The 140,538-nt window shown below is 53.8% G+C and overlaps 3 protein-coding genes across 5 annotated transcripts in view; 2 read left to right on the top strand and 1 right to left on the bottom strand.

Moving 5' to 3' along the window:
• GLTP (glycolipid transfer protein) overlaps positions 1-14,210 on the top strand; it is a 21,228-nt gene extending 7,018 nt beyond the window's left edge. The window contains exons 2-5 of the mRNA XM_025986633.2: positions 7,975-8,033; positions 9,026-9,159; positions 11,871-12,021; positions 13,755-14,210. Coding sequence (XP_025842418.1) covers positions 7,975-8,033; positions 9,026-9,159; positions 11,871-12,021; positions 13,755-13,937 — 527 coding nt within the window. The 3' untranslated portion in view covers positions 13,938-14,210. The remainder of the gene's footprint in view (positions 1-7,974; positions 8,034-9,025; positions 9,160-11,870; positions 12,022-13,754) is intronic.
• A 10,822-nt stretch (positions 14,211-25,032) lies between these two features.
• On the top strand, positions 25,033-61,579 carry TRPV4 (transient receptor potential cation channel subfamily V member 4). Of its 3 annotated transcripts, XM_072723046.1 has the most exons (17): positions 25,033-25,122; positions 40,187-40,603; positions 42,244-42,297; positions 42,761-42,933; positions 47,187-47,339; positions 48,117-48,257; positions 49,019-49,317; positions 50,675-50,854; positions 52,115-52,273; positions 52,504-52,596; positions 53,062-53,135; positions 53,856-54,021; positions 54,280-54,346; positions 56,855-57,171; positions 58,749-58,876; positions 60,266-60,387; positions 60,846-61,579. In XM_072723046.1, the coding sequence occupies exons 2-17, from the start codon at positions 40,218-40,220 to the stop codon at positions 61,001-61,003; spliced, it is 2,670 nt and encodes an 889-aa protein (XP_072579147.1). In that variant the 5' UTR covers positions 25,033-25,122; positions 40,187-40,217; the 3' UTR covers positions 61,004-61,579. The 3 variants fall into 3 exon arrangements, with proteins under 3 accessions (XP_072579147.1, XP_072579148.1, XP_072579146.1); XM_072723047.1 differs by lacking the exon at positions 42,244-42,297; XM_072723045.1 differs by lacking the exons at positions 25,033-25,122; positions 42,244-42,297 and adding an exon at positions 32,416-32,636.
• A 10,437-nt stretch (positions 61,580-72,016) lies between these two features.
• Positions 72,017-127,560, bottom strand: FAM222A (family with sequence similarity 222 member A). Its single transcript, XM_025986624.2, has 3 exons — positions 127,427-127,560; positions 98,652-98,779; positions 72,017-74,600 (listed from the first exon to the last, which is right to left on the bottom strand). Exons 2-3 carry the CDS (start codon positions 98,731-98,733, stop codon positions 73,315-73,317), a joined length of 1,368 nt encoding a protein of 455 aa, XP_025842409.2. The 5' UTR covers positions 98,734-98,779; positions 127,427-127,560; the 3' UTR covers positions 72,017-73,314.
• Between the last annotated feature and the right edge of the window lie 12,978 nt (positions 127,561-140,538).

Below are 140,538 nucleotides of genomic sequence, written 5' to 3'. Positions count from 1 at the left end.
AGATATTGAGGTTCAGAGTGGTGAAGGGACCTGACCATGTGGCACAGCTAGAAAGTAGGTCCATAGGGCTTAGAAGTGGGCTGGCCCTGTGACAAGGAAGGGCAGTCTTTTTTTTTTTTTTTTTTTTTAATTTTTTTAATTTATGATAGTCACAGAGAGAGAGAGAGAGAGAGAGAGAGAGAGAGAGAGAGAGAGGGGCAGAGACACAGGCAGAGGGAGAAGCAGGCTCCATGCACCGGGAGCCCGATGTGGGATTCGATCCCGGGTCTCCAGGATCGCTCCCTGGGCCAAAGGCAGGCGCCAAACCGCTGCGCCACCCAGGGATCCCAAGGAAGGGCAGTCTTAAAAAAGAAACAGCCCTTTTTTCTGGCCCAGGCAGTGTGGGGGGGGGAGGGGAACACCAGGCCATCCCCATCTGGCCTGACAGTGCTTATTCCCCAGCCTTGGACTGGCAAGGTGAGGTGATGGTCTTAGGTTTCATTGTTTCCCTTTAAAAAAGGCCTGGGTGGGTGTTAACTCCTCTTGTTACCTTCTTTCGGTGTTACTTGTATCAAGAGCCTTTTTTCTTTTCTGCTTTTTTTTTTTTTTTTATTGTTAGAGTGTTAACTGTAGCTGAGCTTTTAAAGTCATTACAGCTGATCAGCCCTCTCCAGGGTCCTATAAAAGCCAGCCAGCACACACTTCCTTGTGCTCGGAAATGATTCATTTTCTGCCTTGCTCTTCTCCCCAGTTCCTTACTCCACTCCCTTCTGAGATCGCTTTTTTTTTTTTTTTTTTTTTTTTTTAGCTGCCTCGGAATACATTTGAATTTGTGATTTTATGACTGGAGGTTTCCTGCTAATTGTATCCATCCCCATTTCTGGATCCCCCTTTCTTCCCCTCCCTTCCTCTCTTTGTCCTTTGATTCCTCAGTCACTGGGATTGTTCTTTTCTGGATTTCCTTTGCCTGTTGAAAGAAATGAAAATGATGTTATAATAACAATAATAATAAACATAAAGAATACTTTCTTTCCTCTGGAGCACTGGCTACGTACCAGAGACCATGTGGAGCCCTTTATACAACCCGATGTAAGCCTCACAACAACCCGATGATGTGGGGTCCATTATCAGCCTCGCTTTACAAATGAGGAGACCACAACTCAGTGAAGTTAACTAACTTTTCCCAGGCCACAGAGCAAGTAAAGAAAAACCCATTCCCCAACCACATCCCCACTTTAAGGCCGGTTTTTGCCAAAGTGGACAACTGTGGGTAGAGAGTAGTTGGCATGTCATAGGAGTGACTTTTAAGCAACATTTGAGACTGTTTTGTAAACATTCTTTCTTCTTTAGCTAGGATTTTTTAAAATAGCTATTCACAGAATAACAATAATAAAATGCCTTATCTCAGTAAGTTTTCATTTTAGGAAGGTGGGTGTTTTCAGGGTTCATTTCTTCAAAATAGGCCTTGTTGCAAACCGAGCCGTCACATCCACACCCACACCCACTCACCCACCCACACACACACCACACCACCCCACATACTTGTGGATTAATAAATGATTCATCTCCATCGGCTGTAATTTGAGTGCCTCTCATTATGGTCCTTGTAACCCAGGACCTGTAAAGTTAACCTGCCCCTCATCTTTGACAATGAAACCTTATTATTCAGCTATTGAAAAACAAACTGAATTTGAAATAGAACCTTCCCAAACCAGGCTCTTAGCATTGACACAGGCATTCTGTTCTTCCTTTTTGGACTACTTATAGGTCGGGCTAGGTGTTTCCATCCTGAATCACACAGGCCGAAAGTGAAGGCGTGTGTCTGAGAAATGGACTGCTTCTTATTCCTGCAATGAAATGACAGGGGGTGGGTCAGGCAGGGTGGTTCCATCACCCTGTTGCCCAGGGTCGGGCAGGTGTTGCTGGGCAGCTTGCGCATAGCATGCTGTGGTCTTGCTCAGTGCACAGCGCTTGTTGCTTTCCAACCACCTTAAGGCCAGAGAAAGCAGAAATGAATCTGATTCTGAGTGGCATATGGTGACTGCTGGCTCGTGGGGATTTCTGCTCTCTGAGCAGTCACACTCATCTGAACTATGGTGAAGACCCAGGTAGGAGGTTATCCAGCCAGAATGGTCACAGAGTCACACACAAAATGCTTGCTTGGTACCTATATCCTCTTATTTTGCAGGTGATGCTGACACAGTTGGCTATTTATTTTCCAAGTGTCTATCAGAATGAAAGCACTGCAGGAGGAAGTGACCACCACCCATCAAGAAAAGTTCCTTTTAAACTGTGCAGAACCATATTTAGTCAAGGGTTAAGGAGGTCTGCGATGTTACTGGGTCACATCTTTACCACAATTCATATTGTTAGTGATGGCCCTGTTTAGAAAACTGTGCTTGGCTTGCTGTATGAAAGCAGGGATATCTGTGTTACATTTTGATGAGTTCCATACAAAATGGTTGAACTAGAAAAGGTCCGTGCATTCATAAAACCTTGGTAGATAAAAAATACTTCACTGATTTAATTTTGTTTTCTTTTTATTATTGAGATAAGGTATTGTTGTTCTGTGATTTGCCATTTTTCTATTGAGCTATTTTTTTTCTTATTGATTTGTTAGAGCTCTTTACATATTAGGGACAATAATCTTTAGTCCATGGTTTGTTTCACTGATCAGCACCCCAGCCATCAGTTTGTTGCTTGCCTGTGATTAGTGATGGGATCTATCCTTATGCTCCATACAAGAGGTCTCTGGATTTTGAAATCAGATTTGTGGTATTTTCCTTATGCTTTCTGGGTTGAGTAGCAGGCTTAGAAAAACCTTCCACACCAAATAGAAGGGGCCATTTGCCACATATTCCTGATAACCAAGGCTTATCTGTATTTAGAATCTGTGCCCATTAGAGTTGGTCCTATGAAGTGAGATGGTGGAGTTATATCTGATTTTTCTTTTTTTTTATTTTCTATTTTTTAAAAAGGTTTTATTTATTTATTCACAAGAGACACACAGAGAGAGGCAGAGACAAAGGCAGAGGGAGAAGCAGGCTCCCTATAGGGAGCCTGATGCAATCCCAGGACCAGGGGATCACGCCCTGAGCCAAAGGCAGACACTCAACCACTAAGCCACCTAGAAGTCCCTGTTTTTGTTTTTCAAAGACAACTTCCTTTCTCCCTGGAGGTAAGATGAGGAGCTAGGAAGGCATCCAAGCCCTCTCCCTCCCCTCTGGCAGAGGGCTTCTGGATGACATTTTAAAGAGCCTGTTTGCTAACAACAATAAAACACAACTTTGAGGTATCTGCAAAACTGGTAAAACAAGAAAGGTAATTTTGGGGCAGGGCTGCATACTATAGGAAAGGTAAGCTGGATGGTGTCACGCTCTATCCAGAGCAGGGACCAGCCTGAGTTTAAACTATCCGAAAAGCCACTGTGCGCTTGGTGATTAAAATCATCTTGTGGTTTTCCTGTCGGAATACTCTCCCTTTTGTTGAGTTCACATGGATGGAAACATTCCAGAAAGAAAGGTGATGGAGTAGTAGAACCAGCCTTGGTTCTGTAATTATGTCTGAGTGCCTGGCTCCCCCTGTGTGACCCTAGACAGGTTTTTTGGGCCTGGTGGCCTTGGAATGCACCACAGACAAACAAGCCCCAGAGCCTTGGCTGGGTCACGTTGAAGCAGATTTCAGTTCACCTGGGCCTGCAGCACCTCCTGTTCGCATGGCACCTGTGGGCTGCGGCCAGTGAGGGGCCTGAGCCCGGCATGGCTCCGTCCCTTGTCCAGAGTCATACCAGACTTAGATCTGAACCCAGAAGAGCAGACTCTAGAGTGCCACACCACTTCCTCCCTGATTCCAGGTGGCCTGCTTCAGGGTGCTCCTAACGTGACCTCAGCGAGCACGTTTACAGATCCACAGAGATGTTTTTCCTGCTGGAAGGCAGTTCTGGGGTCCGCGCCCCACCCTCCACCCTGCTGCGCCTCTCGGCTCCTGCTCTGCTCCCAGCTCCAGAAGTAGGCTTGAGGCCTGCATGCCTACTACCCCTGCTGGAGCAGAAGTCCCTGAGTGGTGGCTGCGACACACAATAACCGCTGCTGTCAGGCCCAGCTCCTGCTGACCATGGCGGCCTCGTGACCTGGATAGCGCACTGTCAGGAGAATGGGAAACAAAAAGCCTTTCTCCCTGCCACCAGGGCCAGGCTGCCCAGAACCGCACAAGAGCTGTTTTCAGAGCCAAGGAAGTCGGATAACATTTTTCTGCTGAAATGCATGTCGAATGACCCAAGTCACTGGGACAAGCCAGTAAACCACCCCTGCACGGTTGATGATGACCTCTTGTAAGCAAGCCCCAGGTTTCTGTCTCCTCCCTTGGAAGGTTTTCCCTGAAATCAGCCTGTAGCAATCATGGCAGTGTGCCAAGCGCTCACCTGGTGCATAGGACGCCTCTCCCCCTCACAGCGGCCCACCGGGGGAGGTCCTACTAAGTGTTCTCATTTCACAGACAGGGAAACAGGCCTGAGCCCCTTCCCATAGTCTCTGCCGTCTTGGTTGTGTGGGTGCTTAGAACCATATGTTGGGTCCATCGGCAGTACGAGAAAGTGGACAGAAAATGAGCCTGGCGGGATGTTTCCCACCTCTTTCGTGCCACAGATGCCACCCCGGTGCCTGATGGTGTCCAGCTCCTTGCCAGGCATTGGGGACACAGGGGAACCCAGGTGATCTGGTCTCTACCCTCTCAGAGCTCAAGTCCAAAGGGGGGTGGGAACAGATGGTACATAGGGACCTCAAGCACTGTCTACTATTACAGTGAAACGGACTTAGAAAAAAAGAAGGAAAAATATATGACTTTATGAGCAACAAACAAACAGCAAAAAATGCTGATTTTTCCCCCAGCATCTTCCATGACAATTTTCAAACATAAGGCAAAATTGAAAGAATTTTACAGTGAATATTTGTATACCCACCACCTGTATTCTGTAATATTTTACTGCACCTGTCTAGCCATCCCTCTGGCCATCTGTCCCTTCACCCTGTGTCTTTGGACAGTCTACATTTTTGGAAGGTGGGGACGTGAAGCCGTCAGCCAGAGCTGGGGAGCAGCCGTCCCTTTAGAAGGGCCGCACCAGTCCACATGCAGCACATCCATGGCACTTGCCTGGCCCCAGTGAGGGTCGGGATGAGCATGACCTCTCCGGGGGGTTGGTTTCTGCCGGATGAAGTCAGTGGTTCAGGCAAGCTTAAAGAGTGGGATGGAGGGCAGCCCCGGTGGCTCAGCAGTTTAGTGCCACCTTTGGCCCAGGGTGTGATCCTGGGATCGAGTCCCACATCAGGCTCTGCATGGAGCCTGCTTCTGTCTCTGTGTTTCTCATGAATACATAAATAAAATCTTAAAAAAAAAAAAAAAAAAGGTGGGGGAGCAGGATGGAGTAGTTATCCTCCTTATAAGCAGGTAGGTCTCTGAGGCCAGAGTGCTCAGGATTGTGTGGCCAGCCACCTGGATCCCCTGCCCACCACCTCGGCCTTGGAGCTGCACCAGCATGGCCCTATGGAGGGGGGTTTGCCCCCACAGGTGTGGGAGAGAAGCCCAGTGGCTGAGAGAAGGCTGGCCAGTCAGCCTGAGGATTCTGCCTGGAGCCTGCAGCAGGGCAAGTGAGGCACCAACCCTGGGCCTGCCAACGAGGGGCCTCAGCTCGGCAGAGCATAGAGGGGATGCAGGCACAGGCCCAATGGGTTCCCATTCAGCAGAGATTCTGCAGGGCTTGGCGGTTTATAAGCACAGCCGAGTGACATCTGGGTTTGCTGGACCATGGAGTTTGAGGTCACAAAAATGATCAAATTCCATTTACTGAGTGTTCATGCACTGGACACTCTGCTACATGCATCCAACATGTGGTTTTTTGTTTTTTATGATAGTCACACAGAGAGAGAGAGAGAGAGAGGCAGAGACACAGGCAGAGGGAGAAGCAGGCTCCATGCACTGGGAAACCGACGTGGGATTCTATCCCAGGTCTCCAGGATCGTGCCCTGGGCCAAAGGCAGGCGCTAAACCACTGCGCCACCCAGGGATCCCCAACACGTGGTTTTTAATTCCTGTAACAACCCTATGAATTAAGTACTATTACTGCCCCCTTTTGACATTGGAGGAAATTGAGGCACACAGACGAGGAGCCTTGCTCACCTAGGGCGTGGTTGGGGTAGGATTCGAATCCCACCTGGCTGGATGCCTACCCCATTTTTTTTCCATTGGGTTTTAGGGTATTTCATTTATAGCACCTTAAAGCTGTTTCCCCAATGCACCTCTTTTAACAGCTATGCTTAGACTGTTCCAGATGGCTGGCCAGGTGTGCCAGGTCACCTTGGGTGGAATTCAGCCTGTGGCTGTCCTTCCCCCACTCCTCTGGTCTTGTGCGGTCAAGGTGGCATGCACACCAAGGCCCCCGCTGGGCAAGGAGAGTCTGGCACTGGTGTCCCCTGCCCACCCCCGCACCCTGCACCCCGTGGGTCTGGAACCCTCTGGCCTGCTCAGGCATCTTTGTCCCCTGGGCTCTGTATCAGGCATAGTGGGTCTCTGGACACAGCATTGAGGACAGTGAGAATGTGTACGGGGGAGCTCGGCTGTCTTCAGGCCCTGAGGGTGAAGCCCATGTTGAGCCTGTTCATCTCTGGTCCCCGTGATGGTCTGGTAGGGGGGTCACAAAGGAGAGAAGGGGAGGGTGGCCGCAAGGCTGCTCACATTTCAGGTCTACCAATTTCTAGGTCTGCCTTCCGTCAACTCAGGTGTCATTGGCAACACCAAGAAAGGAGCCAGGAGCTTTTTCCCTAAAAAGTTCTTAACTAGTATGTTCTTAACTAGAACATACCGATTCCAGAGATAAAACGCGTCTGGGAAGTGGATTGTTTCAAGTCCTGCTCACAGCATGTCTGGTCCTGTTGCCCCACTGGCTAGGTGGCAAGGCGGAGGCCAGAGCTGAAAGGACACATCCCAGCCCACCCTGCCAGGGGTGGGGGCATCGAGCCCACATTCCTGTGCTCAGTGAGTGACTGGAATCCCACTGTTGGTGTGTTCTCCGGGGTTCTTTTTTTTTTTTTTTTTTTTTTTTATTTTTTTTTTATTTTTTTTTTTGTTCTCCGGGGTTCTAATGCAGGGTCTCAGAATGGTGGAGCCTCTGAGTCACCAGCTCATTTCCTTCTTAGGAGCTGGTGAATGAGAAGGTAATCAGTCGGACCCCTCTTCTGCCTCGTAAAATCCCTCAATCTGCCTGCTGGCCAGCTGGTCAGTTAGCACTGATCTGCCTTGTTGGCCAAGATGGGTTTATCAGAGCATTAGTTCTGCAAGGTGCTATACAGCTGTGCCGCTCAATATGGTAGCCACCGGCCACATGTGCTATTTACATCTCAATGGACAGAAGTCAAATAAAATTACACATCCAGTTCCTCAGTCACACCGCATTTCAAGTGCTCAGTAACCGCACGGGGTCCGTATTAGTGCAGATACAGAACATTTCCATCACCACACAAGATTCCAGATGGTGCTGTCGGAGGGAGACGGGGTGCTGTGGACAAAAGGGTTTGCCCCCTAGATAGTCCAGTTGCATTTTAGAGGCTCTGACAAGCCCTACAGCTGGAAACTTGGTCTCACTGGGAGCCCAGCACACCAAATCAACTTGCCCATGAGCCTTTTTAATACCTTTACACAGGGGCACCTGGGTGGCTCAGTGTTTGAGTGTCTGCCTTTGGCTCAGGTCACGATGCCAGGATCCTGGGATGGGAGTCCCACATCGGGCTGCCCACAGGGAGGCTGCTTCTCCCTCTGCCTATATGCCTCTCTCTGTGTCTCTCATAAATAAATAAGTAAAATAAGAAGAATACCTATAAACAGCTCTGCTTTTCCCTCCACATACCAAGTGACCTTGCTTCCTGTTCCCAAGCCTCTAGGGTCTGTGGAGTTCCTGAATCTCATCTTCACTGGGAATCTGAATCTCTCTTCTTGTTTTGCCCTCAGATTGCCTCGGGTCCCCAGTGTTTACTCCCATCAAGGCAGACATAAGCGGCAACATCACGGTATGTATCTTGGCCTGGCAGCCACAGCTGGGAGCCCGCGTGGAGAATCTAGACCCGTGCTGGGCACCAGGGCCCCACTCCCTGTCATGAGCTCCGCGGGTTGGGGAACAGGAAGGAGATGTGGAAAACGGGTGTGACCCCAGCTCATCCGGCTCAGGGCTCTTGGTCATCCTTTGCAGTCACACCCCCAGTCCCAGCCACCAGCCCGCAGCCTGGAGGACTGACTGGAGAAGGAACCCCCTGGTTCTTGTATGCACCCTGGATCAAATAAAAAATGAACTCCAAAGTCCACCGGTGCATCGGCTCAGCCCTATTCCCTACTATTCCTAGGAGTCCCCACTGCTACCTCCCAGCCACCGACTCTCTCCCTGTGAGGATCCACACACAGCCTGGCTCGCAGGCTCGGGTGCACCATGTCCCATCGCATCATCTCAGCAGCCCTTGAGGCTGGTCTGTCATTCTCCCCATTTTTACAAATGAGGAAGCTGAGGTTCACCTGAGGTCATACAGCAAGGAAGGGGCAGAGGTGGGATTCAGATCCAAACTGCCTGGCTCCAACTCAGGAGCCTCGTTCCTGGACACCCTTGAATCCCAAAGCGATTGTCCACTTCAGATACTGGGTGTCGGAGGAGCTAGCGGTAGTGGTTGGAGAACATGGAGTCTCCAGCCCGTCTGGGCTGTAACCCGCTGCCACCTGTACCAGCTATCACCTCCCCTCTCTGAGCCTCGATGTCCTCATCTGCAAACTGGGATTGTGACAGAGCAACATTGGCGTCGCTGTACGGATCAAATAAAGCAGCACCTGTAGCGCACTCTGCCCCTCTCAGCTCACGGGAGGTGCTCCGTAAATACCCCCAGCCAGTGACTGTTACGAGCCCTACTACTGGTCTCGGCGCTGGGGGCAAGGGAGGGCTGCTCCCCTACCGAGATGTGGGCTGCCCATCCGTGAGGACAGCTTTTCCACCGGGAAAACTACACGTGCTCTGTTTCAGAAAATCAAAGCTGTGTATGACACCAACCCGGCCAAGTTCCGGACCCTGCAGAACATCCTAGAGGTGGAGAAGGAAATGTACGGAGCAGAGTGGCCCAAAGTGGGAGCCACGCTGGCGCTGATGTGGCTGAAAAGGTGACAGGCTTGGGTGGCAGGGTGTGTGTGGCTGTGTGGCCCGAGGGCCCTGCTCAGCAGGAGAGGAATGTCCAGCCCTCCTATTGCCCTGCGAGGTCACCTCCTTTTCTTTCACATGGGCTCCCCTGTGTGATGCTAGTTAGTAGCTGAGGAAAAGTGCCCGAGGGGCCAAGGCCCACCTGATAGTGACACTCCCTGTTCCAGTCCCATCAAAGATGTAGCAAGTGAGTGCATACTCTGGGCATTGTGCTAAACATTTCGTATGCCTGATTGTATTTCATACACTGGGGGTAAGATGTGGTAATTATCCCCACCTCACAGAGGGAGGCCACTGGGAGCTCTGGAGGCCAAATCACATGTCCAGGTCACAAGGTCAGAGCTGGGATTCAGTGTCTAAGTACAGTTGTCTAGGTTGTGCACTGCACAAAGATGTCCTGCATGGTAGATTTGTTTCTTATGACAGTGCCTTGACAGAAATACAGTATCTTGAGGAAAAGGAACTCTATCTAATTTGCACAGATTTGTTCTATGGGCTGGGGGCAGGGTACCGTGATATGGGATTTAAACCCAGATGATCCTACCCCAGACTTGAGAATGCTCATAATCACTATATATATATATTGTCCTTCCAGCAAATACTTGAAGTCAGATACTGTTCCCACTTTACAGATAAGGCCACCAAGGCTGAGAGGCCAGGCACCTTGCTTGCTGCACTCACACTGCTCTCTGCCAGCTACAAATTCTCCTTTAGCTATGCAAATATCAGTGGCAGCCACAGTGCAGCCAGGGGTGTACTCTCTGCCCCACAGCTATTCCCAGTGTTGCCCTGTCTTGGGCCTGGAGTCAGGAGTCAGGAAGGGTCCTCCTCCCCTGTCTCTCCCCCCATCCCCTGGAGCCAGTCCCCTCTCCCCGCCACCTACCTTGGTGAAACGGAACAGGGAGTCCACTCCCTGGAGAGTGCAGCCGAGTGGGCCTCAGAGGGTAGGTGGGCTATAGGTAACACCCTTTCAACATGTTTTAGGAACTGCCCACACCAAGCTGCCCACTTTGGTCTGCCAACAAGAGACTCCCAGGCCTGGATGAGAACTGCCCTGGTCTGTCCATCAGCACACTCCATGTGTGGGAGGACACATGTGTAGGAGGAGCAAGGCAGATGATGATGTTCAGCTCAGTTAGGTTGTTCGTGTCCAGATCAGACAGGGACAAAGCCAGATGGCTGGGAGGGCAGGTGAAAGGAGATGCCAACAGGCTGAGCACGTAATAAGCGCCTGCTGTGTGCTGGGTGTGTGGGATGCCGCGCTGAATGAGGCAGGATCCCACTGCGAGTACCATAGCCTGGGTGGGACATCAGGCTGGTAGGTGGATCCTGACAGCAGGATAGCAGAGCCTAAAGCAGAGAGAAGTCAGGGAGGGCTTCCTGGAGGAAGGGTGCCAAGCAGAGTCTCTGTGACTGAGCAGGCAGGTCCCAAGAGGATGAGGCCTTTGAAAGGTGGGAGGGGCAGGAGAGGCCCAGTGTGTTGTTGCTCTGGGAGGGTCTGGTCCAGCAGGCTCTGGACATGAGGCAGGAGCAGGGAGGGACCAGGTGGGCTGGACGAGGGTGAGTCCTAGTGTGATCAGGGCTGCGGGGGAGCCACCTAGGGCCATGAGGCTGGTCAGCAACAGGGTCAGATGGTGCTGCATCCCAGCTGCTGGGTAGAGGGTTGGTCATTAGGGCCGGGTAGGAGGGAGGCAGAGGCTCAAGAGAGGTGGCCGACTGGGACAGGGCTGGGATTGTCCCCTGGGCTCAGTCCCACAGCCCAGGCTGATCCAGGCACAGAGGACTTCCCTGTACCTCACAGGTGATAAAGTTAGAAGACACTTTAGTCCACCAGTGCTCCTGCCCCTGAGAGCCCTCCAACCTGATCCCCACCTCCCTGTAGGGAAGGAGGAGGGGGTTCATCCAGGGACCCTGGGGGATTAGTGAGGGATGGCGAAGGAAGAGTCCAGCTCAGGGGTGAGACAGCTGGGTTCACATCCTGGCCTTTGCCCAAGGCTTTCAGGGGCACCTCAGTGTTCTCCTCTGTGAAATAGGTAGACGGTGGGGCTAAGGGAGCAGGAGATGAAATGTTGTGCATTAGAGGACTAGCACTTACCCATCTTTGATGTTGTCGCCATGCTGTGCCCCATGGCCTTCTCCTGGCTCTTAGAGCATCACCCTTCCCCTGAAGGAAGGGCTGGAATGGCCACGGGAGGGTGCAGACAGTGCCTTTGGGGAAGTGGTGGAGGTGGGGGGCCCCTGGCACAGGGTCAGGCTTGTCAGTGTGCCCAGTGTGTCCAGAGTCCGTGAGCCCTCTAAGGGCCAGTCCTCAAGCGCTGACGGCCGCCTGCTGCGGGCCAGCCCAGGGGAGGCCTGTGGACACAGAAGCAGGTAAGACAGCCCCAGACCTGGCCTTGTAGACCTTACAGCGCAGCAGGGACCGCAGTCAGCGGCCAGCAGTCAGCAGTGGCCTTGGGTAGACACGGCCCCACAGTGATGCCACGTTAAGCCGGGTGGTCACGCTACATGTGAGCTGGGTTAAGCACAACACTTGAGGAGTGACCACTGCCACGTGGCACACAGCAAGTGCTGGCATCCAGATGTGGCAGGGACTGCCACCTGTGGGGATGTGCTGGCTGGGCGTCGGGCAGGAACGCGCATGGTCTTGAAGAGCCATCTCTCTCCTGGGCTGCAGAGGCCTCCGCTTCATCCAGGTATTCCTCCAGAGCATCTGTGATGGGGAGCGGGATGAGAATCACCCCAACCTCATCCGCGTCAATGCCACCAAAGCCTACGAGATGGCCCTCAAGAAGTACCACGGCTGGATCGTGCAGAAGATCTTCCAGGTGAGCTAGCCCCACACCTGCCGCTCCTCAGCCATGGCCCGTCTGGGCTCCAGAAGGGCTCCCTGTCTATAGGGGAGGCTGGTGCACTGAGGAGCCCTATCACATGTGCCTGCCCAGTCCCATCTCTGGCCACAGGGGCTGTTACTGTAGATGCTCCATGGGTTTCTGCTGAGTGTCCCATGAGGCCTGACTAGGGGGCCGTGGGAGAAACCTGGCAGAGACTTGCTGGCAGGCAGGCCTGTTTGGCCCCTTTGAAATCTGTCCAGATCCTCACCCTTAGCAGGGAAGAGAAGAAAGGCTCCTGTACCCACTGGGGCATCTGCTGAAGAGACACTGGCCCACAGGGTCTTGGTGGCTTATGTTGGGATGACATTGGCCAGAGTTTCTGGAAATGGGCTGCAGCACCAGCCTGGTTGCCTGAGGGCCCCCAGGGTCGCCAGGCTGAGAGGCCCACTTCAGAGATCTCAAGAGGCCCTTGGGGGCCCTACACGCTGTTGCAGGCCACCCTGCCTCTCACACCCTGCCTCGTCTTGCCCAGCCTGTCCTGGCCACCCTCTCTCCTGCAGCCCATTCTCATTCCCCTGAGAACCAGAGTCTGACAGGCTGGTCTCTTTCCCACAAGGCACAGGCTGGCCCAGGAGTCAGTCTGGATATAGGCCTGAAAAGCTGGGACACCTCTGGGTGGTGTCACCTGGTGGTGCTGGGGGCAGGGCCCATCCTGGACAGCCTGTGAAGCCCTGTCCTCCTTGCAGTACGTTGCTCCCTTGCAAAGGCCTAGCAACCGGTGCCCGAATGATAGCGGTATCCTGTGCACCTGGCCCAGGGTGTGCTGCCCACAGGCGGTGTCCTTCACGAAGGCACCGTGAAGTGGGTACATCCTTAACCCCCTTTCTCAGATGAGGAATCTGGTGCTCAGAGAGGTTAACTGTCTGGCTCCAGGTCACACAGTAAGATGGGGTCTGAGGTTCTACCTCCCTGAGCCTTTGCGTCATCTTTCAAGTGGGTGTAAACTGAGCCCCACCTCCAAGGGTCGTGGTGAAGACTGAGCAGGTTACTGTGTATGGAGTGCTGGGCGCACGGTTTACACTCAGGAACTTGAAGCTGTGCTGTTCATAGTGATGATATTATTTATAACTCCCCCCACCCCACCCCCGCTCAAACTCAGCCTAGGCATCTCACCCAGCCGCACCGCTTCCTTTCTGGTTCTGCAATTTTGTGCATTTCTGGTTATCGGTACTTTTCAAGTGTGAGGGAAGCCCTAAAAGTTAGGGAAGTGTTGCCCCCTGAAGGACAAGAGAGGCCACGGTCCGTATTAGCGGTCGTCTCTCCCTGGTCCACCTTTTTCTCCAGAGCAGGGAACCCAGAGGCCAGAGGCCAGAGGCCCCTGGGTGCCGGACACCTGCCGGGTGCCTGGTGCCGCGTGGAGCCCTGTGTACCACCCCTTTGATCCTTTACAACCTGATTCAGCGGGTGCCATCACCATCCCGTTTTACAGATGAGGAAACTGAGGCTCAGAGAGGCTAAGTAACTTGCTCAAGGCTCCCAGCTAGTCGGCGGCCCAAGCTGGAAGTTGAAGCCAGGTCTGTGGGTCCCCAAAGCTGGTGTCCGTCCTGCCGGCCCTCACGGGGGTAGGAGGGCACACACATCTCCCTCTTCCTTTCCCTGCCGACCACGCCACGAGTAGCACGGGCCTGGGGGACGTCCCCTAACGCCTCCCCTGTCCCCGACTCAAGGCAGCGCTGTACGCGGCCCCCTACAAGTCCGACTTCCTGAAAGCGCTCTCCAAGGGGCAGAACGTGACGGAGGAGGAGTGCCTGGAGAAGGTCCGCCTCTTCCTGGTCAACTACACGGCCACCATTGACGTCATCTACGAGATGTACACGAAGATGAACGCCGAGCTCAACTACAAGGTGTAGGCGCGTCCCGGGGCCGCTGGTAGCACCAGGCGAACCCGAATCACTGTGAATCACACCGGCGGGCCTCCCCCCCCACCCCGCCCAGCCACCCAGAGGCCGGGCCGGGGCCCACTGGGGGGCTGGGGGGGCCGATCAACCCCGGTTTTTTAAAAAGTCATTTTGGGGGTTCATCCTAACGGAGCAATAAATAACAACCCTACTTCCGAATCCCCTTTGAATTTCACGACAGCACAGACTGACTATCCCTTCATTTCAGTGTGGTAAAAATCAATTAATGTTTCTAATCAAGTCCTAAGGGGTTTCTTTTTTTTTTTTTTTGGCTTTGCCCCCATGCAGAGCCTAACTTTGGGGGAGCTGTGTGTCATACACCTCACTTGAAAAAGAAACGTGTGTCCTTAGGATCCGGCTGAATGAGGTTTTGGGTATTTTAAGGACCATGAGGAGTTTGATTTGAAATTATACAGGGCCCCTGTGGTGGGCTCTTTTTTTTTTTTTTTTTTTTTTAAAGCAAACTGGTGTGTCTTCTCATGTGGTTTGCACGGCCCAACCTCACAACACTGTCATTACAGATTCTGTTCTTTCTTACTGTCTTTTGCCAGGCAGTGTTTTTATAGCTGAAACCAACCAGCAAGCCTTTGATGGCGAAGGGGGTGCGTGTGTGTGTATTTTAAAGTTATCAGGCACAAATAAGTGACCACAGATGACTATATTTGCATTCTTCTGCATAGTTATTTTCTTCAGGGACAGCTTTTCCAACCTAAGAAACTGCCTACCATGTGTATTCTCTCAATGGGGAGAGGGTGAACCCTCCATCTGCTGAGACCCAAGAAAATGCCTCACTGCCTTAACTGTCCTTCCTGGCGCTAAAAAAAGAGCTGTATTTTTTAAAGTGTTGGGGTAGATGAAGCAACCCCAGAAGAATTGATGTGTGTGTGTTGAAAACCCAATGAGGAACAATTGGTGATTTTTACGCAGAAACTAAATGATCCTTAATAAATAAATCTCTATTTTGGAATCACAGCAATGTGCTGTTTTGGTTCGTGATTCTTCTCCCCACCCCCTACCCCACTCCGGAACAGAGTTTATAACCGGGGACCAGCCAAGAACCTATATTCTGGCCTCCATGGTTTATAAAAATAGAAGTGGTTGCCACAGTGAGAAACTGGGGAAATTTCGCACATAAATCTTAATTTCTAGCTTCTTTCAAAAAGAAAGGGGGCGGGGATCCCTGGGTGGCGCAGCGGTTTGGCGCCTGCCTTTGGCCCAGGGCACGATCCTGGAGACCCGGGATCGAATCCCACGTCGGGCTCCTGGTGCATGGAGCCTGCTTCTCCCTCTGCCTGTGTCTCTGCCTCTCTCTCTCTCTCTCTCTGTGACTATCATAAATAAATAAAAATTTATTTTTTTATAAAAGGGACTGCATGGCAGGATCTGGGAAATAGCTGCCCCCTTGGCTGGATGGGACAGGTGGACAAATGTATTCTCCACTTTACCTCGGTCCCCAGCAATCCCCATGGCCTCCCTAACCTGCGGTTATTTGCGCCTTCTGATAGGCTGATGCTTTTTCTGATACTAGCATTACACGGAGAATCTTGATTTTGCTTCATTCCTGGTCCTACCAAGTTGATAGTCACCTAGTGGGCGAGATGGGCCAGCACGTCATCAGTGATGATATAGAGTAGCCAGTGTCCCAGTGTCCAGAGAGTGCATGGGGTCACCGATGAGGGGCCACATCCTGGGATGCATCTGGGGGAGTCACAGCTGGCACTGAGCCTCCACGGAAGGGGTGGGGTGGGGAAGAGCCTGGCAGAGACAAGGGGCAGGGCATGCTCCAAGGTATAGGCAAAGACCTGGTGGCTCGACACAGCAGGTTGTGTGTGTGTACATGTGCGCATGCACACACTTGAGTGTACACACTAGGAAGGGATTTGAATATGACCTGGAAAATGATGGACCACCTTCAGGGGTCTCCTGCTCAATGTAGTCAGGTAGCCAGTTTAGAAGGCTGCCTTGGGCATGGCCAAGGGACGGACACCTGTCTCTGATTTCATTATATTTTATTATTATTTTATTAATGTTATATTCATTATATTATACCAACATTGCTGGTATAGGAATGCTACTGACCCTTCTAAGCAATAACTGCTTTTTAGGCTTGTTTCACTATGGGTTTCCTAGAAACACAAAATTCTGCCAACATATAAAAAGAAATCTCCACCTTCCTTTTAAAAACAGCCTTTCTTGGGGTCCCTGGCTGGCTCCACCAGTAGAGCAGGCAACTCTTGATTTTGGGGTTGTGAGTTTGAGCCCCATGTTGGGGGTAGAGATTACTGAAAGAGCCAGTCTTCAGGTCTCTAACATAGCCCAGTGGGACTGGGAAGGCAATGTCCTTGTGGAAGGCTGGTAAATCCCAGGCTAGTCTCCTTCACTCCTGGTACCTGATGGGCCCCTAGGAACACTTTGGGTGCCCAGAGATAAAACCAGCAGTGCACCTGTGTCCTCTCATTTCATTTCTGTGCCCCAGGGCAGGGAGGAAGGAACACACATTGGGCACCGGGTATGTACCTGGCCCTGTACAAGTGCTTTACAGATACCATCTCACAACCACCTGAGTTGGAGGCATTAGGAGCCCCATTTGTCAGATGAGGAAACAGAACCCCTAACAACAGGGCAAGAGGACTTAGCCAGAGTGACCTGGCCAGGACTGAGGGAGCCACCAGGGTTCCACATCTGACTCCATATCCCCCCTTGGCCATGGCCACTTCCCTGCCAGCTGACAGAGTGAGCCCGCCTTCCAGCACATCTCCCTGCCAGGACATTCCCACTGTGGGGAGCCGCTCATCTGACCCAGACTAACCTGATAGTGCACAAAAACCCAAGTGAGCCCAGAAGTTTGACAAAGCTTGGCCCCTTTATCCACCTATTGGGTTCATTCCATTAAACTTCACTGAAGGATAGCTCACGTCCATAACAAAATATTTCAAACCCATCATAATGCATCTCTCTTATAGACAAGGAACAGAAACTCCTTTCTCCCTTAAAGAGCCTCAGTTTCCTTTTCTGTACTACAGGGGTCTTGCTAATAATACCCAACCTCACGGGTTGTGAGGTTTAAATTAAATGCTGCCGTTTGGGGACGCCTGGATGGTTCAGTGGTGGCGCGTCTGCCTTCGGCTCAGGTCGCGATCCCGGGATCGTGGAACCGAGACCCCCATCAGGCTCCCCGCAGGGAGCCTGCTTCTCCCTGTGCCTGTGTCTCTAACTCTGTGTGTGTCTCGTGGATAAAGTCTTTAAAAAAAAAAAAAGTATAGAAGCATAGAAAGCTGTCTTAGCCAAATGTTACCTTAAACTGCGAGGCTATATTTACGCAGCGGGCACGTCTAGCGACGCGAGCACTGGGGTCCCGGCTCTGCTGTCGCTGCGCCGCGCGGGACAGACCAGACCTCTCAGCCTCAGTCTCCGGAGCCTTACGGGGATGTGCGGCAGTTCCCAGGAGAGCGGCTGGCCCGGCGCTGGGCGGCGTGACCGTCCGGGGTGGGCTCGATTAGCATCTACGGAGCGTTACGGGAGGGGAGAGCGAGGTTCCCTTCCTTGGGTTCGCGGGGCTCCTGCAGGAGCATCCCCCACCCCCCACCCCCCACCCCCGGCCCGGGGGACACCGCCCCGCGCCTGCGCGCTGACCTCCCGCGGCTCCCTCGGGCCCCGGCAGGTGGCGCTGCGGACCCTGCGCGGCCGCGGTCCCCGGGGAGCCCCCTGCCTGTGCTGGGGTGGCTTCCAGGCCAAGGGACCAGCCCATATGAGCGCTGTGGGGGTTCTGACTTCAGGTCAGCCCGTGTCAAAGGTCTATCCTGCTGCTTCTGCTACCACTACCGCGGGCGCGGCCACCATCTCCACCACCATCACCACCCCCACCCCACAAATTTGGGGTTCAAGTCCAGGTTCTGTAACTTTGTAGCTGTGTGATCCGGGGGAGTCCACTCAGCGCTCTCAGCCTCAGTTTCTGCATCTGTAAAAGGGACCCCTCTACCGGGCGGGAGAGCATAACATCATGTGTGTGAAGTGCCCGGCAGGTAGAAGATGCTCCGTAAATGGACTTCACCAAGTGTTTTTACTTACTGTGATGCTACAGCATCACAGCATCTGAACACAATAGCATTATGAATTACAAACCGGGGGCCCCTGGTGCAGTTAAACCACAGCGTGTTCGCTTGCTCCTTGTTCTTAAAGACACAGCAGGGCCCGGGTGGACACATGAACGGGAAAACCCTGGAAAACACCATGCAGTCTGGCTGCTTTTCTCACTCTGCCCTGATGTGCTGTGGGACTTTGAGCAAGTTCCTTCTCCCCTCTGGGCTTCAGTTTGCTCACCTACAAAATCAGGAGATTAGAGAGTTCAAAGCTACCCCCGTTCCCCCCCCCCCCACCGTGGGTCTACAGCACAGACACCTCATGTCACTGTAAGGAGCCCCTGGTTTGTGTTCATAACTCCAGTGAAATCAGCACCACATCCTCAAATGGAGACATCAGTCCTTCCTTGTGACATCTGGGAAGGGCGGAATCGGGGGGAGGGGGTGACACGTGCAAAGCACCTAGCACAGAGCCTGGCACTTAGAAGCTGCTTGATAAAGGACAGCTATGATGATGATGAACCCTGAGACATCCCTTGATCCAGCCCAGAGAGGACTGTCTGGAAGGCAAGTCATTCAACTGCTGTTTGCTGGGCACCTGCTATGCACAAGGCCCTGAGCTAGCCTCAGGAAGTCCTGAAGGGACAAGACAGATAAGACCCCACCCTCTAAGGGGCTCATAGACCACTGAAGGAGATGTAGAAGGGGGAGGACAGGGGAGGCTCTCTGAGGAGTAACATTTGAGCTGAGATCTGAAGGGGGAAAAAGAACAGGCCATGAAAAGAGGCTGGCTACAGTTTGTGCAAAGGCCCTGAGGCAGGAGAGAAAGCAGCGTGTTCTAAGGACAGAGTGAGGCCAAAGTGGCTGGAGCCTGGGGATTAAGGTGAGAGGACAGCGAGATAGAACCAATGTGACTTTGGTTTTTGTTCTAAGAGCAAGGGAAGTCATAAACCCCTGTGAGAAGATGGTGACAAAGCCAATTCAGTTTACAGAGCTCTTTGCTAGGATCTTCACGGGTCTCCTCCTGGACTCAGGAAAGAGGCTATCTCCCTGCCCCCGCCCCATGCCTCTTCCTGGCTGGGAGCATGGAGCCCTCATCACATGTAGGTGTGAGCGAGGTAGGGTCCCAGGCCTCCAGGAAAACCCAGGCCTCTCTCCAGAAGGTGGGAGTTCACTGTGCCCATTTCACCCATCAGTCCAGGGGCCTCCATGCACCCCCAGCAGCCTACCCAGGGACCGAAGTGGGGAAGCCCTGAATCACTTGGAGCCCGCAGGCACCAAGGCCTCGATGCCCACCTCCCTCACGGTGCCAGCTTCAGATGAAGGCTACCTTTGAAATGCCAGTGGGCAGCTGTGGCCCAACCACACCCACAGGAGGGCAGCTGTGTCCATGGCAACGGTCATTGGGAAGGGAAGGGCTTCCTCCCCACCTGCTCTCAGGTTTCTGCCCCAGGGAGACTTCCAGAACGGCCTCATTGAAGATGTGTGGCAGGACAGGGCCTCCTGTCTCTGGACCAGCCATAAGCAGGACAAACCAGCTGCGTCCTCTTCAGCCTCTTGTATCCGGTCTCCGTGGTTTCTTGGTAAATGTGGGGGGCTGTGATTTCATGGGGGGGCCTACTGTCTACTGGGGCAGGCTCCCAGAGAAGACGATCAGACACAACGCCCTCTGGGCTGTGTGACCTCTGGCAGGTTCCTTCACCTCTCTGGGCGCACTCCCTGTCCTGTGGCTGGGAGGAATCTGGTTCCTGGCCCACAGAGAGGCCTGCGCAAGTGCATACATGCTGCCCTGGCCCTTCCTCAGCGACTTTCCCCGGTTGTTTCTTCTGCATTTTCTTCTTCTTGAGCCCATCCGTGCCACACACTCTCAGGGAAAGAGCAAAAAGGTGCCAGAACTTGTCGCCTCCAAAGCCCCACACTCCCCAGTCTCATCCAAGTGGGGGTGAGCAGACTTCCCCTGTCAGGGGCGAGGGGCCTGAGGCACACAGAGCCAGCTGACGCTCCAGGGGCCAGGGGCTGGGTGGTCATTTGGGTTCAGACAGTGCCGGGCTTTGAATACAAAGCCTGACAGCATCACTGGCATGTACCTTGGGCAAGGGATTTTCACTGCTGGGAGCCTCAGTTTGTCCAACTGCAGAAGGGGCTGGAGAATACTCACCCCTCGAGGCTGTGGGGAGGAGGAGCTGAGAGCCTGGATCAGAGGAATCCGGCCGCACAGGGTGGTCTCGGCTGCATCTCTACTTGGAGAACCACGCCAGGCCCCCTGGGGACCCACCAGCCCTTGGCCTCAGCCCAGCTCTGGAGCTGGGAGGCCACCAACTGGGCTGAGGCATCTCCTGTGAAGGGAAAGAGGGAATTTGACGGGGCCGGAGCAGCATGGGCTATGCAGGGAGAGGAAAGAAGTCTCCGCCTGGGAGTGTCCGGGAGGGCTGTGCCAGCGATGCCGGCTCTCTCCCGGGCTCCATAGTTGTCATCTGTAAAATGGGAACAGCAGCGCCAACCTAACAAGATCGCTGATGGAATCACAAGCAGGAAGACGTTACAGTAAAGTGAGGGAGGACGTTGGGTGAATGTCAGAGCCCTTGGCAGGGGATGTTGAGTTGGTCGTGGTGGCGAAAGTGTGGGGACCACAGGGGACAGTTCCTGGGCAGCTCCATGTCCCTTCCCTGCCCGCCCTCCAGAGCACTTAGGGGGCTTAATCCTCCCAACCGTGCCAGGTAGGAGCGGTCACTGTCCCCATTTTGCAGAGGAAAAAGTGAGGCTCAGAGAAGCACAGCCATCTGCCTGAGGTCACACTGCTAAGACCCAGGGGAGAGCCACACCCAGATCCCCCCAGGGACCACGTTGTTTTTTTTTTTCTTTTTCAAAACAAATGTTTTGTAACAGGTTTATCCAGATAAATTTCACATACCGTGCAACTCATCTGTTTAAGATGTGCTGTGCAGTGGCTTTGACTTTATCCACAGCACAACTGTCACCTGGCAGCTTGTGGACATTGTCATCACCCCCCCAAAAAACCCCAGGTGCTTGAGAGAACACCCACCAAGCCTCGCCTCTCCCCGGCCCCTGGCAACCATTCATCTACTTTCTGCCTCTAGATTTGCCTCTCCCGGTCATCTCGTACAAATGCGATCCCAAACTGCGCGGCCTTTGAAGTCTCTCTGACTTTTTTCACTTAGCATCACCTTTTCCAGGCTCATCCATGGTGCAGCCAAGCGTCGATACTTTGCTCTTCCTATGGTTGGATAATATTCCATTGTATAGACATACCACATTTTGTTCATCCATTGGCCAACTGAGTTGTTTCTATTTTGGGCAATTACGAATGACGCTGCTATGAACAATCGTGTTCAAGTTGTTGGTGTGGCCGTATGTTTTCATTTCTCTTGGCTTTATTCTGAGGAGTGGAATTGCTGGCTTATATGGTAACTCTATATTTAACATTTTGAGGAACGGCCAGACTGTTTTCCAAGGCAGCTGCACCATTTCACACTCCCACCAGCGGTGTATGAGGGCTCCCGGTCCTGCACATCCTGCTGGCACTTACTAGTGTCTGTCTTTTTGAGACCGTGTTCCCACTGCCTGTGCTACACTGAGTATGGTCAGTCAGGCTGGGGGTCAAATGCTGGCCAGGGGATCTCAGGAGAATGGCCTTTCTGTGTCTTTTCCAGAAAATGATATAAGAATCCTTCCCGGGGTGCCTGGGTGACTCAGTGGTTGAACATCTGTCTTTGGCTCAGGTTGAGATCCTGGGGTCCTGAGATCGAGTTCCACATCGGGCTCCCCACAGGGAGCCTGCTTCTCCTCCTTCTGCCTATGTCTCTGTCTCTGTCTCTCATGAATAAATTTTTTTTAATCTAAAAAAAAAAAAAAGGACAACCTGGGTGGCTCAGCAGTTTAGCGCTGCCTTCAGTCCAGGGGCTGGTCCTGGAGACCTGGGATCGAGTCCCGCATCGGGCTCCCGGTGCATGGAGCCTGCTTCTCCCTCTGCCTGTGTCTCTGCCTCTCTCTCTCTCTCTCTCTCTCTCTCTGTGTGTGTGTGTCATGAATAAATAAATTAAAATCTTAAAAAAAAAAAAAGAATCCTTCCCTTCTAGGCTGTCAGGAGACAACGGGGTTGGCAACATTGTCAGAGCCATGCTAACTGTAGAGTGAAGTGCACACCTCTTGTTTTTGTAACTGGGTCCCTAGGGCTGAAGGCCTTGTTAAGTTCCTCAGGTGCTGACCCATCTGGCCTTTTGATCTCTTCCCAGTGCCTGGCACTGAGTCTGCATACAGTAAGTGCTTGCTCAGTGTGGACCCTCGGGGCAGCCCAGGACCTCCCTTCATGGTGGTGGCTGAGCCCTACCAGGGTGCTCTGGAACCCACGTAGCCTCTACTGGGTCCTGCCTGTGCTAAAGGCCTTGACATTATTTTCCTTCCTTAAGAGGAGATGTTCCTTCTGTCCGTTAAGAGTGTCCTGCCTTTCCAGAGGCCAAAGAGCTTCACCAATGACAAAAACGGTAAAATAATGGCGGTCACACCCTAGCAGTGGCCCTGGTTCACGTTCAGTAAATCCGCTTGAGCGCCTCATGTTCTCTTCCTACTCACCCCTTCCTTGCAAGGCAGAGACCCTTTATGGTCTCATTTGCTCCACCACCACCCGCAGCCGCCCACCTTGCGGCAAAATACACAAAACAAAATTCACCATCTGAAACCATTTTGAAGTGCATGGTCAGTGGCATTAAGTGCTGTTCACACTATTGTGCAGATATCACCACTGTCCACCCTCAAAACTCTTTTCAGCTTGCAAAACTGAAACTCTGTCCCCATGACACACTAACTCCACACCCCCACCCCTCCCTCCGGCTCAACCAGTACTTTCACTTTATTTATTTATTTTTAAGATTTTATTTATTTGAGAGAGAACAGAGAGAGAGAGGGAGAGAACATGAGCAGGGGTGAAGGGCAGAGGGAAAGGGACAAGCAGGCTCCCTCTGAGCAGGGAGCCTGATGCAGGGCTTGATAAGATCGTGAGATCAAGACCTAAGCTGAAGGCAGATGCTTAACCACTTAACTGACTGAGCCACCCAGGTGCCCCTCAACCAGTACTTTTATTTTTTTAAAGATTTTATTTATTTATTAATGAGAGAGAGAGAGGCAGAGACACAGGCAGAGGGAGAAGCAGGCTCCATGAAGGGAGCCCGACGTGGGACTCGATCCCGGGTCTCCAGGATCAGGCCCTGGGCTGAAGGCAGCCCGAAACCGCTGAGTCACCCGGGCTGCCCTCAACCAGTACTTTTAAAGTGCACCTATTGAGTGCCAGGAGCTGGTCCTGCCATTGTGAGCAAGACAGATGCAGTCCCTTGCCTCATGGAAACTGGTACAATTTTCCAGATGAGGACACAGGCACTGGGAGGGGAGGCTGGATCCCGTTGAATCAGCTGGCAGCCAAGATCCAGCCTGTGGGCCCAGGACCAGTCACTTCCCTGCATGCGGCCTCAGGTGCCCCATCTGTGAAGCACAGGTGGGTAGGGAACTGGGTCTTCCTGCCACCTCCGCCCCACCCCCCTGCCGACTCTCAGGGAAGAGCAGGTAGGAACCCTGGCCCCATCTCCTCTTCTCCATCTCCTCTGTCCCCTCCGCCAGCCTCCTAGTAGCCAGGGTCATCCTTCCTTTCACTGCAGAGGGGCCTCCCTGCAGGAACGGGCTCTAGATGCCTGCTGCTCGCCTGCTTCCCAGCCGGATCCAGCCCCAGCAGAGAGAGGCCTTCTCTTCGGGAAGGCAGGAGGGACCCTCCTCTGTTTACATTCCTCATCACAGCCAGATAGCTGCTTGTTTGCTCTAAGATCTTGGAAACCCAGAGGGAAAAGCTTCTCCTCCCCACCCCATTATGGAGGGGGCAGCTTTTGGAGAGGCCGCACTCCCTTCCAAGCCTCAGAGGCCCATCCGTAAAGTGGGCACAACAATCCCTGCCTCTCAAACTGGCTGGGAGGCAGGTTTAGTTGACGATTCTCTCCCACCATGCTCAGTGAGTTAATTATTAAGGTGTGTGTGTGTGTATATATATATATATATATATATATATATTTTTTTTTTTTTTTTTTTTTGGTAAATGTTTTACACTGGCAGTTTGAATGCATCATTTCTTTTTTCTTTTCTTTTTTTAAAAAACCTATTTTATTTATTTATTCATGAGACACACAGAGAAGAGGCAGAGACACAGGCAGAGGGAGAAGCAGGGGAGCCCGATGTGGGACTTGATCCCAGGACCCGGGGATCATGCACTGAGCTGAAGGCAGATGCTCAACCACTGAGCCCTGCAGGTGGCCCTGAACACATCACTTCAGTTCAGATTCTCTCTCTCTTTCCAGCAATTACAAAATTCCACTTTCTGGTTGCTGAACCAACACCTATTTCTATTTGAAGGCTGAGGGGGACGGCCCTACCCACTGTCTTTGGGGAGTCAGTTCAGTTTAATAAGAAAGAAGAGATACACAGACTCCCAGCATCTCCACCGGGCCTGTGGGGTGGGCACATAGCTACTCCCCCTCTACAGCGGGGACACTGAGGCTCAGAGGTGGAGAGACTGGCCGCTCGGGTGGTGATGAGTCACAAGGCCACAGCTTGGGCTCAGAGAGCCCCGCTCTGGAGCTCAGGCCCACTAGGCTTCCAACCAGTCCCAGCAGAGTGAGCTGCCCGTCCTGTGGAGGCATTCAAGTGGCTGGAGTAGAAGGTGAGACCGCACGTAGCCCCTTACCTTCACCATCCAATAGCCCTCACCCCCCACACACCTTGATCACCTACTGGGTGCCCGGCTGCGCATCCCGGAACGGCCCGCGGAATGAATGAGCCTGTGGCTGGGCAGCCCCGAGGTGGGAGGGATCCCAGGGCCCCAAGCAGAGCCCCGCGGGCAGCGCTCCCCCCCCCCCCCCCGCCCTGGGCCCCCGCGGCGGCGGCGATCGGCGGGGCGGGCAGCGGGGCGGCGCGCGGCGCTGGAACCTGAGCCGGGGGAGGAGAGCGGCGCGCGGGCGGGCGCCGGGAGGCCGGGCTGCAGGAAGCGCCGCGCGGTCCCGGAGGTGAGTGGGGCCTGGGCCCTCGGGGCGGGGATCCCGGGAGCGCCGGCCCAGCCGCGGCCCCCTCGCGCCCCTGGGCACGTCTCGGAGGCTCCGAGGCCCGGGCTGCGGGCGCGGGAGGGAGCGTGGGGTCCCTCCAGCTCCCGCCCCAGGCTGGGTGCCCCCCTGGGTGCCCCTCAGGGCCGTCACCTTCTCTCTGGGCTTCTGTTTTATCCCCTGAGAAATGGGTGCCGGCCTGGGCCTTGGGGCGCAGTCTGCAGAATGGGGAGGTCCCGGGTCCGGAGATCCAGGTCTAGGCACCAAAAGCTAGAAGGCTCTGTTGGGGGCACCCCCATTTTGGGGAACTGGGGGCTCAGAGGTTTCCCCACTACCCCCCCCCACCCCGCCCCCGCGCAAGCAGGAGGGAATGGGAAGTCTGGAACTTCCAAAGGCCACTTCTTAGTTAGCCTTAGTCAGGCCCAGAGATGGCTCTTCCTCCAAGAGGCAGGACAATCTTTAACCTCCAGCTCTGCCTCTAGATTCCCCCGGGAGGTCCGGGAGGACTGGGAGAGACCTCCCACACTCCCCACCTGCCTGGCGATACACCAGCCACAGCCATGCCCGGGGCATACCTACCACCCCACCTGGCCCAGCCCCAGCCGCAGCCTGTCCCTCCCTCTGACCTCCCCATTTTGCGGATGAGAAAGCTGAGGCTCAGATCAGGGATGTTACCTAGTGGAAGATAAGCCCAGGGCTGCCAGGCTCCAGAGTCCTCCCTGCCTGGTGCCCAGGGGGTGCCCTGGAAGTTACAGGGGACTGGCACACCTGTGGCTTCTCTGGCTCAGCTTCTCTACAGGGCCTCTGCTGGGGCTGGGGACATGCGATGTCGTGTGTGAGCTTTGTTCTGGGGACGCTGAGAACCACTGGAGGATTTAAGCTTTGCCGCTTTGTCTGTGGGGCAAGGAGGGGGTGACTCTGCGACCGCCAATGAGGAAGGTGAAGGGGTGATCTCTTTAGAGAGGTCAAGTAGAAGGGTCAGGCCCAGGCCATCTGTGGGGTTAGAAGTGGGGCTTCTGTGGCAGCCCTCGTCCTGTCCTGCCTGCCCCCCACTGCTGTGTGACCTTGGGTTAGTCCCTGGGCTGTCTGAAGGACAGCTCATCTGTAAAATGGGGGTGGCCTGAGGGTGACCCCAGGGCTATGGTGAGGACACACAGTCCATCTCAGTCGGTGTCATTGCAGTCATTGGTCATCGTCATCGTGCCTTTGCTGGTGGTTACAGCCCTGAGGTGAAAAAAAGGCAATTGGTCATGCCCTCATTTCTCTAGTTCATTCTGTTTGAGTAACCTCTCTCTTTCGTACCTTTGCTGGTAAATCGGAGGAGGGGGTCCCAAAAATGAATGGCAGGTGGTGCTCCTGGGACAATCAGGGTGAGATTTGTAAGATTAGGTGGAGTCACTTTGACATGGAGTGTTCCCAGGTGTAGGAAATGGGTGCCTGAGGGAAAGAGGGTGGGGGTGAGAGCTTCTGAGAAGGTGCCTGGGGCTCCCCGGAGAAATCCATAGCCTTACTGCTGGGAAGGGCACTCCTGCCACCTCACCTGGTGGGATCCGGGCCTCAGCCACCTCCTCCTGTGTCCAGCAAACCCTATTGAAAAGCTCCCCCACCCCATGCCAGCCTCGGACCCCAGCCAGGCTCTGGCCCGAGGGCTCTGCCCCCTGCAGCCACCTCCCCGACACTGGGATGGCCTTCTGTGTCAGCTGTGGCCTCCAGGCAGGCGGCACCCACGCCTGACCTGTGACCACCTGGCAAGGTGAGGCATGGTAGATGCTTGGCAGATTTACGCTGTGGGATGGGGGCCAGGAGAGCATGCTGTGAGGCGGGAGAGCCATCTGGAAAGGGATCAGGGAGGGCTTGATCAAGGTAGGGGGTTGATAACTCTGGGACACAGAGAGGGGTAGTGGAAGGGGAGGTGGGCGGGGGACAGGGTGATTGGGTGATGGGCACTGAGGGGGGCACTTGACGGGATGAGCACTGGGTGTTATACCGTATGTTGGCAAATCCAACACCAATAAAAAAATATACAAAAAAAATAAGGTAGGGGGCTGAGCCACACCTTGAGTAGTAAATGCAGACGTAGGGGAAAGGGCATTCAAGTAAAGGAAAGCGCACCAGCCAAGACCTGACTACTACCTGTTGCCAGGTGGGTAAAACGAGAGTTTGTAGAGCAAGGCATGGTTCCGTTTGTCTGGAATGTGTGACGTCAACAGGAAGGGCAAGCGATCCAGCAGGCAGGGGCTAGGTCAGCCCCAGAAGCCCTAAGGTCCAAGCTGGGAGGGACATGCCAGATGTGTGGTCTAGAAAGGTCCCTCTGGCTGCAGAGTGGGGGCCAGGCAGGGAGGCCGGTCCCCAGGCTGGGGAAGTCATCCAAGCAGGAGATGTGAGGCCCCCCCGGGATGGGGACTGGAGAGGGGTGGCAGGCAGGAGACGCAGGAGGGAGAGAGCTCCGTGAGAATTAGCCTCATCGTGCCTGGCGCGGGCAGGTGCTCTGTAAAGGTCTGCTGCCCAGGAGAGTGAGCACATCGTTTCGGGAGGCCCCAGCCCTTCGAGCTCCTTCACCTGTTCCTTGGTGGGAGGGGGAGTTTGCGTGAGGGGGCATCTCGACCCCTCACAGGCCCCCCGACCTGTTGTCTGCCTCAGTTTCCCCCATTTGACTCTGGGAAAGACATTCTAAGCCTCCCCAAATCACTGGGCTGCAGAGAGCAGCTCCATTTCTTTGTCACACACCAGATCCTGGGAGCCAAGATAACACTGCCTGCCAGTGGGCCCTCTGGAATGCTCCACATCTCACCCATCTGGGGAGGAATTCACCTGTTAAAGATTAATTCAGATCTCTCGAGATACGGCCTTGGGCCCCCACAGCTGCTGCTCTGAGCACTGGGTGCAAGGTTCTGCTTGGCTTTAGCCAAGCCTGGGCTGCATTAGTAGTCCTAATGATGCTAGTGAGCACTTATTAAACACTTACTGTGTGCCAGGCCCTGAGCCAAACACTCTTAATACATTTGGATACAAAACTATTATTGTACCCATTTCTGAGAGGAAGGAAATGAGGTCTGGGTAGTGAAGTTGCTTGCCCAGGGTCTTTTAGTTGGCAAGGGGCAGAACTGGGATCTGAACCCCGTTTGCCTGATTCCAAAATCCATGCCCTTCACTTCCAAGGTGGTCTGTCACCATTTGTCCTGACCTGAAGTCATGGGGAAGAGACTTCAGTGTAGAGAGAGCAAAACCCGGATTGCTCAGGCCGGCCCCGTCTTAAATCCTAGGTCTACTGCTTCCTCCCCAGGGAAGCTCAGGGCAAGTCACCTGGCCTCTCTGAGCCTCAGTTTCCTTTTCTGTCAAATGGAGCTGTCTGTTCCCACTTAGCCAGGACGGTGCAAGGCGCGGATGGGGCCCCGGAACACCGGCTTCTCCCCCATCCTGTTCCCCTGGCCTGTTCCAGGACGCGTTTTCCTCCAGCTCGTCCCTGTGGCGCCCCGAGAGCCCCTCTGTGCCAGGCAGGCGGGCGGAAGGGAGCAGGGGCAAAGCGGGGCAAAGCGAGACTTGCATTTGGCCAAAGGGTGATGCCTTTTCAGCCGCGAGATATTTACGGGCATTGACTGAGGGCCAGGAGCAGGCAACTTTTCATACCTTGCTGATCGTTTCATGTATCATTTCCAATATCTGTCACCTGATGCTCACCTCGATGATGTTACAGCCTTGCCCACGCTGGACGTGGGCAGAAGTAAGAGGGCCGAATCTCATTTTACGGCTGGGGAAACTGAGTCTCCAGGGGAGAAGCTCCTGGCAGAGCTGGACGTGGAAGCCGGATCTGAGTGACTCTGGTCGCCTTGGGTCCCTGAAGAGCCCCAAGAGAGGACTTGCCCCTCTGGGAGTCTCACCCCCCTTGGTCCACCTTCCACCTCTGCCGCTTGCTGCTGTGTGACCTCAGGGGTAGTGTAACCTCTCTCTTCCTGGGGCTGCCGCCTGGGATGTGCTGGAGGTCAGAGCTCTGGCAGGTGGAGGGTGACTTGGGTAATTCGGGCCACAATTCTTGCCCCAGCCTGGACTCCCCGTGCCTGGGTTTCCCTTGGGTTTCTTGCACTGGCACCTTAGCTGACTAGGAACGAGGAAGAGAGGCCAGCTCTCTACTTTCACCATGACTTTGACTTCCTTCCTGCCTCTGAGCCCCTTTCTGATCATTGACTTCCCCTCTCCATCCCAAGCCCTGGCCATAGCTGGCTGTGTGACCCAAGTAGGTCACCCCACCTCTCTGAGCATGTTTCTTCATTCCTCACCAGGGCTGTAGGAAGCCCTCCATAAATGCTCTTGGGTCCGCCCCAGATGAGGTCAGAGGATGGGAAAGGCCACAGAAGGAGGAGGACGTGAGGGGGGCAGACAGGCAAGCTATTGACCAAATGGGAATACTCTTATTTTTCTTGGGGTGGTGAGTAATGGCTGCCCGCCCTGCCTGCTGCCCGCCCTGACTCCCCCCTGTACAAAGGACTCCTCAGTCTTTTGGTGCCTGTTTTTCCCTGAGGGTGGAGTGGCCTGAGTCCACCCAGCTGACCGGGAGGCTGACCACCTTCTGGGACGGCTCCTCGTGTGTGTGTGTGTGTGTGTGTGTGTGTGTGTGTGGTGTGTAGGGGGGGATATTCCACCATGTGGCCAGCGTGGGGCCCACAGGCTCAGGGGAGACCCCAGTAGGAAGGGGCTAGCTGACCTCAGGCCGGGGACTCGTCAGCCCTTTCTGTCTCCCCTTGTAGAGTGAAGGGGCTCAGAAATACCCGCAGACAGAGGGTAGGAAGGAAGAAGGAAGGAAGGAAGGAAGGAAGGAAGGAACGAAGGAAGGAAGGAAGGAACGAAGGAAGGAAGGAACGAAGGAAGGAAGGAAAGGAGGGTGAGAGGGAGGGAGGGAGGGAGGGAGGGAAGAATGATGAACAGACAGATCAACAAGGCAGGGCTTCAGAAGAAAGCACCTACTCAAATTCAGACCAAGTGGGCTTGGGCAAGTGTCCTGGTCGCCTTGAGCCTCAATTTTCTCTTCTGCAAAATGGGTTTCCAATTGCTGTCACCTTCATGGGGGGATGTGGGTCTCACAGGTCAGAGAGCCCAGCACACAGTAGTTGCTCAATAAATCACCTGTTGAAGGTTGGGAGAGAGAAAGGAAGGTAGCTAGCTAGCTAGGTAGTTGGGCTGAGGCTCATTTGTGTCTGTGAGTTCATTCATTCATTCATTCATTCAGCAAGTAGATCTTGAGCAGCTTAAGTGCCAGGCCCAGGTCTTGGCCCTGGGGACTCAGTGGTGGCTGGAACAGAAGAGTTCCTATCATCCAGCACACGGTCCTTGGGACTGCACTTTATGAGACTCTGAGCCCCACAAGGACCAAGCAACCCAGCAGTGGGTGCTGTGCTTAGCTCTCTTTTAGAAAGGAGGAAACGGAGGGTCAGAGAGGCGACGTGATCTGTTGGGGGTCACAGCTCCTCGGCAGCAGAGCCAAGATTCAAACTCCCAAGTCTGTCTGTCGGCAGTGCCCTGGCTCCTCACCACCTCACCCCCTGCCTGATGAGCTCCAAGGGGTGTGGTGTTTAGAAGGGGGGCTCCAGAGAGAGGGCTTCTGAGACCCCCTAAAAGGATGAACTGACATGGATTTCAAAGCAGATGGTTGGAATCCTAGCCACAATCCCTTCTCGTTGAGTTGTGACCTCACCTGGGTCTCTCATCTCTGCCTCAGTTGGTGCCGGCATGACACGAGGACCACGATAATGCCCATCTCAGATGAGGGGCAAATGCAAAGGTACTCGGTGCGGAGCAGGTGTTGGGTGGATAGCCACCCACTTCTGTTCTCCTGGGACTTAGTTTACCCATTTGAGAATGGAGACAATGATATCTGACTTCTGGAATCATTACTTGGATTAGGACAGAGAGAAGGTGATGTGTGGAATGTTCCATTGTGGGCAGACCCTGCTAATGGTGGGATTTCAGGCACTAGCCTCGGCCATAATTTTAAGCACTTAGCCAGAGACACAGCCTGCTGTTGGCCCTAGGCTGGTAGAGAGGTGGACTGGGGCAGAGAGAGGATCTCAAAATGCTTTTGGTCCCTGATGGACCCATTCACTCCCATTCATTCCCTGGACATCTGCTCGCTCCTCTGGCTTGGTGACCTTGGGCCTGTTGCTGTGAGAATGCAGTGGAGGGATTCCCATATGGGTGGGTGGGGGTCCTGTCCCTTCTGGACTGAGAAATGGGACCTCTCAGCTTCCTGGGATGGCGAGAGAGGAACTTGTAGGGTGAGAAAACTTTTGGAAGGTGAGGTTTCGGAGCACGACCATGGGCCCTGGCCTTGGAGCCAGGAAATCTGGGTCCCAGCACCCAGTCCACTCTGCCCTCTCTGGGCCTCATCTATCCATCTATGTGCAGAGAGCATGTTAATAGTTCCCCAAAAGCAGCTGCCATTCGTTGAGCACTTACTATGCACCAAGAATGATCCTGAACTGTTGGTTATCTCATTCAGTTCTCTTACTAGCGCTTTGGGGCAGGAGCTGTCATTTTACCTTTTATTTTAAAGCTTGAATGTATGGTACAACAAATAACTCTAAATTCAAATATTCCCCCCATTTCATAGACAAAGAAACTGAGGCCCAGAGAGGAGAAGTGACTTGCTCGAGGCCACCCAGCCCGAGAGTGGCAGGTGGGGAACAGAACATTGGTCGAGCCATTCCTGAGGCTAGCAAATCCTCCCTGGGAGTCTCTGTGGCTTGAGTGCCCTCCAGGAGAGGGGCTGGGTCCTGAGGTTTCGAGGGTTCCCTTCTCCTGGGCCGGAGCATTGGGTGGAATGCTGCGGCTGTGCTCTGCTGGAAGGGGGTGAAGACAGGGAAGGAGGGGAGCCTCCTGGGACAGGGACACCACGTCCTCGTCCTCGGGTCTCTGCTCTGGGCCAGACCCCATGCTGGACCCTTTACACCTGTTTAATCCTCAGGACCTTCCTGTGTTGTGCCAAGAAAACTGAGGCTCAGGGCAGGGAAGCCCCTTGCCCAAGATCACCAAGCCAGGAAGGGGTATTGAGATGTAGCTCACATACCACATAACTCATCCTTTCAAAGTGTGCAATTCAAAGTGTTGTTGTTGTTGCTGTTGTTAGTGTATTCAGAGTTGTAGAGACATTCTCACTCCCTAGTTCCAAGGCATTTGCATCACCTCGAAAAGAAACCGTAGCCCATTGGCAGTCACCATCCCCATGCTCCCTCCCAGCCCCGGACAAGCACTAATCAGCTCCCTGTCTGTGCATTTGCCTATTCTGGACATCTCCTGTAATGGAATCCCACAGCGCGGGGCCTTTTGTGTTGCAAGGCACATGCTCTTAAAACCACTCAGCCACACTACCTCCCGATGGCTCCTCCCCAGGGCTCGAGACCCTTGGAGGTAAATGGCTGCCCGGGAAAGCCAAGGACCTGCAGAACGAGGGACTGCAGTGGCCACACCAGCCTTGCCCTCTGTGGGGCCTGGTGAGTCACCCCAGCCTTGCCCCGCCTGGGTGGTGTGAGCTTGAGAGGGGCGCTCTACTGGGTGGTGGGGGCACCCTGACAGGACACTGCGGCTCTGTCTGCCCCGGACAGGAGGCCACTGTGAAGCAAACAGGAAGAGGGCTGGGCTGAGACCTGCTAGGTAAATACAGGCTGGCTGGGGAAGGTGCCTGGCATGGCCTGATGCCCCCCGCTGCTGCTGCCCGCCCGGGGCCAGGGAGCCTTGAACAGCCTGGCAGGCAGCAGGCTTTGCCTGGCCAAGGTTCTGAGCTCCCAGCCCGCTGCTCCCAGCAGCGGCTGCTCCAGGGTGGCTGTGAGTCCCAGGCTCTGGGCCCAGCCACTCCGCCCTCCCAGACAGGCATACCTTCCTCAGCCCTCCATCTGTTTGCTCATCCTCCCTCTGATAATAATTAATAGTAATAATAAGAATACATGACATAGATGATGGATGCTAACAACAACCCATCTTTAGGGAGTGTGCATTCTCCCCCAGGTCCTGGGCTCAGTATTTTATACATTTATCTCATTTCAGCCCACAACAGTCCCCTGGGGTAGATGCTCTGACCATCACCATGTACAAGTAGGGAAACTGAGGCAAGGAAGCCCAGGTGACCTGCCCAGGGCCACACAGCTGGTGAACTGACCATCTGCCTCAGGGGCCTGTGGTTCCCACCAGCCACCCAGCGTCCCCTTCCTCCTCCCCCTGCTTCCACCCTTCCTTCCCTTCTGGAGTAACCTGTCCTTGGAAAGTGTCCACTGAAGGCATAGGTTCTGGGGCTCATGGGTGTGAATCGTGCCTCCCCCTCTCAGGAGCTGGGCAACTCTGTTGGAGTGACTGTACCTCTCTGAGCCTCAGTTTCCTTACTGGGAAGGCTTGAGGGCGGGTGTCGGACAGAGCTGGTGTTGTCTCTGCTGGACCTGTTTTCCTAACCCCTTTCCTGCCCACACCCCTCCTCCAAGGCTGACCTGGAATGACAGGTGCTCAGAGTCATGTTTATTCCAGGGGACCACAGGAAGTGGGGGGGCACAGAGGGAGGAGGAAGCATCCTGGGTCCCTGTGGGAGGCTCCCAGCACCCCCCCAGGTCTCCGTGGTCTCAACGAGAAGGGAATGTGGCTAGGGTTCCAACCATCCACCCACCTACGCATCCCCCCCTTCCCACTCACCCATCTCTTCTTCCTCTGCCTTCTTTATCCCAATCCCTCAGCCCACGTGGTCCCCCAGTGCCCCCCGCCCTTTCTGGTCTCTGCACTTTGGATCTTGCCGGCTCCAGTCCAGACCCCCTCCTCCTGCAGCCCACCCCCATCGGGATGCCCGCTGCCTCCCCACGCCTGCACCATTCGGCGACCTCAGAGGGCCCCTGCCTTACAGTTCAAGAAGGCAAATATTTCTGGATGCCCCATGCTGCCTCTGCAGGGTGCTGGGTGCTGGGGAGACAACAGACCTAAAGCAATCCCTCCCTCATGGAACTCCAGAGAAGAGAAGGTGAATAAAGGAGTAATAGAAGTCAACACCCAAGTTTGATCACGGAAAGTGCTATAAAGGGAGGCACATGTGGCTTGAAGGATGAGCAACAAGGGAGCTGGTTTAGACCAGAGGTCTAAAGGGAGGGGACCCAGCCAGGGGAAGAGGGGACAGCTTTGGCAAAGGTCTGGAGGGGGGAAAAAGCCATGTGCTTCCCCCCAGCCCCCAGACTCTTTTGTTAGCTCTCTATCTTTTATGTTTCCCTGCCCCCCCTGCAAACAGGTGGCACTCCCTAGATGCCCACTGGAGTGAATCGATCTCAGGAGGGAGGGAACTGGGAGGAAGTAGCTCCCTGGAATTCATCCCCCCCTGGGGTGGAGCAGCCCTGCACGCCCAAACTTGCCACCAGATTTAAGCAGCTTTCCTGGGTCATGGAATCAGGAGGCTGGGATTTGACAAATATGAGCCAGAGTTTCCATGAGATCAGGCAAAGCCACCGGTGATGGTGAGGATGGGCCCCTTCGTCCACCCTGTGCATGGGGAGGGGGCGGGTGGGAGGCCAGGAGACCTCCACCCCTGCTGGACCTAAGATTCTCTGAGAGAAGGTACCCGCCGCCTTCACTCAGGCATGTAGTTGGCTGTTTATTGAGGGCTTGCTCTGTGCCAGGTGCTTGACTCAACTTATATAATTCGCACAACGACCCAGTTAAGATCCCCCATGGACAGGTGAGGAAAGCAAGACCCAGAGAAGCTAAGTCTCTTGCTCAAGCCAAGGTCAGTGGGCCAAGCGCCTGGTTGGTCTGATCCAAATACACACTCTTTTCATCCCCCACTAGCTCCCTCTGGGGGAGAGACAGGCCTTGGCTCCCCAGACCGAGTCCCTGGGTCCCTCAGAGCAGAATGCATGGCTTTCAGCTGTATTCCTGGAAAGCCTGGAGCCTCTGTCGGGGCAGAGAGGAAGGCTTGGGGACCCTGTGTCTCCTCACCCTGCTCGGGATCTCTGCACCCCTTAACTCAAGTCACTCCTTAGCCTCTCTGGTCTATACAGCCCTGAACACCACTGGACATGACTCTGCTTCCTGCTTTGTCCAGCTGTTTACTCTGCTCCCTACCAGAAGGTCAGTCCAGGAGGGCAGGGATTTTTTTTTAATTTTTATTTATTTATGATAGTCACACACACAGAGAGAGAGAGGCAGAGACACAGGCAGAGAAAGAAGCAGACTCCATGCACCGGGAGCCCGACGTGGGATTCGATCCCGGGTCTCCAGGATCGCGCCCTGGGCCAAAGGCAGGCGCCAAACCGCTGCGCCACCCAGGGATCCCAAGGGCAGGGATTTTTTTGCAGGTTTGTTCACATCTATGTCCCCTGTACTTGGCACACTGGAGGTGCTCAGTAAACATTTGGTGAATAAATGAAAAGATGAGTGGTTTCTAATCCTGCTTCTTGGGCTTTGAGATTCAGATCCCCCTCCATTCATCCTGTCCAACCTCTCTCTGAGTGGACTACAATCTGGTTTATATTTATTTATTATTTTTTTAAAGATTTTATTTATTTTAATATTTTATTTATTTATTCATGAGACAGAGAGAGAGAGAGAGAGAGAGAGAGAGGGAGAGAGGCAGAGACACAGGCAGAAGGAGAAACAGGCTCCATGCAAGAAGCCCAATGTGGGACTTGATCCCAGGACTCCAGGATCACACCCTGGGCTGAAGGCAGGCGCCAACCCGCTGAGCCACCCGGGACCCCCTAAAGATTTTATTTTATTTTATTCCTGTGAGACACAGAGAGAGAGGCAGAGACACAGGCAGAGGGAGAAGCAGGCTCCCTGCAGGGACCCTGATGCAGGACTCAATCCCAGGACCCCGGGATCCCAACCTGAGCAGAAGGCAGACGCTCAACCACTGAGCCACCTAGGCATCCCTACCATCTGGTTTTTATATTCAAAAGATGTGCTCGGTGCTTAAAACAGCGTGTGAAATCCACAGCTTTACATGGATGCAGTGGTGACACACGGTATACCAGGCCTCCACGGCCTCGATTGGACCCCGGGTGCCCCCCTCCCCCGCTGGGTGCTGCCAGCTGTGAAGGCCTCCCCAGGAGGGGTGAGCCCCCAAGGGCTCATCCTGGGCACACGCATGCGTACACCAACTGGGGAAAGACCAGGAAGCAGACAGGACATTCACATGAGCTCTCAGCCTCTCTCCCTGCCGGCACCCCCGTCCCCAGCCTGGCGTGGGTCTGGAACGTGTAATAGCAGCCTACGGGGCAAATTAGAACAGGGAGTGAGCTCTTTCCCTGACCACAGAGAACAGGGTAGCATTTGGGGGAAGAATTGCCACAGAGCAGCAGCGCAGCCCGAGGTGAGTGTGTGTGTGTGTGTGTGTGTGCGCGCGCGCGCTTGCACGCTCGCGTGTATGTACACATGTGTGCATGTGCACGCATATGCTCCCTGGTGTGTACACATGCTTGAGGGCTGTGGAAGGAGCCCAGGCTTAGGATCCAGAGGACTTCTTTTATTTTTTTTTAAAGATTTTATTTATTTATTCATGAGAGATACAGACAGAGAGGCAGAGACACAGGCAGAAGGAGAAGCAGGCTCCCTGTGGGGAGCCTGATGTGGGACTCGATCCCAGGACCCCGGGAACATGCCCTGGGCCGAAGGCTGACACCCAACTGCTGAGCCACCCAGGTACCCCCAGAAGCCTTCTTTATGGCCGTTTGCTTTCTGGATGGCCCATGGGAGCCTCAGTTTCCTTAGCTGAAAATGGGAGCAGCTTTGTTGGCCAGGCCCTCGGGGGCCGGGGGTGCCAGGCTGCATGGGGAGCCCGTGCCTCGTCAAATGCTCACTTAGATGCCCAAGAGACCCGTGATCTGCCTTAGGTTGCAGTCGCCCTATGGGACAGATGCTGTCACAGCCCTCATTTTGCAGGTAGAGAAACTGAGGCTCAGAGAGATTAGCAATAACCCTTAGCTCCCAGCTGTTGCGCAGCTGGAACAAGATACCATAAGCCCTCGGGTAGATGCCCGGCAGCTAAGCCAGGCCCCACCAAGCGAGGAGCGAGAGTAACCCAAGGTTGGCCGCCAACTGCTCCTACTTAGATTCGGGCCTGGCTCAGTCCGCTCTGTGGCCGTGGGCAAGTCACTTCGCCTCTCTGAGCCTCAGCATCTTCATCTGTAGAACGGGAATGAGAGTCATACCTGCCTCCAGAGCAGGGTTTCTCGACCTCAGCGCTGTTGACATTTGGGCTGATCGCTCCTTGCGGTGGGGGCTCTTCTGTGCATTGTCATATTTATCATTTCATCATAATTAAATGCTAATAATGATCACATGTGTCTCACCTAAGGCTATGAGCAAGGAGGTGAGTGGCTGAGAGGAGGTTTGAACCTGGGGCTGGCTGACCTTAGACCCCTTGTCATGGAGCCCTCAGAAACCCTGGATGCCATCTGGGTGGGCATTCCTTAGGAGAGGGGGTGCAGGCATGGTGGGGGGTTGGAGCTCCCCAAAGCGGGGTGTCCATCTGGCTTTGCTCCAGTGAGGGAAGGGGTGTGGTAATCGGGAGTGTGTTGACAGCAGAGGCATGTGCTCCAATGCCTCCCCTCCCCTCCCCCCTAGATCCCCAATGAGGTGGACAGGGGCTGTGCCCTGGGAAGTGAATCTTCCCCCTCCATGCCCGCACCCAAGTGGATACCTGTCCTTGCCTCAACATGCTCCCCGTTCTTACGGAACAAAGCCATCTGACATCTCCCAAGATCTCTAGAAGGAGGTGTGGTCACCCCAGTCTTACAAGTAGAGAAACCAAGGCTCAGAGAGGAAGTGATTTGTCCAAGATCACATAGCTGCTGGTGTCCAGGGCCAAGACAGGAACCAAGTACATCTGATGTCAGAACCTGTGCTCCTAACCCTCCCTCCTTTGATTAGAATCACCAACAGTCCCCCAATTTATTCCCAGGGTTGGCACTGGAAATGCCTGACCTCATTTAATTCTTCCCGCAAAGCTTTGAAAACCTGTTGCCTTTACACACATTTTTAAAAAAAGATTTTATTTATTTATTCATGAGAGACACACAGAGAGAGAGGCAGAGACACAGGCAGAGGGAGAAGCAGGCTCCAAGCAGGGAGCCCAATGCAGGACTCGATCCCGGGTCTCCAGGATCATGCCCTGGGCTGAAGGCAGATGCTTAACTGCTGAGCCACTCAGGCATCCCGTTTACACCCATTTTATTTAAAGATTTTATTTATTCATTTCTAGAGAGACAGAGCGTGAGGGGAGGGGCAGAGGGGGAATGGGGAGGGAGAAGCAGACTCCGTGCTGAACACTGAGACCATGACCTGAGCCGAAACCAAGAGTCAGACGCTTAAGTGACTCAGCCACCCAGGTGCCCCTGCATCCATTTTATTTAATTTTTAAAATTTTATTTATTTATTCATGAGAGACACACAGAGAGAGGCAGAGACTCAGGCAGAGGGAGAAGCCGGCTCCCTGCGGGGAGCCTGATGTAGGACTTGATCCCAGGACCCTGGGATCACAACCTGAGCCAAAGGCAGAAGCTCAATGGCTGAGCCACCCAGGCATCCCTGCATCCATTTTAAAGAGGAGAAAACCGAGTCTCGGGGAGCTAAAGTGACCTCTCCCAAGGTCACACTGCATGTCAATAGCAACTGGGCCTAGAACCCAGAGCTGGATCACTCTCGAGTCTAGCCTGTCCCTCCCCACTGGTGCCCAGAGAAGGGGCCAGTCCCCAGCAGGAGAGCTGACCCTCTGTATCCCCTGTTGTACCCACCGAGAGAGGCCTCTGGTGGTACCCCCACCTCTCTGGCCCCAGCCTTCCCTCCTGGGAGTCACAAAACAAACAAGGCGGTAACCAGTGTTTATTTGCTCCTCTGCTAATGTGTTGGGCAGGGAGAGGAAGACCTAGAAAAGAGCTTTTCAGACATCTCCCTGTAGCCCGGGTGGGATGGCAAGAAAGTTCCAGGAAACTCGCCCACAGTGCACCGCAGAGGGCAGCGGCCTGCCAGCCAGCCAGCGGGCACCTGGCTCCTCCCCACCCTGGCTCCTGGCTAACATTGGGCCCGGAGCTGGGGAGACCTGGGTTCTAGTCCAGCTCTCCTCCCTACAAGCTGTGTGAGTGCCCCTCCTAAAGCTCCAGTCTTGCTGTCTGAGAAATGGGAGCAAATCACACTTTTGTCTGCGAGGCACCCTTCTAGGTATTGGGGGTGCAGGAGTGAATAAGCAGAGGTGTTCCCTGCCTCCTGGGACTCACGGCCCGGGGATGAACTAATCCCATAGAGAGATGGTCAGGGAGGGCTTCCCGGAGGAAGGGACAATTGAGCTGGGAACACAGAGGGGTAGGAGTTAGCAGACCAACAGGGGAGGTGAGGGACGAGCACTTGGCACTGGGGAGCCGAGGTTTATAGCAAGTCAGCTATAGTGTTGGGAACTCAGTTTCCTGCTCTGCAGAAGGGGAGTTAGAAGGATGGCACCAGGGAGGATGGAGGAACGCTGGCTCACACAATGGGATTTTTGTTTTTTCTGAGCACCTCCTGGGCCCAAAGCATACATTTTATGGTCATGTTTTAGTTGGTGCCTGGCACTGCGCTGGCCATGGGAATGCATGCTCTCTGCTTGGACGTGCCCATTTTACAGGTGAGAAAACCAAGGCCATGAAATATCAGCTTGCCCAACGCCACATGGTTGCTGAGTGTGGAGCCTGGATGGAGGCCCGCCCTGTGGGGTCTGAAGCTGGCTGGGGTGGGCAGGAGTAAGCCCCAGGCTCCAGGTTTGGGGTCCCAGGGTGACTCTGAGGCCCTTCCTCCTCCAGCTAATGCCCAGGGTGGTTGGACCGGAGGCACATTTGCGTTTCCAGGTCCCTAAAAGAGGCTCCTGTTGCAGCTTTTGCCCGGGGCCGGCAGCCAACCACATCTGGGAGTGGTCACCCCGCGCCCCTGTCATTACAACGGTGGCTTTGAAGCAGCTGGCAGCAGTGCTGTTTGCCCACGTGGGAGGGGGCTTCCTGGAGCCCCCACCTCTGGCTAGGCCCCGCCTGACTCCCCTCCTGTTCCTTTGCAGGCCGAGCAGTGCAGACGGGTCTCGGGTCGGCATGGCGGATCCCAGCGAAGGCCCCCACACCGGGCCCGGGGAGGTGGCTGAGACCCCCGGGGACGAGAGTGGCACCCCCGGCAGCGAGGCCTTCCCCCTCTCTTCGCTGGCCAACCTGTTTGAAGGGGAGGATGGCTCCCTCTCCCCCTCCCCAGCTGACACTGGTCGCCCCGCTGGCCCGGGTGACGGGAGACCAAACCTGCGCATGAAGTTCCAGGGTGCCTTCCGCAAGGGGGTGCCCAACCCCATTGACCTGCTGGAGTCCACCCTGTATGAGTCCTCCGTGGTGCCCGGACCCAAGAAGGCACCCATGGACTCGCTCTTCGACTATGGCACTTACCGTCACCACCCCAGTGACAACAAGCGGTGGAGGAAGAAGGTCATCGAGTGAGTATTGCTGGCCGCCTGGCCAATGGTCTCCTCTGTGTTGAATCCATCCATCCACCTGTCTGTCCATCCATCCATCCATTCGCCTACCTGTCCACCCACCTGTCCACTTTTCCGTATACTTGTCTGTTCACGCATCTGTCCATCCACTCACCATCCATCCATCCACCGTCTACCCATTCATTCATCCAGCTACCTGTCTTTCCACCTGCTTGTCCACTTGTCCAATCCTTCTGTCCATCATCCACCGTTCACCTATGTCTCTGCCCATTTGTCATCTCTCGCTCCAGCCATCCACCCATGAAAACCCCTAAGAACCCCTCTCAGGCCCCTGTGTGTACCTGGAGGACAGTCTTGAAGTCGGGAGATGACCCGTTGTTGCCTGGTCCTTGTCTGTCCCCCTTGCTGATCACAGACTCACGTACGCCCTTGGATGAAGCCCTTGCTTGGTCCAGAGCTGTCTCCTTTAGGCACTGAGTCACTGATTCACTCAGTGCATGTTCCTCAAGCACCTTCACTGGCACACTCATTTTGGAGGGTGAGCCAGGTAATAAGCAAGTAAATAGGCATGTGAACATACCATTTGCGCTGGGGGAGGTGCTGAGGTGGAGAGAGGAAGCTGATACAGGAAAGGTAGTCCAGGAGGGCTTCTCGGAGGAGGCAACATTTGAGCCCCACGCTAAGGGATGAGAAGGGGTAGCCAGACGGGGTGAGGAAGGTGTTCCTTTGGAGGGAAGTGCACACACCAGGGCTGCTGGCTGCCTCAGCCTCTGTTCGGGGGACAGCAAAGCGCCCCAGGGTCCCCATCCCTTCCAGGTCCTGCTGGAAGCTGGTGGGCTCTGTGTCTCCCTTTCCTCTCCCTCGGAACTCTTCCTTCAAGCCTTCACCACACCCCTACTCCGGACAGGGCTAATAGCTTTGCAGGGGCTGTGCAGGACTTGGTGGGGGCGGGTGGCCACTAAGTGGCTGAGGTCTTAGAGACCCTGAACACCACCTAATGAGCCACGTCCCCTGGCCTGCTTCCAGCTCTCTCTGCCCCTGCAGCCCCTCCTGGCCTCAGTCTCCCCTCCCGCCTGGCCGGCTGCTATCACCTGTCCCCCTGGCTCCTCTCCTTTCTCCTCGGCTCCCTCCCGTCTGTTTCTTTCTCTGTCCTACCCTCCATTCATCTAACGGGTTCTCCCTGTGTCCCACACACACCAGGCGCTGGGTACCTGGAGACCTAACAGAGACGATCCTTGCCCTTCCTGGGGCCCCCTGGGCTAGTGCCACTCCCAGCCCTTTGTCTCTTAAAATCTAGCACACAGTAGGTGCCTAAGTAGTGTTTGTTGAATGACCAAAGGAATATCCATTTTCTTCCTTCCTTTGTCTCTCTGCTTCCTCACTCCCAGTGCCTCGCCTCGTGGGTCCCGGGTCGTGTCCTTTCTCCACCCGCCTCTGCAGCTCAGCATTTCTCCCCCCATGCCCCACAGCTCTGGACACACAGTGTCACTGTCGGCTAACATGAGCTGTGTCCACTGTACAGGGGGGGGGCCTCGAACCTGGCACCCGTGTGCATGGTCTCATTTGTCTCAAATGTTTGTTGCATGAATAAATCAATGAGCGAATGGCCGAATAAATGAATCAATTGCTTTATCTTTTAGCCCGGCGTTCCCCCTTTATTTTCTCGCTGTCTGTATCTCTTTCCATCTGGCTTTGTAAGTACTCAGTAACAGAAATGGAAGAGTGGATGGATGGATGGATGGATGGATGGATGGATGGATGGACAGATGGATGAGTGGGTGGGTAGGTAGGTGGATGGGTGGGTGGCTGGATGGATGGACAAATGGATGGATGGTTGGTTGGAATGATGGGCCGGTAGGTGGGTGGATGGGCGGGTGGGTGGATGGGTGGATGGAGGGGTAGTTGGGTGGGGGGATGGATAGGTAGGCTGATATGTTTCTTTTTGTCTGTTTCTACCCAACACACAGTAGGTACTAGATAGGGTTTGTTGGGATAAAATATTCCTTTGTTTCTCCAGCTATCCATCCCCTCTCACCCTGGTCCCTCTCTAGGGCTCCAGCTCCCCCGCCCCCAACCGCAACCCCTGGGCCCCTCAGGGGGGAGGTAGGGTGGGAGGGGGTCGAGCCCTCCCATCACTCTGCCTTCTGCTACCTCCAGGAAGCAGCCACAGAGTCCCAAAGCTCCTGCTCCCCAGCCGCCCCCCATCCTTAAAGTCTTCAACCGGCCTATCCTCTTTGACATCGTGTCCCGGGGCTCTACCACCGACCTGGACGGGCTGCTGCCCTTCTTGCTGACCCACAAGAAGCGCCTGACTGACGAGGAGTTCCGGGGTGAGCCACTCAGGTGGGGCTAGTGGGTGGGCCAGCCAGGGGCTGAGGGAGGCCTGGTGTTGGGGGCCCCCTTCTCTCTCAGCATCCTGGGTCGGTGGGCTGCACCGGCCATGAAGAGCACTGCATAGGGAGTCTGATCCTGTGTGTCCATTGCCATATTACTTAAGCCCTCTAGGCTTTTGCTACCATCATTCATTCATTCATTATTTCAGCCTTTGTTTATGGAAAGATCAGTGTTGTAGGTAAGCAGAGTCCACTCACCTGGGTTCAAATGATGCCTCCATCACTTAAGGGATGTGTGGCCTCCGTGAGACCCAGTTTCCCCATCTGTCAACCAGGGAGTAATCATAGCATAGTCCTCGCAGAGCATTCCCACCCAGCTTTCAGGCTCCCCTCCCTCAGCCAGAGGCTCCCTCGTCAGCCTGCCCCACACTTCTCCAGCCCAGAGAGCTCACCCCTCAGCCTTATCTGGACTCCAAACCCAAAGTCCATCAGCTCCTCTGATGCCCCAGGCCTTCCCTGCAAATTGGCAAAGTTGGCCTGTGAGCCCCTTCACCTGAGTCAGTCACCTGTTAGGTGCCTGGTACCGGATGTAGGAGCCATCATTAACTGGCCAAATGCCCCCATGAATCAACATGGAATGCTAGGAACCGCAGCACCTGTTACAAAGGACAGCCTGTCTCGAGAAGGCCAGGGCAGTCTACTGCTCAGGCCTGATGACGTTCAGGGATGTCAAGGAGACATTTTTTTTTTTTTTTTTAAAGATTTTATCCATCTATTTGACAGAGAGAGCACATGCAGGGGGAGTGAAAAAGGGAGAAGCAGGCTCCTCACTGAGCAGGGAGCCCAATCTGGGGCTTGATGGATACGGGGCTTGATTCCAGGACCCGGGGAATCACAACCTGACCCTAAGGCAGATGCCCAGCTGGCTGAGCCACCCCAGTACCCCCAGAGCGGGGGCATTATTTGAGGCTTCAAGTACTTCAGCTAAATTAAGTGGCCAAGCAGGGTGACCCAGCCAGCTGTACATTTTTCACATATGCCTCTACCAAAAGATCCCAGTGGGGTCTTTGACACCAACGCGATACAGTGCAGTTTCATGACAGTCGGAGGGGAATTCCTGAATTATCAAAAATATTCCTTCCTGGTGCTCAGCCGGCCCATGTGGCTGTTTGCAGCAAGATCTCAGAGTTGGGACACCCTGGGGTTCCTCTCTGCCCTCAGAGGGTCTCATTGACTTCGTGAATCATCTCGGAGATAACACCCACATCCAAGCCCAGACCGAAGGGCGCCTCCTGACCCCCATGTGCAGGAGGCACAGGTGGAGAAGTTCGGGGGGGAGCAAATCGCCACGTCGTACAGCTCCCGGCTGGGGCTTCCAAGGCTCTGGCTTCTCCTGGGTCTGCAACTGAGTGGGGGCTTCTCACCGAGGCCAGGAACCCTGGGGCCAGTGTATCTGTGCATGAGCAGGGGTGGGGGCGTGCTCCCTGAAACTGGGGAGTAGTGAATGTTATTGGGGGATTAACCGGGAGGCCCATTACGCTGAGTAAGCTGTAGGGCTGCTCGCTTGCTCGGATCCTTTCTAAGGCCCTGCAACTAATTCTGAATTCATAATTGCGTGCTCGTTTTCATACACAGCACCCCCAAATTGTGTAAGTCTGAGGCCCTGAGAAACCTGGATCCGCCCCTGCGTGTTGTTCTAGCCAGAGGTTCAGGAGCTCGTCTGATTCTCAGGGGCATCTGTGACCACCACCCCTCAAAGTCTGACACCTTCCAATCTGACAGTAATTTAGGGCTTCCCCGCCCCCCGCCCCCAGGGCCCCCAAGCCCTAGCAGCTCCCGCGGGCAGAGCCACTTCGCCACCTGGTGGTCGAGTTCTGGAACTGCGTGTCCCTCCCAGGTCCTGGGAAGATGCAGCTCTTGCCAATTCATCCGGGACCAGGGCTGGCAGCTCCCCACCCTACGACAGCCTGTCTGGAGGTGTGGGAGCCCAAATCCAAGGTCTGGGTCCATGCCTTGCACAAACCACTTTGGGGTGTCTGTGGTTTGGAATTATCTGTGGTGACCAGCTCATCAGGTGCTGTGCCGGGCATGGGGCGAACAATGACGAATGAAGCAGACACAACCCTGTCCTCAAGTCGCTCACAGTTTCCTGGGTGAGATCAACATCTATCAAGCAATCACAGAAATAAAAACAGTTCTAAATTGTCACGTGTGCCGACAAGCCGCTGTGTTTGGAGGATTTGATCTACTCAGGAAAATCTGGGAGAGCTTCCTGGGGGAGGTGACACTTAAGCTGAATCTGAATGACTTGTGGTTAACCAGGTAAAACAAGAGAAAGGACCAGGGAAAGGATGAAGGGAGAGCATGTGCAAAGGCCCTGTGGCTTACTGTGATAGCATACACTGAGATGACCCTCCAGCTGCTATGTGGATTGAAGGAAAGCCAGAGAGGCTGGTGGAAACCAGGCAGGTGTCTTGGGCCAGGGTGGTGGCAGTGGAGACGGGGAGTGGTGGAGGGATTGAATAGGATGTGTGGAGGAGAAGAGAGGGAAAAGGCTGACACAAAGGTTTTTTGGCTGGAGGGGGACACCATCCTATGCAGGCTGGGAGTGGGTTTGGGGAGGGAGCATGGAGAGCTGCAAGCTGCCTGAATTAGGAAATGGACTGACACCTCCTCAAGGCTGGAGCTGAGTGTGAATGGGTCTGGAGAGGATCTCCAGGGCCCTTGGCCAGCTTTTAGGGCACCCCCACCCCGCACACATGCACATGAGGAACTGGAGTCCGCTCCCTGTGACTCTGGGCTGGGCACCAACGGATACGCCAGGAAGCAGCTGGGGACGAGGCTTGCCCGAGACGCCTCAGTCCTGGGGGGTGCTGGGACTGGAACCCAGGTCCCTGAGAGTCTCTCTTATTCTCCCCACTGACTCCTGGTACCTAGGGAGCAATTCCTAAAGCACCTCCCGTGGAATAATAACCACAATAGAATATTTACTGAAAACTGTTATCTGCCTGGTGTTGGGCTCATCAACAAACATCTACTAGCTCTTTGATTTCCTCTGTGGCCTCAATTTTGCTAGAAAGGAAACCAAGGCAGAGGAAGGGTCACACAGGAATCGGAAGTAAAGCTGGGATTCGAACCCCAAGGTGCCTGGCTCCAGAGCAGGTGTCTCAGTTCACACCTGTGTCTCCCATTCCCAATCCCATTCCTGCTTCCGCCTTTCCCGAGCCCCCAGCATGATTTTGCCCCGTGCCTGATTCACAGGGGTGTTCTCTTTTCATCATCTTGTTCTTTCTATTCTTTTTAAAGATGTATTTATTTATTTGAGAGAGACAGATAGGGCGAGGGGGAGGGGAAGGGGCAGAGGGAGAGAAAGAATCACAAGCAGACTCCCTGCTGAGTGCGAGCCCAATGTGAGGCTTGACCTCATGACCCTGAGATCATGACCTGAGCCAAAACCAAGAGTGGATGCTCAACCCTCAACTGACTGAGCCACCCAGGCAGCCCTCATTGACTAACTCTTTTAAGATGTGAACCAACTCATGTAACCATAAAAATTAACACAAGGGAAAGAACATTGCATGGGGACGTTGTCAGAAGGCAGCGTTAAGGACCTGCTTGTACCAGGTGGAGACTGGCTTCATGAGATTTGACAATGAGTTGAAAATGCTCATGCCAGGCCTTCAGTGTTATTATTGCTGCGTCTGGGACCCCAGAGCCCTCTCCTGCCCTTCCTAAGGTAATTTCATGTCCACTATGGCAGGCAGTCTGCACTTTGGGGACCACTGCACCCTGTCTGCTCCCCTCTAGGGGCACTGGTGTAAATACTTCATGGGAAGAGGAGCCTCTGTTCAAATAGATGGCAAATGGGGCCTGCTGTGTCTGACTTTTAAATAGATGGCTGAGCTTCACGGTCACCATTAGCATATTAAAAGCTCTCACAAGTGCTTAATAATAAATATGGTTGTCTTTGTTTAACCCAGGCTTCTTCACCATTTATTTGATTTTTAAAATTCCCTCCAAATTATGGTCTGGTAAATCCCAATCTCCATAGGCTGTGGCTTCCTACCTTTTGAAGAACTAACTGCCCCTCTGAGTTTCTTAGACCCCCTCAGCACGGTGAGCACAGGTAGGGAATGGGCTCAGAGGAGGGGAGACCGGGCCACGACTCTGCCCAGTGCCCTGTCCCCTGCCATCCAGTAGTCCCATACCACAGACTGAACGCCCCTCATCCTGTATGTTTGTCCTCCCAGAGCCATCCACAGGGAAGACCTGCCTGCCCAAGGCCCTGCTGAATCTGAGCAATGGCCGCAATGACACCATCCCTGTGCTCCTGGACATCGCCGAGCGGACGGGCAACATGCGGGAGTTCATCAACTCGCCCTTCCGGGACATCTACTACCGAGGTGGGGTCCCGTGCCGGGGCAGGGGTGATGCAGGGTGGTGGTAGGGTGCTGTCCTTGCTCATCTGACCCCCACGCCAGCCCAAGAGCTTCCATCTATGCCCCAGGTGCCAGCATTGCAGCCAGGAACCGAGCATTGAATGACTCCCCCTTCCGATCTTGCCATTCTGAGTTTCAGAAATCCAAGATTCTGAATCCAAGACTCTGAGCTGCAGTGAACCTAATGACCCATGGACTTGGCACTCTGGACCGGAGATGCCACGGTTCCGGACACACTAAGGCTCTATGATAATTGTATGGGCCAGCATCGCTAAGAGGCAAAAATGACAGTCACCAGTCCCAGCTCCCCGGGTCTAAATTTTGAAATTCCATGAATCAGACTTGACCTTTCCAATTCCTGGATAGGAAGCTTCAAAGTCTATGAATTTTATACTTGAGTCCAAAATTCTGTAAGATCACAATGCCTTTGTCTCCCCCTGGATTAAAGCCTCTCATGCGCCTGACAAGTTCTCACACTTGGGATCCTATGTGTGGGATCGGCTTTGAGTCTCAGTTATGCCCGCACCATGCAGTGCAGCACGGCAGGCCTTCGTGCAGCAGAGATCCCACATCCGGGCAGCGTCTGGGGGGTTCGTTTGCTGCCCTTGGGAGGAGCCGGCCAAGGCCTGGGCCTGCAGCCTCCACCTGACTTCCACACTATGCACCCTGCCCCCTGCCCTCAAGACGGGTCCAGTCTCTGTCCCCCGCCGGTGACAGTCCCTCACCACCCCCACACTCCAGGTCAGACCGCCCTGCACATCGCCATCGAGCGGCGCTGCAAACACTATGTGGAGCTCCTGGTGGCCCAAGGAGCTGATGTCCATGCCCAGGCCCGAGGGCGCTTCTTCCAGCCCAAGGATGAGGGAGGCTACTTCTACTTCGGTGAGGACGGGACAGTGGGGGTTGGGGGTACATGGTGGTGTCCACAGCCCTGGCCCCTCTCAGACACTAGAGCCCTGCTGGCCAAGGGCTCAGATGGGGTCCCATGTGCTGGCTGCGTGTCGGTGTCACTGAGGTCTTGCCTGTGAGGGGTAGAGCATGCTCTGGTCTCCTGGGGTCTCAGCTCCCCATCTGTACAGTGGGGATTATGAGAGCCCCTAGCTCTGTGATGGGTGTCCGCCCCGCACCCTGCACCCTGCACCTTGTCGTGCACACCCTTTAGTTCCACTGAAGCCGGGACTGGTGGTCAGATGGCAGGGCCCAAGCCTCATCGCCACCATGTCTCAGTTGAATTCACCCCACTTAAAGGCACACATTATTTGGGGCGCCTGGGTTGCTCAGTGTCTGCTTTCCACTCAGGGCGTGATCCTGGGGTCCTGGGATCAAGTCCCGCATCAGGTTCCCCGCAGGGAGCCTGCATCTCCCTCTGCCCGTGTCTCTGCCTCTCTCTGTGTGTCTCTCATGAATGGATGAATAGAATGTTAAAAAAAAAAAAAAAGGGGGCACACATTATTTGAAGTTAGGGGACAAAGTCCCTCAAAGAACCCCTCAGTGCCTCCGAATCGCAAGGGGACACCCCGTCTCCCGCACGTCACCCACAAAAACGCACAACCGGCTCCGCCTGACACGCAGACACCGACTGTCGCTGCTGTGCCCAGCGCCCCCGGCCCGGCCCCCTCCGCTGACCCCCCCCCGGCCTGCAGGCGAGCTGCCCCTGTCCCTGGCCGCCTGCACCAACCAGCCCCACATCGTCAACTACCTGACGGAGAACCCGCACAAGAAGGCGGACATGCGGCGGCAGGACTCCCGGGGCAACACGGTGCTGCACGCGCTGGTGGCCATCGCCGACAACACCCGCGAGAACACCAAGTTCGTCACCAAGATGTACGACCTGCTGCTGCTCAAGTGCGCCCGCCTCTTCCCCGACAGCAACCTGGAGGCCGTGCTCAACAGTGACGGGCTCTCGCCCCTCATGATGGCTGCCAAGACGGGCAAGATCGGGGTGAGCGCGGGCCGGCGGGTGCACACACACACACACACACACACACACCCCCAGGAGGGGCTGCTGTGGCCTGCAATCTTGCTAACATGCACACCCCCCTCCTATCATGCCAACCCCATTGTGCAGATGTCCTGGCTCCAGAACCTGCTGTGGCTCCCTATTGTCCAGCCAAACTCCTCAACTTCACCCAGAGCCTGTGTCCTCATCCCGTGCCACTGGATGCTCCCACCAGCCAGGACCAGCCACTGATAGAAATCTAAGTCCCAGGCCCCCAGCCCTGTAGAAGTCCCCTGTAATCCCCTGCCAGGGTCCTAGCTCAGCCCCTCACCTGCCGAGCAGCCCTGCACAGCTTCTTTCCCTCGCTGGCCTCATCCCGGAGAGGATTTCTCAGGCCGAGCGCTACTGACATTTGCTTCTGGGGTGTGCGGCCTGTCCAGCGCGGTGTAGGATGGTTAGCTGCGTCCCTGACCTCGAACCACCAGATAGCAGGGGTACTCCCCGCCACTGTGACAGCCCCCCCGAACTCTCCAGACATTGCCAGCTTGTCCCCTGGGCAGCACCGTTGCTCTGATTGAGAACCAAACCTGCAGGGCTCTGGAGTCAGGAGCACCTGAGCCAAAGCCCCACTCAGCTACTTCCCAGTGTGTGGCCACAGCCATCTCCCCTCTCCCCTCCGTGCCTCAGTGTCCTCTTCTGTAAAATGGAAATGAAAATAGCACCCAGGGGTATCATGTGCCATCTAGATAGGGTGATCCACTTAAAGCTCTTTAGTGAAGACCCTGGGATGGGTAGTAAGTGCTCAGTAAATGGCAGGGATTATTATTGTTCTATTAAAAACATAGCAAAAGCTACTAAAATTGCAATTTATTCGAGAGCCTTGAAGCAAAAGCCTGAATTTCAATTCTGATTTTGTCCTATTAGCCCGTGTGGCCTTGGGCAGTGGCCACCCCCTCTCCGTTCCTCAGTATCCCCTGCGTGTAAGTTAGTAAGATAGTAGCAGTAGCATCAGGAAGGACTGGATATAACAATTATTTCTAGATTTAACATGTTAATAAGATTGATTTGTTGTTGTTTTAATTATATAAAAAAAAATGTTCATCACAATTCCGGTTTTTAAGGCTGGGCTGGTTCAGTCTGGCTTCAGCTGACTGCTTGTGTGGCCTCAGGGAGCAAACACCCTGACGTGAGCACAGGGGTCTGGCATGACCGTAAACATTTCCTCCCCTCTACATCCTGCGGTCTGGGGAGGCACCATGTGATGGGCTGTGCAGGGCCGCCAAGGGTCCCTCTGATGTGAGGGGCTGAGCATCGGTGTCCCTCCCCGGGGCTCCCTGACCCTCTCTTTTCCCCCGTGCAGGTCTTTCAGCACATTATCCGCCGGGAGGTGACAGATGAGGATACAAGGCACCTGTCCCGCAAGTTTAAAGACTGGGCCTATGGGCCGGTGTATTCCTCGCTGTATGACCTCTCCTCCCTGGACACGTGTGGGGAAGAGGCCTCTGTGCTGGAGATCCTGGTGTACAACAGCAAGATCGAGGTGAGCACCAGGGCAGGGGACAGGGCCTAGGGACGGTGTGGGGTGGTGGCTGCTGAGAGGAGGCAAGGGGCCCTGGGGCCGGGAGGGGCTCTGTAACACATGCTGTGTGACTCAGGACAAGTGACCCAACCTTTCTGAGTCCCAGCTTCCTCTTTTGTAAAATGGGGACAAGAATACTTCACATTCCATAGGGTTGTTGGACGGACCAACTGAGTTCATTTGCGAACAGCCTGGCACAGAATAAACATTATATGTCAGCTATTATCATTAGTAGTCGTTAGATGAAGTTTTGAAAGCTCCTTTTTCCCACTTAACAGTATTTCTCGAACATTGTTCTGCACCATTAAATATTCCTCTGCAACATCATTGCTGCGAGTAAATGTACCACATTCTAATTAACCGTTCCTCTATTCTTGGTCATTTGGGTTTGTTTCTGCATTTAACTATCAGGAATAACACTGCACTAGCATCTCTGTGGCTGCATTGTTGCACAGATCCATGGTTATGAAGAAACTCAAGTCATTAACGGGACAGGATGCTGTGCAAAAGGGGCAGAAAACGCTGGGGACGGGGTGCAGGTCTCCTTCCCTCCCTGAGCCCGGACAGATGCCTTTCCTTGCTGGGGCTCACTTCCCTCATCTTTGAAATTAGTGACTGACTTGACTTAGGTTATGAGTGGTGGGTGGTTTAGCATCTCTGGTGCAAGCTTTGGTTGACTGGTAGTGTCTGCCCGGGGACCTGTATAGAGAACTCTTGGGCGGAGTTCTCTCAATTATTGATGCCCGCCCCCCTCCAAGAATTGGAGAATTATGGTGAGTCAAGTGTCTTATCATCCTGGGGCTGAATTTCCCAATCCTGCTTCTGACTCAGAACTTATGAGGTTGGAGCCCAGGGATTCACATATTTTGACAAGCTGCCTAGGTGATTTTGTCACCAGCAGTTGGGTACCTATGGTCTGCAGTTTGGAGTTTGGGGACCATGAGAATAGCTTCCCAGCTCTGGGTTCTCCAAGTCTAGAATAGGCTGGAAAGGTAAGTTGGGGCAGAATTGGGCAGAGCCTCAAATACCGAGCCCAGGAGTGTGGGCTTGATTCTGGATCCCCATCCAGTTCCCCGTGAATCCCTGAGTGTTGCTGAAGAGAGAGTTAGGAGGAGAAAGTGCTTTCAGGGCAGAGGGTGGGGGCAGGCACACTGGAGCCGGCCTGCCCGGATCCCACGGATCCCACGTGGACCCTGAGCATCCTCATCCCACCTCCCCCAGAACCGCCACGAGATGCTGGCTGTGGAGCCCATCAATGAACTGCTGCGGGACAAGTGGCGCAAGTTCGGCGCCGTGTCCTTCTACATCAATGTGGTCTCCTATCTGTGCGCCATGGTCATCTTTACCCTCACCGCCTACTACCAGCCTCTGGAGGGCACCGTGAGTGGGCCGGAGGGGGCGGGAGCTGGGGCACAGCTGGGTCCTCCTCCGGGGGTCCCCCCAGGAGGGACTGGAAAAGGCTTGGGAATGGGATGGGGAGGTGCCCCCAGCACCCAGGGGGAAGAGGATCCACAGAACCCAGATGTTTGGGCGGCAGTGGGGAACATCTGGATCCGGGCCCGGATGGTGGAGGGGCTGGGTGAGGACCTACACACCATGTACCCCCCCAGCCCCCATACCCTTACCGCACCACCGTGGACTACCTGAGGCTGGCTGGCGAGATCATCACGCTCTTCACCGGGGTCCTGTTCTTCTTTACCAATGTGAGTGGTTGGCCCCCAACTGCACCCACCCTGCCCGTCCTCCTTCCCACCTTTCCTATTTCCCCCCTTCCACTCCCTTCTTCTGCCTCCTCCTCCAGGCCTCTACCCTCCTTCTCTGCTTTTTCTTCCTTCCCCAACAGAAAAGAGCCCATCATCTTGAGGTGCCTGGGTGGCTCAGTTGGTTAAGCATCTGCCTTCGGCTCAGGTCATGATCTTGGGGTCCTGGGATCGAGTCCCACATCGGGCTTCCTGCTCAGTGGGGAGTTTGCTTCTCCCTCTCCCCCTGCCCCTCCACACCACCCCAGTAATGTTCTGTCTCTCTCAAATAAATAAAATCTTAAAAAGAAAAAGAAAAAAACCCTTCATCTTGTCTTTGTATCATACTCTGCCTCCCTCTCTCCTCTCTCCTCCCCTTTGCGCTCCTGCCAACTCCACCCCTCTTACCTGCCTCTTCCCCTCTTCCAGATCAAAGACTTGTTCATGAAGAAATGCCCAGGAGTGAATTCTCTCTTCATTGATGGCTCCTTCCAACTACTCTAGTGAGTAGAGGTCCCCTCTAATGAACAGAGGTCCCCAGGCTGGCAGCTTCTGGGTGGAAGGTGGGATTGGGGCTAGATTTGGGAGTGGGGTGGGAAGGTGACTCTATTAGGGGTGGATTCACACAGCCTGGACAGCTGTAGCCCAAAGTCAGGACAAGGCCAATGTCAAGCAGTAGAGTCTTCTGGATAAAGTGAGATACTGGTTGCTGAAGAGTTATCACCATATACACCTTATATGGAAATAAGGTCACTTCTAATGCTGGTGATTGATTGCTAATGTCTGCCAGGAGTGCCATGTGAGGAACACATTTGTGTTTAGCGGGAAAGAGTGCTGTGCTTGATTGATGATGTCTGCCTGGGGCTCAGGATTAGTTGCCACATGTGTACTATATCTTTTCGCTTTTTCTTAGAGAACAATGAAATTCACTTAGCCACAAGATCTCCACTCAACACACTTTCTCTAGCAATTCCAAAGAGCATCACTGTGGGATCCTGTGGGGCCTCAGAGCCATTACACATGCATTAGTTGCCACCTAATTGAGCATTCTGCTGAACAGAATGCTGGGGAACCCAGTGAATTCACTTTTGTTTTTCTTCTGGGGATCCAGAAGGCATCTGGGTGTTCTGGTCTCCTGGAGGGCTTGGGGGCATGTCTACTCCTCTGGGGCCTCACTGTCCTCTCTCCCCTCTGGACCCTCTCATGGCCTCTACTGCCCATAGCTTCATCTACTCCGTGTTAGTGATTGTCTCGGCAGCCCTCTACCTGGCGGGAATTGAAGCCTACCTGGCTGTCATGGTCTTTGCCTTGGTCCTGGGCTGGATGAATGCCCTCTACTTTACCCGTGGGCTGAAGCTGACAGGAACCTATAGCATCATGATCCAGAAGGTATGGGCCATGGAACGCTCTGGAATGTGTGTCCTTGGAGGGAGTCACACAGGCAATGTAGATGTGCAGCTTGCACATGTAGATGGTGCCCTCAGCCCAAAGGACCTGGGGCACTGTGAGGGCCACTGGCAGGGTCTGGACATCGTTGGAGGTGGGAAGGGACAAGGGGGGAGGTCGGAACACTTGGGATGGAGAAGTCGGGAAAGCGAGAAACCATGCATCTCATCTTTGTCTCCATATTCCCACTGGGGTTTTTAGATCCTCTTCAAAGACCTTTTCCGCTTCCTTCTGGTCTACTTGCTCTTCATGATCGGCTATGCTTCAGGTGAGCTCTGGGTAGCCAGGGGAACTTGGTGGGGGTGGCACCAGGACTGGAAGGGCAGCCGTGGTATGTGGAGGACAACAGTGAGCCTGTGCTAGGTTCTCCCCAGGTGCCAGGCACTGAGCTGAGTCCTGTCCCATCCCTGCCTCATTAGTTGCCATCGATGGGACTGCGAAGTAAGGGCCTTCTTTTATTGTCCCCTTTCCAGGTAAGAAAACTGAGGCTTAGAAAAGTTAAATAACTTGCCTAAGTTCCCAAGCTAGGAATTGGTAAAACTGGCGTGTTAGCTATTATTGCTATTATTATTATTATTATAGCTATTATAACATATAATATTATAATAATATTATTCAGAAGCCATCCGAATTTAGGAGTTAAAACAACCACAATTTATTTATTTGTTTGTTTGTTTGTTTATTTATTTATTTTAAAAAGACTTTATTTGAGAGAACGAGTGAGTGAGAGCACAAGTGGTGGGGAGGGGCAGAGGGAGAGGGAGAAGCAGGCTCCCCACTGAGCAGGGAGTCCTGTTTAGAGCTCAATCCCAGGACCCCGGGATCATGACCTAAGCCAAAGGGCGACTTTCAAGTGACCGAGTCACCCAGGTGCCCTGAATAACCTCTGTTTATTATTGCTCACAAATCTTGGGGTCAGCTGGGCAGTTGTGCTAACCCGGGCCAGGTTCGGCCCATTCCCATGAGCTCCTGTGTCTGCAGTTGCCTGTGGTTTGGCTGCTGGCTGGAGGGTCTAGTGAGTATCGCCTCGGTGGGGGTGACCTCACTCTTTTCCCCGTGGCCATCCATCCTCCAGTCAGCTTGGGCTTGTTCACATCATGGTCTGAGGGTTCTGAGAATGTAAGTGGAAGTGTTCAGGGTCACTGCCAGGCATCACTTCTGCTTCACTCTGTCGGCCAACGCAAGTGACAGGCCAGCCTTGCTCGAAGGTGGTGAAATAGATTCTACCTCTTGATGGAAAGACGCACAAAGTCACATTGAAGGAATGTGGATGGAGGGAAGGGTGAAGTTTAATACTTAATCTACCAGTTCAGGTCAATTCTGGCTGTCTCCAATATGCCTTCTCCATGATGTCATGATGCCAGTGGACCTCAGTGGCACAGGCCATGGGGGAAGGGTCAGGGATGGGGAAACTGACTGAGCCACTGGGCTGGTCCCCAAGAGGTGCGTGAGCTGCCATCAATGCCTGGCATCCAAAAGGGAGTGGCTACTTCAGGCTTCACCAGGCCATGTTCACATCTGAGGAGGTTGTTCTGGGGATGAGCCCTGAAGCAGGAGTCTGATGGTGGTGATACTTTAACCCAGAGAGTCCCAAGGCTCTGCTTGGAATTTGGAGGAAGCTGAACTGTACTGTTAGCTGGGGATATAGGGACAGGACACAGCTGCCCCCTCCCAGGGTTCGGACTGGGAAGAACTAGACAGAGGGTCAAGGGTTCCGTGATGTTTTGGGGTTCAGGTCCCAGAGTCAGCCCTACTGTGGTCCTAATTGTCAAAACTGAAGCAGAGTCTAAGAGGTTAAATTAGCAACTGAGTGGTCAGCATGGTTCCAAGGCTTCTCCTGCTAAGGGTCACTAGATCCCTCCTCTGAGGCTGACCTAACACAAACATGACACATGTGCCTTTTGTGCCCATGGCAGACATCACTAATGGATCACAAAGTGATTTTTCTGATAGGTCCAGATAAGGTCAGGTGAGGTCAAATAAGGTCTCAGAATCCTCAGTACACGTGTCAGCAGCTGTTACACACCACAGCCTGTGGGTTGAAGTGTGCTCGCCATAATCCCAGGATGAAGGCACCATGAGATTGTATGCCCTGTCGACCAAGGGGCTCAGCCTCCCCATGCTCCCTGCCCTGGACGGCGTAGGGGAAGTTGTTGCTGCTGAACCGTGTTGAGAAAGATCCTGAAGCTTCCTTTGGGCTCAGCGGGAAGGGATGAGGGGGCAAGGGCCTTGGCAGGCATGACTTCTGGAACAGTCAGGGCTGACCCTGGGTTTTAGCTTGCACCTTTCATCTGTGAAGGAAATAGGAACATATTAGAGGGTCTGCCCCCGGGAATGCTGGGACCTCTACCAGCAATAGGCTAGATTAGGGTTTCCCAGCCTTGGCCCTGTTGACCCTTTGGGCCAGATAATGCTCTGTGGGCGCCGTCCTGTGCAAGGTCCTGTCCAGCAGCATCCCTGGCTTTTCCCCACTAAGTATCAGGAGCGCTGCCTCTCTGGTTGTGACTACCAAGCATCGCCAGACGTCCCCTAGAGGAAACGTGGCCCCTAGTTGAGAACCGCTGGACTAGATCCCAGGAACCTCTTCCTTGTTAGCAAGAGTTTGCAGAAAGAGCAAAGGCTTTGGACATTTGGCTCAGCTCATATGCTGGGTGACCTGGGGCCAGTGCACTCCCCTCACCAAGCCTCAGCTGTCCCCTCTGTTGAATGAGAATGGCACTCTCCACCTGTCAGTGCATGTTGTCACTCAGCAAATGTCACCCTGTCCCTCCCACAGCCCTGGTGTCCCTTCTGAACCCATGTGCCAACATGAAGGTGTGCAGCGAGGACCACACCAACTGCACGGTGCCCACGTACCCATCCTGCCGTGACAGCGAGACATTCAGCACCTTCCTCCTGGACCTCTTCAAGCTGACCATCGGCATGGGTGACCTGGAGATGCTGAGCAGCACCAAGTACCCCGTGGTCTTCATCATCCTGCTCGTCACCTACATCATCCTCACCTTCGTGCTGCTCCTCAACATGCTCATCGCCCTCATGGGGGAGACAGTGGGCCAGGTCTCCAAGGAGAGCAAGCATATCTGGAAGCTGCAGGTGACGCCCCGGGACCCTCGTCCCCACCCCGCCAGACACCAGCTTCTTCCAAAACAGGGAGACCTGACTCACCGCACCTCCTTGGCCCTCCGCTCAGGGCAAGCTATGCCATCTCCTTCTGACTGCATCCCTGTCGTAAAATGGACATTGGAGGCTGCCACCTGCTTCCCCAGAACCGCCTAGTCCATTTCCAGGTGGCTTTGTGCCTGGCTGCCAGCAGTGGTCTCAGACTCACCTTGTGGTCCAGCCTGCTGTGTGCCGGTCCAGGCACAGTCAGCTGCACCTCGCACCACTGAGTGAGCTCCATTGGCACAGGGAACGCTCAGAGTGTCAGTATTTCAGCAGGAGCCCTGCAATAACCCCAAGGGCAGCTTCTGAGCTCCCCCACAGCCCAAGAGACAGGGCTGGCATAGATGCAGGCCACTGCTGTGCCAGGAAGTGACAGTGACCCCATCGGAGGGGCTTTTACCAGCCCAGATGTAGCCAGGCTCCACTGCCCCTGAGAAGCCAACGTGGACATGGGCCTCACTGGCACAGGGGAGCTGCTCTCTCTATTTCTCAAAGTTTTCTATGCAATTCTAGAAGGCAATGGCTCAGGGGGTCACAGCCCTCTCAAGCCCCGTGCAGCTCACAAACCTGAGCGTTCACAATAAACAGCGCTATCACCAGGCCAGGAATGTATCAGCCACATTTTCCTTGATTCGGTGCATTTCAAGGAAATGGTGCAATAAGAAAAAAAAAAAAAAAAAAAAACCAAGACCATCCTCCCTGTTGTGGGTCTGGGGAAACACCTCGCTGCTCTTAATCTTTATGCATACCGCTTACTTCCTCAGGCCTCACAGTTTCTCCACAGGGTGTAACTCATAAGATGCAAAGTGGCAACCTATGGACTGGGTTTGACCCACAAAGATTTACGTTTTCTGTTTTGTCATATTTAAAAAAATTTTTTTTTTTTAATTTTATTTATTTATGATAGTCATACAGAGAGAAAGAGAGAGAGGCAGAGACACAGGCAGAGGGAGAAGCAGGCTCCATGTACCGGGAGCCTGATGTGGGATTCGATCCCGGGTCTCCAGGATCGCGCCCTGGGCCAAAGGCAGGCGCCAAACCGCTGCGCCACCCAGGGATCCCTGTTTTGTCATATTTAAAAAAAAAAATAGTAATGCAGAATTTTAAAATCAAGAGATTTTCTGTAAAAGCCTGATTTCTGGCCTTTCTCAAAAGTTGGAAGCCTGGCACGGTGGGCCCACGTTCCTTTCCAGCAATGCCCTAGGGAGGATGAGAGGCAGCTGCTTGCTCTACACCGGACTTGTGCTCCCTGGTTTGCCCCAGTCTTCACCCCTCCCTGGTGATTCCCAACACCAAGTGGTGACACAGTACATGTGTCACGGGGCCTGGGCTATGGCCTTCCCACCTCTGGTCCTGCTTCACTCATTTGTGCTCCTGCCGGACCCCGTGGATATCTGAATGTAGGACCCTGCTTCCGGAGCAGTGGGGTGCGCATCATTTCTGCCATGGGGGCAGCAGGTGCTGGTGGGGGGAGGCTCACCAATCCTGCCCTCTGTCCCTCCCTGCAGTGGGCCACCACCATCCTGGACATTGAGCGCTCCTTCCCCGTGTTCCTGAGGAAGGCCTTCCGCTCTGGCGAGATGGTGACTGTGGGAAAGAGCTCGGATGGCACTCCAGACCGCAGGTGGTGCTTCAGGTGAGGAGGAGTAGGTGGGGCGGAACCATCCTGCGGGGCTTGAGTCTCCTGACCTTTTCTACCCACCGCAACTTCTTGAGCCACTGAGGCCCAATGGGTCCCACTGGAGTTCAGGTCTTCGGAGTGATCTTGGGTAAGACGGTTTCCTTCCCAGCCTGAGTTTCTTCAGTGGATCATAGCACCACCCCCCAAGCAAGCTGTGTGGATTCGATCGAAGGACTTGGGCCATTGCCCAGATGCTCAGGGAGTGCCCGCTTCTTAGGGGAACCCCGGGTGAATATTTTCATAGAGTACCTAGAGTACAACTGTCATGTTTGGAGTCAGGCAAAGCCAGTTTCCTCATCTGTGATGTGGGGAAAGTGATAGCACCCACCTCATAGGCCAGCCGGTTGGTCCTGTTCAGTTTCCTGACTCTGATGTGTCAGCTTTGTGTCCTTGCATGAACAGTGTGTAATGAGCCTGGGTTTTTGCATCTGTAAAAGTGGAACAGTGAATGTACATTCCATGCTGGGTCATGATGTGTAGAAATGGCTCTGACAATGGGGGTTGAATGAAAACAACAAAAATTAATTTTACAGGCGCCTGGGAGGCTCAGTGGTTAAGTGTCTGCCTTTGGCTCAGGTCATGATCCCAGAGTCCTAGGATCGAGTCCCATATCGGACTCCCCACAGGAAGCCTGCTTCTCCCTCTGACTGTCTCTGCTTCTGTCTGTGTGTTTCTCATGAATAAATAAATAAGATCTTTTTAGAAAAATAATTTTACAAGGGGGAAATTAAATCGAGCCAGTTTGGGCCCAAGAAGCTGCCACCACTTTTGCCAGGGTGTCCCATAAATACGAGGAGAGGGCGTCAAGAGGTAGGGTGGCCATTGCAGATGAACAGATAAGTAAAACTCATGCATCCATCATAAAAAGGACTGAAGTCCTGATGCATGCTTCAGCGTGGATGAGCCTTGAAAACATGATGCTGTGTGAAAGCAGCCACATGCAAAAGGCCACACAGTATAGGATTCCATTTCTACGAGATGTCCAGGATAGGCAAATCCACATAGCAGAAAGAAGAACACAGATTACGGGGGGCTGGCAGGAGGGGTAGTTGGACTTACTGTATGATGGGCACAAAATTTCTGTTTGGGGTGATGGTAAATATTGGGAATAGTTAGCGGTGATGGTGACAAGACACGAGGTGGGGGGAATATATTTAATCCAGTAAATCGTATACTTAAAAATGGTTAAAATGGCAAATTTTATGTTATGTGTATTTTATCATAATTTTTAGGCAAAGGAGGAGGAAGGGGGGGCTGGAGCAGGGAGGCTGCCTGGGGGTGAGGAAGAGGTGCTATCTGGGTGGTGGCTCCCCCTGACCCTTATGTCTGCTGTGGCCCTGCCAGGGTGGACGAGGTGAACTGGTCTCACTGGAACCAGAACTTGGGCATCATTAATGAGGACCCAGGCAAGAGCGAGAGCTACCAGTACTACGGCTTCTCACACACCGTGGGCCGCCTCCGGAGGGGTGAGTGCAGGGGGGTGGGGAGTATAGTGAGGGAGATCCAGAGGTGCAGAGGGGGAGCCCTGGTTATGCTGGTCCCTGATTTGCTTTGAGCAGTCCTATCCTCTTCCAGAGACTCACTGGTCCTGTCTGTAGAATGGGAGAGCCCAATGGGCCGGCCAGTGAGTTTTGGCCTTTGCTGCTCGTGTCTGGGGCTCCCTTCCCCTACACTGGGTACATGAGACACAGTGGACAGGACGCGGGCACTCAGGCATTCTGACCTGGGCTTGAATTCCGTTTACTCCTGGGTGCTCCTGGGCTTGGTGCCTAGACCTCTCTGAGCCCCAGTTTCCACCTCTGTAAAATAAGGGTGAGAGTCCTCCCCCTTTAGGTCACTGTGGAGTGCTGAGTACATAGTAGGCACGCACTACATGTGTACCTCCTCCACCCGTCCTCACACCTCCCTGCCATGCTCACGACAGATCGCTGGTCCTCGGTGGTTCCGCGCGTGGTGGAGCTGAACAAGAACTCGAACCCGGACGAGGTGGTGGTGCCTCTGGACAACATGGGGAACCCCAGCTGCGATGGCCACCAGCAGAGTTACCCCCCAAAGTGGAGGACTGACGATGCTCCCCTCTAGGGGCTGCGATGGGGCAGGGTCTCTGGTCTGCAGCCCAAGCTCATCCCTCCACCTGCCTGTTTCTACTCCACCTGCACTTCAGCAATGCCTCCCTGGGTGTCCTCCACATGCTCCTTTGACCTCCAGAGGCGAGGGCCAGACGGAGATGAAGGGGAGGCCCCAGGACCCTCTGGTCCTCAGGCCCTTGCCCTCAGCTCCACCTCCCCACCGGGGGTGTGAGGCTGCTGATTGCCCGTCTCACTCCCATGGAGTCACTAAGCCATGCCAGGGCGTCTCTGCCCGCAGGGGCTCAGACCCCTGCCTCTCCATTATTTATTTGCTCTGCTCTCAGGAAAGTGGTGTGGTCCTCGCCCCCAAAAGGAACCTGGCAAAGGCCTGAGGACGCCATTCCAGGTCACTGCTGGCCAATGCCCAACCCCAGCCTATGTCCTAGGCTGCACACAGCACCCCCAAGCAGCAGTGTGGTGGCTTTGCTGAGGAGCCTGGGCCCTTGGGGTGGGGCCATGCCTTCAGTGTGTTCTGTAAAGGGTCTGGGATTTGTCGGTGCCAAATAAATGTTCATTCACTGATGGTGAAGGTGGTAGGGATGATGGTGAGTGGTAACGGCTATGGGGATAACAGTGGTGAGATGGGGGAGCTCAGAAATGCTGGTGGGGGTCAGGGATGAGAATGAGGAGCCGTGGTAGTGACAAAGGTGGTATTTAGGGTAATGGTTGGAGGCCAGACTCAGGGTGGCAGTGGTGGTGTGAGCTTAAGAGATGTGGATAACCTTAGAGTGGAGGGAGTAGAGTTGAAGGGAATAAGGGAAAAGTAATGTTGGCTGGATGGGGGAGTAATGCTGGGGGTAGCATTAGTGGGGGGGAGAGTAGTGTTAGTAGGGAGGAGAGAATGTAGGTGTGGGGAGCATCATGTTGGAGGGAAAGAGTAATGTTGGTGGGAATGAATAATGGTGGGGAGCGTAACATTGGTGGGAAAGAGTAATGTTGTGGGGAGAGTAAGATTCTGGGAAAGAGTAATATTGCTGAGGAGAGTGTTAGTGGAAAGTACTATTGGTGGGGAAAGAGTAATGCAGGTGGATGGAATAATGGTGGGGAGAGAGTAATATTGGTGGAAAGAGTAATGTTGGTGGGGGGAGAGTAAGATTGGTGGGAGGAGAGTAATACTGGTGTGGAAGATTTATGTTGGTGAGAAGAGTAATGTTGATGAGAAAGTAATATTGGTGAGAAAAAAGTAATGTTGGGGAGAGTAATATTGATTGAAAAAGTAATGGTGGGAGGAGAGTAATGCTTGTAGGTGGATTGATGGTGAGAGGAGAATAATGGTGGGGGAAGAGTAATGCAGGAGGGCAGAGTAATATTGGCAGGATGAGTAATGGTGGGGGGAGAGTATTGCTGGTGGGGCAGAGTAATGGCGGGGGGGAGAGTAATGGCGGGGGAGAGTAATGTTGGTGGACGAGAGTAATGGTGGGGCAGAGTATTGGGGGGGAGAGTAATGGCTGGGGGAGAGTATTGCTGGTGGGGCAGAGTAATGGCCGGGGGGAGAGTAATGTTTGTGGGGGAGAGTATTGCTGGTGGGGCAGAGTAATGGTGAGGGGGGGAGAGTAATGTTGGTGGACGAGAGTAATGGTGGGGCAGAGTAATGGCAGGAGAAGAGTAATGGTGGGGGTAGAGTATTGCTGGTGGGGCAGAGTAATAGCGGGGGGGGAAGAGTAATGGTGGGGGGAGAGTAATGCCGGGGGTAGAGTAATGGCGGGAGGAGAGTATTGCTGGTGGGGCAGAGTAATGGTGGGGGGAGAGTAATGGTGGGGGGAGAGCAATGGTGGGAGAGAGTAATGGTGGGGCAGAGTAATGGGAGGAGAGTAATGGTGGGGGGAGAGTATTGCTGGTGGGGCAGAGTAATGGTGGGGGGAGAGCAATGGTGGGGGAGAGTAATGGTGGGGGCAGAGTAATGGTGGGGCAGAGTAATGGTGGGGGGAGAGTAATGGCGGGGGGAAGAGTAATGGTGGGGGGAGAGCAATGGTGGGAGAGAGTAATGGTGGGGGCAGAGTAATATTGGCAGGATGAGTAATGTGGGGGTAGAGTATTGCTGGTGGGGCAGAGTAATGTTGGGGGGAGAGTAATGTTGGGGGGAGAGCAATGGTGGGGGAGAGTAATGGTGGGGGGAGAGCAATGGTGGGGGAGAGTAATGGTGGGGGGAGAGTAATGGTGGGGGCAGAGTAATGGTGGGGCAGAGTAATGGCGGGTGGGGGAGAGTAATGCGGGGGGAAGAGTAATGGTGGGGGGAGAGTAATGGTGGGGGAGAGCAATGGTGGGGGAGAACAATGGTGGGGGAGAGTAATGGTGGGGGGAGAGCAATGGCGGGGGAGAGTAATGGTGGGGGCAGAGTAATGGCGGGGCAGAGTAATGGCTGGGGGGAGAGTATTGCTGGTGGGGCAGAGTAATGGTGGGGGGAAGAGTAATGGTAGGGGAGAGCAATGGTGGGGGGGAGAGCAATGGTGGGGGGAGAGCAATGGTGGGGGAGAGTAATGGTGGGGCAGAGTAATGGTGGGGCAGAGTAATGGTGGGGCAGAGTAATGGCGGGGGGAGTATTGCTGGTGGGGCAGAGTAATGATGGGGGAAGAGTAATGGTGGGGGCAGAGTAATGGTGGGGCAGAGTAATGGCGGGTGGGGGAGAGTAATGGCGGGTGGGGGAGAGTAATGCGGGGGGGGAAGAGTAATGGTGGGGGGAAGAGTAATGGTGGGGGGAGAGTAATGGTGGGGGAGAGCAATGGTGGGGGAGAGTAATGGTGGGGGGAGAGCAATGGCGGGGGAGAGTAATGGCGGGGCAGAGTAATGGCGGGGGGGAGAGTAATGGCGGGGGGAGAGTAATGGCGGGGGGAAGAGTAATGGTGGGGGGAGAGTAATGGTGGGGGAGAGTAATGGTGGGGGAGAGTAATGGCGGGGGGAAGAGTAATGGCGGGAGGAGGTATTGCTGGTGGGGCAGAGTAACGGCAGGGGGAGAGTAATGGTGGGGGGAGAGCAATGGGGGAGAGTAATGGTGGGACAGAGTAATGGCGGGGCAGAGTAATGGCTGGGGGGAGAGTATTGCTGGTGGGGCAGAGTAATGGTAGGGGAGAGCAATGGTGGGGGGGAGAGCAATGGTGGGGGGAGAGCAATGGTGGGGCAGAGTAATGGTGGGGCAGAGTAATGGCGGGGGGAGTATTGCTGGTGGGGCAGAGTAATGGCGGGGGGAAGAGTAATGGTGGGGGAAGAGTAATGGTGGGGGGAGAGTAATGGTGGGGCAGAGTAATGGCGGGAGGAGAGTAATGGCGGGGGTAGAGTATTGCTGGTGGGGCAGAGTAATAGCGGGGGGAAGAGTAATGGTGGGGGGAGAGTAATGCGGGGGGGAGGGTAATGGCGGGAGGAGAGTATTGCTGGTGGGGCAGAGTAATGGTGGGGGGAGAGCAATAGTGGGGGAGAGTAATGGCGGGAGGAGAGTAATGGCGGGAGGAGAGTAATGGCGGGGGGAGAATAATGGTGGGGGAAGAGTAATGGCGGGAGGAGAGTATTGCTGGTGGGGCAGAGTAATGGTGGGGGGAGAGCAATAGTGGGGGAGAGTAATGGCGGGAGGAGAGTAATGGTGGGGGAAGAGTAATGGTGGGGCAGAGTAATGGCGGGAGGAGAGTAATGGCGGGGGTAGAGTATTGCTGGTGGGGCAGAGTAATAGCGGGGGGAAGAGTAATGGTGGGGGGAGAGTAATGCGGGGGGGAGAGTAATGGCGGGAGGAGAGTATTGCTGGTGGGGCAGAGTAATGGTGGGGGGAGAGTAATGGTGGGGGGAGAGCAATAGTGGGGGAGAGTAATGGCGGGAGGAGAGTAATGGCGGGGGGATAATAATGGTGGGGGGAGAGCGATGGTGGGGAGAGAGCTATGGTGGGGGTGCAGTGATGCGGGCGGGAAGGGTAACGCTGGCGCGAGGACAGCAATGGCGGTCCTTCTCGCATCTCTTTCTTATGAAGCAGGAAGCCTTTCCCTGAGCGACCGCCCCTCTGTGTTATTGGCTAGAACCTTGTCACGTGTCTCACGCTCCAGCCAATCAGCGGGCAGGGAGCCACCTCAGCGTCCGCGCAGGCGCAGGCCTGTTTCCCGCTCATCTGCGGTGGAGAGGAGCCCGAGGGGCAGGCAGGGCCTGTGGGCCGCAGGGACCGAGCGTGGACTGTGGGGGCTTCCGCAGGGGAGGTGCGCCGGCTGGTGTGGGCGCCCGGGCCTGGCGGATGGCCTCCTCCCACTGGGCAGAGCGGAGCTGAGCACCCTGGCCTGGCGCAGCGCTCGCTCCGCTCCGTGTTGACCAGCGGCCTGTCGGCAGAGACGCCGCGCTGGCCTCCCCACCCCGCCCCGGCCGCAGGCTGAGAGATCCGTGGAGCAGAGCCGCCTGCTGACACCGCGGGAGCCCCAGAGATGCTGTGAAAGAACCGTTTTCGTAGGCCTGCGAGGGGTTTTTTGTTTTGTTTTGTCTTATTTTTTTAAGGGCCGGCATCGATCCCTGTGGCAATAGCGAAGGGCTGCGGTGTCCACTGCACCCCATGTCTTAGATGAGGAAACCAGGGCCCAGACAGGTGAAGACTCTTGCCCAGGGCACCCTGCTGGGAGGCGGTGGAGGTGGGATTTGAACACGCACATTCTGCCCTTGGAGCCCATCCTGGAAAGAAAACACTGTGCCCCCCAGGGGTGGTGACAGGTGGCGAGGCCAGCGCTCCTCTGCCGCGGAGACCCTGGCTGTGGCCTCCCACTTTGGCCAAGCCCCCGAGACCGTGGGCTCCCATTTACAGCCCTCCTCTCTCTGAGCATACCCCTAACTTTATTCCAACCCGGATTTCTTATTATGTGCGTGTATGTGTATTTAATAATGATAAAGCACTTGTATGTCATATTTGACAGGAGGGCTTTTTTCATCTCAAGTTTAAAGCACTACTGGGAAATAATTAGTGCTACTAGAGTCAAAAACAATGGGACCCCATCAGAAAAGACAGTCTCCGAAACCCTCAGATCTTAATTGAACAATTACCTCTTATGCCTATGAATACTTCATTATTACATGCCCTGTTATTATTAGCTGTTATTATTGTTTTAGATGAATGCTGGGGATTTTTTAAAAATCAAAAGCCATTTTCAACCACACTGTTCATCTCCCTGGAAAGCACACTTCTGACATTTCCGAATGCAATAACGTCCTAGCCGGCAGTCTCCACGCCTTGCCCGGAATCCGGTGTATTCTGATCATTCGGTTGTTTGGATGGAGCCGGAGCCGTTGCCGTTCAAGACTGCAGGCCTCTGTTCATACTGTCAGTAACTGCTGACTCCCTGGTGAAAGAATTTGCATGAAAACCGTGTGCTTCCTACCTTTTAATTTTTAGGAGCCCTCAGCCATCATGGCCAATGGGGAGATCTTTGTCTACCCCCCACCCCAGCTTATGAGATCAAGCGAAACGAGGGCTGGTGGTGGCAGTAGGGGACAGGGTGGAAGGGGCGCTGGCCGTGGAGACCCAAGCCCGGGGAGGGAGGCGGGCTGGGCATCTTCTGTTCCTGCAGGTGAATCACAGAGAGGAGGAAGCAGGTGAACAGAGTGTTGGGCGCTGTGCACAGTGTTTGGTGTCCGCATCTCAGGAACCACGTGTGGGAATGAGGGTCAGGTGTTTGATGCCTCTCCGAGGCCACCGCCCCTCTTCTTCACAGCATCTGGTTTGTTCACTCCACAGTCAGGGGCTTCCCTGAGCCAACCACTGTGACTCTATTTCCCTTACTAGGGATTGGTTGAGGAATTGCCACGTGAGCCAGTTCTGACCTATGAGACAAAAAGGGAAGTCTGCTGAAGGAGGGGGATTCTGGGAAAATAAGAGAAATATAGGAGGACAGGGTCTTCCCCTTTGCTGGGCACTGTCAGGTCTGTGATGTGATGCCTGGAACTCCAGCAGCCATTCTGTGACCCTGAAGGGGTTTGGTGGAATAGAAAGACGGAAAGGGGTCTTCGATGATACCACTGAGCTGCTGAATTAACCCAGCCCTGGGGGCCGCCCTACCTTAGGGCTTCTTATGATTGTTGGAGATAATAGTTTTGCTTTCTCATTTAAACCAACGAGTCAGGGTTTCCTGATACCTTGCCCAAATCAGGCGGATACCAGAATATATTTGGATCCCTCTGTTACAGATGAAGAAAGTGAGCTCCAACGAAGTAGACGCACAGCCTAGATGCAGTGGGGTCAGGATTTGCCCCCCTCTGTCCTGGAAGGAGAACCCTCCTAGGGGGTTGGCAGAATTTTTTTCTTGCCTAGTGTTTTTCCAAAGCGTGTGCACATCCATTTCTCCCTGAGAACAGCCTGTAGTGGGTTCTAACAGGTGAGGACAGGGGAGGTTGGGTGGAGCTGGGACTGGAACCCAGACGCGTACCCTGACTCCAGCAGAGTCTTCCCAGCATCTCCACGTGCTCAGTGACATCAGAGTCCCTCTTACCACCCCCAACTCCCCCCCCTCCCCCTTTTGGGCTGCACCCACGGGATACCACAGATCAGCCTTCGCCTGCGCAGGGTGGGACTGCTGATCCTGGAGATTGGCCACCAGGGGCCGCTGTAGTCACACCCAGGGACCTCCTCAGAAGAGGCCCTAGGGAACTGGAACCAGCCAGTCTGGTTGGGAAGAGGCCCTAGCTGAGCTCCCCACTAGGTGTGCCCTGAGGCTGTTAGACTCAGAATTCCCTTGCCTCCCAACCAGGAGAGAAGGTGACCCAGATCTGCCTCTGGGGAGTCTAGAACCTAGATGCTGTGTGCTCTCAGGTGGGTTGCCTTCCCTCTCTGAAGTTCACTTTTGTTATTTTCAAAATAGGGGTACCCACCCCCACTTGTCAGATGAGGGCTTCCTTCTGTCCTTGGGGGTCCTTTCCCTCCTTTGGGCCTATCTCAGCACGGTGGACAAAGACCAATTAGGATGAGGTGGCCCCAGAATTGAGGCCCATGACTCTGGGTCAGGGTTGGATTCCAGTGCCAACTGGGGAAACTGAGGGCTACACATCACTAGAGAGAAGAAGGGACTTACTCAGTTTCGCTAATTGCAACACAAGAGGTAGGACTCTATTTCCTTAAGTATTTGTTCCTAATGAATAGAAACAAACACTCAGGTGATCAAAAATATTAGGGAAAAGCTGGGTTAAAGCTGAAAGCGTACCTTGCCTGCAGGACTTTTTAGAGCCTTTAATATGCTAATGAAATTTGTGCATCATTAAGGTGGGGGAAGGGGATGCATCTGTTTCTCTAACTCTTTTTAACCTGGAAACCCATTTTCCAAAGTGACTGCAGCTGGACCAGATGATGATAGAAATAACAAGCCTAACTTTTTGGGCATCTTGCCCCAAGCTGACTCTGTTCTTCGTTCCCTAGGGGACTTGACCGCTTATTTCCTATTTTCTTTTTTTTTTTTTAATTTTTTATTTATTATAGTCACAGAGAGAGAGAGAGAGAGGCAGAGACACAGGCAGAGGGAGAAGCAGGCTCCATGCACCGGGAGCCCGACGTGGGATTCGATCCGGGGTCTCCGGGATCGCGCCCTGGGCCAAAGGCAGGCGCCAAACCGCTGCGCCACCCAGGGATCCCTATTTCCTATTTTCAACCGCACATGGTTGTAATGTGCTTGTAACATCAGTCTCTCTTGGCAGTGGAGAAATAGGCAGCTCAAAGAGGGGTGGTTCCTTGCCAAAGGCCACATGCTCATGACAGGCAGGGTCAGGACTGGAACCAGGACTGAGCCTCAAACCTCTAGACCCCACTGCCCTCAGGCGGGTCCCTCTCATGGGACTCGTTTGCCCTGTCATCCTGATCACACATCCCGGGTGACATCCCCATCCTTCAGAGGCCACCACCTCCTTTGCCAGATCTGGAATTGAGGCTCAGAGAGGCCACCCAAGTCCCCCCCCGCCAGGGTCACATATGGAGAAACTGAGGCCAGCTTTCCTGCCTTCTCCCTTCCCGCTAGGTGATGGTGGCGATTTAAATAGAAATCCTTTTGTCGGGCAGCCCGGGTGGCTCAGTGGTTTGGCGCCGCCTTCAGTCCAGGGCATGATCCTGGAATCCCTGCGTGGAGCCTGCTTCTCCCTCTGCCTGTGTCTCTGCCTCTCTCTCTCTCTGTGTGTCTCTCATGAATTAAAAAAAAAAAAAATCCTTTTGTCCAGCGGTACCCCTGGCTGGGCCCTACCTTCCAGACCCGTACAGGGGGTGGGGGGCAGGTGGGGACCACAAGGGCCCTTTAAGGCGGCCTGGGTGGCACAGGCACAGTGTGGTGCGGGGGGACAGGGTGCGCGTGGAACCCACGTGGGGGCAGAGTCCGGGCGCAGGTGGAAGCCTGAGGGCAGGCTGGAGGTCAGCAGGCTGTTGCCAGGCGAGTTCAGGGGGTGACCTTGTCTGTCTCCCCTCTCCAGAGGCCTGCGGAGGAGTCAGGAAAGCTCAGAGCTACCCAGGAAGGGTGAGTGTCCCCTGAGGCCCCTCCACTCAGGTGTTTGCCAGGGCCGCTCTGATGTCCCTGTAAGACGGGGTGATGATCTCCTGGCAGCTGCTGCTGACAGCAGGTGTAACCCTGGGCAGGTTATGTGCCCGCCACACCTGGGGACCGTGTGGGACAGCTTAGCCTGAAGGGGTGTGAGCCCAAGACACCAAAGGGAGAGAAGGAGCCGTGTCCCCACGAGAGACTTAAGGACAGAGTAAGGCGTGCAGCTCTGCTTGAGGTGGGGGGCAGGTAATGGCAGGTTCTTCCCCCGCCCCCTCACCCGGCACGGAGTCCTGCAGCCAGGGACATGGCCCCCAAGGCTGGACCTGTGTGCGGGAGCCAACTTGGCCATACTTGGGGCTTGGCCCAAATATTTTCTGTTCTCTGCGCAGTGCAGCCGTTTCGACAGGCCCGGGTCCTGCCCCAGCTGTTTCTCTGTTCCCCACCCTCAGCTGCCTTGGGGCAAAATGATTGCCCTCCTGGGGGCCTCCTGGGCTCACCTGCCATGTGGGGACCTGCACCTGTCGTGCCGGGTAGTTACGAGGGGACTAGATACTGTCTAGCGCCGAGCCCAAGGACGGGTCTGCCTGCGGTGACCGTGGGCGGTTGTACCATTGACGGTCGGGCGGTTGTAGCATTGACGGCGATTCCTTGTCGTCACCTGCGCTGCCCCCCAGTGTGGCAGGTAGTCCAAGGTGATTCTATGAATGAAGGTCGGGACTGCTTTGAGGCCAATTAGCCCCCTTCCCAGGGAGGTGCCTGGCCGAGGCACCCGGGGAGCCGGTGTTAGCTGAGGGCTGGGACCCCAGCAGGACCTTGGGGCCCGGCCCAGACTCTCTGTGCCACGTGTCCCCACTGTCCTGTGCACAGAGCTGCAGACCCCGCCACAGCCATCGAGTTTTTCCCAGATCAGAGGTAGGCCCTCCGCCCACAACTCTAAATGGGAGGGACCTGGCTGGAGGGTGGCTCCAGTCTTGCTTCCTTGCGCTCCTGATGCCCCTGTGTGGGTGGGCCTGGCAGGGAGTTCAGGACAAGGGGACCTGGACTACCCAGAGACCGTGTTGGTGTAGCGTTGGACCCTGGGAACAGCAGAGCCATAGGCCACCACCTGGCCCTAAACCTGGCCCCAGACCCTGCTGCTCCACCCCTGCCCCCAAGTCCCTGCACCTGCTTTCGTGTCCTATCTGGTTCAGGGTCACCCCAAGCGTCAAAGCCAGGATTCCAGCCTGCTGTGAGGGTGGAAGCTGCGGGAGAGGTCTGGGGCATCTGGAGGTGGCCTGGGCCGAGGTGTGGGACCTGAAGCCAGAACTTGGCTCCCTCTTACCATCCTGTGGCCGTTCTCAGTTTCTGTGTTCCCGACTGTAAAGCAGGGATGATTTGGTTACACACCTGGTAATGTGGTTGAGACTGTTTTGGGAGGTCAGAAAAACAGCTGCTTTTGTACCATTTGTGGTCCCTCCTGGTGGCCTTATGCGGCACTGACTCTCATTGGCTTGTCACCCAGCACCCCTGGGCTGCTCCCCAGGGTGTGACGGGTGCTGTGCTTGGCTCACTGACCCACTTGAGAAGGGCCTGGGTCTCACCCTAGCACCCAGGTAGGGCTCTGTGCATGGGAGCGGGGAGACTTGCATCAAATAGGGGGCTCTCCAGGTACTCCCCCCCATCCCCGCTGGATGGCAGACTTCCCTGCCAGGGGATAAGGCAGAGCCAGGATGTGAGGAAGAGTCCATGGGGTTCAAACCCCAACTTTTCAGACTTGCTGTGTGACCTTAGGTTCACTTCACATCTCTGAGCTTTGGTTTCTTCCTCTCAGAGGCTTAGTACCTTACAGGAGATGGTAAGGCTCCAGTGAGATGTGGTGTATGTGCAATACCCAGCACCAATGCCGGATAGATGCTGAGCATCCTGGGTGGTCTCCTGCAGACCCCCCGGCACCCAGGGCCTGGGGCGCATGTGTGTTGGGCTGGCCAGGGAGGAGGTGCATGGTCAGGCCCATGGAAGCTTGGAGGGTGTCAGGCACAGAGGAGAAGCTGGGAAGGAATTTAGTGCCATGAGGTGTGGGTGTGTGTGTGTGTGTGTGTGTGTGTGTGTGTGTGGAGAAGCTGGGAAGGAATTTAGTGCCATGAGGTGTGTGTGTGTGTGTGTGTGTGTGAGAGAGAGAGAGAGAGAGAGAGAGACCATCCCTAGACCACCTCCGCACCTTGCAGGGAATGAGCCAAGGGGCCTAGGCTTGGTTCTGCCCCCACCACTCTGCAGACTGATCGCTGGCCACGGCCCGGTGGCCTTCGGCCTGTGTGCTAATGTGACGGCGTCCACCTCTAAAGAGCTGGCAAAGCAAGTGGGGCACGGAATGCCCAGCAGTGGGTGCCAGGAGCTCCCAGCCGGCTTCCTCGGGGCTCTGTGCCCGGCCAGCGCGGGAGGAGGCAGCCCGTTTCCCTCCTAAGGGAAGGAAGGAAGGAAGGAAGAACAAAGCGAGAGCTACAGAACAATGCCACAGCTGAGACACCATCTGTGTTTTCCTTCTTTTTTCTTTCTCTTCGTTTTTAAAACAATATAGTGCAGACTGCACTTCTCACAGTAGAATATAATGGTCAATTTTAGTATAAAAAAAAAACATTCTCAGAGATTTGTAAATGCACTTAGTGCTTGAACAGGCCTTGGAGAGATACAGTACCGCTTCCGGAGTGCCAGAGGGGCCGGGGCTTGGGGAATTCGGGCCTGGGGGATGTAACAGCGGGTGAGGGTTGGGGGGTGTCCCTGCCTGCCTCCCCCGCCCCTACCCTCAATGGTGTGCAGCAGGCCTTGGAGGGCAGCTTGCAGGAAAGGAGCTGGATCGAGTCTCCCAACTAAAACCAGTAGGTTGCCTCCTTGCTGGCTCCCAGGAGAACCCTTGAAGAAGGCAGGGTAGGGTCCCTCTGGTGTCTAAGATGGCAGGCCCACCGTTAGCCCCTGTGGTGCCTTTGTGCGAATAGGGGAAATGGCACCCCTTCCTCAAGATTCAGAAAATTGCCATAATAAATATACAAGTCTAGGATGCAAATGGTGTCTCCTTGGACAAGGTGCCCTTGTGCAGTGCACAGCCTGTACAGCTGTGCCCAGCAGCCCTGTAAGATGTGGAGAGAAGGGGGAAGGTGGTAGTACAGGGTTTGGAGAGACTGGGGACAGGGGTACAATTCTGTGTTGGGAAGGAATGGGAGGAGGGGAGGGAGGATCTAGAGGAGGAGGAGGAGCAGGGGGGACTGGTAGTCCTTGGAGCCTCTGTTAGAGTGGTCTTCGCCTGGATTGGCCAATGGGGGACACTGTAGGCCCTGTGACTCCCTTTACCCTCTCTCTGCTCCTTTTCCAGGAGACTGGGGAGCTCGTGGGGGCAGGAGATGTCTGACCCCCGGGGGGCTGCTCTGACCGCACCTGACTCTAGACGGTCACCTGTCCTCCTGTATCCCACCCTGGCCTGAGCCCCTCTCCTGGGAAAGCCAGAAAGAACCATTCCTGTTTTAAAGTGGTTTCTCTCTCCCTGCCTCTGCCAGCTTGGATGGAGGAAGTGGTGGACGGCAGTGGCTGCCCTGGGCCCTCCCCATGTCCTAGGGCAGCTGATGGCAGGGAGGGGCTTAGGGGAGCCAGGTCGCCCTGCTGCTCCCCATCGGGTGGCCGCATGGCAGCAGCGGCCAGCCTGGCTTCCCTGTGGGCATCCACGGGCACTCGGGCACAGGGCGAGGTCGGGTGCCCCGGTGCGCCGCCCACCCTGTTCCGCGGCCTGCCTCCCCGCTTGGCGCCCTGTCCGTCTGTCCGTGCAGCCGCCGGGCAGGCCTTATCTGTAGACGGGCAGGCGGATGTGGGCGTGCTGGTGGTCGAGCAGCCGGGGCACAGCCACCGTCTCGTAGCCCTTGCCCAGCATCTGCTCCTTGATGCAGGGCGGCCGGATGTCATTGATGAGATACTCCAGCGACTGCAGGCTGCTGCTCAGCACGGCCGTGTTACACACGCTCTTGCTGGGCAGGCCCGAGAGGGCTTCCACGGGGGGCCCCGCCAGCTCCCGGGCTGCCCCCGGCCCCAGCTCGGTGACCGCCACAGCCGCTGCCGGGTTGTAGCAATCGCTGGTGGGGGTCACCAGCACGCTGTTCCAGGGGGCGGCGAAGTACTGGCCCACGGTGAAGCCGGTGGGCAGCCCCATGCCGCAGTTGAGGGGCGACCCGCTGGCCCGCTCGTACACCCGCCCCCCGCAGGCCTCGGGGGACTTGCTGGCCACCGTGCCACCGCTGTAGGCCCGCAGCGGCTGGGGCGGCGGCGGGGGCGGCTTCTGCGGCCACAGCAGGTAATCCAGGCCGCCGTCCGCGTAGCCCGCAGGCTTGGTGGCCGCAGCCAATGTCAAGGCCGCTGCGCTTCCCTGGCCCAGCTCGGCGCCCTTCCGGCAGTCGGGCAGGCCGGTGGCGGCGGCCGAGTAGGCCATGCCGGGGAAGCCGGGCACGGGGCCGTGCTTGGCCGGGCTGGGGTGGGGACCGGCCACGGCCTGGCAGGCGGCGGGCGCGGCACCCGGGGCCTGGCACTGCTGGTTGAGCTGGTACAGGATGCTGTGGATGGAGGGCAGGTTGGAAGGCGGCAGGGGCAGGCCGCGGCCGGGCAGGGGGATGACGGAAGCGGCGGTGGCGGCGGCCGCGGGCAGGCCGGGCGGTGGGGCGGGCGCCTCCGGCGGCTTGGGGTAGGCCAGGGGCCCCAGAGTGCTGGGCGCCGGGTAGGGCGCGATGCCCACCTGCACGGCCGCCGGCGACAGCTTGGTCCGCTTGCCCTCGGCGCTCTTGAGCACGCTTTTGGCGGGCCCGGAGGGCGCGGTGGCACTGGAGGAGGAGGAGACGGCGGCCTTGACGATGGCCAGCAGGCCCTGGTAGCCGGCGGCGTGCTGCGGGTAGGGGCTGTAGCGCTGGCCGCTGGTGTCATAGCCGTTGACGGTGCGGCCCAGGTGCTTGTGCTGGGGCACCCGGATGTTGGTGGGGAAGATCTTGATGGACAGCGGGCTGTTGGCCACCTTCTCGGCGTAGGCGTCCAGCTCGGCCGGGCTCGGGTAGCGGGACGAATGCATGGAGCTGGCCGCCGTCTCACCTGTCGGGGGGACAAGCCGGAGAGGAAAGTGCAGGTGAGAGCTGCCCCCCTCCTGCCCCGTGACCCGGGGAGGCCTCGAGGCTGTGCCCCTCCCCCCGCCCCACGGGGCTCACTCTGCCCCTCCCTCCGTCGGTTCCCCATCCATCCCCTCGCTCCTCCATCTGTTCCTTCACTGCGAAGCTCTGGATCGGGTGTAAAGTCCGGGAAGGCAACCGCACACATCATAAGCTGAACTTTCACTGACGGAACACAGTCCTGTGACACCCCTGCGGCCCAGAGATGGGATATTCCAGTGTCCAGTCCCCCAGTGTCGCCTGCGGCCCCGCCCAAGCCAACAGCTGTCCTGACTTCTGACGCAGTGTCTGTACGGGTGGGGATGGAATCCGGCCATGCGTCTCCATCGGCATCAGCCTCTGCCGCTTAAGGTAGTCTGTGGGATTCGCCTGGGGGGCCGTGGGTTGTGCTTTCTCACTGCTGCGCGGTCCTCGTGTGGGACACTACGTCACAGTGTACTCATCCTTCCCACGTTGATGGCATCTGGGCCATTTCCAGTTTGGGGCCGATACACACAGCACCACGCAGTCTGGTGCACACAGATCTGGTGCGTTCTGTTGGGACTATGCCCAGGAGGGGGATCCGGGGCAGGGGAACATGCAGCTTTAGGAGAAAATGCCCCGCAGTTTGCCAAAGAGACTGTGACAGGCCACACTCCCCTTACAGTGCAGGAGCTCCAGGGGCTCCACGCCCTTAGGGAGGCCATTCCTCCTATTTCTTCATTATCCTCTCTGTGCCCCCCTCCCTTCTCTCATCTGTAAAATGGGGCGATGATGACGTGCCGACCTCTACGGGCTGGTTAAGTGTGCAGCTACGTGCGCAGAGCCCAGCGCAAGGCCTGGAACGGGGCACCCGGAGAAGGCAGACAGAAGCTGCTCTGCAGCCTTCCGCTGGCTGCTCAGAGGCCCTTGCTCAGCCAGGAGGCAGGCGAGGAGGGACTTCACCCACCTTGGCTGCTCAGCCCCTCCCCGAGGCTGCCCATCACCTGCAAGGCCAGCGTGGTGATAATCACTGCTTTTTTGGCACGCTGTCAGCATGGGGCTGAGGATGCACTTTGTGTGACAGGCTGACTGTCCTACTCTTGGCCGCTGGTGTCATAGCCGTTGACGGTGCGGCCCAGGTGCTTGTGCTGGGGCACCCGGATGTTGGTGGGGAAGATCTTGATGGACAGGGGGCTGTTGGCCACCTTCTGGTGGCACAACTGGCCCTTGCCATGGGGGAGGAGGGTTGCTGGTAGGCAGACTCTCCCCCCCCCCCCACTTTCTGGCATCCAAAGCCCCTCCCTGTGTAGGGAAGAGAGCAGGGACCTGCATGAGATAGAGGGGAAGACCCCGGGCTTTAGAACTGGCCGGCTGCATAGAATCCTGTCTGCTTGTGGCACTTTGTGGCTCTGGGCAAATGGCTTGCCTGGATGAACCTGTTTCCCCACCTGTGGAATGGGGATCATGATTGTGCCGGTCCTGCAGGGTGGCCTGAGGGAATGAGCAGAGCAGAGGGCGTGAGGCACACGGTCAGTATTGGAGGGTGGCGGGCCTCCATTGGGCCATTGAGCGAGGGAGCCCCTCAAGGTCTCCACAGCACCTTGCCTTCCTCCTGCCCCATGAGCACCCCTGGGGCCCACCAGTGACCCCCAGTGCAGGGACTTGAGAATGGGGCTTCCCCACTTTGAGCCTCAGTTTCCTTATCTGTAAAAAGGGGGTGATGCTGCTGGGGACACTGCCTCCCAGGGTGGCTGCGAATTCTAACGAGTTGTACATGGTGGGGTGTGATAGTAGAAGCAGGTGCTCTCTACCCTGGGAGTGGTAACACCCTCCCCATCTGCCTGGGACAATGGTATCCTGGGGAGGAAGGGGCAGGGGCTAGCGCTATCCTTTTTTAAATTCAATTATTTGAGAGAGACAGCAGAGCAAGAGAGAGAGCACAAGCAGTGAGGAAGGGGCAGAGGGAGAAGCTGAGCAGGGAGCCCTAGCGAGGCTCAATCCCAGGAAGGCAGATGCTCAACCAACTGAGCCACCCACATGCCCTGGGCTGCCCTTCGTCTGACCAGCACAGGTGGGCCTGACATTGTGGCTGGGGCTGAGGGCAGACCCCACCACCTTCCTCCCCATTAGTTGGAAGGCCTCACCCCACATCCCATCCTTCCAGAGCCTCACCCCCAATCCCCTTGTTGGCTCAGCCAATCTGAGCAAAATGTGTGCTGCAATACGAAGGCACAGGCATTTGGGGATACAGCGGAGCCTCATTCAGCCAGGCTTTGGAAATCAAGACAGCTTTCTAGAAGAAAGAGCATCCCAGTTAAGGCAATGTTGAAAGGGGTGAGGAGAGAGCAGAGAAACCTATTTCAAGCAGAAGAAACAGCAAAGGCAAGGGTCCAGAGGTGAGGAAGCATGTCCCGAGTGAGAACTGTAAGTAATTCAGAATGAGAGCAGATGCCCAGGGCAGACATGTGGAAGAAAGGCAGCCTGGGAGGGCATTGGGCTGGTGCAGAGGGGGCCTCTTCACTGTAAGGAAATTTTTTCTCCCCCCCGAGGGCACACTGGCCAGTCTAGTGATGTGTTCCATTCTCATACTTGGGTCAGGGAAGCCTCCACCCCAGCTACTGGTATCCAGTGGGTAGTGGCCAGGGATGCCACTGAACATCCTGGGGTGAACAGGAAATCCCCTCCACAAGGAGTATTGGAGAAGCCCTGCCTGGGCCATCGGCAGCCAGGCAAGGTTTTAAGCAGGGGAGGGGTAGGGGCAGGCATGCGTATTAGAGAGGTCCTTCCTTGGGATCCCTGGGTGGCTCAGCGGTTGAGCATCTGCCTTTGACTCGGGGCATGATCCCGGAGTTCCGGGATCGAGTCCTGCATCGGGTTCCCTGCATGGAGCCTGCTTCTCCCTCTGCCTGTGTCTCTGCCTCTGTGTGTGTTTCTCATGAATAAATGAATAAAATCTTAAAAAAAAAAAATAGAAAGGTCCTTCCCCTATACCCTGAGGTGCAGGAATGTGGTCTGACCTGGGCAGGGCAGCAGGCAGGGGAGAGGTAGGCAGCCCTCAGCCTCCCAAGGAGCCCAGGCCAGTGCCCCTCATCCCTCTGTCCTAATCCAGACCTGGCAGGTGGAGCTGACCCCTGGCTGGCCACAGGCCTCCGTCTTGACCCTGCTTGGGGCAGCCCCCTCCTAAGTGGCCTAAAATAAACTCAGTGTGGAGAATGGAAATGTCACTTTGGCCAACGGGGGAATCTTTCTCCGAGATTGGATTTAAACTACATTATACAAGCAATTTCATGGGCACTTAGCGCCGCTCGGAGAGTCCCGCAAAAAAGGGACCAGCTCTTCATTTACCAGCCATAAATCAGCAGTTGCTATAATGAGCACAAAAATGTCACTTTTATGCAATTTTACAGATGAACAAAACTGGTGAAATTAACTGTGGTAACCTACTATAGTCAGCAAAAGCGGCTGCCGGGGGAAAAAAATATATCTGTATGTATTTTTGCTCCTCTTAAACCCTCTTCCCAAGCAGGTTTCTGCCATTGTGGTGTGAAAACTCATTTGTCCTCACCATTATACTTTCATTTGGAGTTTATCTTGAGTATCCAATGAGCCACCAACTGTGAAAATGATTAAATCTACAAAATCTATCTAATGGATGGAATAAATTAGGTGTTTAAAACCTTTAAGAAGAAGAAGAGAGGGGGGAGAAAAGTCCTTCCTATTACTGGTTCCCAGTTGCTGAGAGGAGACCGTCTGGGCCCCAGTGGGTCGGCAGGACTCCATGGGGGTGGGTTGGGCCCTCCGGCATTTGTGGGAGCCAATGGAGGCTGCCCTGAGTATGAGCCAGGCTCTGCGTCCACAGCTTTTCTTGACGTCTCTTGTTTGGAGCACCTGACCACTCTGAGAGCCAGGGGCCCTCATTTTACAGATGAGGAAGTAGACCAGTTAAAGCATCTGGCAGGCAGCCTCCCAGGTCTGCCACACCCCCTTTGCAATCCTCCTCACCTCCTGGTACTCGTGCCTGTGTGCAGTCCCCTCCCAGTCCAAGCGGGGCTGACCCATGTGGCCTATGAAGTCCCGTGGAGGTGAAGCAGTGTGACTGTCATGGAGGCACCGGGTTTTCCGTCACTCACGCGCTCAGATCACTTGCTCTGGGGGAGGCAGCCACCATAGGAGGATATAGAACAGCCCATGGAGAAGCCCACAGGAAAAGAAATGGGGTCTCCCACCCACAGCCGTGTGAGGCAGCCTTCTGGAAGCAGGTCCTCCAGCCCCGGTCAAGCCTTCAGATGAGTGCAGCCCTGGCATCCTGACTACAGCTTCACGGGAGGCAAAGAGCAGAACTAAGCCACCCTGAATCCCTGACTCACAGAAACCGTGAGAGATGCTACGTGTCTGTGGATGTCTTAAGCCACTAAGTTTTGAAGCAAGCAGTTACACTGCAGTAGACACCTAGACCAGGCCCCCGGTCTACAGACGAGGAAGGGCACTCAGAGCTTCGTGAGACCATGCAACTGCTGGGGGGCGGAGCTGAGATGTGGCCCTGTTTTGGCTTCCTGCCAAGTCCCCTTCACCACCACCTGCATCCCCAGGAGGGAACTTAAAGTCTGCCTGGAGGCTCAGAGAGGTGGGAGGTGACCCGCCAGAGGCTGCAGGCCAGGCAGCTGTCATTCCCACCCTCGGCCTGCTCCTAGAGCCTGCCAGCTGGCATCCCTGGGCAGGTCTTGCCTGGGCATGTGCTCAGGGATCTTCAGTGTTATGAATTCAAGTGCCTCTGTGTGGGGCATGGGCCTGCCCCTGCAGGTCACTGGAGTCCCTTGTCTCAAACCTGGCATGGGTGTCGTGTCACTGTGGCCCTAGGAGTCTACAGCTCCTACTCTATGCCTTGTTCCTGAAGGGCTGTCTAAGCAGTGGTGAGGATAGGCGGCAGTGCTCACAGAGCTGATGTGCGGCAGGGAAGGGGGGGGCCTGTTGGGGAAACCCAGGGCCTATCTTTGATGTGACTCCCTCCCTGCCCAATACCCCTGGCTGGACTAGGGGACCCCACCAGAGGTCTCAGCAAGCACCTGGACTTGGTCACGGCAGCAGATTCTGATTGCCCCGGGTTTGTCCTTCTGCACCCCCAGACTTGGGCTCCCTGAGTTGGCCCACTCACTGCTATGTCCCTGACGTCTATAGGACACATAATAGGTTTCCAGAAACATCTTACTGGACAACAAGGCTGTGTCCAAACAGACCCGTCCCGGCTGTGGGCCCCTGTTCACTGCCAGTCACGACACTTGGGAGAATTAGTCCTTGGAGGAACCAAGCCAAGGAGACAGCCCCAGGAGAGCCGCTCCCAGAAGCCTCCCTCCAGCCTCGCATCCAGATGTCTTCCTGGGCCCTTGGCTGTGCAGGCTCCGTACAGGGCCATGGAGAAGCAGCCACCGTCAAAGCAAACCGAAGTCCCTGCCCTCATGGAGCTGACAGTCTAGCAGGGGCGACGGTCATATATACCGTCAGGAAGCCACAGGCCCTGGGAACGAGGACAGAGTAGGTATGGTAGTTTTAAAACCTGTCCACAAGTTCTTTGGCGCTCCTCCCAGAGATCGTGGAGGCTGACTTTCCTTTGCTCAAACGTGGAGGAACTCAGCAGCTCCGTTCTACTGAGGGGAATGTGGCAGACGTAGTGCCACGGGCTGTCCTGGTCCTGGCTGCGTGGTTACAGGCAACATGGCTTTGCATGGAGACCCAGGTGGGTCTGTCAGTCTGTCAGGGTGTCCGTCCCTGGAACCCAGCCACTGTACTCGGGGAAGCCCGAGCCCCATGGAGAGGCCATGTGTGGGTGTTTGAACCAGCTGCTGGCATCAACCACCTGATGTGTGAGGAAGCAAGCCTTTGGAAGATTCCAGCCCCGAGCCTGGGCCTTCCCAACCCCACTCCCAGCAGCCATACCCCAGCGCTTGGCGAAGGCTCCCGACACACCCTCTGCACTGTGCCCTGTCCGTATGGCCGAGCATAGCACATGGCTGTTGGAGGCCACTGAATTTGGGAGTAATTTGTTATGCAAGCACCATAAGCAAAAGAGCAGGGCGTGAGGGGCGGGGAGGGACCTGACAGAGGGGTGCCTGGTGTGAAGGTGGCGTCTCTGAGAATGTGGCCCTTGAGGAAAGGCTGCAAAGTGAGGGAGTGAGCCTTCTGGCTGACGCAACGGCGGTCTCGGCAGGGCCCAGAAAGGGACCAGGTGTGTCTGGGGAAACAGAGTCAGCAGGGAAGGGTTGTAGAAGAGGGGGGAGGGCTGGGGCACCGTGGGGACCTGGGCTTGTCCTCAGGGGCTAGGGAGGGGACATGACCTACTCTGAGTTTCCTCAGGGGCCTAGGGAGGGACATGACCTACTCTGGCTACTGGGTTGAAAACCGGGCAGGATGAGGGGTCTTAGGAAGAAGGCCCGGGAGCAACCTGACTGTTCCCACGAGACAGAGCACCCAGCAGATCCACAGCAGAGATGTACTTTGCTTGGCACTAAAATTTGGGTTCCAGAAGTCTGAGGAAGTGGGCAAAGGTGTACAGTACAGGTATGTGGACAGAGAGAGGTTACAGAGGGGCTGTACCCACGAGCCCGCAGTCTCCCTCCCTCCCTCTCGAAGGGGCTCAGACCGAGGCTTGAAGTAAAAAGCCTCCGGTGCTAGCAGGGCCCGGCCTGGTGAGGGTGTGCACTTTGTTTCTTCTCTGTGCTTTTCTGTAGTCGCCGGGGCCTGGCAGTGACCCTGTGTGTGTCCAGCGAGGCTGGGGGACAGGCACGCAGCTCTCCCTTCTCCCCGGGCCCCGCCCTTGATGCCTGCGTCATGCCGCCTGCTTCAAAGCCGCCTCCTCTTCCCTTGGCCTTGAGCAGCCCAAGGCCTCCCTGGCTCCTTGCCTGGGCCCTGACCACCGTCAGGCTGCCTCTGCTCCGGAGCGGAGCACAGAGGGTGGTTGGCAGCCTTGCAGGGGGCAAATGTGGGCCGAGCTCAAATCCCAGCTCTACCACACGCCGTGTGGCTTCAGGTGGGCCGCTACCCCTCTGTGAGCCTCAGTTTTCTTGTGTGTAAAATGGGGATACTGATGCTGGTCTTGGAGAGTTTTTATGAAGACCAAAAAGGGGCCTATTTTCAGGGTGCCTCTCCGTAAGACACTCTACTGAGCCCCTGTTTGTGTGAAGTCTGAACCGCTCAGGATGGCATTTGAGGTCTTGGTCATGTGACCCTGAGCTCCCTCTGCACAGCCCTCCTTCCCCACAGGCCCCCGGACACACACATGGTGTCCCCTGGGCCAGGCACAATGCCAAATCCTTACAGCCCTGCCCTTCTGACGTCCTCACGGTAGCCTGGGAGGTGGCCCTGGGTTCCAGAAGGGGAGGGGTAGACATTCAGGTAACAGGGTATCAAGTAAGGATTGCAAAAATGTGATTCCCTGCATGTTTTTGCTGAGAACTGGAGGACAAATGGGCTGGGAGTGGGCCAGGGAGCTGTGCCCTGCCCAGAGGCGTGCACCCTTGAAGCTATGCTCAAACACTTAGCAGGGCAAACCACACACCACCAGTCTGAGAGCTCTAATGGTACAGAAAGGATCCATGAGCCAAGTTCTGAGCCCCATCGTCCATTCCCTGGGCACCATGGATGCAATGGCTCCGGACTGTTGTCTCACACTGAGAAGTTTCCCCTCGGTAACCAAAAACTGGTCCTTTAGAGCACAGCTGGAATGATGCCTGCTTGTGCTCACCTCAGGCAGACACCCTACTCATTGGTCTGTGTCCATCTGTCTCCCACACCCTGGTGGGAAATCCCCCGTCTCCAGCTCCTTTTTCCACCCTCCTCCTGCAAGTTCCTGATCAAGAGTGGTGATTCTGGGCAGCCCAGGTGGCTCAGCAGTTTAGTGCCGCCTTCAGCCCAGGGTGTGATCCTGGAGACCCAGGATGGAGTCCCACGTTGGGCTCCCTGCATGGAGCCTGCTTCTCCTTCTGCCTGTGTCTCTGCCTCTCTCTCTCTCTCTCATGAATAAATAAATAAAATCTTTAAAAAAAAAAAAAAAAAGAGTGGTGATTCTGAGGTTGGGTGGAACTGTCCATACAGTGCCTGGTACACAGAAGGTGCTTGAACGACACGCTGGGAGAACGGAGTAAGAAGTGTTGCTCAGAGCCACCCCGGGCTGCTGGCTCTGATGCTCCACATCTTAGTGGGGATGTAAAACTCCCCTTCCGCCTGAGGCCCCCAGGCTGTAACTGTCCGTTGACTTCTCTCCTGGTCTATAGACCAAGGGCAAGCCTTGCTTTCTCATCCCTGACCCCTGGAAAATTCTGGAACCACAGCAGGTGCTTGGAAAGTGCTGCAGAGTCCAGTGAATCCCTGTTCTGAGGCCTCCAGGAGGCTGCGGGGGGGCGGCAGCAGACAGAACCTGGACTCCCGAGCAGCAGAAACCGCAGCACCCGCCCTGTGAACTGGGCTGTCCCTGCCCTGTAGCCCCCATTAAAGTCCTGTCGGGAAATTTAAAAGCCTGGCTGGAAGCGCAGATGAGCTGTCACTGCCATTACGTTAATGTTATGGGCTTTTTACAGGTGCGTTACAGAGACGTGGTTATTAACGAGTATATTAAGCCAATTAAAAGCAGCCCTTTGAGTGGGATTTAGTGTTGCTGCAGGGAGACAGGAGAGCGGGACTCGGTGGCAGCCGGCGGCACCCCATCAGGAGGGGAGAAGTGTGGGTGGAGGGGCAGGGGCTCTGCTGGAGAGACAGCGCAGGTGCAAAGCTCGGACTCTGGCTGGAGGTGGCCAGGGCGGACTGATGCGCAGCATTGCCACATGCGGTGGGTGACCTTGGCCAGGCCACTTAAACTGGCCTTCAGTTTCTCATCTTTAAGGGGATGAAGAGGTCACAAATCACAGGTGGCTGAAGTCTGTGTGATACTCTGCCCTGGAAGGCCTGTGGTACTCGCTCACCAAGGGGCAGGTGGAGGAGGGCATGGTGGGGGAAGATGCCAGCCCGGAATTCCTGCTCCCATGCTCTGGGCTTCTCCCACCGCTGCCCAGCTGAATGCCACTGGACATTGGTCTACAGAAGCTGTTCCCTCAGTGAGCCCTGGATTTTTCTGACTCTAGGACAGAGCTAACTGTAGCTTTCCCACAGGAGTGGGAGGACTCAAGGTGTGCCAGGCACACAGTAGGTGTTCAGCAGATATCATTTCTTATGCGGCTGCAGATTTTGCCTGTTGCCTCTTCCCTTCAGGCTGGGGAAGCCACAGGGGCATGACGCTGCTGAATGGGGGAGGGGTGTCCCGGCTGCTCCAGGGGATAAGGGGTCCCTGAGCACAGGACCTGGCCCAAGCCCACAGGGAGGAGCAGTCCGCATCTGCATTCCCCTTTGCTGCCGACACTCTGCCCTTGGAGGTGGCAGCCTCCTGAATGCTCAATTAACGTGACACTAATTAGCTGGTGGCACCAGCAGAATCCCTAATGAGGCCGCCCAGGAAGGGGGTGGGGGAAGGCGGCTGGGCCAGGGCAGATGCAGCTGTCCTCTGGCCTCCACTGGGAGGGATGTGCAGAGGGACGAGGGTGGCTGCCAACAACCCTGACCTGCGCCCAGCCCACTGACCGGGCTGTGAATCCAGGCGCCCTAGTGACCAGCGGGGGTGACCTCAGGGAGGTGACCGCAGCTCTCTGCCCTCCATTTGCCTTCAGAGAATAGAGTGGAGATTAAGTGAGAGAATGCGTGTCAGAAATCTTGGTACATCACAGTTGCTCAGAAAAGGCTGGCCGCCTGCCTCCCAGCTCTTTCTGGACCAGACGAGGCAGTGCAGGGTAGTGGTTATGCCTGGGCGCTGCAGAAAGGATCCTCACGTTCTCCAGCCCTGTGTGTACATGTGTATGCAGGCTCATGCGTAGATGCTAGGGGCGCAGCGTGAAGCCACATGTGCCCAGATATTCAGGGCCATCCTGTATACAAAGACCAGCAGGTGCTCACAGGCACACGTGTGTATCCACACATGCCTTCCAGGCTCCGGAGTGCCCAAGGGGTCCCTGCAGGCAGGGCTGGGGGCACTTTAATCCCTCTGCAGCCTGACCTTCCTGTCACTCACCTGTGTCTCATCTGCGTCTCACCTGCTCTCTCTTTCCCTTACCTGCTCCCTGACCGGCCTCTGAGAGCCTGCTCCTCCCCGTCTCCCTGTGCCCAGCCTGCTGCACCGCCTGCCTGGTGCCCTTTGGAACTGCTGCTTCATCCCTCCTTTGGGCCGTGCACATACCGGTCTGTCTCCATCCACCACCGTGTTGGTCTGACTCACCTGCTCTTTCCTCCCCGTGTGCCCTGCCCCCTCCCACATTCCACCCCTCCCCATTGTGCGCATATGCTCACTTGTGTGCATGTTCTCTCTCTCTCTGTCTCTCTCTCTTTCTCTGCAGCCACCTCCCTGGCTCTGTACTGGATGCTGGTCCATTACAAGCGGGCTGCAGACATACTCTCTCAATTTTTGGCTAGTCCTGACTTTTTTTTATGGAGCATTTTGCCAAGCTGCAGTTTTTAATTTTAATGCGTTCCAATTTGTTTCCTTTGAGTTTTCTTTTTTTTTTCCTTCCCCCTTTCCATTTGCAAATCCTTCCTGGTGGATATTCCTCATAATTTGCTTCAAAGAATGATAATGGTTTTTCGTTGCAGGGTACCAGATTTTTAGTCTGTCTGGAATTTCTTGTGTGTGGTGTGAGGTAGGGCTCCAGTGTTACTCATTCCATGTGGCTAACCAGAGGTTCCAGCAGTACATGTCCATCCCCACAGGTCTGAGAGAACTGCTCTGTCCCAGACTGAGCTCACATTGCACACTGGTCCATTTCTAGATGTTCTGCTCCATGCCTTGGCTCCCTCTGTCTCTGTACTCATCCCACCACCTCAGCCGTAAGCCAGGGCAGTACTAGCCTGGTCCCCTACCCTTATACTTCCTTGTCAGAAGTACCTTGCCCATTCTTGGCCTTTTGTTCTTATCAACTTCAAAGTCAGATTTTCAAGTTACACACACATGGTCAGGATGTAAGGACTGGATTGATTTTTCCCCCTACTGAATCTCTGTCCATGTGCAGGATATATATCTATGTTTATTTAGGTCTTTAAAAAAAAAATCACTGAGTAAAGTTTTCTCCACAAAGGTCATTTACCTCTTTTACCAATTTATTTTAGTTCCTTAATGTAATAATATCTACGACTTGGATAAAATGGACAATTCCTAGAAAGACACAAACTACCTGACTTATGAAGAAGTGGAAAATCCGAACAGACCCGTAACCAATAAAGAGGTTGAGTCAATAATCAAAACACCCCTGCCACAAATCAAAACCACAGTGATATACCACTTCACACCTAGTAGGACAGCTAGAATCAGAAAGCCAGGTGGTAAGTTTTGGTGAAGACGTGGAGAAGCCAGAACTGCATACGCTGCTGGTGGGCACATATAACAGCATAGCTGCTTCAGAAGCCATTTGGCAGTTCCTCAAAAAGTCAAACAGAGAGCTGCCATGTGCCCAAAGAATACCATGCTTAGGTTTACCCACAAGAGAAATGGAAACCTAGGTCCCTGCAAAAATTTTTTTTCCTGCAAAAACTTTTTTTTTTTAATTTATTTATGACAGAGAGAGAGAGAGAGAGAGAGAGGCAGAGACACAGGCAGAGGGAGAAGCAGGCTCCATGCACCAGGAGCCCAACGTGGGATTCGATCCCGGGTCTCCAGGATCGTGCCCTGGGCCAAAGGCAGGCGCCAAACCGCTGCGCCACCCAGGGATCCCTTTCCTGCAAAAACTTATACTCAAACATGCACAGCAGCCTTACAATCGCCCCAAAGGCGGAACAGCCCAAACGTTTGTCAGCTGATATGTGGTAAATAAAACATGATGTAGCCCATGCAAGGGAAGATTATTCAGTGATGATGAGGAATGAAGTATGGATACAAGCTACTTGGTGGATGAACCCTGAAAACATGGGAAGTGAAAACAGCCAGACACAAAGGGCCGCACGTCGTAGGATTCCATTTATACAAACTGTCCAAGAGAGGCAAACGCAGAGAGAGAGAATTGGCAAGTTTAGTGGTCAGGCGGTGAGGAGGCCAGAAGAAACGGGGACTCATAGTTAATGGGTGTGAGGTTTCTGTTTGGGGCGGAGGAAATGTTCTGAAGTTTAATGGTGATGACTGCACAACCCTGAGAATTCACACTACAGAGTATTCACTAGTATGCTTTGAATGGCTGGAGAGCGTGGTACGTGTTACCATACACGTAATGCTGTTTCCATTAAAAAAAAAAAAAAAGGTAATAGTATCTTTTTTAAAAATGCAATTGCCAGCTCTTTGTAGTTGGTGTAGAGTAGGAGCCAGCAAACCACAACATACAGGCCAAGCCTGGCCTGCTGCCTGCTTTTGTAAATAAAGTTTTATTGGAACACAGCCATGCCGATTCTGAGTGTCTGTGGCTGTTTTTGCGCTACCACCCAGCAGAGTGGAATAAGTTACCATAGAGTCTGTATGGCCTACAGGGGTGAAAATATCAGGAATGTTACAGGAAATGTGTGCCAACTCCCGTTGTAGGGGAACACGACTGTGTTTGTATGTTGGCCTTATGTCTGCGGGCTTGGTGAATTCTTTTGCTGGAGTTTCTATGCAGCTAGTTTTACTTCTTTCTAATCCTTACAACTCATTATATATTTTCTCTGTCTCACTGAGGTGGCCAGGACCTCTGCACAGTGTGGAAAGGCAGTGACTTGGATCTTTGTCTTGCTCTGATTTTAGCAACCCTCAGGTTGGTTTGTTGTGGATTGCCCTGTAGAGAGGAAGTTGCCTTCTTTCCTAGTTTAAGAGCTGATTTTTATTTGTTAAATCATAAAAGGGGGCCAACTTCAGCTGGCTCTCTCCCAGCCCTTCATCTCTGAGCTGCTGTTCCTGTGGCGGGGGTGGCACTGGACCTTCCTTCTGTCCCCAGGCTGCACTCAGCAACAGCTATGTAATTGAATCTGCTACCAGAGGTTTGTTTTTAATTTTATTGGAATTTTAAATTGCTTTGTTTCTTCCGTATTTTATTAGTGTCAGTGGAAGCAGCTGCACCTGCAGGAATGCTCGTGGGGCTGTGGCTCCAGCCTTTTGGGGTCAAGGTTGGTGGGTGAGGGGTGGGAATTGGGGAAAAGAGCCTCCCCCTGCTCCTCCTGGGTTAGCAAGCCCTTCCTCCCCTGAAGATGGGAGGGTGGGCGGGAACCTTTGGTCCCTTTGTGAGTATGGGAAGGGGGGATTCCCTCGCTCAGTGGGACCTGGGGCAGGTAAAGTGTGTGAGTCTGCTCCCAGGCCTTGGGGGGTTCTCTCTTGTACTTATTCTCACATCACAGTGGAGTTAACAGGCCCAGAGAGGGAGGGCCAGGCACTCACGTGTGCAAGACCACACACATGCACGTTCACGCCCCATTTAGGGCACAGCCAGATTTGACCCCCAGACCATCTCCATCTCAAAGCCTGTGCCCTGGAGGCTCATGGGCAGGAAGGGAGGATGGGCATGCTACTCTCAGCTACAGAAGAGCAGTCTGAGGCAGAGAGAGGCTGTGCCACTTACCCAAGGCCTGGCAGAGCAAGGGTGGCAGCTCACACGCAGTCTCCTGGGGTGGCTGCCTCAGCTCTTCCCTTCCTGGATGGCAGATCCCCGAATGCCTCTCCCCAAGTCCCCTTGGTGCCTCTCTGGGGCTCTCTGCATAGTCTACACTTAGAGCAGCATGGACTCAGAGTTTATGTATCAACAGCATGATGAGAAAGTCAAATATTTATTAGGAAGGAAGGTCCTGAGCAGCTGAGAAAAACAGGCTTCTGTCCCAGGTGTGGGCAGATCCTGTTTGGGACCCTGGGACTCTGGTCAGCTGGGAGTAGTCCAAGATCTTAGGCCTGAGGTAGGGGAGGGGAAATGGACTCCCCCCATACGTACACACACACACACACACACAGACACACACACACACCTTTTTTTTTTTTTTTTCACACACCTTTTTAAATCGTTTTTCTCTCCAAGTCACTTTCTCTAGCCACCAGGAATAGGCTACAACAGCCAGCTGCCCAGGCTTCTGGACATAGGACCACTCATACTCCTGGCGCCCTCTATCTGCCTGACCTCAGATCCCAGAGAGGTAAATTGTAGCCTTTTCTGGTTTGCTGGACATGTTCTGGGCACATGGGGCTGCTATGCCTTGTATAGCCTTGTGTCATCAGGCTGCTCTGATCCCACTTTATAGGAATGGAGGGAGGGGATCTCAGACTAAGCCACATCTTTCCTCGACCAGACTTTCGACATTACTGTCATAGGTGGTCAGAGCTGGATGGCTTCTTTGGTCCACCTGACCCTATCCCTTGCTTTATATAAGGGAGAACACTGGCCCTAAGAAGCTGCCCAACTTGTCCAAATCACGGTACACATGGCCCAGTTGAGACCTCTCTCCTGTGGTAAGAAATGCAGTGCAGCCTATGGTCTGGTGGCAAAGCTCAGGGAGAGCCCTTCCCATCTCAGTTATGCCTGAAGGCCACAGGCACAAGAGGGCGGGACTGCCCCAGAGTCATGCCCAGAAGGAAAGGGCAGGAGCCTTCTCTGCCAATGTCCAGGCCTGGGCCAGCAGCAGGGCACCCAATTCAATTTGTTTATCTCCCTTCCTGCCTCCCTCTTTCCTGTGCTCTTCAATTACAGGCAGAGTCACTATCTTTTCCAATAAGTGCAAAGATGTCAAAGGGCCTGAGTGAGCTGGAGATGCAGGACGTCCTTGGTGGTCCCCCACACTGTCTAGATCAAGCCTAGGAGCAGAAAGGAAGGACTAGTCCAGGTCGGTCATCATGCCCAGCCTCTGCCTCCAACCAGCAGCACAGGAGCAATTAAAGGTTAAAACACACAGATCCTTTGAGCCAGTAAGTCCATGGAATAATGGTTTTTGCACAAATATACATACATGTACAAAGATTTATTACAGCATTGTTCAGAATAGGAAGAGACTAGAAACAACCTAAATGTCTATCAACAGAGGGATGGTTTAAAACGTTATTCTTTATCCATGTAATGGAATACAATGCAACTGTTAAAAAGAATGAGGGTGAGATGGATATATTGGTAATTAAAAAAGGCAAGGAACTGAGGGATGTGTGTGTGAATGTTTATACAAAAGGTATTTATTTTTAAAAGATTTTATTTATTTATTCATTCATTCATTCATGAGAGGCACAGAGAGAGACACGGCAGAGGGAGAAGCAGGCTGCCTGCAGGGAGCCCAATATGGGACTCGATCCCAGGACCCCAGGATCATGACCCAGGCCAAAGACAGACACGCTCAATCACTGAGCCATCCAGGCATCCCACAAAAGGTATTTATTGTTCCTCCTGCATGTGTGTATTTTTCAGGAGGGTATTTAAGAAACTGCTAACACGGATTTCCTCTGGGAAGGAGAGTTATTTTTCATTTTAAATTCTCATGCTTTCTGAATTGGGGACCATAGACAATCTATTCAGTGAAGTACTTAATTTAACAAAAGAGAATATGTTCTTCCTGAAGGTTATATAAAGGAATGAAAGGGACTATGCATGAAAAATAATATTCCTTGAAACCAAAGCCCCGCCCCCAACCAAATCATCTGACATTGTTCTGTTTTTGATAAGGTAGACAAATATTTTTCTATACCCCTATCTCTGAAAGAACACCAATAGAAGACTTCAATTTTAAGGAATGTGGATATAATACCTTCTCTTCCTACAAATGCCCCAAAAGCAACATGCAACAAAAACACTAGTTCTTCCATTTTTTGGCAAAACTAGGAGAGTGCTAAACCCCTAAACAACCATACGTATACAGGGTGTCCAAAGCAACAGAGATCAAATGGGGCTGAGGGAGGAAGCATAAAGAGGGTGCCTAGCTGTACATTTCAGAAAGAGCCAGCTGCATACACTTCCTAAGTGTTATAGATATCCCTTTTAGATTTGTATAAATTTAAACACAATCTAAACCCCCTTCTTTGCTACAGTAAAACCAGGGATGTATCAGCTGGTTATAGACCTTCCCTATGCCCACTTGGTTCTGAAAAGCAAAGAAGGTAGCGCTAAATAAGAAATCCCCCAAATAAGCCATACTTGTAGGAACCAGTTTGTCTCTGAGGCAACTGGAGGGAAACAGCTGGGCTGAGAAAAACTCATCTCCTCCAGAGGTGAGTAATAAAATTGAACTAGCATGGTACTTAATTGAAAGGAAAATGAGAAAGAAGGCAAATTCTAAGTAATGGCTGGAAAAGCAAAAACAAAAAACCAAACTACAATCCACTTCCCATCAGAAAAATGTAGCCACAGATGAGATGAAAATTATAGCCAGATAATTTCATTGTGAAGGAAAAAAACTTTACAACAATTGTTTCTATAAAAAAAAACAAAACAAAACAAAACACCACAAAGCAGATATACAAGAGTAGAAGGAAAAAACTCATAAAAGCAAAAGGGGAAAATAGAATGTACAAGAAATACAAAAGGTGCAAAAAAAGAGCAAAGTGAAAGGGGTACACAGGGAAGACAGGCAAAAGACAGCCAATCTGTACTTAAACTAGAGTCCCCAAAGAAGGAAATTAAAATAATACAAGCCTTGGATCTGCCTGTCAAAAGGGCATGGTACTGTGTTCCAGGGAAAAGAGACTCTGAATGGCCAACCCCAGGACACATGCTAGTAAAGTAATAACATGAGAGACATGGAAAGGTCAAAGTGAAATATAAAGAAGGAAAAATCAGGCTTTAACTTCTCCATGGCAACAGTCAACATTAGAGAACAGAACATGGTCTGCAAAGATTCTCAAGGAAACAAAGTGACTTTCTGAACTTGTGGGAACTCCTGGAGTGCTGTTCACTTGAGGCCTTAAGCCATATGCCAGTGGACCAACTTTGGATCATGGGAAAAGAAGGCACAAGAACTGGTGGTGAGCACTGACCCTATTTCTCTAGGAGACAGAGAAATGACTGTGATCATGTAACCAGCATTACAAGTCCTGGGAACAGAGTAAGGGTATCATGAATAACAGAAGAGGGAAGGGGAAAGAGAAGGATGGCAATAGAAGTATACAGATATCCTCGTATTTAATAGTTGTGATCAAAAGATATATTTTTAAAGTTTATTATTATTTTTTAATAATCTTTTTAAAAAAGAGAATTAAAAAAAAATTTTTTTTTTTTGTAATCTCTACACCCAACGTGGGGCTTGAACTCACAACTCTGAGTTCAAGAGTAGCATGCTCTACTGACTGAGCCAGCCAGATGCCCCAAAAGATATCATTTAAAACTGATGTCAGGTAGGGACACCTGCGTGGCACAGGCAGTTAAGTGTTCTCTTGGTTTCAGCTCAGGTTTTGATCTCAGGGTCCATGAGATCAAGCTCCACATTAAGGTCCACGTCCATCATCAGGCTCAGTGCTCAGTGTAGCATCTGTTTGAGATTCTTTCTCTCCCCCTCTGCCCCTCCCATTTGTGCTCTCTCTCTCTCTCTCTAATAAATAAATCTTAAAACTGATGTCAAGTAATGGAGGCTTAGGGACGCCTGGGTGGCTCAGTGGTTGAGCGTCTGCCTTTGCCTTTGGAATTCCGGGATCGAGTCCTGCATCGGGCTCCTGCCTGGAAGCCTGCTTCTCTTCCCTCTGCCTGTGTCTCTGCCTCTCTCTGTGTCTCTCATGAATAAATAAATAAAATCTTAAAAAAAAAAAAGTAATCGAGGCTTAATAGGAAGGAAATAATTCTAAGAAAATGTAGAGAGAAAAAGGAAATACATTGATTTCATCACTTTGTTCATTCTAGGGACAGTAATAGATACTGTTCCAAAGAAATAGAGATCAGGGTATTCTTTAAAGTTACACTAGAATGAAAACGACCTCCTTGGGATCCCTGGGTGGCTCAGCGGTTTAGCATCTGCCTTCAGTCCAGGGCCTGATCCTGGAGACCCTGGATCAAGTCCCACGTCAGGCTTCCTGCATGGAGCCTGCTTCTCACTCTGCCTGTGTCTCTGCCTCTCTCTCTCTCTCTCTCTCTCATGAATAAATAAATAAAATCTTAAAAAAAAAAAAAAGACCTCCTTTATGATTATAGGTACACAAGCACAGATCACATAGACCTTTTTATTTATTTTTTTAAGATTTTAATCATTTGACAGAGAGTGAGCAAGAGAAGCAGACTCCCCACTAAGCAGGGAGCCCAATGCAGGGCTTCATCTCAGGACCCTGGGATCATGACCTGAGCCAAAGGCAGACGCTTAGCCTACTGAGCCACCCAGCCATCCCAAGATAGACTTTTCAAAGCATTAAAATAAAGCACAAAATAGATCAGACATCTGTCATGTCAATAAATGTAAAAAGAAAAAATTGTTTAAAAGTCATTCAGATTGTTTCACAAAGCTTAATTCAACTCTACTGTATATGAGTCACATCTAAACTAAGTATAATTCAGAAAGGCTGAAATGAAAGGATTGGTAAAGTTTCAAGGAAAATGTGAATTAAAAAAGCAGAGATTACCTACCATCTTAAATAAAACTGAACCCAGGTTCAAAAGTATTAAATATGGCAAAGAAAGTACAATTCACTACAAAGATTTAAGATATTAATATCTCTGTGTTAAATGACATTGCATCACCGTGCATAAGGCCACAGCTCTAGGCGCTGCAAGAAGAAACAGCCTGGAACATGTGAGTAGTAGGTGTCTAATTCACTTCTCCATCCATGACAGGTAAGCAAGGATAAGGAAGACATAACTAACATAATTAATGGGGGAGACATAATTCGTATACACCAAACTCTGAATCCCCCAAACAGCCACATTTCTTTTCAGGTCTCATCTGAAAAGTCTGAAAACTCACAAAAACTGATTACATCACAAAGGAAAATTCAAGTCCAAAAGAGTAGCAATCATGCACAACAATTCTCTGATCATAATGCATTATAACTAGAAATAATTAATTGCAGAAGCACCTACTACCTGAGTGAATAGATGGAACTCAAATGAGCCTTAGGTCAAAGAAGAAATCAAAACCACATTACAAGAGATTTAAAAAATAATAAAAATATCTTCTATTAGGACCTATAGGATACAGCTAAAGTAGTGCTCAGAGAATTCATAGTCTTAATATTTCCTTTTTTCCCCTTGTTTATCAGTATAGGGTTAAGCCCCTAACTCAGATTTTTAAAGAAATGAATACAAAGAATATTTTAACTAAAATAAAAGCATAAATCGGGCAGCCCGGGTAGCTCAGCGGTTTAGCACCGTCTTCAGCCCAGGGCGTAATCCTGGAGACCCAGGATCCAGTCCCACATCAGGCTCCCTGCATGGAGCCTGCTTCTCCCTCTGCCTGTGTCTCTGCCTCTCTCTCTCTCTCTGTGTCTCTCATGAATAAATAAAATCTTTAAAAAAAAAAAAAAAAAAAAAAGAGGGTCACCTTTAAAAAAAAATAAAAATAAAATCATAAATTAATGAATTAGAAGCTAGAAAAGGGTAATTACTAATAAATAAATCCCAAAGATGTATCTTGGGGGAATGGGAGGTTGGTAACCTCTTAACTAACTTACCCAATCAAGAAAAACAGGGTGGGGTGGGGGAGAGAAGCACAAAATATACTAGAAATATAAAGATGAAATTCTTCTTTAAAAGAACTGTAAATTAATTTGTTCAACCTCATGCAAGTAAATTTTACAACTGGATAAAATAAATACTTTTCTAGACATAATTTACCAAACTCATTCAAGGGGCAATAGAACAATTATAACAGATCAATTATTACAGAAGAATCAAAGAAGTACTCCCCCACCCTAAAGAAAGGCACTGGCCCAGACTGTTTCATGGAGGATCAGATAATCCATTTCTACTTAAACTGTCACAGAGTATAGAGAAAGGAGGGAAGCCTCCATTTTCTTTATGAGGCAAGCATAACACTGATCATGAAACCCAACAAAAATTGTTCCAAAAGACTGAAGACTAATCTCACAGATGAAATTGCAGCAAAACTCTTAAGTAACCAAGCCAATCCAGCAGTAGATAGAATTTAAAATATATGTATATATATGTACATATGTATGTATGTACATATATACACATATATAAATAAAATTTTTATATATGAGAAAGAGAGAAAGTGAGTGAGAGCACGAGTGGAGGGGGAAAGGCAGAGAGGGAGAAGCAGACTCCCTGCTGAGCGGTGGGCCTGATGCAGGACTTGACCCCAGGGCCCTAGGATCATCACCTGAGCCAAAGGCACACATGCTTAACCGACTGAGGCACCCAGGAGCCTCAATCCAGCAATATATTGAAATATGCACCATGACCAAGTGAGACTCAACAAGGAATGCAAAGATAGTTCAATGTTAAGGGACCTCTATCAACATTCCTATTAAAAGATCAAAGGAAAAAAATAAGATCGTCTTCATATACACTGAAAAGGCATTTGGTAAACCTCAACTTCTTGATTTTTTAAAATTCTTAATAAAACAGGAATACATGGACACTTATTTAACCTGATAAAACATCTGCCCCTGAAACCAGCATTTTGCATGATGGGGACATTCCAAAAGCTTCTCATTAAAGTCAGGAATGAAGCAAGAGTGTCTATTATACTATGAAATAAGACAAAGAAATTAAGGTATAAAACTTCCAAAGTAGGAGGTAAGATTACGATTTGCATGTGATAGAGTAACTGGAAAATCTAAGAGACCAAATGGAAAAACCATTACAAACAATAAAAGAATTCAGACAGGGGGCAGGAGTTAATAGCTTTTATAGAAATAACCGCCATTTCAGAAAGAAAAGACGAGCCAAAAAAAGGGTAACTATCTAGAATTAAACTTAAAATGTGCAAGATCTAGATGAAGTGAATATTAAAACATTCCCAGGGACATAAAAATATCTGAACAAGCCAAGGGTTTCTCATGGTCCTGGAGGCCATCAACATAAAAAAATTTCTTCCTGAATTACAAATTTCATGCAATCCCAGGAAAAAGAACAGGATTTTTGCTCTTATTCAGATGAGTTGATTCTATAGTTGAGACAGAAAATTTAATAGCCAGGGAAGTTGTAGGGGAAGGGTGGGGACACAACCAGGAACAAGAAAGCACCACCAAATATTAAAAGGTGTTATGTGTGTGCTACGATACGAATAAACCTTGAAAACGCGATAAGTCAAAGAAGTCAGTCACAAGGGGTGCCTGGGTGGCTCAGTTGGTTAAGAGGCTACTTTCAGTTTACGTCGTGATCCCAGGGTCCTGGGCTAGAGCCCCCCATTGCTTTGGGCTCCTGCTCAGCAGGGAGCCTGCTTCTCCTTCCCCCTCTGCTCCTCCTCCTACTTGTGCTCTAGTGTGTGTGTATGCTCTGTCAAATAAATAAATAAAATCTTTTTTTTTTTTTTAAAGCCAGTCGCAAAAGGCCACATACTGTAGGGTTTCTTTCCTTTAAAGTCCAAAATAGGAATCTATAAAGAAGGGAGAGTAGGGGGTCAGGGATTGACTGCAGATCAGTAAGGGGTTTCTTCCTGAGGTGATAAAAAAAAAGTTCTAAAATTGACTGTGGTGATGGTTGCAAAATTCTCTAAATATACTAAAAACCATTAATTGTACACTTCACATGGGTGGATTTTATGGTATGTGAATTCTATTTCAATATAGTTAATATATTTAATGTATTATAACTAACAATTAAAACAGCATTGCCCTAATGTCTTAAATATGCTTGGATCCATACCTCACACTTCATACCATGTATTTTAAAAATTAAGCCATAGGGCAGCCCTGGTGGGTCAGTGGTTTAGCGCCGCCTTCAGCCCAGGGCCTGATCCTGGAGACCTGGGATTGAGTCCCGTGTTGGGCTCCCTGCACGGAGCCTGCTGCTCCCTCTGCCTGTGTCTCTGCCTGTCTCTCTCTGTGTGTCTCTCATGAATGAATAAATAAAAATCTTAAAAAAAAAAATAAAAATTAAGCCATAAAAAAAAAAAAAAACTAGAAGAAACCCTGGGGAACTTAAATAATCTCAGCATGAGGAAGGACTTTCTAAGTATGACACAAAATTTCCTTTTAGGAAATACAGATTTCACTTCACAAAGAAAATTTCTCCATGGCACAAAGACAAATGATAAACTGGGGAAACCATATGCAATTCAGATGACAGAGGTCTAATTCCATCATATACAAACATCTCCTGTAATTCAATAAGGATAAAAACCACCCAATTGAAAAAAATGGACCAAGGAGATGAATAAGTTCAAAGATAAAAAGACTCCAAGATGAAAAGCTATTCATCCTCATTCATGTTAAACTTAATTTAAAACTACACTGTGATCCTGCTTTCACTGACAAGGTGACCAAGCCTAGAAGTCTGCTACCATGCTGTGATGGTGAGCATGTGGGCAAACAGGCTGTCTCAGAGTCATCTGAAGATGTCACTCAGACCACATCTATCAAAATTACAAAGGTACAGACCTTTGACCCAGTATTTCTGCTTCTAGAAATTTATCCTGTAGTTTTATTCACACCTTTGTGACATGTACATGGTTGTGTATCATCGCACTACTTATAAAGGCAACAGGTCAAATAACACCCTTGCTGTGGAAAACTAAGTGCCAAAAGAAGGAAGAAGCTCTCTTTAGAGGCTGACCTATGGGACGTATGGCTAATTTAAAAAGGGATGTCCCAGGTGTGCTGGGTCATGCAGAGAACCATCTGGAAGGACACACAGGACAACACTGGCTACCTCTGAGAAGGGGAGTGGGCAGCTGTGCAACAGGATTAAGGTGGAGACCTTTGTATAGCCGTCCATTCCTTTTGTACAGTGGACCACATGAATGTCCTATCTTGTCTAAAGATAAACATGTATTAAGAAAGGAAAAAGATGGGATCCCTGGGTGGCTCGGCGGTTTGGCACCTGCCTTTGGCCCAGGGCGTGATACTGGAGTCCCGGGATCAAGTCCTGCATTGGGCTCCCTGCATGGAGCCTGCTTCTCCCTCTGCTTGTGTCTCTGCCTCTCTCTCTCTCTCTCTATCATGAATGAATAAATAAATCTTAAAAAAAAAAAAAAAAGAAAAGAAAAAGGGCGAGCAACAGTGCAAGTCCAATGATGAATGGCAACCAATCCTGTTCTCCAGGAGAGAGCCAATAGGCAGCTGAGGGGGGAGGAGGAGAGAGAGAATCTTTTTTTTTTTTTTTTTGAGCGAGAGAATCTTATGCAGACTCCATGCTCAGTGTGGAGCTGGGACACAGGGCTCCATCTCACAATGCTAAGATCATGACCTGAGCTGAAATCTAGAGTTGGATGCTTAACCAACTAAGCCACCCAGGCACCCTGATTTTTTTTTTCCCAAGAGACGTCAGAAATCCAGATTATGATGCAAATTTCACTGTTTTCAAATGTTTCCAAATACTTCCAATTTTTAAAAAACCCTATGGTGTCTAAAAATAATCGGATTAGATGGTTTGGTATTCCTGTCCTAGATGGTCAAGAAAGAAAAACCCTTGGAGATTACCAAGTCCAGCTCCCTAATTAGACACACTGAAAGAGCAAGGCCCAGAGAAGGGAAGGACAAGCCCAAGATCATACAGCAAACTGGGCCCCAAGCTGGGATCCCACTGAGGACTATTTGCTCCCACATTGTCCTCCTCTTGGCTAACAATGCAAGAAAATCATGGTGGGTGAGACAGACCTGGTACATTGTGGGGTCCCAGACAGGGGGCTGGGGTTGGGGGGGTCACACCCAGTGGGAGTCTGCTTAAAAGGGGTGGGTGCTGTTGTGGAGTAGTGGTGCAGGACGGGCAAAGGCCTAGAACACAGCTCTGGGCAGAGCTGAGGTGGGCGGACGAGCTGGGGTTCAGATGGCATTACCTGCTGGGATCTGCCCCACAGAGGCCTGAAGTGGGAAAAGCTCCTGTGGACAGAGAGCAAGGAACAGAGAGCAAGCCCCTGTGGACTCAGTGGGCAGAGGAAGGCCAACAGGGGCAGGGGCTGGGGAGGCATGGACAGGGAGAAGGCATGCACTCACACTTGCGCAGCTCCAGGCTCTTGCTCGGGCAGGCCAGGTGTTGGACCGGTGGGTTCTGGGTCCTCTGGAGACAGGCCAGCATGGCTGAGCTGGGAGCCCGTAGTGGGGCACACTGTGCAGCAGGGTCTCTGTGAGGAGGGAGATGAAGTGCTTGTCACTCATGCTGCTCCATGCCAGCCTCCCAGCCCCCCCCCCCGCTGGGAGATGCTTCCAGCAGCCTCCCTGCTACCCAGCAGAACATTGAAGACTTTCAGAGCAGACACTCCTCCTTTCTCACCCAACAGATGAGGGCACAGCTGGAGGCATCAAAGGAAGGAAAGGCAAAGAATCCAGATCTCCTGAGTGGTGGATTTCCACCGTGATGGGGCCAGAACTGATCGGTCACACATATCCTGGCCCTGCCCGTTGTGTGGGTCACTTCCTCCAGGGTGCTTCCTGGATGCCCCCAGGCCTAGTTAGAACCTCACCCCCTCAGCAGGTTGCCCTTCCAGCCAGTGGCAGCCTATGGCTCTCCTGTCACCACCTGTGACTGGGTTTCTCTCTGCTCTTCAGCTTTGAGCTCCTAAAAGGCAGAGACCCCACGAGGTCACCTTTGGAAGCTACACGGGGTGGTGAGAGGTGGAGGGGCACCCAGGAACTGCCAGGGGACACATGGGTGTGCCAGTGTTGTTCTGGGGCATTCTCACAGCATGCCCGAAAGGGAGACATCCAAGACAGTGTTCCTGGGAGAACGAGAGGCCTCCAACCCTGACAGGTGCTGAGCCTGAGCCCAGGTCCTGAGGGCCCCGGGGCTCCCAGAACACAGAGCACCTGAGGAGCAGGATGAGCCCAGGCCAGGCAGGGCCTGCCCTGGAGGCCATGAAGAGAGAGCAGGAATTTCGCTGCAGGGCCCTCCCTTCCTCTCTTCCCAGTAAGGAGCTGGAGCCAGCTGCCTGTCACCCCTGACATCCACCCAGCCAGGCCCTGGGCCCCAGAGCATTCTGACCTGACCCCCTGACCCCACCCCACCCCACTGTATCACACTCCTTCCCTCCCCTCCCCAGGACCTGAGCTGCCAAGCTGGGCCAACTCAGTCCTCCTGCCAGTTCTTAAAAAAAAAGAAGAAAGACGAGGGGTGGGGGTGTGTTTAAGGGGGAAGAAAGGGGAGCTATTTAATACTAAACAGGTGTCTGGAGCCCTTAAATTCTGCTGCTTTCTTCTAATAATGAAGTATTCATGAGGAAAAGCCTTTTTTCACTACTTTCTTAAGATACTAATTTCACAACAAGCTCCTTGTTACGGCGCAATTATTCCAATCTTGAATTTCCCCGAGACGGTTGCAGCCTCCTGTCTGTCCTGGCCTCTCGGTAAATGAAAGACAATCACGTAACCACCTTTCATTATGCTCTATTTTACTTTCAGCAAAGGTACCCTGAAAGAAATGATTTACTCTGAAAGGGACTTTTATTCAGTTTCAAAACCAATTTTCTCCTATTACTGTCTCAGGGAGAAAAAAAAAAAAAGAAAGTAGGGGGTGGATGGGGGAGGGGAGGTGGTTCTCATCTGCGCCCCCCCCCCACCCACCCCTCCCGCCAATCGCCAGTCTTAACGCAGCCACGACACAGAGCTGCAGTATCCACTTCCCGGCTTTGATTTCTGGTAATTTTAAAATATGCCATTACAATCAGGCAGAAATTATACAGTTTAAAAAGGGAATGAAGTGGGGTTTATTGCACGGATGAAAGCCCTCGACAGCGGGAAGGAGGCACTGCTCATTGGGGACAGGGGACCTGGGCCCTTTAGGACATACCCGCACACACACCCTGCCCCACTTGGACACCTGGAGACACACAGGCATGACACCTGTACACACACACACACAAGTCTCCCGAGATGGGCACAGTGCTGACCCCACACACACACACCACCAACCCCCCACCCACAGTGCCGGGCCCTCCACACCCCTTGGTGCCCTCTCATGTACACGCAGGCTGTCCACTGTCATGCAGAACCACGTGTGCACCTGGAAGGGAAGAGGCTGCCAGCCCAGAGTCCCCTTCTCACTGCTCTGACAGAGGGTGCAGGAGACAGAGGAGAGAGCCAGAGAAGGCCGGCCAGCTGCAGGTGAAAGTCCTTGCCATCCACCGATGGGGAAACCCAAGTCAGAGAGAGGCAGAACTCAGCCCAGGGCCACCCAGGAAGCAGTGGCTAGATGAGCCTGCCCCCTCATCAGCAGGTAGCCCACCGGGCTGGTCTGGAAACCTGGAACCCACATATTCCTACCCTAGGAACCACTGCATGTCCCCAGGGGAGCTACTGCCCCTCTCTTGTAAGACACGCTTCCTGATCCCTCCCAGGTCATTATCCACCAACGTCCTGACCATGCCCATCATCCCCCCATCCTCCTGCTGCCCCTGAGGGTCCTTTCCACCTCTTGCCTTTCACAGGTGCCGGGGCCCAAGAAGCCCAGTCCCTGTCCAGGTCCTCCTCCACAACTCCCCACAGGCCACACATTCCAGCATGCTTTGCAACTGAATGGGACAGGCTGCCTCATCTAGGGCCTCTCTGGACTCCATCACTGCCTTTTCTGTGGGGCTCTGGTTTTCAGAGTGCTCGGATGGTGGATGCCTTAGCAGTTCTGGGAGCTGAGAGGCTAACAGTTCAGGGAGTGACAGAGGATCCGCTAGAGGGGACAAGATCCATGTTAAGGCCTCAGCTCATTGCAACTGCCTGGATCATTTCATCCCTTGATTCTGAAGGACCGGCAGGCAGGTCCCCAAAGCTGGAGAGACCATCTTCACTTGAAAGGGAAGGGTTGGGGATCCTTGGGTGGCTCAGTGGTTTAGCACCTGCCTTCGGCCCAGGGCGTGATCCTGGAGACCAGGGATCGAGTCCCACATTGGGTTCCCTGTATGGAGCCTGCTTCTCCTTCTGCCTGTGTGTCTGCCTCTCTCATGAATAAATAAAATCTTAAAAAAAAAAAAAAAAAAAAAGAGGGAAGGGTTTTTCCTCTCTGTGCCTCTAATCCCAATTCATTCCTCATTTTCCCAGGAACCCTGTACCCCGCTGTTGGGGCAGGTTGAGGGGTCAGCATGGGAGGAAACAGGAGCCAGCTGAGCATGATGATGAGTGGGTTACCACCAGTCCCCGCATCATCCCGACCATCTACAACAGGGCAAAGATCCCTCTCTCCTTGCCCTTAAATGTCTCTCTGACCTCAAGATAGAGCCTAGCCTTCTTTGCCTATCCTCGCCTGCTCTCCTAGCCCTCCCTCCAGCTGGCTGCTCTTGCGTCCCCAAAACTTTGCCTGTGCTGGTCCCTCTGCCCACAGCACTGCCACCTCAATACATTTAACTCAAACTCTGGCTCAATTGTCCTTCTGGGCACGTCCCCCCCCGCAACAGTCCTAATCACACCAAGTTGTAATTGCCAATATTCATGTCTGTCTCTCTCCACTGGACTGTGAGTTTCTCAGGGGCAAGGACCATGTCTTATTTGTCTCCTTCTCCCAGTGCCTGGCAAAGAGTAATCATTTAATAAATAAGTGTTGAATGACTGGCTGAATCAATGAATCAGTTATTGTCAGATGAAATGACTGAGGCTCAGAGAAGCCAAGCATCCTGCACAAGGTCACACAGCAAGCTGGGGACAGCAATGGGACAGGCAGCTAACACATTTATGTTCTTCTCATGACCCTGCCCTGCCCCCACTCTGCTTGGCCATCATCCCATCCACAGAAAGCCAGCTCCTCTGTGGCCCCACCCTGACTCGTGACTCCCCCAGCCAGGGACCATCCTGGGAACACTGCTCATTTTGAAACCCTATCTGCAAATCAGGCTGTTTATAAGCCCAAGGTCTTTTGTGACTTTAATAAAAAAAAAGGCGGGGGGGTGGGGTGGTGAGGGAGGGAGAAACTGTCGCAAGCCTCAATGATTAGAATGCTTTGGCATCATTCCTGACGTGGGGGCTGATAAGACGTCTTATCTCCCAGGCACCCCTAGGAAAAGGTCCCCTCCACCAGATAACGCCCCCAGCTGTCGATATGCCCTTTCATGGCTGAGGATTTAGATAAAGGAAATGTGACAGGGGAGGGGAAAGAAAGGAAGGAACTTTCCAAGTCCGAGGAGGAATTGAGTCTGTGCTGCTTGCCTTGGCAGAACAATGCAGAGCAGAAGAATGTCTAAAGGCTGTCTTTATTTTTATTAAAAGAACAGGGGAATTGGGGCCTTTGGCCTGCCTGCCTTTTGTCATCTCTCCCTGCCTGTCTGGCTGCAGGGGGCCTTGGGAAGCCCCCAGCCGCTGGGGGAGGGAGGAGCTCACAAATAACTACACACACATTAGTACTAATAATAGCGCTACCCATTTATCGAATGTTGCTTCTGTGCCAGGTCCCACGTGCATCCTGTCCGTTACACCTCACCGCAGCTTCCTAGCAGCCTCTGTGGTGGGTTCTGTTTTTAGCCCCATTTCACAGATTAAGAAATGGTCACAGAGAGGGGAAGTCATCTGCACAAGGTCACACAGCTTTTAGGTGTCACCCGGACCAGAGACTGCACCCTCAGCCTCACACATGTGTGGCTTCTGCCCCTGGCCCCATCATGGTGGTGGTGGGGGCCCTCAGCCCCCAGCTCCTGGGCAGCTGGGCAGGAAGGAACGGAAGCAAAGGCCTACTTCTCCCCAGTGCCCAAATCCACTTTGATTCTCCTCCAGCAGGGGCTGGGATCACAGGGAGGGAGGTAAGGAGGGGAAGGAGGAGCAGGGGCTCCCAGGAGGCCACTTACTCATCCCATAAACATTCACGGAGGAGAGCGTGTGAGGCCTGCATTGGGCAGAACAATACTGAGAGAAATAAATCGCAGACCCTGCCTCTGAGAGAACTGTTCTGAGGTGGCTGTCATTTACCATCCATTCACTCACTCATTCATTCATTCGTACAGGCAGCAAACAGTCCCTGAACATCTCTTGAAGGCCAGCCCTATGCCATGTGTGCTGTACAAAAATCGGTAAGAATGTCCTGTCAAAGAGAACAACCATTAAGAACTGACTTCCTTTTCCCTAATCCAGCCCACTGAAAATGAACTTCCCTGGCTTCTCCTCCAGTTGCTATTTCCCTAAAGTGGCAGGTGGGCAGAACTTTCCCTCATGCATCCTGCAGGTCAGCAGTCTACCCCTTGCCAGGCCGGGCTGGCCCTAGTCCAGGGCAGAGTATGAGGACATGCCTGAGCTCCAGAGAAGGCTGAGGCTGTGACCTCCTGAAGGCCACAGCTATACCACTTCCAGCCCCTGTCCTTCCCTGCCCCTGGAACTACCCACTCTGGCCTCACTGGCTCTAGTCAAAGCCAAAGACAAGCTCTGGCTTGGAGAGGAAGGTCATAACAGGCCAATGTCCAATGGGAGTAGGATTTCACAGGGGAGAGCCAGCCCTGGATGCCTCAGGGTGGCACCTGCCCACATCAGGGCTCTGACTGGCTCAGTGATCTAAAAAAAGTCACAGTCCCTCCCTGACTCAGTTTTCTCCACTGAATCTTGATGGGGAACAGCCCAATGGATGTTGTAGGAGGGGCTTTCAGCTTGGACATGAGGTGATATTATGAAGGGTTTTCAAACAATCCAGTGTACTGTGTTCAAGGCAACGGGCTAGGTCCTCTGTTGACATACAGAGGGGGTTCTAGATGCAGTTTGTGCTTGAGGAATTTAGAAAGTTGACCTGGGATGAGATAGGGAGCTGGAAAAGCCCAGCAGTTCACATAAAGTGCTCTGCTAGTCCTTGGGGATGCCCACAATACTCACCTGGATACCCCTTACTGGACAGGAAGCCTTGTTCTCCTTCCCCCTGTCTTGGCCACACAGACTGACCCCAAATGCAGGGAAGAATGTGAAGTGATGGGAGGCCCAGGCCTAGGGAAGAGAATGAGCACTGGATTGGGAGCCTGAGTCTGATCCTGGCTCTATAGCCCTGAGTCACTTTTCTGTAACAGTCCCCAGTACCACAAGCCAGGCCAGCATGAAGCACAGAAAGCTCAGTCCTCCCTAAACAGTGAGGGACAGGAGATTGCCTGCCACTAGCCAGGACAGTGCAGCAAAAGGACCCTTGCCCAGTAGTGCCATAGGGAGTCTGGGTGCACGGCCCCTCCCCCAAAACAGGAGACTCCACCATCTTTCCTCTTCTCTGTCTCTCTCCTTTCCTCCATCTGCCTCCCTGTCCTAATGCCTTCCTTTTTTCCTGATGTTCCTCTTTCTCATTTTAGTCCTGACCCCACTCTCCCCTATTCCTTCCCTCTCTCTCCCTCTTGCCCCCCCCCAATCCCACTCAGTCTCTCTGCAAGGCAGCCAGAGTAGAAGCCCACCCCCAACCCCCTCCTGTCGCTCCCTCCCCCATCCCCGTTCTGAGCCTGAGGCCTTCCAGGGGACCCTGTTAATAATTAAATGTTAATCTAAAAAGCAATTTGAGCTGCGGCTAGGCAGATCTGGTTAGAGATTACATTAGCATGGAGGAGGCAAGGGTAATTTTCTTTAACCCCTTTCCTGATCTCTCAAGCCCGGGAATCTTCAAGTCACACTGCCACTGCTGATTAAACTGGCGCAGGGCTGGGCTGTGGATAAGGGGTCTGTGAAAAGTGATTATTTCCCTACTGCCATTTGGGCTGCAGCACCAGAAGGGGATTTTCACTTTTTTTTTTTTTAAAGGTTGGGGTGGAGGGGCATTGCCCCTTTCAACAGGAGGCCTCATCTACTGCCAGGATTATTGCCACATCCATCCCCATCCCCACCCCCATAGGGCCACAGGTCTCTCTAAAATGCAAATCTGGCCATAAAGCATACCTGACTCCCTCTGTTCCCAAGACAGAGAGACGCCAACCCTGGGCCCCAGGAGACAACAACTCTCCATTCAGTCTGGGCCCGGCCCTGGACCAGGCACTGGAACCAGACAAGTGGGTAGTTCTGGGCCACCAGGAGACATAAAAAGTGAACCAATAATCACGAATGCCAGAGGGCAGGCAGCCACAGCCAGAGCCCTGAGGGGGGCATAACCTTCTCACTGCCATACTTGCAGGCCTTTGCGGGTTTAATTCCTTCTCCTTGCAAGCACTGCCTGAATCTCTACTCGCCCCCTTGAAAATCTACTTGGCTTTCAGCTGAAGCCCAGGTTCATCAAGGGCTTCTCAGAGACATACAAGGTGCTTGATAAATGTTTGATCAGTAATCGAATTGAGTTCCCCATGTGGCTCTCTCTGATCCCTCCTCCATGGGTTTATGGTGCTAGGACCAGTGACCGTGCACAGCGGGCCCTCAGGAAGCCACCTCCTGAAGGAAGGATGGGCGAGAAGCTGGCTCACGTTGTTGAGGCACTGCAGGGCTCAGAAAGCGGCCGGGAGGAGGGTGCAGCTTGGGGTGGGAGGCCCTCCCGAGCGCTTCAGCACCACGGCCAGCTCCCAGTGACGCAGTCCTGAAGGGGCAGGGCGGAGCCTGGGAGCAGTGACGTCAGTCGCCATGGGAACTAATCCTGATGTTATCTGCCCTGGGCAGCGCCCCAACCTCTAGAGAGGAGACAAATTGAGCACCTACTGTGTGCGAGAGGCTGGGGCAGTAACAAACCCTGATGGAGGGCAGGGGGTATCAGATGGCAATTACAAGGCAAGCAAACAAGTGGTAGCCATGATGGGGCCACCCTGGCTAGCCTAGGGATGTCACGATGAAAGGAGAGCCCCGCTGTCTCATAAGGAGGGTAACAATATTGTTCCAGGCTTTGGATCCTGGTATCTGACCTTTATCCCTCAACTCTGATGTCTAGGGCACATCCAACTAAGACTCAGTTTCCTCCTCTGAAAAAGGGGTTAATTCCATGGATTGTACAAGTGTTTATACCACACATTGTACAAATAAGGTGCTAAGGTCATAGCAGTACCTGCCCAAGTGGTAGCTGTTATTAGTAGTGCTTATGATTATCAACAGGTAGATAGTAAATAGCCAGGTGAAGATGGGAGGAGTAGGGGTCCCCGAAGCTGTGGACGGCACAGGCAAGCATATTAAGACTTGAAAAAAAAGTGGATAATGTGAAGAACTTGAAGCAGCTCCAGGAGAGAGATGCAGCCCTCTTGGTAACTAAGAGCAACACGTCTGTGTTAATGCCAGGCAGGGTCACCAAGGCAGAGAGAATAGGGGCAGGGAGCCCAATCCCAAGGTGGCAAGATCCACTTGCTGAGGACAAGTGCTGGTTCAGGGCAGGGAAAGACTAAGAGAAGGTGCTGGGGTGGGGGTGGGGGGCGGCTCACAGGAGGGCTTGAAAACCACTCCCTCTGGTGATGGGGTGAGAGGGCAGCTGTTGCCACTGGCATCAGACCTGGCTGGCCTGCTCCCAGAACCACAGGCCACCCAGGAGCACCTAGGGAGTGAATGGGGGCAGGGCTTGTTCTCACAAAAATGAGCCTTTGGGAAGCCCTGGCTGGGGAGCAAAACCACCAAATCTCAGACTCCCCTTTATGGCTTCTGGGATCGAGTCCCACATCAGGCTCCTTGCATGGATCCTGCTTCTCCTCCATCTGCCTATATCTATGCCTCTATCTCTCATGAATAAATAAAATCTTAAAAAAAAAATGTTCTCAGCGGAAGGGCCCCAACCCAGTATTTTTGTTGGAGATCATAGAACCTTTGTGGAGGAGCGACATACAAGTGGAGACCAAAATGGTAATGGGTGTTACTAGATGACTCCACGGGTACTGGGTCCAGAAGGGGGAACATTATGTAAAAGGCAAAGGTAAGACCCCTCATGGAGGTGGGAGGTACTGGTGCTCCCACCCATCCTCTCATCTATCCCCATGCACCCCTCAGCTCCTTGCACCTACAGTTCAGGGTTAACCCAGCAACAGGGAAGGAGAAATCTAATAATCAGAGTAATAATAGGAGCTGGTTTTTATTTTTAGTGTTCCCACGGGCTCAGCACTTTACAGACATCACCTCATTTAACCCACCCCACAACCCAGAGAAAGAGAGGATTACTATGGTCTGTGTACTGGAGAAGAAAGAGAGGCTGGAGACCGGGGGGGGGGGGGGGGGGGGGGCTGTCCAGGGCCACAGGGCAAGAGCAGTTAGCTGGTGGAGGGGGCAGGAAAGCCTAGCAGAAGAGGGCCTGGGCCACAGTGCTTAGGAGATCAGGAGACAGAAGCCCAGGTTGGTGGTGGGTGGGGGTAGGTGGAGGGGGGATGGGGGGTGTCTGACAGGAGGGCTGGTCTTGACTCTGAGCCAGGAGCCAAGGATCAACAGCTGCTTCAGAGAGATCAGGCTAGAACAGAAATGAGTACAGCCTTTGGAATGGGGGCAGGGAACCAGGACAGGGCACTCTGGCCCAACACCATCAAAATATTTACTTAAATGTTAACCCCCCCAGGGCGAAGCCCCACTTGTGTGTGGGCCAGGCATCCTTTGCTGAGAGCTGGGCTGGTGGTACCCTAAGCGCTCTCAGGGTAGAGCAGCTCCCTTCAGCATCATCTGTCCACAAGAAACCACGATCTTAGCACCAGGATTCTGCAGCTGGACCACCTGGGTTCAAACCCCAGCTCTGCCACAGCCTGCCTATGGGACTGCGTTTATCTATAGGGAGTTTGATTCTTTTTTGTGTTTCTAATTTTTCTACAGTGATTGTGCATTTTTTTTTTTAAGTAACTTTTTAAAAAGGGATTTCTACCACAGATCACCTGGAAGATGAGGAGCTGGACATATTGTAAATTCTTGGACCTGACAAGGACCAGCTGCTCAGGGAGTAGACAGTGACCAGAGAAGGTAGATGGGTGGAGGGAGAGGCAGGAGCATGAGAAGGCCCAAAGGCCTTGAGATCCAGGAGTGAAGGGAAGCAAATCTGGTCTAACCAACCCTCCAGCAGGTCCCTCCTACAACTCTTCTATGGCAGACCGGTGCTCTGTGTGCCTCATTGCATCCCAATGTCCCAGGGCCTCTTCATGCTATCCTACAGCCTGCAGGGGCCTTCTCCACTCAAAACTCCCCTACTGGCTTCCATGGCATTTCTAACAATACCCTGTAAGGCTGTGTGTGAACCCCTTCCCCACTCCCTGCCCACACTGTCCCTCTACCCTTGCTTACCCTGGGGTCTTCTAACAGGTCAACCTTGGTCTCATCCCAGGACCTTTGCACTTACAGTTTTGTCTCTATCCAGTGCTCAGTGCTCTCCAGTAGGAATATAATGTAATTACAAATTTTCTAGTATCCACAAGGGAAATGATGGGTTTGGTTTTTTTGTTTGTTTGTTTGTTTGTTTTGTTTTTGTTTTTGTTTTTTTGGTTTATCTTCCAGTATCTCCACACCCATTGTGGGGCTCAAACTCATAACCCTGAGACCAAGAGACACACACTCTCCCAACTGAGCCAGCCAGATGCCCTGGGAAATTATGTTTAATGACATATTTTATTTACTCTAATATATTGAAAAGAGTTATCACTTCAGCGTGTAATCAATATTTAAAAATAACTAATGAGATACTTTATGTTCTTTTTTTTTTCCTTCTCCATTAAGTCTTTGAAAGCTGGCTAGATTTTATATAAGAGAGCATCAGTTCAGAAGGGGTGACAATCTCCACATCAGCTCTAACCCTTCATTCACACAACTCAAACATCACCTCCTCCAAGAGGTCCTCCTTGACCACTCCAACCACTATCCCATCCTGGCTGTAGTTCCTTCATTGTCGTTACCACTCTGAAATGATGTTATTGATGAATAGTTTAGCATCTGTCTCTTCTACTGGGGCACAGACTCCACTGTGTTTGCACGCTGGGGCATGTAGCACATAGGTGCCCAGGGTAGGCAGGTGGTAGGGAATGGGCATGGGCCCCCAGGACCCTTGACTGTGTACCTCATTCCCAATTCTACTCGGTGAGGAGAGGCAGAGGCCTGTGTGTGTGGGGGGCGGGGGGGGGGATGCTGAGGGGGGAGGATGTGCACACACACACACACACACATACCCACAGACACACACATAAAGACCTCCACCCCCTCCCCCTGCTTCTGAAGAGCGGGCCCAGAAGATGGGCCTCCTTTCAAAATCAGCCCGGCGCGGAAAAACAGCTGTGACAGCACAAAGCCGAGATTGAATCAGCGACGGGCCCGATTGCCTGGTGACGGTTACAAATGATCTGATGTGGAAAAGACAGGATCAGATGTGTGCAGAACAACGGCTGCTCTGAGCCCCCACATGCCAGACAATGGGCTGCTGGGCGGGCGGGTGGGCAGGTGGCTCCCAGAAGCCCAGGCCGGAATGTGCCGATCGGTGCGGGGCCCAGAGCAGGCTTAGCATGAAGTGGGCCCTTCTGGGCCAGGACTGGGCTTGGCCCTGTACCCTCACCTACTCACACAAGGCCCACTTGACCAGGACGGTCACTTACACGAGGCAAAATCAGACATACCCCGAATGCCCAACACCTGGGAAGAAAGTCCTCAGCATGAGACGAAGTGCTGAGCTCTGGGCAGATGGATGACAGCTGAATCTTTCTTCATCAGACTCATTTCCAAATACTAAAAGATGAATTTTACTTTTGTAATGGGGGAGGAAAAAGAACTTTCTCCCTACTTCTTACACCCCACCAGCCCCTAACTTCTGCCTCAGAAGGGTGGGCAAGTATCCTCTGCCATACAGAGCTCTGCAACAGCCACTGGAACCAGCTCTTACCCTACCCCCAAGAGGCAGGGCCAGGGGATGAACCTCTGCATGAGACTCCCAGGCTCTCAGCCACTTAGTACTGAATGTCAACTTCTGGTGACCCTCTCCACTACCCTGTGTGAGAAAGCTGGGTCCTGAGAGACCATGGCTTGCCCAAGGGTGCACAGCAGGGAGGTGGCTGAGCCTGGGGCTTCACACACCTATCTCTAGTTTCTATACCAAGGCCAGGAACAGAGTAGATGCTCAGTAAATCCCACCAGAGGGATGCACTCAGCCTTTCCTTCTCGACCATTGTTTCTACCGCCCAGGGCTCACAGCTCTCCTCTCTGGTCACCTGCCCTGGTCCCTGGGGTGTCTCCCTCATTTCACAGCACAGTGTACCTACCACCTTGGTCCTATAAACCCCTCTGCTCATCTGGAACATGGGAGAACACACAGAACCAAGTGTGCTCAACAATACAGGTAGGTGAGTGGGACATGGGCTGGGCAGCAATCTGAGTCCCATCCTTAGCAGTGTCATGGTGCTTAAGGGCTGGGAAGCTTCTAGAAATGGAGGAGAGGGCTCCTTAAGAGGTCTGGGCAGGGGGCTGCTTCACTCAGTCTCAAGCCCATCCCGAGAAGTATGGGCATATCCACACCTCCTGTTCTCCAGAGGCAAGGAGAGGCTCAGAGAGGACCAGGGTTTATCTAAAGCCACCTGGTGGGGTCTGGAGGTGAAGCCAGGTCTGCTGCACTCTGAAGCCCATGGCAGAGCCATGCCAAGGGAAGGCTGGGATTCCAAGTGAGCACCCAGTGTCCTACTGGCCACTCCTGCGATGGGCACTGGGTCACCTCCCCTGGACGCCACCCTGGCCCCGAGCAGTGGGCATGACTGCAGGCCAAGAGGCTGATTCCAAAGGGGCTAGCTACCCTGAGTACAATGGAGTTAGTCTTCTACCGCCACCACTAGGATGGTGTCCTACTGGGCCTCATGCTCCAGAGCTGCAAGGTGCTGCCCCTTATCAGCAGTATCCAAAATGGTTAAAGCACAAACCCAGAATCCCGGCTCTGCCACTTGCAGCAGGATTCTCTTGAGGAAGTCACCTGGTCCCTTGGGGGCCTCAATTTCTCCATGTGAAAAATGGGGCTAGAAACAGTACCTCTGTCACCTGGCCATGGTGAGGATTAAACTGGATGATGGTACGTGGAGTGCAGTCACTTACTCAGCGGGGCCCTCTTAGCTCCTCGAAATCCACCAGTCACTGGGCATCCACTATGCCGGCAACATCATCAACAAGGGCCAAGAGTGATAGCAAATGGCTTCAAGATGTGAAGGGATTTGTCCACAGCCAGAGCAGAGCAGGGTAAAGGGACAGGGGAGGTAGGGACAGCCCTGTCCTGGAGACCCTTGAGACCTAAACCCCAACTCCTTCCAGCACAGTTTATGCTCAACTCCCAGGAACAAGCCCCATAAGCACCAGGTGAGAGTGGGCGTGGCTCCACTCACAAAACCTTGGCTGAGTACCTGCAGTGCCAGGCTGTGGGGCGGGCCGATTAGGCACACGCCCAGCAACCTCAACCCCGGTCAGAAGGAGCCTCAAGGGAGCCCAGAGAAGAAGGGTCATTCCCAGGAGGAAGGGGGAGCATCTCAGCCCCTTGACTGTGTGCTCGGGAACTGCACAGAGCACAGAGGCACCCCATGGGCTTCGTGAATCTGATGAGCCAGGTCTTGTAGGGCTCACTGAACGGTAGGGTGGGGGTGTGAGGGTATTCTGGGGGTGGGACCCAACCCCATGAGTAGATGCCAAAGGCAGCACTTCGCAGTTGTTCACACTGAATCTTCCTAACCTCTGCGATCATGACCGCCATGCCCACAGCCCCTCAGCATAAGAGAACATGGGTGGGCAGTTTGGGTGGGTTATGCAAGAATGGACACAGCCTGGAGGGGTTGGGGTGGGACAGTGGGCTTGAAGGCCAGGCTCAGGTCTTAGCATGTTATCCACAGACCAGAGGAAGCTATAGAGAACATGTAGTGGTTACAGAGAAGACACTGGAGCTGGCCTATCTGGATTTAAACCCCAGCTCTTCCACTCACCATCCGTGCAGTGTTGGGCAGGTCAACTAACCTCTCTGTGCTTATTTCCCCCATCTAAAGGGAGGGGCACAGGTCAATGAGGCTGAATTTTGGCACACAGTGAATTTCACATGTTCAGTAATTGGGGGGAAAAAACCCAAACCCTGAAGGCTGATGGACTGAGACAGTGCCTAGTCGAGTTTGGGGACAATCTGGTCGCTGGGCCTAGGGCACATTTTGACTCAGGACAGTGGGCACAGACAGGCACGGCCCTGCCAGGGGGTGCCAGGCCCGGAGCGGGGGTTGGGGGGCTGGCAGCGGCGGCGGCGGCTCAGGGCCTTGCTGCACACAGAGTGTGCGCGTGCACGGCTGTGTCTGTTGCTGCAGCAGCTTCTATGCAAACATGTTAATTTGTTTTCATTTTGTGTTTTTTTTCCCTCGCAGGATAATTGGGTGAGTTTGAAGTCTTGGCGAGGCTGCTGATTATAGCTATTTGGGTGGTGCCCTCGCGGGGCTCTGGGCCCTGCCTCCTGCCTCTGGCAGTGAAGACGGCGTCTGGGGGTGTCTTGAGGGGTGCACGGAGCTGCTAGATTGGCTTCTGGGGACACAGAAGGCATGACATCCTGGGACCCACACCTCATGCTCCCCGCCCAGACACCACCGTATTCCTGAAGGGTGCAAATCCCACCCACAAACATCTTTTCTTTGCCCTGTTTGCTACAGTGGAAAAAATAAACTGTGACATGGCTGCCAATATTTAAAAGAAAAGAAAAACTAAAATTTCACCCCAAATTCTCATTGTCTGGTTTGCCTTGAAAACAAACAAAAACTGGCAGCTCTGGAACCTCTGAGCCCACATTCCCATGAGGCCTAGCAGCAGCTGCTTCGTTCATCATGTCACCTGGTTGGCCCCTGTGGGCACCTGAGTTTTCCACCCTGGAGATGGGCACAGGCTTTGGGGTTGCATGGTCTGAGGCTCAGACCAAGGCTCTGCCCTCAGAAACTGTGTGGTCTCTGCCAGTATCTGCCTTCCTGAGGCTTTTTTCCTATCTGGGAAACCCCTGCCTCGCCTTGGGAGGCTTAAAAATAAGATGGCTGAGATTTCGGGAGGAGAGTTGGGACTTGGAAGGGTTGGCTCCCTTCCGGAGAGGGTAGGCTGGGGTGGGAGCTTCCTGCTCCCAGGTGTCCTGTACTCGATCCCACCCTGGGACAGCCTCATCTCTGAGCTGTTTTGTATCTGTTTCTTCCACTGGGCAGGGACTGGGTCCCTGAGGCCAGGGCTGCGTCTCTATCTCGGACTTCACTGACAGCCTACTCTGTGCCACGCTGTAGCAGAAGAGCTGGGAGAGGCATAAGGCTTGGGGCTCTGGTGGCAGGAGGCAGGGTAAGGGACCCAGGGGGGACTCCAAGTCCCACCCGGATGGAGGACAGCTAGGGGAGTGTCGAGCTGGACTTACTCTTCTTGGAAGGGATGCATGTGTGCTGGGGTGTGCATGTGCATATATACATATGCATGGACGTGTGTGCATGTTGGGGAAGGGAACAAGGGCAGTCCCAGGGGAAGCCCTGGGCTGACAAAGGCACAGAGGAGGGAATGGCCTGGTGGGTGCAAGCTGGATCTGGTGGGTGCCACAATATGCCATGGAAAGCCAGGTGACCTTTGGGCTGCCTGGGGGTGTTCTGGGCCTCCCACAGCACAGAGGGGACTTGGTCTGTGTCTATAGTGGACAGCTGCCCAATGGGAAGAGTGGAGGTCAATAAGAGACTAAGGACTGGGCCTTCCAGGAAACTACCTGCCCTGTGTTCCTAGGACTCTGGACAAGTCACTTCAGTTATCTGAGTTTCGGTCTGCATATCTGTGAAGTAGGGCTATGGCAGGGACCCCATGAGACAATCCCTGCCATGTGTTGATGCTCCTAAGACTTACCCCACATGCCTGCCACCTGCACACTGCCTCAGCTTGTCCTCTTCCCTCTCCTAGAAAGGGGTAGGGATGCCAGAGAGCCCAGGCCACATTCATGCAGGCTGACCATGTACAGGCTCTAAACTCAGCACTTTACCTGTGTCCTGGCACGTCTCCCAAATGCTCCCTAGGAGTGGACTCTCCTCCATTCCCATTTTTAAGCTAAGGAGACTGAGCCTCTGAGAAAGATTAGTGGGTAGGGCAGCCCTCAACGAGGTCCTGTCCTCAAACCCCACTAAAGCTACAGCTGCTAGGGCAGAGCCTGGACAGGAAGGAGGGACAGAATGGACGCCTGGTGCCTACCCATGGAACAAAGGCAGCCAGCAGCTTTCCCAAAGCCACCACAGCAACGGAGATGGGCACCTCAGGTCGCAGCCCTGGTCCCAGGACCAGCAGGGTACAAAGGGCAACCCCATGGAAAGTAAAGGCATTGAAGCTGGTCAAACGCTGGCCCTGTGAGCAGCTGTGAGTACGGCACATTCCCTGTCCTCTCTGAGCCTATGTCTTCATCTGTAACGAGACTACTGCCAAAGCTTTGTCTACAGGGTTGCCGGAGTGTCTGACCCCATGCTGGCACACAGTAGGCCTACAGCCAACCAAGTTAATGACTGCCCTTGGCTTCTCTAACAGCGAGGTCCCAGAAAACAGGAGCAGGCAAATTAACGTCGGAAGGTGGCGGCAGGGGAGATAACAGACTCCCTGGCTAGTCTCTGGGGGGTGGTGGCAGACCTCTGTGGAGGGCTCAGGCCTCCCCGGTCACACAGGGTGGCAGCTGGCAACATCCCCTCCCCCACTGAGCACCACACAAAGGGGCCTCTATTCCCTGCTCTGAGCATTTATCTCTGGCCGGCTGGGCCGCACCGCCCTCTCCCCACTGTGCTGGCGGCCCTGCCTGGCCCGAGCCTACCCAAGCCTACACAAAGGCTGGTGTGTCCCTGCCAAGCCAGCCTGGCCTTAGAAGACCCCATCCACAGAGAGCAAGAGAGCTCAAAATGGTCCTGGGGCAGGTTCATGGTGTATAGTGAGGCCTCACGTCCAGGGCCATGATGAGGAGCTGGCTAGGAAGGTGGGGAAAAGATTTTGGAGCAGATGAATCTGATTGTGGCTCCATCTGTCCTGAGCTGTGTAACTTAGGTCAGTATGGACCTCAGTTTTCTCATCTGTACAATGGAGACAATGCCCACTCTCGGGGCTACTGAGGGCTCCGTTAGGCGATGCCTAGCACACAATCAGCACCCCGGAACCAGATTAGAGGTAACTGGGGGAGCCTCACACTGAAAGCCTGGTGGGTTCAACCCTCTGGGGGAAGGAGGGGCCACAGCAACCCCTGTAGACCACTCCCTCTAGCAAGATCCACATACACTGGTGCTGACCCACAGGCCAGGGTATGCCCCCTCCTGCCTGAGCCCCTCTGCAGGCAGTGGATCACGGCAGTTATTATTTATGAAAACATGACTGTGTCCTAAGACTTTTAGATCAGTCATCTCCTTTCAACCCCACTGCTCCGCTGAGAGGTGGCATACCAGCGATAGGCTCTGGAGCCCATGAGTGAAGTCCAAATCCCAGCACCACTTCCAGCTGTGAACCTCTTCGTGCTCCTGGGGACAAGAAGTGCAGCCAACCCTCATGGGGCCTGTGCAGAAACCCAATGGGAAGCACCTGCTCCATGCTCTCAGCCCGGGGCACAACCTCAGTAAGCCTGAACTCCCCACCGCTGTCAGTCCTAACTCACAGATGAGGAAACTGAGGCCTAGCTGGCAAGCCACATGTGCCTGGTGTGCAGGAGGGCGATAAACCCAACAGATCACTCAGGGTTTGAGGCTGAGCCTAGTGGACTCCCACTCCCCCTCTTCTGCCCGAGGATGCTGCAAACATATTTTGGCAGTTTTTTCTCCTCTTACAGCTGTCCTCAGCTCGGTGGGCTGTGCGGCTAGTGCAGGGTAGGGTGGGAGACCCAAGCCTGGAGCCTGACCCGTCCCCCTGGCTGACCTCCAGGAGGCCTCACCCTGCCACACAAAGTCCCCCTTCTCTCTCTCCCGCCTTCTCGGGGCGGCCAAGTGAGCAGCGGAATACCAAGTAATTAAGTCGGCGCACACCATCCGGGCGCCCAGGAACACTGTGGAGTTTCCCTTTTATGTTTATAGCAATTGTATGAAAATGTGCAACATGGAGCGGCACCAGCTGACAAATGAGACGAAACAGACAGGATTCCGGGCCGGCTTTTTTCCGGGCCTGATTGGCATTAATTGTGAGCGTTTACAAAGCACAACTCGGCGCCTGACATTTGCTTCAAGCGAACATTTCCTTCTAATAGTTTTAATGATTACAACGGGAGCTGGTGATCACTGCCGGGCGGGGAATGGGCTGCCTGGTGCCTGGCCTGGGCTCCTGCCAGGGGTCTGACCAGTCTGTGCTTGCCTGGGTCCCAGGGGTCCCACTTACCCGGGCTACCTGTTGCAGGAGGGCTGTGCCAAGTACCAGTCCTGGGGCACCAGGACCCCCCACATGGGGCCAAGCTGCTGGCACAAACTGAGCCGCCAGCTTACAAGTCTATGGGGAAACCCACAGGCATGGTGATCCTGAGTGCAGACCTGGGGCAGAAGGAGGGAGAAGGGAGGAGGGAAGAGCAATGGGATTTGGCTGGCTTGGCTCTGAGACTGGAGGGCCTCCATTGCCTCATCTTATGATGTGGGATAGGAAGGATCCCACAAATGCTGGCAGCTATTTCTTTGCCATGTGACCTTGGTGAAAGCCCATCTGTGCTCTGGGCCTATCCTTCACCTACAAGGTGAGCGGCAGGGATGGGGTCAGCTCAAGTCACACATCAGCATTCCACTTCCAGCTGCAGGACCTCGGGAGAGACCCTTGGTCTGAGTGTGTTATCCTCACCTGCAGAATGGAGTTCATAATCACCGCAGGTTGCAGAACACTTCCTGGACTCCACCAAATAGGGTGCAAAAAACCCTGAATCTCTTGGCCAGCCAAGGGCCTGTATCCCATTTCCTCCCGGAGAGTCCTCCAAATACCTCACTCACTCACATGTCCACTCAGTAAACATCAAGTGTCCTGATTAGGAACCTGGGAAGGAGGGGTGCCTGCGGGGTTGAGTCAGTTGAGCGTCTGACTCTTGATTTTGTCTCAGGTCATGATCTCAGGGTCAGGCAATAGAGCCCTGCATGGTGCTCCCTGCTCAGCACAGAGGCTGCTTGAGATTCTCTCTCTCTTAGGGATACCTGGGTGGCTCAGTGGTTGAGCTTCTGCCTTCGGCTCAGGGCGTGACTCCGGGATCCGGGGTCTAGTCCTGCACTGGGCTCCTTGCAAGGACCCTGCTTCTCCCTCTGCCTGTGTCTCTGCGTCTCTCAAGAATAAATTTAAAAAATCTTAAAAAAAAAAAAAAGGGGGATTCTCTCCTTCTCTCCTTCTCCCTCTGCCCCTCACTCCACCCATACTCACTCTCTAAACAAAGCAAAGACCTTCCCTGGAGGAAATGAGATGACAGACATAGATGCATTTTGGATGCATTATCCCATTGACTTCTCCCCATTTTACAGAGGGAGCAACCAAGGCACAGAGAGGGAGGGAGAAATGAAGTCTCCCAGTCGTGATGAGGTGGCCTGGCAATCAAACCCTGGCAGGCTGCCTCAGAGCTGAGTCCTTTCAGACCCACCTGGCGACCAGCCTACTTGGGCCCTGGGTGGGAGCCCCTTCTGAGGGCCTGAGAACAGCTGACCTATGAGAGTGGGGTTCATCTGCCCAGCTGGGATCCAGGAGGCCTGGACCACCAGGAAGAAGGGAATCTGTAGGGCCAGGCTAGGATAGAAATGGAAGAGGAAGCCCCTCATCTGGGGGCCCCATGACACCATTCTTTCCCACATTTCCATCAATGCTGGGCAGTGCCCCACTCCATGACAAGTCCTGCTGTAGAGGCCAGGCAAACAGCATCAGCGAGATGGCTGCAAAAGGACAGAGGGTCCTTGGACAGCTATGTGGCATGTGCAAAGGCCCGGAGCTGTGAAATTACCCTGGGGGGTTCGAGATGCTGCCAGTCTGAAGAGGCAAACTGAGTGGTGATCAGCAGTCAGCCCTATCCCATCCGGCCCCCTGGCTTTGCCAGGCCCACTCTGTAGGAAGCCCCCCGGATGGGTCCCTGCTCTGTGCTTGGCTCCAGCCAGCTAAACCTTGGCAACTGTTCCTTTTGGAGTCAGTTTGGGGTGTGGGGCAGGGAGAATTTTTTTTTTTCTAAATGGGGATTTTTTTTCCCTTTTGCATATGGTGGCACAGATGGGCCCATGATCCATAAAAACTGTTTGCAATTAAACTCCCACTTTGCATGGCTGGATTTGTCAGTTGTTTGAACCTCGAGTGTGGGGTTGGTTCCACACTGACAGGAAGATAGGACTCAGGGCAGGGTGGGGCTGGATTCTGCAGGATGGGCGGAGGCCCAGGAACCTGCTCTGGGCTTGGGGCCCGAGCTGATGGGGTGTCATGACAGCTGTGCCAACTCCCTCTCTGGGCATCCCCCAGCCCTCGCCAGGAGTCGGAGTGTGGCCAGGCGGCTGGGGTGGGGCTTGGCAGGGTTTCCCAGCCCAGCGGAGACTTGGCCAGTGCTGGGTGCCCTGGCTGTGGGGGTAATGAGGGGGGGAGAGAGAGGAGCTAATCACCACTCAGCCCTGCCAGAGACTGGGTCTGGGACAAGGACAGGCAGGAGGGTGGCTGGGCAGTGTGAGCCATAATGGGGGTCCAGCAAGCAGAGTACCATGGCAGGTTCAAGGCTGAAGAGCCAAAACCACTGGCCCATTTGGCAGAAAAGTCTAGGATGGTGCCAAGAAGAACTGCCAAGAGCCAGCAGAACTGGATCCTTCTTCATACCCGGGGGAACTGGCCCAGTCTCCTTATGCCTCCGTGAAGCAGGTAGAGAAATCAAGGCAGACACTTAGACTATGTCAGGGGCCCGGGCTGCCCTTGCCAAGCCACTAGGCTTTTCAGAGGGCTTCTAGAATGGGGACAAGGGGCCTGCACCCCTTTACTACCCTTAGCCTCAAAATGCCAGCCTGCCTCCCCAGCTGCCACCTGGGGATGCTTCTTGTTTGGGTTAACAAATGCAGCATTTGGCTTTGGGAAATCCTGAGATCACTAATAATTGTTCCCTGATGAAAAGAAATAAGGCCCTGATACCCCCTTTCCCCCCCGCCCCTTCCAAGCGAGGAAAGAAAAGTCATAAAAATAGCTTGTTATCTCACCTATTGAGGCTCCGACTGGATGTTACTGCTAATTGGGTATAACATCCTTGTCTTGTTCTCTCAGAAGCTAAATCAAGAAAGCGCCACTGCTGCGAACTAATTATATCTCCGGCCTGCAGCCTGCAGCTCGTCTTTCCCTTTATTGAGTTAAAAAATGGTCACGAACCTTCATCTTTTATCCCCCCCAAGCACCGGGTCCAGGCTATCTGCATCCGGGGCGGGAAGGTCAAGGAGGGGCTGTGGGTAGGGACAGCAAGGTGTAGAGTCCTGGGAGGGAAGCCCCTGCCCCTGGTGTCCGCTTGGCTCCCTCCCCCAGCCACCACCCCAGGCCTCTGGCCTCTCTCCTCCTGGCAGCAGGGCCCACTGGGAAAGTCAGAAGCATGTCAGTCCGGTGGTCAGTCTGGTGAACATTTGTTTGCTTATTCATTCAATGCTGCTCTAGGCTAAAGCTTCTGGTAGACCGAGGTAGCCCCAAGCACCAGCTAACCTCACCCTGGGTTCAAGGAAATACTGATTAAATACACTGAGATGAGCTGGGATCATTCCTCTTCTCAAAGAGCTGCCACAGTTCCCTACCATGGAGTCCAAATGCCCAGAATGGCCCTGGCTCCTTTCACAGTCCCCCATGATCCATATTCCAAACAAATCCAGACACATACTGGTCCCTCAACCCACACTGGGTCACTCCTGCCTGCCTGTCTCTGAGCTGCTTCTCAAACTATTCCTTTTACCCAGAGGGGGGCCTGTCCCTTTCTTAGAAGCTCCAGCTCTGCCTGTCAGAAGCCCACCAAGCTTTAAGGCCTTTGAGGACACCTCCTCCAGGAAGCCTGCCCTGTCTGCCTGCCACACTCAGCCTGGCTTCAGGCTGTGAACCTCGAGACCTGAGTGGTCAATGTCAATTCAGCCACTCAGCAAGCGCACTATCCTATTCTGCTTAATGGCTCTGAACCTCGGTTTTCTCATCTCTAAAATGGGTTAAGATTTCTTCCTAAAGGTGCCAAGAGGCACACTGTAGGTGCTCTGCAGAATGATGAATGAGAGAGTATCCATGAAGGACCAGAACTCTCAGAAAAAGCTCACTAAAGGCTGTTACTATTATGCAGGATGAAAGCTTTTGGAAGCCCCCCAGGCACTTAAGTGAGCATGCACTCGGCCACTTGCACACAGGTCTCTTTGGAGCTGGAGGGAGGCAACACTCTTACACCTCAACAGCTCCCGCGATCGTAGAACAACCTATATCCACAGAGAGGACCTGCCAGTGTCCCTAATTCTGGTACCATATGGAGATGGGCTGGAGCGACCTCTGAGCTCATCGAGGCCAGGCAGGCAAGCAGGCTTCAGCTCACAGGCCCCGCTGATTGATTGGAGCTGCCTGCCCAGAGCCCTGGAAAGAGCCCAAGGTCAGGGGAAGAACTCAGCAGGGGAAGAGGGCAGCAATTGATTGGCGATGTCTGCCAAGGGCACAGCGGTGGAAGGCAAGCCAGGCCTGCCACAGATTTGCAATCCTTGACATTTTACAGAGGACGCAGCTGAGGCTGGGTTGAGGTGGGAGGTAACTCACTCAAGGTCATGCATCTTATAAAGAAAACAGCTGGGCCAGATCTGAGTCCCTGTTGCAGCCCCTGCCCAGGGATCCTCCCAGGACAGCCTCACTCAGCCCGGCGTTCTCACAGGAGGAAGACAGGCAAAGCTTCCATGGATAACCAAGGGCATTCTGTCCACCTGCCATGTGACCCTGGGCCATCACTTTACCTTGCTGAGCCTCAGTTTCTTCATTTATACAATAAGGATAAAAATACCCTCCCCACAATCCTATGAGGATTAAATGAGAGAACAAAATGTCAAAGCAGGAAGCTTAGTCTGGAGCACAGCAGAGGCCAGGAGTGTCCTGTGATTCCCATAATAGGCAAAGGTGTTTAGACAGAAATCTCCACCAAAGCCAGCAATCGAAAATGCTGCCACCTCCTCCTCCATGGAGCCCTCCCTGGCTATCCCAGCTGGTGGTAATAGTTTCTGCCTCTGATTTCCTAGCACGCTTTGAGAATCTGCGGCCCCAGAGGGCAGGTGCCATATGTGGCTTGTTTACTGCAATGCCACTGCTCCTGGCATAGGGCCTGCACACTGTGCATTCTTGTACTGTAGTGACCAACCCACTGCACTGTGATGGTGTGTCTGAGGCCTCACCACCTTTTAAGGTAACTGGGCTTGTTCGTCTTTGCATCTCCAGCACCTCGCAGGGAGCCTGGCACAGAGCAGTGAGAGCTCTCTGAATGAACGGATGAATAAGAGTAAAAATAGCAGCTCCTGTTTACTGCCCACTTGCTATGGGCTCCTGCCAAGCCTCACAGCTGCCCTCCAAAGCAGACCCCTGGCCCATCCAACAGATGTGGAGATTGAGGTCACGAAGATGCTGAGGAACAGGGCTAAGCTCCAAATTTCAGGCCCAGGGACTGGAGGCTGGGAGGCCCTGCCACCTCTACCTCTCCCAGTGCCAAGCTCAGGCTTGGACCTTGTGGGGCAGCTGCCCCTGCCTTGGCAGTGCATCCTGGAGCAGACAGCTGGCAGCTGGACTTCCTCCTCCCCCTCCTCCTCCTCTTCCTCCTCCTCCAAGGGAGGCCCCCTTCCCCACAGACTCCGGGTCATTAAGTTCTGCATCATTAAGTCCCTGTCCCCAGGAGCCTGTTCACAGCCAGCCTCGGCCATAGCCCCTGACCTCCCAGGCCTTTGTCCCCTATGCCCTCTGCACAATGGCAGGGGCTCCCAGGGCCCCAAACAGCTGCTATGGCTGGGATACTGGTTTGCTGAGGGACCAGGGTGACTGACTGGGGCCTGTGCCTGAGCCCACCCACTACTGAGGTGCTCACACTCACCGGGGCACTCTGCATGCTCAAGCTCATCCCACCCACAAGCCTGGGAGAAAACTGCTATTACTTCCCTGAACGGACGAGAAAAGTGAGGCCCAGAGAGGTAAAGGGACTTGTCTGAGGACACACAAGCAGGGAGAATGCAGGAGCCCAGGGTTCCATTGCAATCTGCAACTCCCAAGGCCCTGCAAAGGTTGCCAGAATGACCTGTCTGGCACCCAAATCATCTCCCACCCCTCCCTGTCAGATGCCTTTGCTGCCTTCAGGTTGTGGTTCCTTTGGACACGTCAAGTACTTAGCTTAGCACTCAAGGCCCTGCACACTCTCGTTGTTGTTTTTCTCCCTTTACCTCTAGCCTCTTACAAGCTCCCCCTGCCCTTCCTGGTCATTTGTTTGAATATCAAAGACCCTCTGCCAGCAACATATCATTTACTCCACAAAGTCCTCAGGCCTGAGAGCAAAAGCCCCCTCTGTCAGGAAGTCTGCCATGACCAGCTGCAGTTTTTCCCTCCTCCAGCCCTGCTCTGGCTCTGACCAGAATTCGACTTAGTTGCAGATTCATCTTCCTCCCCATGGAGGCTGTGGGCCATCTGATACCTTAGAGCTCTGCCACATAGGCGGTGGCCAGTAGGGTGCCCTTGCCCAGACCCCGAAGTGGACCCAGGGGGTGATGGAGGGAATAGCTGGAGCCCAGGCTCACTCTTTCATCCTCTTCTCACTGGCCATGCTGTGTCCTGCATCCCCACTTCTGGCCCCCAACCACTTCACACTTGTGCTCCTTCCAGGCTCTGTGACCTTGGGCAGGGAAGTAGCCTCCCTGGGCTCCTTTTCTCCCCGGTAAAACAGGGGTAGTAACAGCCCCTGCATTTCTTAGGGCAATGACATACATCCGGGAAGGTCCCCAACAGGTGACCTCTACCCAGGAATGCTCAGTATTATTATTTCTGTCTGCACCCTATCTGGTGGCCAGCACATGAATTTGGGGCTCAGAGAGACTAGCGTTCCAACCGTTGACTGGGTATTTGATTCTGGGCTGGTGGCTCATTACGCCGGGGCCTCTATTTCCCCATCTCTGAAATGGTACTAACTCCGCCCACACGAACGCGACCCGGGTCTGGGAAGCTCTCTTTTGTTCAAGGCGAGGCGAGGCATGCAGGAGGCACTCGGATATTTCTCAACTAACGAATCAGTGGTCCAGGTGTAAGGAATCCATCCCCCTTCCAGCCTCCTCCCCGCCCACCCCTGCCTCCAGAATCCCCTTCCCCACCCCCAGCCCGTGCAGACTAAAATAGTCATTAGGCAGATTTCAAAAGATGTCAGTAGCTTATAATTATAGTCGACATCCTTCTGAGATAAAAGTGATTACCTTGGATGCAAATCACTTAGCAACCAATCAGGGCGGTGGGCGGCGCCCGCGGAGGTGACCGGCCGGCGTGCAGCCCTCCGCCCGCAGTCCGCCCGGCACAGGCGGGGAAAGCGCACAATAGCTCTTGACACGCAAATGGGTTAACACAATAAAGGCGGCTCCGGCCGCTGCTGGGGGAGAGCAGCCATCCCCGGCCCGCGGGAGGTAATAAAGCGGCCCTTTTGTGCGCGCCTCCTCGTTCTCACCCCCGCCCCGAGCCCGGAGGAATCGCCGCCTGATTGAATTACGGTTCATGAATATGAGCTGCTCCGCTTGCTTCCTCCGGTTGGTGAGGGACTGGAAGGTGGAGGGGGCCGGGAGCGATGGGGGGTGGGGGTGGGGGGTGGGGCTGGCCAGGCCCCGGCTTCGGCCCCGTAGGAACTCAGACGGGAGGGAGCCACGTGTGCTCACCACGTGGGGGTGCTCTGGGTAGGTGGCTGGGAGAGCCAGTAGAGAGGAGTTGAAACGGTCCTTGACTACCCTGCAGTCTGATCTTTGGCTCCAGGAGGGGCAAGGAGAGCCATTCGAGGCTCTGTTCTGAGGATGAGGCTCAGAGAGGCAAAGCTACTCACCCAAGGTCACACAGCCAACAAGGGTGGACCCATTCCACAGCCTGGCTCTTAACCACGAGCCACTGCCACGGCTTGGGGTTAAGCGACCCAGCCCAGCCCCTGGCCAGAGCAACTGTGAGGCTCAGAAGGGATAGGAGATGGGCTAGCTTACGAGCTTAGGTGGAATTAGACAAGTGGTGAGGATTACTGGGGGAGTTGGGGTAGAGGGTGGGGGGAGGGAGCTAACCTTGAGAGGAGACTGGCCAGGGTTACCATCCCCAATGAGGGAGCCCTAACTGGGTCCTCTCCCCTGGTTAGCCTCTCTCATCCACCTGAGTCTCCAGGACACGCCCACGCTGGCACCACCACTTCCCCTCATCCAGCACACCCCAGCACTCACAGGCCACATCCAGTGCCCAGAACACTCTTTGCAATCCTCTGCCTGGCAGATCCCTACTTGTCCCGAGAGTCACAGTGCACTCCTCCTTACAGGGCCCTTGCCAACCTTCAGGCTGGGTCAGGAACCGCATCTACCAAGGTTGGCACTGACTCATCCACATCCTTGACTTCCCTACCAGCTGAATGCCCACCAGGAGGGTCCCTTCAGTAGGTGAGTGCAGCCTCACACCTCTCCCTGAGGGGAGCCAGAGGGGCAGATGATAATGAGTCTAGGGCCAGCTCTCTCAACCCTTCCCTCAGTGCTGGAGAAAGGTGTACCAGGGGTGAGAGGAGCAGTCTGTCCACAAGGCTAGGGCAAGTTGCTACTCAGGTCAACATATCCTGTAGGTAATGGAGAAGCAGGATTCAAACCCAGGTTTCAGTGTGGGAAGGCATGCTGGTGAGGCGACTCCTACCATTGCCGAAAGCCCCCCACTCTTGCAGAGACCCTGTCCAACAAGTGGTGTAAGGCCTCCCCTTCACCCCAGAGGAAGGGGACTCTGGTGCCATGGCACTTCGGAGTCAAACCTCTGCAGCTGCCTGGCTGAGCACCTGAGCCTGTTTCCTCATCTGCAAAATGGGCCACAGCACACAAGCCACTCCAGCGGTAACGGTAATTGAGATCCTATACAATGCCTGGCACACGGGGAGACGCGGGTAAGCTGGCACTCCCTCCTGCTCCTCGCCCGGTGCTACTGCCAAGCCCAGGGAAGGGAACAGAAGGAATTGCCCGATTCTGACAGCCTTTCCCTCCGCTTTGGCTGTAGAAGTGTAAATACTCCACGGAGGACCTCCAACTGCCTGTGTTTGTGGATCTCTGGCGCACACTCCGGGTTTGTTTCTAAACTGGGAAGCTTCGAGAGGCAGTGCAAACAGCCCTTCTGCCCACCTCTCCCACTTCTCCCCCCATCTGCTGTTGCTCTGTCCTTGGAAGCCTGTGTGTTTAACGACACCATTTCAGCTGGAAATATCATCTCCCTGCCAAGCCCCCAAAAGCAGCTCCATTGATATTTATTGACCTGTTAATCTAGCTGGAGAGCCTGGTAGGAGAAGAGAAAAAATGCTGGCTGCATAAAGACTGGGGCCGGGCTTCTCATAATGACCCCCCCCCCCACTTCCCTCTGCTCTCACCCCACCCTGCGCAGAAGCAGTGACACAGTTCTCTTAACCTTTCCCTCCAAATGTGATCACAGCAGTTTCACCCACATCCGACAACAGGAGCAATTGCTGGGAGGAACTCAGAAGAGGAATCAAAGAACCCAACAGCAGGATCCTGGCTGGGGGGTTCTCTGGGCCTTCACAAGGCACAGGGCCAGTGCTGGGGGGTGTGGGGAAGAGGGCTGGTGCCTGAGTCCCATCAAAGCTGGCCCCTGGCAGGGACACACTTTTTTCAGACCTTGGCACTGCCGGGCCTGACTTGCCCTCCATTCACTTAATGAGCACCACACTGTGCCTGTCAAAATCATCTTAAACAGCAAAAGGAGAGTGGGGCAGACAGGAGTTCAGGCCTGGCCAAGGCCCTTCATCTTGGGGTTGTACAGCACGGGGAACCCCTGGACTTGAGGGGTTGCAGGCAGCAGCTCCTCTGCACTTTCCCTGGCTGGGGGAGCACACTTTTTTGCTGATCGGAAGTGGCCTCTTTTAAGGTGGGGGGACACATCTCTCTGGGAACTCCAGCTGGCTGGGTGGGTGTATAGTGGGGTTCAAGGAGATCTCCATAGCATCCCTTCTGAAAGCATAAAGTTGCTCTGTTTGGCAGTCCTGAGCCCCCAGGCAGTGCCAGGCTATATGGGCAAAGCTGAACACCTGTCCTTGGGGGGAGGAGCATCCGCAGGGACAGCTGGCACTGCTTCCCTCCCCCACCTCATGGAAGAGCTGGGGATTTAGGTCAGAGGACTGCAGTCCAGGGTGGTGGCGCATCTGCCTTCACCCCTCCATTACCCAAAGGCATCCAGTCTTGCCCCTGGTTACCACGACCCCGCCCCCTCCGACCCTGGGTCAAAGCACATCAGGTCGCCACGGCAACCCCAGTGACGTCAGAGGCCTGGCATGACGTCACGCTGTGGCCCCACGGGGGAACCCACCAACCTTGCCAGCTTTTTTGAAGGAGGAGGGCTGTACGGGAGACTCTGCTGTGTTCTAGCTTTGGAGGGGACGATCCCCAAACGCAGCTACCTGCATGGTTGGGACTCCACATCCACCTCTGAGCTGAGGTCCCCTGAGGACCTCAGAGGCTGCTTGGGAGAAGCCCACGGGTTCCATCCTGGATACCCCCCTCCCTGGCCCTCCAAGACACGGGAGTTCCCAGGGAATTTTCGGATGACGGAGCTGCTACCTTTGTCTGCTGGCTTTAGGGGTGGGGTGACCTTTCCTCTCCGGCATACGCCTCGCCCGGGGCTCCGTGGAGTCCCCCAGCGGGCCCCCAGCCTCCTCGCCGGCCGCCTGGCCTGTCTGGACAAGTTGTGTGTGAGAGGGGAAGGGCTGGGGGGAGACCGGGAGCACCGCTGTTTCAAGATTCCCGACAGCTCGGGGCCCCTTTATTTCCGACCCGGCCGCCCGGACGCCAGGGAGTGCCCCCGGCCCCGGCCCGGAACCAACCGCGCCCCGAGGAACTCACCGGGTCCGCCAGGCCGCTGAAGGGCAGCAGGTCTCAGCGGCGACGACTCTCGGCCCGCCGGGTCGCAGCCATGCAGAGGCGGCGGAGGCTGCCCGGGGGAGCGCCCCGGGGGGGCCGATGCCTCTCTCGGGGCGGAAGGGGACGCTGTCCGCGACGGTGGTCCTGGCGCCGGCCCGCGCCGGCCGGGGGCGGGGGCGGGGGCGGGGGCGGCGGGTCTCCCGGCTCAGCGTGGGTCGCGCCCGCCCGGGACCTGGGCCGCGCGGGCGCTCAGGCGGCGCATCCTCGCCGGGGCCTGTGCTCTGCGCGTCCGGCGGGCGGCGCTGCGCCTCCCCTCGGGGTCCCGCTCAGGGCTGCAGCTCGGCCCGCGCCGCTCCCCGGGCGCCCTCTCCGCCCGCGCCGGGAGCCCGGCGGCCGCGGCCCCTCTCGCCGGCCCCAGCCGCAGCCTGTCTTTGTTGCTTCCTCTCGCTCGACCGCCCGCCCGCGGCTCGCAGCCCCCGGTCCGCCCGGCGGGGGAGGGGGTCGCCGCCTCCGGGCTCACACGCACCTGCAGCGGCCCCGGCCCCTCGCCGGGCACGCACCGGCCCCCGCAGGTTGGAAGAGCCGCGGCTAGAACGCACCGGCCCCTCCTCCTCCTGCTCCAAGCCCTGGGTGTGGGGGGAGGGGAAGCTGGAGAGCGGCGGCCGCGGCGGCGGCGGGCGGCGGAGGCTCGAGGCAGTCCCGGGGGCCTCGGCGCCGCCAAGTAACCGGTCCGGGTGGCGCAGGGCGGACGTGGGCACGGCCCGGGCCACGGCACAGCGGGCGTGCGAGCTCGCGAGCTGCAGCAGGGGTGGCGCGCGCCGGGCTCTCACGCGCCCATGGCCCCTGGCGGCGCGCGGGGCTCCCGGGGCCTCAGCCTCGCGCCGCCTGGCGCGCGCCGGCGCCCAGCCTCGCCTCAGGCCCCGGTGCGGCGCGCGGCGTCCGGCGGGCGGCGGGCCCGGCTCTTCACCTCCCTCGGCTGGAGCACGCAGGCTTCCCGCGGAGCCGCCAGCCCGGCCGTCCTGCCCGCTGCTCCGCTCCGGCCCGACTGACAGGCGCGAGCGCCGGCAGCGGCCGCCGCGTCTCGCCCCCCGCCCGCCCCCTGAGGTTCGGCCCAATCAGCGGCGGCCGAGAGGCGGTTACCAGGGTGACGCGGCGCCGCGTCCTGCGGGGGGCGGGGCCGGGGGCCGCCACGCGCGCTTTTCGCGGCAAAATTCAAAGGCCGGCAGGGCGGCTCTCCAACCTCCTCCCCCAAGCTGGGGCGAGGCGGGCCCGGCCTCGCAAGGACTGCAAGTCCCGGCATGCAGCGCGCCGGCGCCGGGCGGAGGGGCCCCGACATGAGGCGCAGAGCGTGCTGGTATTTGTAGTCCCTTTGTCGGGACCCAGAGGTGGAAAAACAAGCATCCTTTATTGAGCACGTGTTTGGGGCAAGGCACTGTGCGAAGAGCATTATCTGCTAATCTGGAAGACAATTCTACGGGGAATTTGTTAAAAATAGTAGCAAGCTACCACTTATGTAATTAAATACTCTGCCATAATGCCCACAACAACCCTGTAAGGTAGATAGTATTATCCCTATTTTACAAATGAGAAAACCGACATGGTAGGTGCTATTATTATACTCCCAGCTTATAGAGGAAATTGTGGTTAAGAGAAGTGAAGTGACCCTTGTGTTTTGCCCCAAGGCATTTTTCGGCAGTGAATGGTTTTTGGCATCACATTTGAGATCTGTGGACCACTGATTATACACCCAGGCACTGTGCTAAGTTCTTTACAAAGTCCACTGCATGGTATCCACACCACATATATGGGAAGCAGGCCCTGATATTCTACTCCATTTAACAAATGGGGAAATTGAGGCACAGTATTACCTGGTGCCCAAATTTTGAGTCTATCAAACTGTACTGCACCTTGCCCTTTACTTTCTAAGCAGCTTCATAGGTTCTCAGTAGGTCTGACTGATAGCCCATGGTGGCCTGCTGTAAAAAGTCCCATTTTACAGCTGGAGAAATTGAGTCCTGGGAGGGATAGTTCCCTCAGTTGCCATGTGTCCATCACACAGCATGCTGGGGAGCCAGCTTTCCAGGAGAGACTTCAGGATCCCTACAGAGATGCAAAGCCTCTGACCACTCTCAGGCTATGTCTGTGTGACCCCATGGAATCCCATGGAACTTGAGTGGGATTCACACAGCATGCTGGGGAGCCAGCTTTCCAGGAGAGACTTCAGGATCCCTACAGAGATGCAAAGCCTCTGACCACTCTCAGGCTATGTCTGTGTGACCCCATGGAATCCCATGGAACTTGAGTGGGATTCACACAGCATGCTGGGGAGCCAGCTTTCCAGGAGAGACTTCAGGATCCCTACAGAGATGCAAAGCCTCTGACCACTCTCAGGCTATGTCTGTGTGACCCCATGGAATCCCATGGAACTTGAGTGGGATTCCATCCCTGTCCTTGCTAGCTGTTGGCTTTGAACATTTACCTTCGTGGCTCTGTGCCCCAGTTTCTTGTCTATGTATCATAATTCCTATCCGAGGGGGTGGTTGTGTGGACAAAAATTATTGCTGGAAATGATTCAGAATCCATTAAGTGCTTAATAAATGCCAACTATAGTCATCCAGACCTGGAAGTCTTTGAAGAAAGACCCTGGTGAGTGTACCCATGAGATGGGCTGCTTTTGGGGTGGGAGGCGGGTAGCTAGCCTACTTTTAGGAGCCAACACACCTCTACCCAGAGCCTGGGGAGGGGGGGGCCCGCAGTGGAGCTCCAGGGCCGACCAAGTAGGCCACCTGCCTCCTTATCTAGGGCAGGAGCTGGCCCTGTTTCAGGCCCTCGAGCCGCTGCCATGAGTACCATTCCCAGCAGCTCCTGGCTTCATTGCCCTGCTCTAGTTCTCCTAGGCTGTCTCACCCAACCTTCTTGGAGTTGGAGTGGGGGTGGGGATGTACATGGGAACTTGATCCAGCTGCTTCCGCTAGCTCACTCTGCTCCAGGGGCCAGCCACAGAGCTGCCAGTGACGTCAGGGCGGGTTACCCGGGCAACGCACTGGGTGGACCCAGGGTGTGGACAGGTGGGAAGAATATGGTGCAGCACTCCAGCCAGGTGCAGTGAGAGGGATGGTGACAACCAAAACCCTGAGAAGAAAGAGAGAGCGGGAAGTGGAGAAGAAGGCTGCAGGGCCACACCAACTATTTTCCATAATTTAGGATTTTTTTTTCCATCGTCAGTTAACTATGACTTGACACCTACTATGTGCAGGGCACATGCTCCATGCTGTTTATATCACATATTTCTATCTCCTTTTACCTTCACAGCACCCCGGTGAGGTCTGTTTGATTACTGTACACATCTCATAGTTGAGGATGGCCGTGTGACTGGCACAAGGTCACACAATGACAGAACCAGGTCCCAAACGCTAGAGCCCCAGATCTTGATTTACTGCACCCTATGCCAGCCACTAATTGACTGGGTGCAGCCTTGAGGGCAAGTTACCTGTCCTCTTCAGACCTCAGTTTTCTCTGTTGTAGAATGGAGGGTGGGACTAAGGACCCAGCCCCACCAATCACTCTCCCTTGAGGTGGCACTCCTCCCTGACTCGGTGGCTTCCAAAGGTCTCACTGTGGTTCTAATGCACAGCGGGGGGTTTAGAAAGTCTCAAAGGGCCCCTCCATCTCCAAAGGTCTGGGAGCCCATGATGCACTAATGGTGGGATTTCAGACTGGAAGGCAGCTGCATAGGTGGAAAGCCCAGTCTTTCAGGTGCCCCTCACACCCGTCCAGGCAGGTAAATGCCCTCACAGATGCTCAGCTTATACCCTCCCACACTCACGCTCACACTGCCCACCTCCCTGAGGTTAGGCCTTCCTGTCAGTGCCCCCCAGGTCCCCAGTTCCCAGCCTTGATCTGGCCTCCCCTTGCTATGGTCATGTGCAATAACTCTGCATTATGTGAATGGAGACAGTGTCAAGATAGATTTGCCACGGTCCACAGAACCACCAGGCAGGCCAGTGCTTGAATGCTGGCTGCAGCCAGGGGTTCAAGAGGCCCTGAGGGGGTTGGAGGACAGAGAGCATCTCAGTCTTCACAGTCCCTTTATACCTCCTACATTCCAGCCTTGCTGAAGTGCCTGCAACATCCTCCCAGGTGTCTCTCTGACTTCCAGGTCTCTACCCATTCTGTCCCTTCCACCTAGAATATCCTCCCTTCAGGTAGTTGACTTTTGCTTCTCCAGATTTTAGCTAGGGTATCCCCTCCTCCAGGAAGCCTTCCCTGACTACTGCCCTCCAGGTTGGAGCACTTCCCCCTTCATAAATGTACTTTGTCTGTTTTATAATGACTCACATATTTGACGATCTTTCCCACCAACCTGAAGGCTCTGGGAGACCAGGGTCTGCATTTGAACTGTGTTAGCCCTAGCACAGGCCTGGTATATGGTCAGCACTCAATAAAGTTTAGTTGAATTAAACTCTGAATCCATGAATAAATATGGCCCAGGTTTTCTTTGTGGTGGAGAAGCAGAGAGAGGAGGAGGAAGTGGAATCAGGCTGACTGGGCTTGAATCCTGACTCTTCAGGTGATTAGTCATGTGACTCATCTGTGCCTTGGTTTTCCCCATCTGTGAAATGGGGTTAGTTGTCACATAGGCACAGCTCAAGGGGTCTGGAGCCTGAAACTTCTGCTCCCACTCTCCCATGTATGTAAGGTTAGTCATGCCTGTTCCCTCTTTAACTCTGTTCATTCTTTGATTCATTCATTCATTTCATTCATTCATTCAGTATCTCCTAAGTACTTGCTCTGTGGCAGCCACTAGGGATTCAGCAGTGACCCAAACAGTCCTTGACCTTGTGGGGCTCAAGTTTCATGGAGGGACAGATAAAACAACCAGCAGTGATCATCCAGGGTAACAGGAGAGGGAAAAGCCCAGAGCAGGCACCTGACCCAGCCGGTGGGCTAGTGATGGTAGAAAGGCTGATTGGCGGCCCTGTGGAAAAATGAGTAGGAGGTAGCCAAGGGATGGGTGAGGGGAAGAATGATCCTGGCAGAGCAAACTGCCAACGCAAAGGCCTGGTGTCCCAAGTGAGGGGCCTGTGACTGTCCCAGGAGTGGAGGTGGTCAGAGGCTGAGCTGAGCTGGGGAGGGAGGTGAGGAAGCAGAGGCGAGTCTTTGTCCTGGTAGGAGTAGGGGAGCAGGCCTGCCCCAGCCTCCCTCCCCAGCCCCCACCTGCCTCACCTGCCCTTGTTGCCATAATCTAGGCCAGAGCCTGGAGGGAGCCGAGCCCCCATTGGTGCGCACCACGTAGGTTTTTCAGAGATAATTTAATCAGAGCTATTAATAAGCAGAAAAGAAAGAGCTCTTTATGCTCCTCCTGGAGAAAAGGAGAAAGAAGCAGCACGTGTAACCTTGTTATTCACCCAGCCCTGCCCACCACCCCTTCCCCCCAGTACCTGGAGCCTCTCTCTAGGGCAGGCCCAGAGAGATGGGGCCAGGAGCCCAGGGGAGGGGGGTTGAGGAGGCCCACGTAGTCTCAGGGACTGGCCCCTGCCACGCTCACCTCCAGCCACTTTGGCCTCCTCTTGATTGCTGACAGGCACCAAACTAGTTCCCCCTGAGGCCTTTGGTCAAGCTGTTCCCTCTGCCTGGAACATTATTCCTCTACTCTTTGCATGACTGTCTCATCGTCACAGTGTAGGTCTCAGTTAAATATCACCTCCTCTGAGAAGCCCTTCCTGACCACCCCATCTACGGTTATTCTCCCCAGAGGCCCTTCCTTTGCTTTGCCTCTGGAGCACTTATTACCGTCAGCAACTCCCTGGGCTCTTGTAAGTTGACTTGTTTATTTTCCATCTCCCTGTCTAGATGGTCAGCTCTGGGGCCGGGAGGACTCTTGGTCATCATCCTTGGTGCTGTATCGCCAGCATCCTGTGTGATCACTTGCACACATTAGGTTCTATGTCGATCTGTGTGATGGAATTGGAGAAGGTTCAAGATGCCTGGAGAGTTCAAGATGTCGGGATATCAGCCAGAAGGTGATGGGGTCCCTTCCACCTGGGAGAACCCAAGAGAATCTAGGATTCGTTAAATCCCCTTGTTTCACCCCTTGGGATTAGGAGGCCCAGAGAGGGGAAGGCACTTGCTCCAAGTTACCCAGTAAGTTTGGGCCAGAGGTGGAACTTGAGCCCAGAGCCCTCTGAGGGCACAGTTTCACTTGAGTCTCATCTCACACCAGCTCTGTGTTGAGGAGGATTCTGAGGCCTCACCCGGGTTCAGAAGGGAACAAGCGCTGTGCTACCATCAATTAGTGATATTTGCTGAGTCTGGGGTTAGCCGTCGGGGGAGCTAGTAGCCCACAGGCTATTCTGTGGGCAGAGTTTGAAAGAGCACTGGACTGGGAGCCCAGGGTTTCATTCCTTTAATCAGCACCACTGTCTTGTCATGTGACCCCTAAGCCAGGCAGCTTCCCAGAGCCTCAGTTTCCTCAACCAAAAGTTGTGACTACTTACTGGGGTGCTGCCTATTTCAAGGAAGGACTATAATGAGAAAACGAGGACAACTATGTCCAAAAGCACCTAATGGGTTCTACAAACATAGCCAGTGATTATTAGTGTAAAATAAAGTGGCAGCAGTGATAGAAATATGCATCTAGCGAGGCCCCACTACAGACCAGGCACCACTCCAGGTGCTTTGCATACATGATCTGCAAACCTCACAGCAAGCCCATGAAGGGGAACGACAGGCCTGGCTTATAGATGTGGACTCTCTACAGGCTGGCATCAGTGGCCTTGCTCCAGGTGGCACTGAGCTCCTGGGTGTGCCGCACGAGGATCTGAACCCTGATGTGTCTCTGCCATAGGTTTCTGACTCAGGGAAATGGGGGCTGGATGTGGGAGTGGTCCCCAGGACCCCTGCAAGGTTGATCTCTGCTCCTCTGGCCCGGCTGGGCCTGGTTCTCCCAGGCTCTGAGTGGCAGGCAGATTTCCAGGGGATTAAACCCAGCCTGCCCGGCCTCCCCCACCCCCCACCCCGCCCCAGCCTGGAAAGGCCAGCAGGGCCTCCCAAGCCCGCCTGGCAGATCTCCTTTTGTACAAAAAGTTATTGACTTATCAAGGTTAAAATACATTCAGCGCCGGCCAATAAAACAAGGATACCGCCGCATCCCGGCTGTCATGCGCGGCCTGGTTTTCATGGCAACAGGCTCTCTCTGCACATGAAACGGTTCAGTTGTGCAAAGTTCAGGCGTTACATAAACAGGGAGTTAACAACAGCAGCAGAAATCAATGTCTAGCCAGGCATGGCCTGGGGAGATAGCATTGATTGGGCCGTACGCTGTCGATAGGCCAGGTCCCTGCTTCCTGCCCAGTTGCCTTGGGCTCCCTCCCGCAGCCCCAACCCCTGGCTCAGACCCAGAGAGCTCCAGAAAGGTGCCTCCGCCCTGGCCCTGGAGCCCCTTTCTGGCTGGGATCCAGCGGGGAGGGGATCTGCTAAACTGTCTGCAGCTGTTTTGTAAACCATTATATGGCTCAAAGATGCCTTAAAATAAGTTCACCCCATTATTAATAGAAAAGGCATCCTCTTGCCTTTTGAGCTATCCTCGTGACAAAGGAAGATCTCACTGCTTCTGTGTTTAGCCATAAAAACGACCCATATTGCAAGATGTGCCCCAATCAGGTCAAATAGATCAGGATATGAAACCAAACTGGCCATGCGACCTTGGGTAAGTCACTTCACCTCTCTGAGCCTTGGCTTCCTGTTTTCTAAAATGGCAAGAGTGACATCACCAACCTCATGGAGGTAAGAAGGAAGAAATGAGGGGACACATGTAAAGCACATCGCTTAGGGCCTGTGTCAGGAAGCTAATCCTCTGTGTCTCTCTCCTACTATAGATTCCAGCACACACCCAGATGGGGCAGAAAGAAACAGGAAACTAGGAAGTGATATTTGGGCTCAAATCCCAGTTCCTCTGTTAGCTGTGTGACCTTAGCCAAGTCACTTTACCACTTTGAGACTTGGCATTCATTCCCTTATATAGTATGGGGAAAAAATGCCTTTGCAAGAGAGAAGAACAAAATGAGCTCAATGTTCTGGGCATGCAGAAAGTGACCAGTAGAGAGTTATCAAATCAGATCTTTCTTTCAGTCTTTCTTGCTTGCTTGCTTTCTTCTTTCTTTCTTCTTTCTTTTCTAAGATTTTATTTATTTGAGGGAGAGAGAGAGAGAGAAGCAGACTCCTCGCTGAGCAGGGAACCTGATGCAGGGCTCCATCCCAGGACCCTGAGATCGTGACCTGAGCTGAAGGCAGACGCTTCAGACACTTTACCGACTATGCCACCCAGGTGCCCCCCTCCAGTGTTCCAGTGTCAAATCTACTCACTCTCGTAGAATGGAAGCTCTCATGGGATTTCTCTCAAGAAAGGGAGGGCTCCGGAGAAAAGAGTTATTTGTTCTATTTACTGGAAGGTTCTTAAGGACAGGGGCCTAATCTTGTTCATCTTTGTGTGGTAATGCTTGGTACAGAGGCCAGGTCTACAGTAAAACCTCCGTGCGTGTTTGTTGAACAAAGTTAAATACCTCTGGAGAGCTGACCAGACCTTCTTTATCTGGCATGATAGCATGGAGACAGGGTGATGGCTAGGATGAATTAGGATAGGTTTGGGGGTACTTCTAGACATACTGGGTATGGCACAGACAGCCAACTCACTGGTGAAATTCATATCTCCTTCCATGGGATGAAATGGATGCTGGGAAGCAGAGCCCAGTGGGAATAAGTAGCTCGAGGCCACATTTCCAGGCATGGCTGAACGAGTAGCTTTTGCCACTGAAATGTGAGCAAGCATAGTGTAAGAAGTGATTATGCCTCTTGTACACAAGTTTTCTCTTCTGCCCCAAGGCAGACGATTGACCTTCCTAGAGCAGAGCAGGGCCAAAAGATGGATGGAGCCTGGGCCCCTAAATCACTTGCGGAGGAAAGTTGCCCACCTGTTGACCAACAACAAAGGCTTTGAACTGTTACATGAGAAATGAACATCTGTTGAGTTGCACCATTAAGATGCCAGGGTCTGTTTGTTATAGCAGTTGTGTTGCTGTTACAAATTCACAGTGCTTCCTAGAAAGGACTCAGAACACTGCTCCTCTCTCCCCGATGCCCCCAAACACACACAGATACACACACATACACACACACACACACACACACACACCCGGGCACAGTCCTCTCCAAGTCATGAAATTTTACAGAGCTGAGAGGGGATCCTTGTTTTGTTTTTTGTTTTTTTTTTTAAGATTCTATTTATTTATTCATGAAAGACACAGAGAGGCAGAGACACAGGCAGAGGGAGAGAAGCAGGCTCCATGCAGGGAGACGACACGAGACTTGATCCCAGGTCTCCAGGATCAGGCCCTGGGCCAAAGGCAGGCACCAAACTGCCGAGCCACCCAGGCGGCCTAAGGGATCCTTGTTTAATAAAGCAAGGTACAATAAAACATTAATGGTATAATCCAGGTAGTGGATCTTTAAGTATTCATTGTCTTTAAACTTTGCTGTATGTTTGAAATGGTTCAAAATAAAATAATTGAGAAAATATCTATTCTTATATTTTCAAAATCTTCCTAGGAACCTTTTTTCTCCCTCAAAGATTCCATTCATTCATTCATGAGAGAGAAGCAGAGACACAGGAAGAGGGAGAAGCAGGCTCCCTGTGGAGAGCCCAATGGGGGATTAGATCCCAGGACCCCAGGATCACGACCCAAGCCAAAGGCAGATGCTCAACCACTGAGCCACCCGGGTGCCCCTCTTCCTAGGAACCTTAAGATTTTAAGAAGATATGTCAGGGACCACTGGTTATGGTGGGGGTAGGCTGAGGAAGCTGGTAAATGGAGAGCTCTGGGGTCCCAGCTCCATCCTCTGCCCACCCACTTCAACTAGAGCAGGGTCAGTTTCATTGCTCTTTCATATTGGAGTTCTGCATGTGATTTTAATTTGAGAAAAGGTTTCCACTGTTCTAGCAATAAAAGCCTGAAAGCCACTGAGTTCAATCCTCTGGTGTGATAGATGGGGAATCTGAAGTTCAGAGGGGAAAGATACTTGCTCCAGTGAGTCAGTGACTGGGCAGGAATTCACACCCAGGTCTTCTGGTCCCCAGGACAGAGTCATTCTCCATGACTTTCTGGAGGTTCTCCGGGGGTCTCCCTGGGGGCTGCTTGAAGGCAAAGAGGGTGGTTGAGACACCAGGCATGACTCCTTCATGCCCCACACCCTCTGGTTAGAGCCCTCTGCCTTTGGCTTTCTTATATGTTGGGGTTCAAGGCATTGACCAAAGCATTCTGCAGGTGCGGAATGTCTGCCTGTGAGGTGGTGGAGGAGGCCACTGCAGAGGACTTCAGTGGGGCCAAGGATTTCCTAAAGTGGGACCCTCCCCCCCTCCATCCCAGCATCACCTCCTTCTCTCTAGCTGGGGTGAGAAGATGAATGGGAGGAGGCAGGGTTGGGACAGACCACTCAGGAATGATGGATTTGGGCCCTGACCAGAAGCTCCAGGGTCATCTGGGGCCATGGGCAGAGGTGACAGGTCATCTAGCCAGGGCCAGGGAATCAGCTTGGGGGTCTGAGGGTTAGTAATGGAAGGAGTGGGGTGTAGCCTGACCCTGGAACTCTTCTAGTACCAGCTGTCTTCTTCATTCATTCTACTATTCCAGTATGCCAGCCCAGGCCTGGGCTGATAAATGGATATTATAAAGCCAATGATTGGTCACATGTCCTCGGGCAGGTCCCATCATCCCTCAGAACTTCAGTTTCCCACTCTAGAGAATGAGAATAATTGCACTCCTAAACTGACAGTGTATGCGATGCACACGACACAGAGCTTGGTGTGAAAATTTGGTGACCCTCCTCCCCAGACTCCCAATCAGAGGAGAAGGGTCATGTTACCCCTTCCGGACTGTTTCAGGGAAGATGAGCATGGGTTCAAATCTTGACTCCATGTAGTAGCTTTGTGACCTTGGGCCAAATCACATCCCCTCTCTGGACCTTGGTTTTCTCCTCTGTAAAATAAGCTTTGTAATAATAGTAATTTCCTTATATCTGATGATTGTGAGGTTTTATTGAGTTAACATATTGAAAGCATAGCGGTGCCTGGCCGGCACAGTCAGTGGAATGTGCAACTCTTTTTTTGTTTAGTTTTATTTTGTTTTTTAATTTTTATTTATTTATTCATGAAAGATGCAGAGAGAGAGAGAGAGGCAGAGACACAGGCAGAGGGAGAAGCAGGCTCCCTGTGGGGAGCCCAATGAGGGATTAGATCTCAGGACCCCAGGATCACGACCCAAGCCAAAGGCAGGCGCCCAACCAGTGAGCCACCCAGGTGCCCCAAGAATGTGCAACTCTTGACCTTGGGGTCATGAGTTGGGGTCATGATGGGTGTAGAACCTACTTAAAAAAAAAAAATCTACCTATCTATCTATCTAGACTCTGAGTCTATCAGCAGTATTAACACTATTGAATATCAACCTAGTGCTAGAAGAGACCTCGCAGACCATCTAAACCCAGCCTGGTGCTTGTATGCCAACTCTGACCCATCGGAGGGAATGCCTAGAGCTCCGGCTTGGACTGGCTTTGCTCTCTCCTCTCTGGGCCCAATGAGAACCATACTGCAATTGATTAGCAATGCCTGCCACGGGCAAGGGTGGGGAAGTGACAGGAGGTGTGCCTTCTATTGGCCACTCCCAGGCCGGCCCAAGCCCTCCCCTTGTACAGGTGAAGAAACTAAGGTTCAGAGAAAGAAATAAGACTTGCTCAAGGCCACGTGGACAGTCACAGACACGGCTCCTGTTCCTGCCTTCCCGATTCCTCACTGGGCCCTGGTCTGTGTCATTTAATCCTGTGGAGAAAAGTCATTATTTCTCCATTACATTTCTCAGCCTGTTTTCTGGAAGGGAGTTAATTGATTTAAACTTTTCCAGGATGGTTCTCCCTCCTCCTCCCCTCCCCTGGGCCCCCAATTCTATTATCGCTCTGCCTTTCGGAAATGAGTAGGTGGCATTTGTGAGGACAGGCACAGAAGTCTCTAGGCAGGGCCTGCAAGCGGGTGTGAAGAGTGTGGACCTTGCCTGGGGCTGGGTCTTCTGGGGACCTCCACAGCTAATGATAGTAACTGCCGGGATTCGAGTGTGCGGTATTCCTTATCCTCATGGCAGCTGCCACGAATGCTGTGAGCTCGGTACGGCTCTGAGCCATCATTGGCCGGTCACATCCTCCTATTTTTTTTTTTTTTTGGAAGATTTTACCCATTTACTCATGAGAGACACACATAGAGAGAGGCAGAGACACAGGCAGAGGGAGAAGCAGGCTCCATGCAGGGAGCCCGACATGGGACTAGATCCTGGGTCTCCAGGATCAGGCCCTGGGTGGACGGCAGGCACCAAACCGCTGAGCCACCCGGGCTGCCCACATCCTCCTAATTTACGGAAGGAGAAACCGAGACACCAGGATAGTCCCAGAACTGGGATTCAAACCCAAGACTTCCTGGCCCCGAATTCTCTGTTCTTTACTGTTTATAATCACTGCCTGCTTGGCCCTGTCAAAAACCGGTCAGCCCAACCCTTTCAGATTGTCCCTCCAGACTCGTGGGCTTGGCTGAGGGCTGGTCATTGATACCCCACTTGATGGGTAAGGAAGTCGAGGCCAAGCTGTGGGGGCAGGGTGTGTGTGATGGATCCTGAGCTGTGGTTCAGGCAAGTGGGGCCAAGGCTCTGTCTTTGTCCCCAGGGGGAAGACACAGAACAAGAGAGGCTCCAAGTAGGGTTGGTGTGGCGGTCCTCCTGACCGATTCATCTTCCAAGCTGAAATATTTATTTATGCACCCCATTTAATCAGGATATGCCGTAATTAGCGGCAGATTTGTGCCTCCTGCCTGTGGTATTATTTATTTCGGGTTCTGGGCAGCCACTTCCCTGGGCCGAGTGTGCACTGGGCCTGGATTTCAATCAGATGGGGCCATGGCAGAGCTGTCTCGGGGGACATCACGGCGGCAATGCCCCCCTCGGAATGATAAATGAGCCCGCAGACAGCAGAAATGCTGCCCAGCTGCTCTGGGGGGCTGGTGTGCG

This window comes from Vulpes vulpes, chromosome 10 (assembly GCF_048418805.1).
Source record: "Vulpes vulpes isolate BD-2025 chromosome 10, VulVul3, whole genome shotgun sequence".
In the NCBI taxonomy this organism is placed as follows: Eukaryota; Metazoa; Chordata; class Mammalia; order Carnivora; family Canidae; genus Vulpes; species Vulpes vulpes.
Note: the sequence above shows the minus strand (reverse complement) of the source record. Positions and strands in the feature narration are given on the sequence as shown.

Bases quoted from the DNA above. Each gene is read 5' to 3' on its own strand.
- TRPV4 (XM_072723045.1), top strand. From the start codon at position 32,521: ATGGCTCCTCCCCAGGGCTCGAGACCCTTGGAGGTAAATGGCTGCCCG. The intron at 52,274-52,503 runs GTGAGTGGGCCG...GTACCCCCCCAG, and splicing joins ACCAGCCTCTGGAGGGCACC to CCCCCATACCCTTACCGCAC. The intron at 57,172-58,748 runs GTGACGCCCCGG...CCCTCCCTGCAG, and splicing joins AGCATATCTGGAAGCTGCAG to TGGGCCACCACCATCCTGGA.
- FAM222A (XM_025986624.2), bottom strand. From the start codon at position 98,733: ATGCTGGCCTGTCTCCAGAGGACCCAGAACCCACCGGTCCAACACCTG. The intron at 74,601-98,651 runs GTGAGTGCATGC...TCCCCCCGACAG, and splicing joins GAGCCTGGAGCTGCGCAAGT to GTGAGACGGCGGCCAGCTCC.